General features: G+C 44.2%; 1 protein-coding gene across 1 annotated transcript; it reads right to left on the bottom strand.

Annotated features, from left to right (window-relative positions):
- Positions 1 to 7471: 7471 nt before the first annotated feature.
- On the bottom strand, positions 7472 to 120401 carry tmem178bb (transmembrane protein 178Bb). The gene is made up of 4 exons (XM_084038537.1): positions 119618 to 120401; positions 48076 to 48189; positions 10119 to 10256; positions 7472 to 8658 (listed from the first exon to the last, which is right to left on the bottom strand). Exons 1-4 carry the CDS (start codon positions 119997 to 119999, stop codon positions 8408 to 8410), a joined length of 885 nt encoding a protein of 294 aa, XP_083894663.1. The 5' UTR covers positions 120000 to 120401; the 3' UTR covers positions 7472 to 8407.
- Between the last annotated feature and the right edge of the window lie 3714 nt (positions 120402 to 124115).

The following is a 124115-nucleotide window of genomic DNA, read 5'->3' as shown; positions in this document are numbered from 1 at the left end:
CCTTTGTGATCCTGTAGATGGCAGCATTGTTTTCAGGGAGTGGGGTTGTGTGGCTTGAGGAAGGATTGCAGTAGCTTTCATCCAGCTTTGTCTGGGTCTGAGGACTCTGTCCTCTGTGTTGGCCCAACCTCTGTATCAGAGGGTTGAAGCTGGACAGGCTGAGCTCCGTCAGAGCCACTGTGTGGCGTTCAGCCTCCGCTGTCTTCAGAGACGTCGCCCATTGGCCCCGAGTTCTGTGAAACATTCAGGGCAGTCGTGTACTTCTGTGATTGGCTGATGGAGAATTCAATCAAAGAGAAGAGTTTCAAACATTTAAAGATGATTTGTTCTGAATTAACGAGGCTGCTCTTCAATTCAGCAGGTTATCTCTCAGGACCATTTCCATGTTCTTTTTCAGAGCCTTCATTGATTTTGTGCTGGGAAGGTGTCATCAGTTACCCCTTTATCATCTGAGGGTTTGAATTTATAACAGCCCTGTTTTCAAAAGGTCCTGACAGCTTCCATACTTCAACAGTATTCTTGATGATTAAGACACTGACACAATCCAAAATGTTTTCACAATGTTCAAAGCTAAACATCAAATAAATGAGCAGATGTGAAGTGTCTCGTTTCTCCTCCTGTCGTGGAATCCAACTTGCGTCACACACATTTTTTTGAGAGGCAAGTGAGAAAAAGAATCTGCAAATCCATTTCCCATGTCTGGTTCAAATATTTTTCTGTTTTGCCAGGAACATTGGGAGAACAGGTTTGTTGTTGTAATGTCCATTTCAGCCACAAGAGGCACACATGATCATCCATCCATCCATTGTCTACCGCTTATCCTGTATTCAGGGTTGCGGGGGGGCTGGAGCCAATCCCAGCTGTCATTGGGCGAAGGCAGGGTACACCCTGGACAGGACGCCAGTCTATCACAGGGCCGACATGTAGAGACAAACAACCATTCACGCTCACATTCACACCTATGGGCAATTTAGAGTCATCAATGAACCTATCCCCATCCTGCATGTCTTTGGACTGTGGGAGGAAGCCGGAGAACCCGGAGAGAACCCACGCTTACACGGGGAGAACATGCAAACTCCACACAGAAGGAACCCAGAAGGAACCCAGGCTGACCCGGGAATCGAACCCAGGACTCTCTTGCTGTGAGGCGAGAGTGCTACCCACTACACCACCGTGCAGCCCCCACACATGATCAACTGAACTGAAATAATTTTTTTTCAACCAGTTGCCAGTTACATGAATTAAAACTTAAATGGAAGAAAATATGGATGGGTTACTTTAATGATGTCTCCAAATTGCCCATAGGTGTGAATGTGAGCTGGTTACCTGTCTGTCTCTACATGTCAGCCTTGTGATAGACTGGTTACCTGTCTGTCTCTACATGTCGGCCCTGTGATAGACTGGTTACCTGTCTGTCTCTACATGTCGGCCCTGTGATAGACTGGTTACCTGTCTGTCTCTACATGTCGGCCCTGTGATAGACTGGTTACCTGTCCTGCCTGATTTTTTTTCTCCCAATTGCCTTTCAGGGCTTTTATACTTTGTACGTGGTCCAGTCTCCATGTGTTGTGTGGACTTGGAGGATACTGTGGGAGTAAAGGGGGTCAAAGTTAGAGCTGTGTCTGACACTGGCCTCAAAATCAAACAGGTTTCTAGTGGGTGTTGTCCTCCACTAGGGATGGCCCAGGTCATTTTCATGGACATGATGTCGGGTCCAGCCGGGGGGAGGAGCAGGGGCGTTGCTAGACATAAAGCTCTACTGGGGCACAGGCCCCCTATTTCATAAATCAAAAAACACATCCTTGAATTCCCGCTGCGTGTATGAAATGTGCTATACAATGTGCTATATAAACTTCCCTTGCTCAGCCCACTATTACTGCCACAGCCATACTGCTGCTGCTAAAACTGAAAGGTAAAAATGTAGAGATATTAATCTCTAATTCATATTTATTTCAACATACATTATGAACATGCTCAACATGTTTTTGATGATTTTGGAGTATCGTTCCCACATTTGTGAATGAAGAACATCAGATGTTTGGGGTTGGGGAAATCACTGTGACTGTAAATCTTACTTTAATGCTGAGCCATCACTTGGTTTACAAAGTACTATAAAGTAAATTGTATTAAAATGAAAAGATAATGCGGTAAACCGTCAGCTATCTGACTCCTATGAAACAACACAGAGTGATCTGTGATTCAGAGCAGCAGCAATGAGGACTGGTGGTGATTATTGAGTGGTAATAGAAATGTGTAACACGTCGTTGTTTGAGATACTAACTGGAACGACCGCAACACTGTCAGAAACTACGCGCACTGTGCCGCTTCACGCCGGCTACTGCGGGCATCGGGGCGAGCGGGGCAGGTGGGAGAGCGAAGTGGATCATACCATGACGTGATGGGGGGGTCTGTTGTATTTTTAAAGTAAACCATATCCTGTCTATGGTTTTTTGACCATGTTTAAGCTTGTCAAACACGGACTTGCGTTTAAAAAACAACATAACTGATATTTTTTTTGCATTTATCTATGCGTGTGCGCCGCGTTCCCCCGGCTACGACATGCACACTGCCGTGCACGGACGTAATGTGCGCGCCGGACCCGGACCACAAGGTGCGCGCCTCAGCGTGTATTTTGGGTTAAACTGCGTTGGTTTGAGATTGTGGGTGAAAAAGAAAATCCATTATTTTACCGTTATTATCAATATAAATTAATCCACTGCCAAATATAGTAGCTCGTTAAAACTCGCACGGGAGTTTTTACTGGGGCACGGCAGATCAATACTGGGGCACGTGCCCCAGTAAAAGAGGTCTAGCGACGCCGATGGGGAGGAGCCTGTCTGTTTGGGACCTCAGAATGGCGTCTGCTCGGGGCAGAGGATGTGGTTCTGCGACTGCGACATTCAGCAGCACTGCAACAGTATGCAGCCGAGTTTGAAGCAGTCGGGATAAGGGTCAGGACCTCCAAGTCTGAGGTACTAATGCCTTCCTTAGCCTGCGACCTAGCCCCCCATATGTGGAAATAGACCATTTTACAGTTTGTAACCAACATTAGTGAGTCACGTGCCCCTTCCACGCTGCCTTTTCGTTGTGGGAGTATCTGTTTGTCTGCACCATGGTCGGTGTAAAAGAGACAGAGAGGGGGGTCAGAATGTTCCTCCTCCGAGACGCCAGCAGAGGTTGTCAGACATGTAAGAACATTAGTACCAAAGATGGAGAATGAACCTAAACACAAAAACAATCTATCAGTGTGCGGAGAGAAGCATTCATATTTAGCGTCCCACAGAAACATGTATCTGGTGTGTTCCACCAGCGAGACCTCAGGAGTCACTAGATGATCAACTCGTTCTCTGAGGTCATGTAAAGGTCAGACACCAGGACCGAGACTCCCACCTTTCACTTGACTCATGTTTACCAACAGTCCAGTGGATGGAGATGCCACCGGTGTTTAGGTTTAACCAGTGACCGTGTTAACTGGTGACTCTGATGGCGACGCTGGCTGTAAAAGGGCCGATATAATGTTTAACTTCCATATTTCCATAATGCGAAGACAAACCACTCATACAAAAGCAGTTTTACAGTCTGAAACCAGGGACCGCTGGTGCAAATCTAACTAACGCTGGCGCAATTCTGTTTAATGATAATGAACTTCTAAAGAATTGGAACTAAATCCGTGGTTTTAAGTGGCCGTGTAGTGAAGGCCCATTCACTGCCTCCTGCTGGTGCTTAATGTCCAGAGCTAATGAAGCCTCACGCTGCTCACTGCGGCCGGCTGAATGCTGACGAGGGTCACTGTCACACTTTCAATAACAAGAATCACTCGGCTTCATTGCTGATTGGCTAAGCCAGCTGACAACATCATGTTTAAAGATGATGATGCTCTGGGAAGATGTTTATTCCTACCACTATATGGCATCGCTGTCCAGGGTGATGAAGGGAAAAACACTGTTTGCTTCCATGAAGGAATTTTTCCATTCTTGGTTAACAATCGTGTATTATTTATTTGATCTCTTTTCTCACTTCCATCCACCGACATCCACATGAAGACGCCCAGGAGGTTTATTGACCGCTGAGTTTACATTCCATCGTTGTTTCTTTGTGTTCACTCAACACACACAATAATGACTATAATACTATATACTATAATAATCACTAGTTTTTACCATTGGTGGTCTTCATGGCTCGGCTCTGATGCAGCCTGGGAAGTCTGTGTGGGAGTCCTGCTGTTCATGGTTCGGTCCAGGTTTTGGTCCGTCATGGTTCGGTCCAGGTTTGGTCTGGAATTTTCGTCCAATCCTACTTTTTACTGAATAGAGCACATCATAATGTAACTCAATGGAACGTCTGCATGTGTGCAGCTCCTCCTGAGGAGGTCTGAGTGTGTTTGTTGGGCTGAAAGGGACTAAGTGTTAAAACATCCTCAGTCTCACTGCAGCTCCTGAAATACCGGTAGTCACCAAATATTCTACATTCTATTCCTTTTATGTTCAGGGACATAACTCGTCCATTTTCTTCATGTCTCTCAGCACTAGAGCAATGTCTAGTTAATTCAATCCTTTTTCATGGTGGACACATAAATGAAACTCATCATGTGACTATGTAACGTCCAGAGTTAATGACGTGGTATTAAATACTGAGAAAGAGGTTTTGTTGTCTAAACCTAACATTAGTTTTGTTGTCTAAAGCTAACGTTGGTTTTGTTGTCTGAACCTAACATTGTTTTTGTTGTCTAAACCTAACATTAGTTTTGTCGTCTAAAGCTAACGTTGGTTTTGTTGTCTAAATCTAACAATGGTTTTGTTGTCTACATTTCTAACATTGGTTTTGTTGTCTAAATCTAACATTGGTTTTGTTGTATAAAGCTAACGTGGGATTTGTTGTCTCGGGCTAATGTTGGTTTTGTTGTCTAAACCTAACGTGGGATTTGTTGTCTAAAGCTAACGATGGTTTTGTCGTCTAAATCTAACGTTGGTTTTGTTGTCTAAAGCTAATGTTGGTTTTGTCGTCTAAATCTAACATTGGTTTTGTTGTCTAAAGCTAACGTGGGTTTTGTTGTCTAAAGCTAACATTGGTTTTGTCGTCTGAAGCTAACATTGGTTTTGTTGTCTAAAGCTAACGCAGGTGTTGTCGTCTGATGCTAACGTTGGTTTTGTCACCTACTTCTAAGTGAAATTAGTTAAAAGTTATGTCTATGTACACAAATCAGTATATTTTTGAGACTGTGACTGCTGTGCTCGGACCAATTACAAAGTGAATTTTCGCCTCACATCACACAAACATTTGTATTTATTCCCCCAGAGAAGAGACGGGGCTTCCCTCCACGTAGACTCCAACCAGGTTTCCTTCATGACGGCTGAAATCACCACTATTGCTGCTTTCCCAGATCCACAACAGACAGTCTCTGGTTTCTCCACATAGTCTGGTCTGGTCTCTGGACTAATATGAGCTACTATCGTAGACCTCTGGGGGACCACAGACAATCTCTGGTTTCTCCAAATAGTCTGGTCTGGTCTCTGGACTAATGTGAGCTACTATCTAGACCTCTGGGGGACCACAGACAGTCTCTGGTTTCTCCACATAGTCTGGTCTGGTCTCTGGACTAATATGAGCTACTATCGTAGACCTCTGGGGGACCATAGACACAGGAGACAACATTTGGTTCCTCCATTTAGGGTTCAGCGATGACAGGAGGACAATCTCAACATATAGGCTGCCGAGACAGCGTCACGCAAATGTCTTGCTCAAGTTGAAATATTGCGTGAATGATGCGATATTCACTTTGTGTTTGTTGTGAGCGCTAAAAAGAAAACTGACATTGTGAAACATGAAACAAAAATATAATTGGGAAAAAATGCTAAAATTAAATACAAAAATCAATATTAATCATATACTTACTTGTTTTTAACAAAAATGTAGGCTACACTGTGAGAGAAAAGAGAAAACCACAAACTCACAAACCAGACTCTCTCCTTCTGAAACTCTTTTGACAATCAAAACATATCATGGATTGCATGTTTGATCATTTATAATGATACGTTTGCTGATAATGCCAGCTAGTATTTCATTCCTTTCACATCCAACAGCAGTATCTTACAATGCAGTTTTTTTTGCACAAAGCCTGTGTCAGTGTAGCTTCAGTCCTCAGCCTATTCGGGTCTTAAAGGCAGAGTAGGTAATTTGGAAAAAAAACACAGACACTTTGACTTTGAACGCATCCCAGAACCGAAAAAGTCCCGCCCCCTTCGTTCAGACCTCCGTTCAAAGCCGCTCCCCAAGAACGCCAAATGAGTTGGTTGAGATTGACAGAGTGCAATCAGGAAGTAAACACTGACAGACAGACAGGCCATCCAATTATTTTCTCCGGACCATCTTTTGTGATTGGACGGGGTTTTACAGTCCTGCCACGGCCACAGTTGACATAAATGTTTTTATGTAAGAGCATTTAATGTATTCATTGCTATCGGTATGTCATGACAATTTCAAATAATCTAACAGAAAGTGTTTCTGAATACAATCACCTACTCATTGTCGACTGGACTGAATCTCAACAGGAAATGATTTGACTTGTCTCAATTTATTTAGAATAAAAGTAGTAGTCAGAATCAAACCTAGGCAAACCTAGGTTAACCACATCTCGTACCCCCTGCTGACTTTGTTGCCAGTCCCCAGATCCCAACAAAACGATGGATGTAAACGTGAATCTTTACAAAACAGTGTCCCAGTATTGGAGTACTCCAGATAGCATATATAGATTTCTCTAAACCGGGATCGGGGTTTATAAAATAATAACCTAAATTGTAATTACTGGCTACTATCAGTGGTTTTCAGTAAGCGAGGTGATGGAGGGCCTTTTTACACAGAAGTTTCCGGCATTAAAAATATGCTGCTATCGTACCGTCTATAAAGAACTTTGCTTTGTGGCGTAACTCTGCAACGGTGTCTCCTTTTACAGAAGCGTCCTGGCTTTGAGGAACCAGACAGGCTGTTACATGTCACAGAGGCTCCTCCTCCTCTGTGGCGACCTCCGGTGGCGTCTCAGAGGAGGAACATCCTGACCCCCCTCTCCGTCTCAGCAGCTTTTACAATAACGATGTTACGGAAAAGAGGAGTGATACCTTCTGTCACAGCCTGAAAACTAGCTGCTGTATTGGGTCCTGATGAGAGTTTGCATTGCCTATTCATTGCATTATGGTCGTCATCTGTAATGTGCATAGAAATATTCAAGCCCATGCTCGTGTGTTTTCATTTCTAACTCATGATTGGCTTCTGAGGCCTTAAGCAATCTAGCAAATTCTGAACATTGAGCTTTTCTTCTTGAGTCTAGTTTTGATAGAGTAAGATGACCCCTTTTTGACCCTGTCCTTTAATACTATATATTTATATTATACTGTCTTCCCTTGGCAGGAAGCCAAGGCTGCAAGTTAAAACGGAGACCGTTGCATTTATCAGGATACTGTGTTCATTAAAGCTCCTGACTTTAAACACTGCCAGGCTCCACTTGTCATTATATTTTTTCTATAGAGACTGTCATACAGCCCTTCCCTCACACACACACACACACATCTACCTTTATGAATAAAATGGAATAAAATTGAACACAACACTGTGAATAATAGAGGAATGCATGTATAAAATGCTAAATGGCAGATGGGATCATCAGACAGAATGAGATGCACCTACACAAAACTGAAAATGGTCCCATGTGACAGTTCCTGGTTGTCCCTTATGTGGAAGATTCTGTCTGATAATGTACAACAGTGGAGGTCCTGGATCTCCTTGCTGGATCTCCTCGCTGGATCTCCTTGCTGGATCTCCTCGCTGGATCTCCTTGCTGGATCTCCTTGCTGACCATCGCAGAAGCTGGAAAACTAAGAGTTAACAGATGACCACTAAACGTGATCCAAGCCCAGAAAGTTTCATGGATTCACATCTGGTCCATTCCCTGGTGAACTATCCAACAGGAGGCTCCAAGGAGACTCCAAGGGGCCAGGTCCATGTGAAATCTGTCTGTTTCTGTCCCATACTGCTGATTCATTGATTTCTCCACAATCACTTAATAGAAGCATTTCCCACTTGAACACATTGTCCATCAGAGTTTTCGAGGCCCAATCAATCCAGAATCTAGTCTCTGAGTGTCTACATGTATTTCCTTTGAAAACTTTCTTGGTCATGATCCTTTTCTGCATCTTCTCCACACCAAAACAAGCATAACTTGACGTTTTTTTAAAAATAATATTTCTTTAGTTCTTTAGATTTGTCTCTGTTTATTTTCAAGATAGCAGATCATCAACACCCATTTTTAAACACACACAAATCAAAAAGTAATCTGTAACCAGGAGAGGCTGGGGATGAGTGGACGGATGAAGACATGGTAATGTGGGTTCAGTTGGTCGTCAAACAGCTGCCAACTTTAGCAGACGGTCCCGTTCTCCTGTCGGGACTTGGGGCAGGTGGATCGGGGTATGGGCTGGACGGAGGGGGCCAGGGTGCAGAAGAAGCCAGCGATGAGGGTTAGGCCGAGGCCTCCCCAGGCACAGAACATGGACCAGCCATAGCCATGGCCGATGTCATCGGGCAGGCCGTACAGGTACCGAGGGAAACGAGAGAGCTCGAAGTTGATGCCAGCAACACATGTGCAGAGGGAGATGATGCAGAAGGTTCCTGGAACAACACAAAGGATGTTGGAGAAGAAACAGATCAAACATCCCTCACAGTGAAACCTAAACCTGAGAAAAACCCTGACATCTACATCTGGTGCTCTGTGTCCTACTAGATAGAGGACTCTGTAGAGGACTACAGAGGACTCTGTCAAGGACTGTATAGAGGACTAGATAGAGGACTCTACAGAGGACTATATAGGGGACTGTGTAGAGGACTGTGTAGAGGACTATGTAAAGGACTGTGTAGAGGCCTATATAGAGCAGTGGTGCCCAACCACCGGTCCTGGTCCGCAGGCCATTGCTTTATTTCCGCTTTATTGACTATTGGTACCTGAAAGCTGTTTTATTTGTAAAAAGACTGGATTCTCTTCTGTCATGTCATCTGCTCGCGCTTATTTGCTCAGCGGCTCTCGAAAAAAGGTTCGGGACCACTGATGTAGAGGACTATGTAAAGGACTGTGTAGAGGTCTATATAGAGGACTATGTAAAGGACTATGTAGAGGACTACGTAGAGGACTAGATAGAGGACTATGTAAAGGACTACATAGAGGACTACGTAAAGGATTAGATAGAGGACTATGTAAAGGACTGTGTAGTGGAATATAGAGGACTATGTAAAGGACTGTGTAAAGGACTATATAGAGGACTATGTAGAGGGCGAGATAGAGGACTATATAGAGGACTACGTAGAGGGCTAGATAGAGGACTATGTAAAGGACTATGTAGAGGACTACGTAGAGGACTAGATAGAGGACTACGTAAAGGACTACATAGAGGACTACGTAAAGGACTAGATAAAGGACTATGTAAAGGACTCTGTAGTGGAATATAGAGGACTATGTAAAGGACTGTGTAGAGGACTATGTAGAGGACTATATAGAGGACAATGTAGAGGGCGAGATAGAGGACTATGTAAAGGACTATGTAGAGGACTATATAGAGGACTATGTAGAAGATTCTGTAGAGGACTATAGAGGACTATGTAGAGGACTAACTGTGTAGAGGACTACGTAGAAGTCGATGTAGAGAACTGTGCAGAGGATAATAAGCAGGACTATATAGAGGACTTTCTAGGGAACTTAATAGAGGACTATGTAGTGGACTCTGTAAAGGACTATGGAGAGGACTATATATAGGACTATGTAGGCAACTATATAGAGTACTCTGGTGTGGACTATATAGAGGCCTACAGAGAGGACTATGTAAAGGACTATACTGTATAGAGAACTACATAAAACACTATGTAGAGCCCTGCATAGGGGACTATGCAGAGGATAATGAGGAGGACTCTGTAGAGGACCTTAATTGCTACATAATTGACTTATTAATTACCTGTTCATTAAACTGCAGGGCACAGGACTAATCCAAGGCCCGTCATAATTGAGTGTACAGTTGACTCCTGCCAAGCCAGAGCTGCACAGCACATAGCCTATCAGTGATCTGTGTGTGTGTGTGACTCACCTCCCATGAGGAAGAGGAGGCCGGCCACATACTGCATAAGGCCTCTGTCCCAGCAGCAACCGAGCATGCCAACGATCCAACCGAAAAGGATGATGGCCACCGCCATGCCCATGAAACCTGCCGTCATCCGCCGCAAGTCTGAGAGAACCAAAAGGAGATTTGAACATGCTGAAATATGTTTACACTTCCTGCCAGCAGTAAGACAACAGAGGACTACCTGCAGTCACACTCAACCATCCATCCATCATCAATCACCACTTATCCTGTTCAGGGTCGTGGGGGGCTGGAAGCGGTCCTAGCTGACATCAGGTGAAGGCAGGTTTACCTGGACAGGTAACCAGTCTATCACAGGGCAACATGTAGAGACAGACAGGTAACCAGTCTATCACAGGGCTGACATGTAGGGTCCTAGTTTCGTGGTGCAGCGCAGGGTGGCGGAGCTGGCGCAATGCAAGTTTCGATCAGCGCAGCCTTGCGCACGGTCAGTTTGGCAGTTCGGTGGATCGCCTGCGCCAAGATGGGTGTGGCGGCGCAGCAGGGGGAGGCGTCACAGATTCAGCTTGGCGCAGCGGAATTTTCGTGGCAAAAAGCCTCGTCGAGACTGCGCCGAAAGCCCGCCAGCTCCAACCTGGTCTACTCTTGGCGCAAGGCGAATTACAGCTGGCGGAGTGGCAGTTTGGCTCAATGGCGCGCAGTGCGCACACGTCACAAGACCTCACAGGCAGGTTTCCACAGTTCCAGGCACATTTAAATGCAATAAATAATCACAACAAGCACTATTTAATGCAACTAATTGAATCAACACGTGAATTTATATCTATATAGATTGCCCCCGTCACATCTGACGTCAGATCAAAGGCGGATGGCACACATAACAGAAACTCAGCCTGACTGAATTAACACAGCTGAAACTTGGACCTCTCGGACCAAAACATCTCCCTCTCTCTCTCCTGTCTTTCATATCTATCCACTGCTAATAAAATGCGTCTATGCCTGAAAAAATCTTTAAAGAAAAATACAGCAGCTCGTGCCTGGTCTCGCACCTAGGCAGCCTGTTGTCCGTGTCCGGAGAAACGCGCAACTTTGCCGCGAACTGGTCTGAGCGGCGGCGAGGTCCCGGTGTCCCACCGTTCTGGTGTTGGACGGGGAATCCGGTGCAGCTGTGGAGCGCAGATGATGAAGACGGTGATGAGGATGATGAATGGCCCGGCCGGCTCGTGCAGGCACCGGGTTCTCGCCACTATTATGTCTACTGCTGTGCGCCCTGACCCTGCTTTGTGATAGACATGCCTAAAATGTGCCTACAATTTCTATAGTGATATAATATCGGCATTATAATTATTATGACTATACGCACGCACAGCGCGTGATGCGCGTGGTAGGAGCGCCGGCGCTGCTTCTGTCATTGGGTTGTCAAGTGACGAAACTTGCACTGAACCTAGCCTGGCGCATTGAAGGTGAGGAGAGGAGCTCATTTGATTGGTGAAGATCTGAATCGGCTGTGTTAATCCCACTCCACGCCTTGTCTCCTCCTCGTCTCCCACTCACGCCTTCTTCTCCTCCCTCTTTCCCACTTGCGCGGGTGGGAGTGACAGGAGGAGTGCCTGCGCTAGCCTGCGCAGTGCACAAAACTTGCAAAGTCCAGGCGGACACACCCCGTCGGCGTGGCGCAGGTGCGCTGCGCTCCCGACTGCGCCTGGTCTATGCAGTCTATCACAGGGCCGACATGTAGAGACAGACAGGTAACCAGTCTATCACAGGGCTGACATGTAGAGACAGACAGGTAACCAGTCTATCACGGGGCAGACAGAGACAGACAGGTAACCAGTTGGATGCAGAGGCTGCACTGTCCAAGTTTATGAGATTATTTTCTGCCGTTTGTGATAAACATGCTCCTGTTAAGAAGCTATACGTTAGATCAATCGAAGCCCCTTGGCTAGATGATGAATTGAGAACATGTATGAAAGAAAGAGACTTATTGCAAAAAGCTGCTATAACATCTAGTAAATCGGCAGATTGGCAAGCCTACCGCTCACTAAGGAATAAAATTACCAAGATAAATAGACAGAAGAAAAACAATACCATCAATCCAAATTTGTTGAGTGTAAGAGTGACGGTAAAAAGCTCTGGAGAACACTGAATGAAGCTATGGGTAGAAGTAAAATAAGCAAACATCCTTCGTTCATTGAACTGAATGGCACATTTATCACTAAACCATTTGAAATTGCAAATTATTTTAACAAAGATTTTCTTAACAAGAAACAATAATAAACAAAATAAGAAATCAGATGTTCCCAGTGAGCGGTAAGCTCTCTGATGACATAATTAAAAAACAAATTATGCTTGACAAGGTATGCAGTTTTGAATTTAATTGGACCAATGGTGAGGACATAGAAAAGCTTCTTCTAGCACTCAAGAGTGATAAACCTTGCGAGGCGGGGTGGACAACCTAGATAGCAAATAACTACAGTTATCAGGTAAGACTGTGGCCAAGCCCTTGAGCCATATTTTTAATTTATGTTTTGATAACTGTGTTTTTCCTCAATTGTGGAAGATTGCAAAGGTTGTCCCCCTTCCCAAAAACAGTAAAGAGACATTTATAGGGTCAACCCGCAGGCCGATCAGTTTATTACCTGTCTTAAGCAAACTACTGGAGGAAATTGCATTTAAGCAGATTCAGCATTATTTTACTATAAACAGCATAACTCAGATGTTTAGCATGCATATAAAGCAGGACACTCTACAAGCACAGCATTAGCAGCCCTAACTGATGATTGGCTAAAACCAATCGACAGAAAGTCAGTTGTGGGAGCTATATATGATTTTAGTGCAGCCTTTGATGTGAGAGATCATGAGCTTCTACTCATGAAGTTAACTGCTTATAGATTCAAAGACTCTGCTATTGATTGGATGAAAAGTTACTTGCTTAATAGACAACAATGTGTGATGTTTAACGGCACAATCTCAAACATGGAGACTCTTCAATGCGGTATTCCACAAGGAAGTTGCCTTGGTCCTCTCCTTTATTCTATCTTTGTTAATGACATGCCATATGTATTAAAACATGCAGGTATGGCAATCTACGCTCACGACACCACAATGTACATCTCTGCAGAGAACATTGAACAAGTCAACAGAATGCTTCAACAAGAGTTAATGATGGTTGATAAATGGGACAGGTAACCGGACTATCACAGGGCCAACACAGAGACAGACAGGTAACCAGTCTAGGCTGACATGTTCAGGTTCAGGTTCAGGTTACTTTATTGATACCCAAGGGTAAACTAGTTTTGCAGTCAAGAGTTCAACAGGCAACAGAAAACGAACAATCAAATTAGAAACAGGACATTTAAAAAGAACACATACACATAAAACAAGAGACAGCTTCGTCTCGACAGAAAGTGCTGCAGTTCATGAAATAAATAGATAAAAAAAAGGGGGATACATCATGCTCCGAAAAGTGACTTGTGCATCTTTTGTGCAAACTACAGCTTGTTTACTAGTGTTACTGCGGCTGGAACAAAGCTGTTTTTATAACGTTTTGTTCTGCAGTATGGGACTGACAACCTCCGTCCAGAGGGAAGAAACTGGAATTCCCTGTGCAAAGGGTGTAGACTATCATTTAAAATGGTCGTGGCTATCCGCTGTAACTGTCTGGTATACAGGGAAGAAGGGTTCAGCTGTGGCTCACCTATCAGCTTACTTGACCATTTCACAATTTGATTCAGTGTGTTCTTGTTTTTAGTAGAAAGGCTTCCAAACCATGACACCAAAGAAAAGGATAAAACGGACTCGATAAAAGCACGATAAAAAAGAATCATCATGGTTCTGTCAACATTCCAGTAAGACAGTTTTCTCAGACAGTGCAAACGCTGTTGTCCTTTTTTACACACAGTTTCACAGTTTTCTTGAAAGTTCAATTTAAAATCAATGATAGTCCCAAGATATTTGTAGGATTCCACACATTCCACTAACTGACCTCTTATGGTTGTGGCATCATATGTGTGAATTTGTTTGCTAAAATCAATTAACATGTCCTTTGTTTTCGATATGTTAATTTGAAGATGTGACTCTTCACACCACTGCACAAAGTCATCAACTATAGGGCCATGGCCTCTTTCATTCTTTTGGAGCAGACTAACAATAACGGAATCATCTGCATACTTAATAATTGTCCTGTTTTGATATTTGCTCTGGCACATGTTTGTGTAAAGAATGAACAGAAGTGGAGAGAGTACGCATCCTTGTGGGGAGCCTGTGGAGCTATGTAGCTGACCAGACAGGACCCCGTTCACCCTTACTCTCTGTGTCCTATTAGTTAAAAAATCCAAAATCCAGCCTACAAGATTAGAATTAAATTTGAATTGCTCTAAAAGGCGCTTGGCCAAAATGTGTGGTTGGATGGTATTAAAAGCAGATGAAAAGTCAATGAAAAGGATTCGAGCATGAGATCCACTTCCCTCCAGATGCTTAAAGAGCAGGTGGAGCAAGATGGTTGTGGCATCCTCTACTCCCCTGTGAGGCCTGTAAGCGAACTGCATGGGGTCAAGAGCATTTTTAGTGATTTTTAAGATCTCTGACCTTACCAGTTTCTCAAAGTTTTTCATTAAAATTGAGGTCAAAGCAACCGGTCTAAAATCATTAAAAATTTTGGGGCCACTAGATTTAGGTACTGGGACCACTATAGCATCCTTCCAGACCTTTGGGACATATTGTGTCTGCAAGGATTTATTAAAAATGTAGTGGAATATGGGACTCAGCTCTTTTGTACAAGATTTAATCAAGCGTCCACAGATATTATCTGGGCCTTGGCTTTTGTTGACTTTTGTTTTGTAAAAAACATTTTCAACATCTCTACATGTGATGTTAAAATGCTGATTGTTCCTAAGTTTGTGTTGAAGTTCCTGAACCTCCAGACTAAAATCCATGTTATCAAAACGAGTGTAAAAACAGTTAAGAGCATTGGCAAGCTCACAATCAGACTTAAAACCCTCTAAGGAAACATGGCTGTTATGCCCTTGACTCTGGATGCCCGCAATTGTTTTCATGCAGGACCAAGCTGAGCCAAGGTTATTTGCAGCCATCTTATCTTCAAGTTTAGACTTGTATCTCTGTTTAGCTTTTAAAATTTCAGTTTTCAACTCCTTAGTGGCCATATGTAAGTCAGAGGCGACTCCTTGCTTAAAAGCATTTTTCTTCTTCTGTATACAGTCTTTTACGGACTTATTTACCCATGGTTTGTTATTTGGGTAGATTTTGACTTGTTTACAGGGAATGATCGTGTCTCTACAAAAAGTCACATATGAACAAATGACATCAGTCAATTCATCCAAGTCATCACCACAGGATTCTTTAAACACGTTCCAGTCTGTGCAATCATAACACTCCTGAAGGCACATAACAGATTCCTCGGTCCAGTCTTTTATTTCCTTGGTTTGTACCTTCTCCCTCTTCAAGACAGTTTGGTATGTGGGCAATAGATGCACGCAGTTATGGTCTGCGGAACCCAAAGGGGGAAGTGGAACTGATTTATAGGCATCTTTCACTGAGCCATAGCAAAGGTCCAGTGTCTTATCCCGCCTGGTTGGACAGGAGACATACTGGTGAAAATTTCTCAGTGTCTTTTTCAAGGAGACATGATTAAAATCTCCCAGTATAAAGTTTGACGCATCAGGAGAAATCGACTGCAGTTTTTGCACCACATCAAAGATCACACCAGAAGCAGTGGCGGCATTTGCTTTCGGGTGAATGTACACAACTGTTAAGAAGATTTGGGGGAACTCACGTGGCAGATAATAGGGACGTAGTGACACAGACAAAAGTTCAATGTCCGAGGTGCAGATACTTTCTCTCACGGTCACAGAGTTACAGTATCGTCTGTTGAGATACAAACATACCCCACCGCCGAGAGTTTTCCCCGTTGCTTCGGCCTGCCGGTCCAGCCGGACAGGAGGCCCGAAGCCGTCAATGAGCAGGTTATGGTTCTGGTCGCGGTCGGTCAGCCAGGTCTCCGTTAGGGCCAGGACACAGCATTCCCCGTAGTCCTTCTGGAACCAGACGTTCCCCTGGAGCTCGTCCACCTTGTTTCTAAGCGACTGCACATTCCCCAGGATCATGGAAGGCAAGGGGACCCGGGTCAAGCGCTGCTTCCTTAGACGAAGTCGGACCCCTCCGCGTTTTCCTCGTTTTCTCCTTTTCCTTTCCCTTGTCGAGTGACAGGTTTCGTCAAAGTCTCTTCGTATGAAGTCCGGTAGCTGTGCTACATCTGCTCCGCTCGGTAGGCTCGCTGGGTTCAGCTGAAACAACAGCTCTCTGCTGTACTGGATTCTGTCTCGGTTGGCTGCCTGCTTCGTGTCGCGGGCAAGCAGCACACATTATAAAATCCACGACAGGACAAGGGATAAAATATCCATTTCGGAATAGCAGCACTAAAAACAGTTAAAAACACTTGAGACAAGACAGAGATAGGAGACAAAGACGCCACAAACTCTCGCTGCCTGTCGCTACGTGCGTATGCGCCAGGTGTATTTATTATACTACTACTACTATGTAGAGACAGACAGTTAACCAGACGCATCTAAGACAGACAAGTAACCAGACTATCACAGGGTCGACACAAAGACAGACAGGTAATCAGACTATCACAGGGTCAACACATAGAGATAGACAGGTAACCAGTCAATCAAAGGGCCCACACAGAGACAGACAGGTAATCAGACTATCGCAGGGCCAATAGAGACAGACAGGTAACCAGACTATCACAGGGCAGACACAGACAGGTAGCCAGACTATCACAGGACTCAGAAAATAAATTAAAACTGAATGTTTCAAAAACATAAAAGTATAATATTGGGCTCAAAACATGCATTAAGGTCAGATCACAAACTGTGTCTTTCATTGCAGGGAGATAAATGGTAAATGGTAAATGGCCTCATTTATATAGCGCTTTTATCCAAAGCGCTTTACAATAATGACTGACATTCACCCATTCATACACACATTCACACACTGACGGCGGAGTCAACCACGCAGGGCGACAGCCAGCTCGTCAGGAGCAATTAGGGTGAGGTGTCTTGCTCAGGGACACCAGACACTCAGCTAGGAGGAGCCGGGGATCGAACCGGCAATCTTGCGGTTGCCAGTCGAAACGCTCTACCTCCTGAGCTAATGCCCCCCGCATGGAGATGCGATCGAACAGGTAAAGAAGCCAAATTGTTGGGTGTCACAATAGATGAAACACTATCATGGCTCATATTAACAACATAGTGTCCAAAATGATTAGAAACATTTCCATAATTAAAAGGAATGCTTGTCTGTTGACAGACTCAACAATTAAGTTAGTAACACTGTCTCTAGTCTTGTCCCATAGACCATTGTCCTATGATTTGGTCTGGTACATCAAAACAAGAACTTGTAAAATTACAGCTCACTCAAAACAGAGCAGCACGCCTTGCTCTTCACTGCTCCACAAGGAGTAATGTTGGAAAAATGCATACCAGGCTGTCGTGGATGACTATAGATGAAATACTAGCTAGCTTGCCATCTTATTGTATTTTTAAAGAAGATTTGTACATTACACAAACCCACCAGTCGGTTCTCGCAGATATTACCTACCAATGATAGACATGGTCATGATACCAGACTGGCCTTAGGTCATGGCTTTACCCTGCCTTGGCCCAGAACTAATGCACTTAAAAAATGGTAATGTATAGAGCTGTTACATATTGGAACAGCCTCCCCCAACATTTTATCCTAATGGGGAATATTTTAAGCTTCAAAAAGAAAGTAAAAGAAGCAGTTCTCACTAAGGAGATTAGGCTAAAACCGGTTTGATTCTGTTATTGTTTTCTGTTGTTGTTGTTGTTTGTTTGTTTTGTTTTGCTTTATAACATGATGATTATGTTTCTGTGCCTTTTGTGTTGTAGGGTGCTACTATGTATTAATTGTTCGGATATAACAAGGTGTATGGTGCTTCATAATATTTGTCTTAAATGTCTTGTGTATGTCTTGTGTTGGATCCTCAGTACAACTAAAAAAACTAAAAAACAGGGCCGACACATAGAGACAGTCAGGTAACCACACTAACACAGGGTCGACACATGGTGACAGACAGGTAACCAGTCTATCACAGGTCTGATAGAGACAGTCAGGTAACCATACTTATCATAGAGTTGACACATAGTGACAGACAGCTAACCAGACCGTAACAGGGCAGAGAGAGTCAGGTAACCAGTCTATCACAGGGCCAACACAGAGACAGACAGGTAACTGGATTATCACAGGGCCGACATTTAGAGACAGAGGGTTACCCTAACTACAACAGGGCCGACACAGAGACAGACAGGTAGCCAGACTATCACAGGGCTGACACATAGAGACAGACAGGTAACCAGACTATCTCAGGGCAGATGCATAGAGACAGTCATGTTACCAGACTATGACAGCGTCGACATATAGAGACAGACAGGTGACCAGTCTATCACAGGGCCTATAGAGACAGACAGGTAACCAGTCTATAACAGGGCTGACATGTACAGACAGACAGTTAACCAGACTATCTCAGGGCAGACGCATCTAAGACAGACAAGTAACCAGACTATCACAGGGTCGACACAAAGACAGACAGGTAATCAGACTATCACAGGGTCAACACATAGAGATAGACAGGTAACCAGTCAATCAAAGGGCCCACACAGAGACAGACAGGTAATCAGATTATCGCAGGGCCAATAGAGACAGACAGGTAACCAGACTATCACAGGGCTGACATGTAGAGACAGACAAGTAACCAGACTATAACAGGGCCGACACATAGAGACAGACAGGTAACCAGACTATCACAGGGCTGACACATAGAGGGCCGACGCATACAGACAGACAAACAGACTATCACAGGGCCGACGCATACAGACAGACAGGTAACAAGACTATCACGGGGCCGACGCATACAGACAGACAGATAAGCAGACTATCACGGGCCGGAAGAGACAGACAGGTAACCAAACTATATGTGGGTCGACACATAGACAGTCAGGTAACCAGACTATTACAGGGCCGACACAGAGACAGAGAGGTAACTGGATTATCACAGGGCAGACATTTAGAGACATACAGGTAACCAGACTATCATAGGGTCGACACATAGAGACAGAGAGGTAATCAGACTATCACAGGGCCGACACAGACAGACAGGTAACCAGAATATCACAGCCAACATGTAGAGACAGAAAGGTAACCAGACTATCACAGGGCCGACATGTAGAGACAGAAAGGTAACCAGACTATCACAGGGCCGACATGTAGAGACAGAAAGGTAACCAGACTATCACAGGGCAGATTCATATCTGGGCTCATTCAACTGATGCTGATGTTATTGTCATATCTGAAACTTGGCTAAACAAAGCCGTTTTAAACAAGTATATCAACATTGATGGCTACAATGTGTATAGGACTATACGACCCAAGAAGGGCGGAAGGGTTGCAGTCTATGTCAAAACTAAGTTTCATCTGAAGATCCGCCTCCCTACATCAGTGACTAAGCAATTTGAACTTCTGGCTCTTGACGTGGAAATCTCAAAAACTCTCCACATCACTGTCGTCGGTTGCTATAGGCCACCTTCAGCTATCAGCTGCACCTTACCATCTTTAATGAAGCTTTTATCCAGGTTGAATTTTAACGAAATTGTCCTTATTGGTGACCTAAACTAGAACTGGCTGCTACCAGCTTCAGATGATTTTAAAGCATTTTGTGATTCATTTAATTTATTTCAGATTGTTACTTGCTACTAGACCTAATCGGAAACATCCGGAAAAATCTTCTTTAATTGATCTTATCTTAACTAATGTTCCTCATAAATATTCTGTTGCTTCTGTTTTTGCCAATGACATCAGTGACCACTGTGTCATTGCAGACTATCACAGGGCCGATAGAGAAAAACTGGTAACCAGTCTATTACAGGGCCGATAGAGACAGACAACCAATCACACTCACATTCACACCTACAAGACATTTATCAGTGAACCTGCATTTCTCTCGACTGTGGGAGGAAGCCGGAGAACCTGGAGAGAACCCACACTAACACGGGAGAACCTGAACTTGAACCCAGGCTCCTCTTCGCATTGTAAAAACCCAACCAAAATAATCCAACTGTCACAATGCCGAGTTTCAAGTCTTGTCAAGTCATGTACATAATAAATTAGAATGATAATGAATATGATTTTGTTTTTTGTAGTCTTTGAAGTCATTTGGAATAACACCAAGCGGAACAGTGAAGAGAGAAAATGCCAAACAACACTGACAACAGAACCACAAGGACAGCAGTGCTCTGCAGGAGGGTAACGGCAGTCACAGTGACTGGCTATACAGAAGAGGAAGAGCTTGAAGCAAAACCCCCACTCCCCTTCTCCAGTCACACTAGTATGTCATGGTTTGCATGGGGCTTGTCAGTAAAGTTGCAGTTATGTTCTCTATGTTGGTGATGACTCTACAAGGGTTTTTCCTGGCTCAAATTGAGGCAGAGGTGGTACCATCCTGACCATAGATCCAGTCGGCAACCTGGGAACGCCCCCGGAAGGCCCAATTCACGTGATACCCGAGGGGGAAAACAGCAAGAAAGCACACGATTTTGCCATTCACTCCTGCTTGTGATGGTACGGCGGTCGGAGGCGGCGACTCTGGACGCGCGGCGGGCCCTTCTCGCGGATCTCCCCCAGCTACGGTGCCCGTCGGGCCCCGTTCACGCAGTGGTCCCGGCGGGTCGCCTCGGCTGGCGCCTAGCAGCTGACTTAGAACTGGTGCGGACCAGGGGAATCCGACTGTTTAATTAAAACAAAGCATCGCGAAGGCCCATGGGGGGTGTTGACGCGATGTGATTTCTGCCCAGTGCTCTGAATGTCAAAGTGAAGAAATTCAATGAAGCGCGGGTAAACGGCGGGAGTAACTATGACTCTCTTATAAATGGAAACCGGAGTCACAGGGGAACACGTGGATACAGAGTCTAGTAAAGAACAATCGGTTGGGTCACACCTCCTCGTGGGGGTCCGCGGGCAACATCCTTTAGGATGGCTAACGTGACCTGTAATCTCCCCAAAAATCGGATGATCATGCGGTCCAAACCCGCTACTTTGTTAAACCTATAATGGGGCCGTCTCGGGCTCGTCTGTCACTTCGTTCGGCGCGCTCCCCCCTCCTTCCCTCCTTCCCCGACCTTCGGGCCGGGGATGGGCCCCCGTCGGGACCGCATGTGCGGGCGCGGCAGTCGGTGGACTTTCAGTCTCCGGCTGACCGCGTTACGCGTGCGTAACCCCGACGGGACCGCTCTCGTGGGGGAAACGAGGGCAGCGTCGGCGGGTGGCGGCGGGTCTCGCTGCGGTCCATCCTCCTATACCTCGGGATACCTGATGCTAGAGTCTGTAAGTCTCCCTCGAAAATTATGCGGTCCAAACCCGCTACTTTGCCAAACCCATGATGGGGCCGTCTCGGGCTCGTCTGTCACTCGTTCGACGCGCTGTTGATACAGCGCCCCCATAGTGGCGCAATGCAGCAACTGCAGTTAAAATGACATCCATAGCTGGGGGCAGAGCGATATGGCGGCACGAAATTAGCTGGAGGCGGCCGCCTCGCAATTTTGAACGCAGGAAAAACCCTGCTCTACTATGTAAGGCCATGCATGTGTCGTATTACGACGTGATGACGTATGTACAAGAGGGAACCAGTTGGGCCTGGAGCAGTGTGAGTGCAGGCCGGTGGGGGACTGGGGAGGGGGGACAATTGTGGTCCGGATCAACTGGACCTCGTATGCCTGTTACCCTTCACACCCAGCATCCTCTGTAACGGATATCAAATATTCATGGGTCTCCTCTAACTAAAACATCATGTTGCCTTCACTAAATGATAGTCTTCTACAGTTAACTTTGACTAATGACCACTGAATTGTGTCACTCCATTAATGGGCGTTTCGAATTTGTGCTCTTCTGTAACGTCATGGTGACAGACATGGAAACAAACTCTGGGAAATAAACATCAATAAAACAGTATTTCAGAGACAGAAACAATTTTCAAGGCTGACTGACGTCCAGCAATGTCTGACACATGCTGATGTCTGTGCTGGACTTTATGATGAAGAAGCTCATGTGGAACTTCCTGTCAGGAGCCTGTCAGTCACACGCCATAACCATGGTGACCCCCTAAACTTTACACTGAAGCATGAACTTGGTGGAAGCTGATGCTGTAGAAATCATAATTCATCCACATTCACATATGCTCTGTTTGTCACTTGTCATGTAGTTTTGCTTAGTAGTCAGATTCTGATTCAGATGCTTCCTCCCCTGCTAGTTTCCTTGTTTTTCATACAGAGCATGAACAATTAGCTGTTCCAGACTTCTGTCCTATAAATAAGGTTCATTATCCATGACTGTGACATTTACACATTAGTCCAGAGACCAGACCAGACTATGTGGAGAAACAAGAGACTGTCTGTTCTCCCCTAGAGGTCTACAATACTAACTCACATTAGTCCAGAGACCAGACTTTGTAACCCTGGCCAGCTTCATGTAAATCAACAATTCTTGATTGTAGATCCTCGGAAAGCTCTTTTTGGCGAGGCATGACTCACATAAGCGTGTTCTACTTGTGCAGAGCAAACTCCAAAGGTTTGAGGGGTTTTTATCAGTCAAAGTAGCTGTAGTCCACACCTCCAAACTTATCTTAACGAGACTCCAGGTGTGCTAAAACCTGCTCCAATTAGCTTTTTTGAGGTCATTAACTCAAGGGTTCACATACCTTTTCCAGGAGCACTTTTTTGGTTGTTCTCAATACATAGACATGAAAGTTCAAAAAATGCCATGTTATTTTTTCAGACACATTATATTTGTCAATACCCTTGACTTGCCATGGAAACCATGAAATTCAAAAAGGTTCACAACAACTGTGAATAATGGTGAATAACTGAATAATGGTGAATACAAATAACTGCCTTATTTACTGTGATCAGTGAGTTGAATTTCAACATTTCCCAGACTGCCTTTCAAGACCCACCACATGGGGGTCTATGCAGTTGGGGATTTGAGAGGAGGATGCAAATGTTGAGAAAAATCACAAACAAATCTCTCTCTTGGGTATGTGGTCTGGCACACAGACTCATGGCAGTTCATAAAATAGTCACAAAATTGAAGATTGTTGGTTAAAATCTTGGCTCCTCCAGTCTTCCGAAGTGTCCTTGGGCAAGAGACTGTACCCCAGATTGCCCCTGAAGGCTGAGCCATGGGCGTGTGAGTGTGTGTGAATGGACCTGCATTTCTATAGCACTTGTCTAGTCTTTACCACTGCTCAAGGTGCGTTACACTATATTCAGTCTACTTACCCATGGGTAAATAGACTATAGAAATGTTGACTATGTTTTTGCCCCGTCCATGTTTCTCTTGTCTGTTTGTTCATCACCAAGGCGTGGCCTCCCAATGTCCTTTTCCCGCCTGCCATACAGCTGCACGTTTTCCCCAGCGGGAGTCTATCGTGACTCAGTTATTGAATTCCAAGTGCGTTTGTTCCATGCTTATCACATTCTCCTATAATCCAGGTCCAGCCGGTGGTCTACTCTTCCTGCTGCATCCTGGTGATGGTGTGATTCTGTTGGATTGTGTATCCATTGTTTCCTGTGTGTTCGTCTCCCCTTAAGGATCTTCACCCCCATTCAACTCCTTGTTAAGTCCTGCCTGCTCTCATTCTACCGATAGAGACTGTAATCATCTCATTCCCTGCAATAATACACCAGGGCCCTCATTTATCAATTTGTGCGTATTGGTATATTAACTTAGTTAGGTTTAGCTGTAGCTAACCTTAGCACAGCAGCTGTAGCTAATGTTAGCATTCAAGACTCACCCAACATCACCGTAATGTAACACCACATAACTTGACTGTCTGCTAGAGCCCACACTACTTTCACCTTTGCTCATTAGTCGTAAGTCCCTTTGTACTGGATGCACATTTTCCATGTGATTTCTGATGCTTCATATTCCAAATTTCATGTTGCCCTCATGCCCTGCAATGACAACAAGGAGCTAATTAACAGTGCAAAATAACAGTGCAAGCATTCTGATCGAGACAGCACCCCCCAACTATAATTTTATTGATGTTTGTAGATCTGGGAAAAGAGGTGGAGGGGTTGCTGCTATATTTAAAAATACATTTCAGGGGAAACAGATGTCACTTGGTGTTTTTCCATGATTTGAATATCTTTGTGCTGTGTCTTTGTCTGAAATCAGCTGACTAAATCGCCGAGCCCCGCGATTGTTCCTCGTTCCCTGCAGAAGGAAGAATAACTAATGGTTTTCTTCAACCAATTGGATCCGGCGCTGAACGAGCGCCTACGAACTACCGTCCGTTGCCGGCGTCAAGGAACGCCATCACCGCACGGGACGAAACCCTCACATCGACGCATCTCACATCGACAAAAGTAAGAGGCTATTTGTCTGGGCAGAAGCAGAGATTCGATAGTGTAGGACATGCTTGTAATTCTTGTTAATGTGTTTTAAGTTCTGATCGCGGACCGCCGAGTCCGTTTGTTCATGTGCTGCTGTATTTGAATACTGATCGTGTACCCACGCAGCTGGGTTGATTTCTGTAACAGTGTTTTCGACTAACCTCCGCCATATTCGCGAGCTCAGAAAGCCTCTACTATCAGTTAAAAGACCGGTCTCGCGGAATAAACGGCAGTTCATTCACGCGCGCCCGTGTGATAGCGGCACGCCTTCTGAGCCTCAGAATATCGCTCGCGCATTCTCCCTCTCTTTGTTTGTGTCCCGCTAACACACACACACACACATATACGCCGCACACACGCCAGCTAAGCCAGCTGTTCCCGGCGGACGCTAGGGACATAGCTACATCTGGTGGCTGCATACGGCTATCTCTCTCTCTTTCTCTCTCTCTCTCTCGCTACTCCATCGGACGTCAGTGGCTCCGCCCCTGAACGCTGCGAGGAATAGCTCCATCTGGTGGCCGCACATAGCCATCCCTCTCTCTCTCTCTCTCTCTCGACACACACACACGCACATGCACACGCACGCACACACACACATACGCACACACACACACACTCCACGTGTGTCTCTCCCTTTGTTTAGCTTAGCTTTGTGTGTTAGGTAGTTAGGTAATAAGGCTTTGTTAATTGCAGTGTTATTGATTGTGATCATTATTACTGATTTTAATAAATCTTATTATATTATAACTAGCGGTCTCTTGTGCTTGTTGTGTCACTGGATAACAGCGGGTTGTGAAGGCTAGTGCTTGAATTTCACGCCCTTCTTAATTGTTAGATTGTTTTTATGCTTCCATGCCAATGATCACGATGATTGGCATGTGAGTATAAAACCTTTATATTGAGACTGAATACAGTTTTAGGTTATCTTTTCCCTGATCCCAGGGTGGTGCCCCGTTTATTCATGATTATATCATGATAATATATTAAAAATTATTAATACCGATAATCATATTGATATTAATAATTAACTGTTGATAACCAAATCTGCTCCTGCTACAACCCCAACAATAGCTTTCTGCTAAATCTTTTAATGTCGGCACTGTTTTTAATTATTGCAAATATGTTTTTATTCTCCTCTTCTTTCTGTAATGCATTTTTAATTTTGCCTTTATTTTCTTTTAATTCTTCTTTTTTTTCACTTTGTTGTATGATGTGAAGCACTTTGAGTCTGCCTTGTGTATGAAATGTGCTATACAAATAAAGTTGCCTTGCCTTGCCTTGCCTAATTCCTCAGGTGCTCCTCTGGGAAGAGATTACTCCAAAAATAGTCACTTTAACTGAGAGTTAATGCATTTGGTATGATATGAAGGGAGAGAGGAGATGGCTCACTACAGTAGAGTAGAAGGATAGCAGTGCACTGTGAAATGCTATGTGGCAAGTGCTTCTAAGCTCAGCTTTCTCTCTCTTCTTCTTTTTCTTCTTTTTTCAGGGTAAAGGACTTTCAGAGTTGGCAGATACAGAAGCTCCCTGATGTGACTAAATAGATTAACTTTTGGCTTTACTTCATGAGAGGAACATGCAGTGTGGACTCATCATTGACATCCTCAGCAATTCAAGGATTCAAGGATCATTTACTGTCACTATGCAACACACAGTTACACAGCAGAATGTACTCTCATTTGCTTCGCAAAAAAAACAACGAAATGACAACAGTAGTTCATAGATGTAGTTCCTTTTTGTGCTGTGTAAAGAGATTCTCTGGGCACATAACATGGCCGACAACACCATATTACTAATGGGAAGCTTCGGAGCCAGGTCTCTGTAAAGATGTGGGACCAACATCAAGGACCTCCTGTTGCCGGGTTAGTCTGAAGTCTTAATTCATCCAGACATCAGACAGCCAGGAGCATGCTGGATAGTGGAACAGCCGGGCCTAGCTTAGCTTGCAGTGGACTCTGCTGGTGGTCTCCTGCCAACTAATCCTATCAAAGCAGATCTAGGATTATATACATGTAAATTAAATGTATTGTGAATATTGTCACGGTTCTGCCGGGACAGTCTGGGGTTTTGTGCCTGTTTGTGTGTTTTTTTTCTCTCCATGAGGTCATGGAGGCGCTCCGAGGTCTGACCGCTCACATCACCCAGCTGGGCACCCGCCTGGACCAGGTCTCGACCCTGCAGATGAACACCGCTGCTGGACCTAACCCGCCGCCGGCAAATCCACCGCCGCACCCTGCTGCCTCAGTGAATAGTTCCCCCTCCTCACGTGAGCTGTTTATTCCCATCCCAGCAAGATATTCCGATGAGTTAGGCCACTGTGGTAGATTCCTGCATCAATGTTCATTAGTTTTTGACCAGCAGCCCAGTACCTATTGCTCTGACCGAGCTAAAATAGCATTTATCCGTAGCCTGTTAGAGGGTAGAGCATCCCAGTTGGCGGTAGCCACCTCCAAGTCTCAGGCCCCATTCCGTAATTCCTTTTGTTTATTCACCGCAGAGCTACTTAAGATCTTTGACCAACCCGTTCAGGGCAGAGAGACCGCTAGCCGTTTGTTAGCTCTACGACAACGGGCTAGTTCCGTAGCTAACTTCGCGGCCGATTTCCGCATCTTGGCCGCGGAGACTGGGTGGGATGAGGCCGCGCTTCAGGGGGTATTTTTAAGGAGACTAGCAGATAACATCCAGGATGAGTTAGCCGCCCGTGACGAGACTTCCTCCCTAGAGGAGCTAATTTCCCTAGCTATAAGACTCTACAATAGGCTCAGGGAGAGACGTAGGGAAAGGTTCCTTCGGTTCCCCCCTACTCACCTTCAGCCCCGAGAGCCCTCCACGGCACCTCCCCGCCCCACTGCCACGCCTCCTCCCACTGTCCAGCCTGCGGAGGAGCCGATGCAGCTGGACCGAATGCGCCTCTCACCAGCGGAATGCCGGCGCAGGCTAAAGGAGGGACTTTGCTTGTACTGTGGGAAGCCCAATCACACCCTCCCCCTTTGCCCCCTTCGGCCAAAAGCCTGGGCTCATCATGAGACGGGGAGGTTTTCGCACTGGACGGACGATTATTAGCCAGGGTCACTCACCGCACCCCCCCCCTGACGCTCCTCCTGTCTGGCAACCACCGTGAAAAGATCCAACTATTTATAATCCCCTCACCCCAGTCTCCTGTGGTCCTCGGTCTCCCCTGGCTTAAACTACACAACCCCCAAATTGACTGGTCTTCGGCACAGATTGGCAGCTGGAGTGTACATTGTCACTCCAACTGTCTCCACTCTGCTGCTCCCTCCGGTGCCCCGGTAACCCCAGCCCATCCTGCACCGGTAGACCTCACCACCGTTCCCTCTGCCTACCACGACCTGGCAGAGGTCTTCAGTAAGGACCGCGCACAGTCCCTACCACCTCACCGCCCCTACAACTGTGCAATCGACCTGCTCCCCGGTGCCACGCTCCCTTCCAGTTGCCTCTACAAACTCTCGCGGCCAGAGCGCGAAGCCATGGAGGACTACATCCGGGACTCCCTCGCCGCTGGGTTCCTCCGGCCGTTGTCCTCAACGATGGGAGCAGGGTTCTTCTTTGTCTCAAAGAAGGATGGGCGCTTCGCCCCTGTATAGACTACAGAGGTTTGAACAGTATTACCATCAAAATCCATTACCCCTAATTGACTCTGCTTTTGGTCCCCTTCACCAGGCCACCATCTTCTCGAAGCTGGACCTGCGCAGCGCGTACCATCTGCTACGCATCCGGGAGAACGATGAGTGGAAGACGGCCTTCAACACTCACCTAGGTCACTTTGAGTACCAAGTGATGCCATTCACGCCACTAACGCCCCCGCTGTTTTCCTGGCGTTAGTTAACGACGTCTTCCGTGACATGCTGAATCGTTTTGTGTTTGTGTACCTTGACGACATTCTCATTTTTCCCCGTTCCCTCGAGGAGCACCTTCAGCATGTCCGGACCGTCCTACAGAGACTCCTGGAGAACAAGCTCTTTGTTAAGGCGGAGAAGTGCCAGTTCCACGCTACCTCGGTGCAGTTCCTGGGATTCGTCATCGAGCAGGGGCAGGTGAGGGCGGATCCTTCCAAGGTGCGTGCGGTGACGGATTGGCCTATTCCCGAGAACCGAAAACAGCTCCAGCGTTTCCTGGGATTTGCACATTTTTATTGCCGCTTCATCCAGGACTACAGCCGGGTGGCGGCTCCACTCACCCGCCTCACCTCCACCAAGCTCCCATACATCTGGTCGCCGGACGCTGAAGCGGCGTTCGCCAAACTGAAGGACCTGTTCTCCACGGCTCCGGTCCTGGCCCATCCGAACCCGGACCTGCAGTACGTGGTGGAGGTGGACGCCTCGGACACCGGAGTTGGAGCGGTGCTGTCCCAGAGATCCGAGACGGACCAGAAGCTCCACCCCTGCGCCTTTTTCTCCCGCCGTCTCTCCCAGGCGGAGGGAAATTACGACGTGGGGAATCGGGAGCTTCTGGCCATCGTCCTCGTCCTCCAGGAATGGAGGCACTGGCTGGAGGAGCGGCTGTCCCCTTCCTCGTCTGGACCGACCATCGTAACCTCACCTACCTTCGCTCGGCCAAACGCCTGAACTCCCGCCAGGCTCGATGGGCTCTGTTCCTGGGACGTTTCCACTTCACCCTCAGGAACACCAAGCCCGACGCTCTCTCTCGCCAGTTCTCCCCTGCGGACGAGCCAGGTACTGATGAGCCCATCATTCCCCCCGAGTGTGTGGTCGCTGCCGCCAGATGGGAGGTCGAGCGCTCGGTCAGGGAGGCGCAGCGCACCCATCCTCCACCGGACGGCTGTCCACCCAACCGGATGTTTGTCCCAGATCCCTCCAGGTCCCTGGTCCTTCAATGGGGGCATTCATCGAGGTTGGCATGTCATCCGGGGTTCCAGAGAACGTCAGCGTTTCTGGTGGCCCACGCTGTACCAAGGAGTTCGTCTCTGCCTGCTCCGTCTGTTCCCGCAGCAAGGCATCCCATCGTGCTCCAGCCGGCTTGTTACGGCCCCTGCCCATTCCCCACCGACCCTGGTCGCACATCGCCGTGGACTTCGTCACAGGACTGCCGCCCTCGGAAGGAAACACGGTCATCCTCACCATTGTGGACCGGTTTTCTAAGGCTGTCCATGTCCCCCTAACCAAGCTCCCCTCACAGACAAACACAACAAATATTTAAGGTACAATCATTTATTTTGCTACAAACCATCATTTTGCAAAAATTATGGCTGATTCAACACGTCTACCTTAAGGACAGGCCAATGACTCCATAAATGACATGACTGTTGGGGAGTTTTGGAGATCAGTTATAAAATCATACTTGGTAAGATTCTGAAATAGATCAAGGTATGTGTTCAACTAAGTAGATAGATAGATAGATAGATAAGCTTTATTTCGGTGTGACTCCACAACACACAATAAAAATCCAGAGACAATATAAAAATACAGTATTGATTACAAAATGACCCGTTCCCCCCTTGACAAAATTAAAAGTGTTGGGGACCACTCAAAAAGAGAGTTGTGAGACACCAACTAATAAAAACATGAATAGAAACGCACATTATGGTACCATACAAAAAAAAAAAAAAAAAAAAAAAGCAAAACAATTATTTTATGAACTGGAACTCATAAGAGACAGTCTTCTATTGAGGATGAGGTGGCAGGCTTTGGCACATTCACATACTTGGTAAGATTCTGAAAAAGATCAAGGTATGTGTTCAACTAAGTATGTTTGCTAGGTTAAATGAGTTGAGTAGGTTACGTATGTGACACAGGTTAAATACATACATGTAATTTAATGTAAATCAATATTGAGCTTTGGTTTCACATGGGAGAGACGTTTTATAGTACATCCTCTGACACCTTTTTATCCTCTCATAATTAAGATGGCCACTAGATGGCACCGCTTAACAATAAATGCAAACATGGGTCATAAAGAGCCTCTTGCAGAGAGACCTAACTGAGCATTTTTTATGGGTTGGGGGGCCTGTTTGGGATAATGGACCACACTGAGCTGTTGGTGTTGCTATGACGCTGTAATGATAATAATTAATAACCATTGAAGTTAGGAGTGACACTACATATCAGCATCAAAGCCGTAACATTAGTGGTCATTTTGGAGGATTGTGGGAAGCAGGAATTTGTAAAACCAGTCTCACAGATTAGCAGAGTACAATCTGTCACAGATGAAAAACTCTGAAATCAGAATGGCTCTGCAGCATTTTGGTGCCCCCTGTTGCTCAGGTACCACTGTAAGGGGGTTACTGCAGTCAAGCTAGCCTCCACACACATTGTTTTGCTGTGTGTGTAATTCCAGGCATTACGGTAATAGTATGTGAGTCGGTCAATAGGAGGTAGTCAATAATAAATCCATCCATCCATCCATTGTCTACCGCTTATCCTGTATTCAGGGTCGCGGGGGGGCTGGAGCCGATCCCAGCTGTCATTGGGCGAAGGCAGGGTACAGCCTGGACAGGACGCCTATCACAGGGCCTCAATAATAAATCAATTCATAAATAAGTAAGCAAACAAAAAAACAAATACAGAAATAAATGAAACAATATAAATGAGTAGGAAACTATATATTTATGTTTATGTTTGTATTAATGAATGGTAACTAGCATAGTGGGAGGGGGAGCGGTCAGAGGAGACCATTTGGATCCCGAAGACGGAGTGGATGAAGGACGACTGACAGGGAGATATGCCCGGATATGACATGAAACTCCAGCGAACAGGCAGCTTCAGCAGCTACAACAGCCGACTTAAGACCATGCACTCTGTCGCAGGTTGTGTTGGTTTGTGCTGAACCTAGTCTGGCGCAAGCCCCTTCTCCACAGTAGAAGGGTCTGACTTCTCCACAGTAGAAAGGTCTGGCTTCTTCACAGTAGAAGGGTCTGGCTACAGTATATTTGCATATTATATATTGCATCTCGAGGATCGGGGAAAAAACGCTCTGGCTCATTTGTATTTCTTTCAACCAATCACGATGGTCTTGGGCAGTGCTAAGCTTGGGAAGTTGCTGTGGTGCAGAAGAAAAATAGTGTCGGGAGGAAATTTGTTTGGATGGAACGTCGAGCCCCGTCATTAACATGGCTCAAAAGAACACTGCAAAAAACCTTAAAAAATGTATGTGGACTGTGTGACGAGACCAAAAAACCTCATTTGATGGTCGGAGACTCAGCGGTGCAGCCCGTCTATACTTACTCATTAAACACACCGATTTGCTGGCTGTTTGTAGCTCTAAACCGATATCAGCGAAGCTCGTATGAAGTGGAACGGATCGGTACGTCGGTCAAGTCAACGTCACTGGAGCATGCCGCTGCCAGAGTTGCTAGCTCTGAGGTTGCTGCTGCTGTTTCCCAATTGGAAGGGAGTTTGAGAACGGAGACACAAAGCGTTAGGGGAGGAGTCAAGTCTGACTACCTTCCTCTGCGTGTTGATCCCGAGCCTTCACTCCCTGTAATCTAGAATATGCAGCACCAAACATGATGGTGTCCGTTAACTTCTCCACTTCTTGGATCTGCTACAGTGTGGAGATTCTCCCTTCCAGTTCTGCAATCTAATCGGCCAGGCGTGTGCAGCTGACAGCTCTGACAGCATGCGCAGCTCACAGCGGGATGGGGAGTCAAGGAGCCCACGGTGTTGAAGTGGTTTAGCAGAGCTGAGCCACAGACAGGACAACAAGCAGTGATCAGCAGAAGGATGAAAAAGTTACCGCCACAGGTAAAACAAATGGACCCGGAGTGGAGATTAGGCTTCAGTCTGCAGGTCATGGCAAAGGCTGCCACAAAAAAAATAAATAATAATAATTATATATATATATATATAATTATTATTATTTTTTTTTTGTATGATATATATATATATATATTTATATATAGTATTACTATCACTATTCGCAGAAATCCAGGAAGGTGACCACGCATCCATCTGTGACAAGTTTTACGTGTTGCATTGGCTAATCATGACGTGCTATTATCCCTTCCAAACCCCCAGTAGTCAGAAGACTACTGTTGATAATGAACCATCATCACAAAGCCTGTCACCTTCCACCAAGTTCCAAGTCAATGAAGCACCTTCCATTGTGCTGTGAGTAAGAAAAAGAAACACGAGTATTCTTCAGAGTGGCAGCCATTTGTATGGCTCATGCCGAGTGGAAGTTTCCCAGCAGCGACTATCAGCAGAGCGGTAACAGAAAGCAGAGAGAGACAGACTACACGAGGAACATTAAAGATCCTCACACTGACCACACCAGAGGAAACTACACTGATTGGGTGGGTGGGAACATGACTCACTACTTTGTTCATAAGGGACACATTAAAGGCATAAAGCTTCTAGCGGACAGCTGGCTAGTTAGCTAGCTTGCTAATCTGTCATTCTCTAAAGTCCCAGTCGGCAAGTCCGGCACATCGAGGGCATTCTGTCAGATTTTGAATGTTTACAACTCTCACGCTCCTCCCCCACGACCACCGAGCTCCTTCCCCTCGACTTCGTGCCCTTTGAAATCCCTTAGATCACACCACCTTTGAAACACGGGTCCGATGTTGACTCTGGTTTTATCATGGGCACCGTCGCAATATTTCTTTTTTCCCTTATTTTCCACCGGTGTTTTCTTTTCCTTGGTTGTTTTGGACCTCCTCGTTTCGGTTTTTAACCGAGGAATTGGAAGCTTGTTGCTACTTCCCTCCGCCTCACACCTGTGATAGTGGAACGACCCGAGGGGGGAGGGGCTCTGTGTGTGCACGAACACAGCCCTGCGTGCTGAGTGGACAGGATGAGCCTCTCTGTTGCAAAACTGATTTTTTGCAAAACAAACAACAGGCTCTACGTGCACGTAGAGCCTTTTTTTCTAAAACCGGATGATTTATGTTGTTCTATCGGAGCATAGTGTCGGCTTCAGTGAATATGATCAAAAAAATGTTGCCGACTGGGACTTTAATGCTATGCTGGTTACAGAAGCAGAGCAGCAGCAGAGCTGGTGAACTGATTATGTGCTGATAGCTCAGTGGTAGAGTTACCGCCGCATGTACGGAGGCTCCCTGCAGCGGTCCCGGGTTCTAATCCACTCTGTGGTCCTCTTTTAAAGCATCTTGTCCCTTTCTCTCACCACTTTCACTCTCACGCTATCTTCCCGCAATAAAAGCCCCCCCAAAAAAAACTTTAACAAATGAATGTGTTGCTGAGATGTATTGTTATGGCGTGGTGTATGACAATATCAGCCTAATTCTTTCAGCTGCAATCCCGGCGGTGTAAAACGGACTTTGGAACAAGCGTCGTAGGACGGAAAACGAGGAGTTAACCCTGAAGTTACCTCGCTAAGCCAAAATATTGCTTCCTAGTACAGGCCCCTTGTGAACAGCAGCAGAGCTGAGTCTAACGCCTGGTTCACACTGGACGCGGAAGCGCCGCGAATAGGCGCGTAGCGGAGCCCGCTTCCATTCGGCGCCCCTGTTAAGCTATGGTGTCATTCACACCAGACGCGGAGAGCCGCGAATAGGCGCGGCCCTCCCGCGCCGTGAAGCGATCGTTTCGGCGTCTGCTCTATTTTTTGCGCATGCCGCGAGCGAACGCGTCAATTCTGGCAGGAAATCACACAGAGGAACACGAGACAATCCGGTCAATTTTCAAAATAAAAGCAATTTTCAAAATAAAATACCGCGATTGACAAACGCGTACAACGGTATATCTGCACTACTACTGTCTACTACCATACACACTCTCTGTCTGTGTGTGTGTGTCCCACTCTCTCTCTCTCTCGCTCTCTTTCTCTCTCTCAGAGAGAGAGAGAGAACGGATAAATACAAGAAGTGTACAAACTTCTTGGTTACAGAAACATGGCGAATTAATTTTATGGGGTTTAATGGAAAAAAATAGCTCTGAAGGAACAACAGCTGAGCAGAAGCGCTTGTCAACCGCCGCGGAGAAATACGCGTCTGGTCTGAACAGGGGGTGCGCGGATTGTTCGCGATTTTCGGCGCTTCCGCGTCCAGTGTGAACCAGGCGTAACGGTCCTGTCCAGGAATTACAAGGTACCTAGCTACCAATCTACCTAGCTACCTGATATCTGTCTCCAGAACTGCACCCTGTCTCTCCCTGGGGAGATGACATCACTTTCCAGCCCCACTAACATGTGTTGTCATTAGCGGTTGCCCGTCTGGATGGAGACGGTTCATAGCTCTTCCCTCAGGACTGAAGCTTCATATAGATGAGCACTGATGAGTAACTGGGCCTGTAGGCACTGTTGTTACAAGGCTGGGCACAACCGATTTTCTCTAATGTGCAGAGCCTGGAACACATAAGTGTAATGAGGTTCCAGGACTGAGAGCTATGTATTCCCGCTCTGTTAATTAAGCTTAATTGTACTTCCCATCAATCACCAACAACAAGAGGGAGTGAATCCAGACCAATGTCTGCTACTCTTCCATTCATATGCCTTCAGATCTACGTGCTGTGTGAGAGGCAAGGAGATGGTGTGCTTGTTAGTTATGCTTGTCATGCCAATCAGCAGTCCCTTCACCATGTCTAAATATGGAAATAAACTGATTTCTCTGCTAATTACTATCCCCATGATTGCCTGCTGCTTAGCATAATTCCTTTAGCGTGACATCAGATGAAGGAGAACATCCAGAAAACTTTTTCCTGCATGTTCAATACAAGGTGACACAGAGTGTGATGAGACTAGAATGAAATCAGGAGGCTAGAAAAAGACTGATGATATACCAGTGTTTCCCCTACCATTGTACAGGCCTGGCGGGGCCGCCAGGCCAAAGAGGACCTGCCACCAGGCCAAAAAAAAAAATCAATATACCAAAAATAAGCCACCTATCAATTTATTCATAAATCAATAATCATTTACATTAGGACGCCTCCGCGCAGCACAGTGTAGACTTGCTCCGCAAGACGCGCAGCCACAACAATCCTCGCCGCGCGCTCCCGCTACGTTCTTCTTCGTGTACTTTACGCGCTTAATGTTGTTCTGATGCTGTTCCGCCTCGTTAAACCACCACGATGTCGCTTTCTACTTTGAAAACACGGAACGTTGACACTGTATTTTGATAAGCTGTTGCACTCTTCAGACTCGTGGTGTGAGCGGAACCAGACCGGTACCGGACCAGTACTGGACCAGTACATTTATAATTTTTTTATTTTTTATTTATTTATTAGATGGATCCCCATTAGCTGCCGCCTTGGCGACCACTAATCTTCCTGCTGTCCATAGGCTACATAATATTTTTTTTTTACATAATAAAAATGCCGCGTTTGTCTCCGTCCAAAACCCGCTGCGCTCGCGCTGTCTGCTCGCACAGATCCGCTCGTGCGCACATGCGCTGATGCAGGTCGAGTGTTGTCGAGAAATATATGCAGAGACGGTGCTCCTTAAAAACAACATCAAGCCATGCGTGTGTAATATTAGGACGTGATGACGTATGTACAACTGGCTTACGGGCCAAAGCCCGTTTGGCCCCCCCCTGTGGGGGGAGGATTGTTTTTGATAAGATGTGGAACTTTGAGTTAACTGCTGTTGAGTAAACCTATAACTTATATTTTACTTGATAAAATAAGACATTATGCACTCATATTTTACAGTATCTGTAGCTATTATAATGTGATGCTCATCATTTTCCAGCCATATTTTTTTTTTCCAGCCTAATTTTGGATAATTTCCATCAACCAGCACCTTAATAAGTCACTCTCTCCTTGTGATCTTGAATACACTCTGGTTGAACAAAAATGTTGAATGCAAATATAATAATTGCAGAATTGCAGACTGCTTGCTGTGCCAGCTGAATGTAATCCAACTACACCAATACACCATCCCACGCGTCTTGTCTGTTTAGGGTTTTTTCGGTGGGTACCACCGGGCCTGAAAAACATTCTAGGGGAAACACTGTGTACTGTAGAGAAGCTGCAGAATGTGATAGACAGACATGTGATACAGGATGTTCTGAACAACAGCTCTTGTACCCCACAAACAATTGCATGTGTTGACCTTTCTTTAGTCATGTCTGAACGTACAGTACATTACTAGCAAATATACGTTTTCTGCAACGAGGACCTTCACGAAGCAGCTGACAAGGTTCATCAGCCCAACTGATAAATTGGACTGATATTATTAGATAAACCGTAGATAATGAGTCTGTTCTGAAAAGTTTGGACTCTGGTGTTGCTATTTGCAGCTTTCTGGAGAAAATGTCTTTACAATTTCTAAAATGCAACTCAATAGCAACGTTTTTAATCCTCTCTGCCCAGTAGCCATGTTTTCAAACTCCACTCACACTGGTCACACTGTTCACAGCTTTGTTCACACTGTCCACACTGCTCCATACTGCTTTACACTCTTTAGATTTTTCATACTGTTCTAGTGTTGTCACGATACCAACATTTTGGTACCGGTACCGGTACCAACATGTGTTTCGGTACTTTTCGATACTTTTCGATACTTTTTCAAATAAAAAGTGAATGCAAAAAATGTCATTACTGAGTTTATTTTAATAGAAAATCTTAGAACAATAACATATATTTATAATATAAAATATAATAATATAAATAAACCAGCTCTATTTTTTTTTCTTCAAGAGCTACTTTTGTTAAGAGTGAAGGGCGGTGGCGCTTGCTTTTAGCACTGAATGTGGCTTTTTTTCCTGAGTAAATGACCTGTCGTTCCCTGAGCTCAGTGTGCAGGTCTGGTAGCTTGTCCTTTAAGTGTTAAGTCGGAGGTGTTTCCGCCGTTAGCCATGCATGTTTTTAAACACCGTTTACACAGTGGTGCATCGGCGTTAACTGTTCGCCTTGCACAATTGTTTTAAGCTAAAGTACGGCCGTATCGCACTTCGCAGCGCTGGTTTGTCCGCAAGTTGCGGCGTGGTGACGGTTGCAGCAGCCATTCTCCTCTCCGTGCTCCTCTCCCCCCCCCTCTCCCTCTCCAACGTCTCTCTCTCTCTCCAAGCTTTCCTCCTGCTCCGTTTGTTGCTCCAGTCCACGCTGCTCGCTAACTTGCTAGCTGTTTCCTCCGGCTTGCTTGCTTTTTCTTTTTATCTGCCCAAGCTGCGGCTCGCTCCTCGTCCTCTCAGCTGTAGTTACAACGCGGTGACGTCACGCGGCGAGTTCGCCGCGCTGTTGCGGGCGCTGCCGGCGGCGCTGCAAGTACCGGTCCCGTCCAAATGCAATATAGTACCGTTTTAAATGCCTCAGTACCCCGGTACCAAATTAGTACCGGTATACCGTGCAACCCTATACTGTTCACACGGTACACACTGCTTACACTGATCACAATGCTTACACTAATGGATGGCGCTTCACTCTAAGGACTGAACTGTTCGCACTGCGGCAGCCAAGAGAGTGTGTGCATGGAATTTGTCGACTGTCTCTCATCTGCATGATGCCTTCAAATGCTCCACACTGAGGCCCCGTCCACACGGAAACGTTTTTTGTGTGTAAACGCAGAAGTCTTGTGCTTTTCGGTCGGCCGTTCACACAGATCTGGCATTTTAGGTGCCTGAAAACGCACTTTTTTTAAACCAAGTCCCAGGGTGAAAAAGAAAAAAACAGCGCCCCTCGTTTCGTTTTCGTGTAGACGGCAAAAACGCATACGATGATGTCATCACCCCTCGACCCTCCGTGGTTTTTCCCTCATTGGCGGTCACTTTGCTTCTTGTTGACTTTCCTTCTTCACTTCCATTAGTTCTTATTTTTCTTGGACTGGAAGTTGAATGGTCTTCTTTCTCTGCCTGTTGATCCTCCATTGTGACTCAGCAGTAATGAAATGTACCTGGTCAAACACTTTGGACTAGAGGGAGCCTGACTCAGCAGTTGGAAGATACCGATTTCCCATTACAAGTAGCATACTTCTGTGAGTAGCTCCACCTGGGCAGACCAACCACTGCTGACGTAGAAAGTCTCACTCATTTTGAATTTTGCGCGGGAATGTGGCCACAGACACGGAGATCCTGTTTCTGGACAAAGCAGCAAGTGCAAGCATTTCATTAGTGGGTCACATGATCAATCACCATTGTTTTAAATCACTCTTTGATAGACAGGAACTTAAAAGACAATTAAATAGATGAAAATGTTACAGAGTACAACTTTAAAATGTCACGACTATTTCACAAACTTCTTTGAGACTTCATTGAGGACACAGACTGTGGAATCATACTCTGTTTGTTTGTGCTGTTTGGGAGGGTGAAAGACGCTGTGAAGGGATGGAGTTTGAGGTTTTTACCTTATCAGGTTAACAGGATGAAAGCAGCTGCAAAGCATTCAAATAGCAGCTTCTCAATGAGGCAAATCCCTGTCATGATGTAGGAACGGCAGCAGTCACATGGAGTGGGAGCGGCTGCCTGGAGAACAATTAGCCTCAGCCCCAACCTTAAGCTGCTGTCTTGGAATGTACACAGTCACTCATTGACAGCGTTCCCCAGCTCATAATTTGTGCTTCCTTTTGAAGTAACAAAGTCTCTTAGGTGGAGAATGAAAAGCATGTCACTACTCTGCTGCTGTTTGATGTTCAGCCCTAACAGAAAAAAAGTGTTTTTTGCATTGGTGCCGGTGTCTGTATTGGCATCAGTGTTGGTGTTGGTGCTGTTGTCAGTATCGATGTTGGTGTCACTGTCAGTGTTGGTGTTGACGTTGGTGCTGGTGTCGGTGCTGTTGTCAGTGTTGGTGTCAGTGTTGGTGTTGATGTCAGTCTTGGTGTTGGTGTAAGTGTTGACGTCCGTGCTAGTGTTTGTGTCAGTGTTGGTGCTGTTGTCAGTGTTGGCGTGAGTCTTGGTGTTGGTGTCAGTCTTGGTGTTGGTGTCAGTGTTGACTAGGGCTGAACGATATATTGTTATCGAGATATGAACATTCAAGATATTAATATCGAAAAAGCAATGATATAAACGATTTAGATTTCCCCCGCGCTCACCCTGCATGTAAAGCTCTGGCGGTCACAATAAACTTCATTTTTACGATTGCCCTTGAATGCACCGCTATGACCAGCCAACCACAAACCTTATTTCATGCTTGCTGTGGATCGACAGCTGAAGCCAACCAATGACGAACATACGAGGGCGGGACTCCCGGGCGGACGGGACTCTGAGACGCAGATACAACATACGCAGCGGGGAAATCCAAAAGAAAGAAAGAAAAGTGAGACGAGTGCGGAAGATAATGCGGCCGGTGGCAGTGCCGAATCTGATTTGGTGCCTAAACATAAATCATCCTCCATTATTTGGAGGTATTTTGGATTCAATAATGATGATGTCAACCAGAGCGAGGTGTTGTGCAGGTCGTGTTCGGCGTGTATTGCAATGCGTTCAGTAGCGTTACACCGTATGAGTCGGCGTCCACCAGACATAAAGACATTACAGACTAGGGCCCGACCGATTATCGGCCGCACCGATATATCGGGCCGATATTTAACATTTTAGGGATATCGGTATCGGCCATACTTTCCATAAATTCCCACCGATAAGTTCATATAATTTTCACAACCAATTTTGCAGCCGTTTCGTTCTGAACGCGCCTTCCGCTCTTGCCTCGCCCGTCACAGCATCTGATTGGTTTGGCACACGGAATACAACCAATCAACACGCAAGGCTGCAAGCGGGGCGGGGTGCCTTCACGCTCCCTGTGACTCGTGAGCGGTTTCTAGACGGCCACCTGGGGCTGAGGACGATGCTGCGTGCGGATACAACTTAAAGCAGAGAAAACACATTTCCTTCGAGGTAAGCAGTGTTTCCCCTACCATTGTACAGGCCAAAATAAATCAATACTCCAAAAATAAGCTACCTATCAATTAATTCATAAATCAATAATCATTTACATTAGGAGCGCCTCCGCGCAGCACAGTAGACTTGCTCCGCAAGATGCGCGGCCGCAACAATCCTCGCCGCGCGCTCCCGCTACGTTTTTCGTGTACTTGATGTTGTTCTGATGCCGTTCCGCCTCGTTAAACCACCACGATGTCGCTTTCTACTTTGAAAACACGGAGTTGACACTGTATTTTGACAAGCTGTTGCACTCTTTACACTCGTGGTGTGAGCGGAACCGGACCGGTACCGGACCCGGAACCGGACCGGTGCATTTATAAGAAAAATGCCGCTGTGTTTCTCCGTCCAAAATCCGCTTTCCTCGCGCTGCCTGCTCGCACAGATCCGCTCGTGCGCACATTCGCTGATGCAGGTCGAGTGTTTAATATAAATATATGCAGAGACGGCGCTCCTTAAAAACAACATCAAGCCATGCATGTGTAGTATTAGGACGTGATGACGTTTGTACAACCGGGCATTTTTTATTTTTTACTTTAAGTAAATTACTAGTGCCGTATATTTACAGAAATATACAGGCTTATCTATATGATTTTGACTATTTTTATATAGAGACATACTATAAATTATTTACAATTTATATGTACAATTATTATTTGTTTGTTTTTTTACAATGTCTGAAAATAGATTTAGTTTGTATCAAATATTTATTTTCTAAATATGTCTATTAGATTGCAACTGCTTATGCTACCCAATTTAACTTGTGTCACATTATTTTCCCCCAATGCAGATGGATGTGCCAACAGGAAAGACACGAGCCAAAAGTGCACTGTGGGACTACTACAGCCAGTCAGGTGGTGTAGGCAAAGCAGTTTGCAATGCATGCAAAGTCTCGGTCAGCACTGGCGCTACAGTGGCTAAAACGGCCAACACATCTAATCTATGGTCCCATCTCAGAAGTCACCATAAAGAATTATATGAAGCGGCAAAGAAGGAGCAGCGCGAAATGGAATCTCAGAAAGCACCATCACACCAGCCTACAGTGGCAGACCTGTTTCAGCGACAAAAACAGTGGGCCAATTCAGATGAGAAGTCTAAGCAAATAGATAAACTTATTGCAGAAATGATAATTACTGACAACCAGCCATTTTCCGTTGTCTCTGATGTTGGTTTTCAGCGCCTTGTGGCTGCTCTTAATCCAAGATATGCACTTAAAAGCGAGAAGTTTTACCGCACTGAAAAGATACCTGCAATCCATGCAAAGGTTGTGCAAAAGATAAAAACCCTTATCCAACCAGAGAATGCTGGGTTCCCATTGGCGTTTACCACAGACTGCTGGTCTGGAACAACAGAGTCCCTAATGAGCCTGACATGCCACTTCATTACCAATGAGTGGGAGAGGAAGCAAGTTGTTTTGAACACGACGGTCATGGAAGGATCCCATACAGGGCAGTACATCAAGGATAAATTCCTTGAAATGATTGAGGAATGGCACATTGACAAAGAGCGCATAGCCCTTGTCCTTCGTGACAGTGGTGCCAATATGATGAAAGGCATGAGGCTTGCTGAAGTACCAGACCTCAGCTGCACTGCTCACCAGTTGCAGCTTGTTGTAAATGATGGCCTGTCCTGTCAGAGAGCAGTGATTGACACAATTGCTTCAGTGAAGCATTGTGTCACACATTTTCATCATTCTGTCCTGGCCAAGGACCGTTTGAAAACAATTCAGCAAGAACTTGGCCTTCCAGTCCACCAGTTCATACAAGCAGTTCCAACCAGGTGGAACTCAACACTGCACATGCTGCAGAGAGCACTGGAGCAGAAAAGAGCATTAACTCTCTACTCTGGGGAGTATGGGGGGTTTGCTGCTCCAAGTGCTCACCAGTGGGACCTGGTAGCTAATCTTGTGGAGACCCTGATTCCCATTGAGGAGGTCACGCTGGAGGTGAGCAGCAGCAGTTCCTCTGCGTCCTCAATCATTCCATGTGTCGGTGTGTTGAAGATGCTGCTGGAGGATGAAGGACCCAGAACAACCGGGATCAAAACTCTTCGGCAAGGTATGAAGGAAAGCCTCATCAAGAGGTTTGCAAAGCTTGAAGAAACCAAGCATGTTGTTCTGGCCTGTCTGCTAGATCCACGTTACAAGGATAATGCCTTTTCCTCTGACAACACAATAGAGAAGGCGAAGCAGTGGCTCAAGGATGAAGTAGAGAGTGCCTCGGCGGAGGCACATGATGAAGAAACAGCACAGGAGGTTGATGTGGCGCAAGAGGCCAAAGCAGAAGAATACACTGCAGAACAACAGGCCCGAAAAAAACAGAGGAGAAATGAGGCACCATCTGGCAGCCGGATAGATGCCATCTTCAGCTCTTTGCTAAGACCACATGCGGGAGAGGGATCGGCCTCAGATGCTTGGCTTGATGAGGAGGTGAGGTTGTATCTCATGGAGCCAATCATTGACCACCGAAAGGGGGATCCACTCCAGTGGTGGAAGCAGAATGAACAACGATTTAAGCTTCTGGCTAAACAAGCCAGGAAGTTTCTGTGCGCACCGCCCTCATCGGTTCCCAGTGAGAGAGTCTTCAGTGAGATCTCTCTGATCTACTCGAAGAACAGGAGAAGCCTCACTGGGCAACATGCCGAGCAGCTGTGCTTCCTGCACTATAATGTTCTTTTACTTAATTGGCAATATTAGGCTTGGGCATTAAACCAGCCTATTGTTCATTGCAAAGTACAGTTATGTTTTACTCATTTCTCATAGCAGGTTTTACTCAGTTCTCATAGCAGGGAGTGATTTTATTTTTTATTGATGATTATTTATTCATTGATTTATTTATTTTTTCCCAGTTTTATTCTATGTTAAGTTATTCTAAGTTAAGTTCGGCTTTATTTTTACAAATGCTGTTGGCAGCTCCCTGTACTTAAAATGTTTACTATTAAAAACACTTAATGGAAGTTCGAGTCAGTGTGTGCCATTTTTAATTTATTCGAGAATTTTTTTCTTCTATTTATCGGTTGCACATATCGGTTATCGGCCTCCCATTTTCATAAATATCGGTATCGGTATCGGCCCTGAAAAAACCATATCGGTCGGGCCCTATTACAGACGCTATAACATACCACATTGCAAAAGACATGGTACCCGTGTAGACGGTCTTAAATGTTTGATTTTTTATTTGATTGGTGACTTTATGTTAATGTTGATGACTGGCAGTGAGTTATCATCAATAAAACTGCAGTTTCCACATTCTTTTGTATTATGATGTTTTTATTTTTCTGAAAAATATTTGGTTTTCACCGAACCCGTAGTCATATCGTATCATATCGATATTGAGATATCTGGCATGAATATCGAGATATGAAATTTTGTCCATATCGTTCAGCCCTAGTGTTGACGTTGGTGCTAGTGTTTGTGTCAGTGTTGGTGCTGTTGTCAGTGTTGGCATCAGTCTTGGTGTTGGTGTCAGTGTTGACGTTGGTGCTAGTGTTTGTGTCAGTGTTGGTGCCGGTGCGTTGGTATCAGTATTGGTGTTGATGTTCTGTGGCTAGTTCAGATAAGGTTTAATCACTGTTCACTGGACGGTTCACTGAAAAGAGTTCACAGCGTTGTCATAAAATCCTCTCTGACAAGAGTGGGGCTAGCCGAGTTTTATACAGAGTTTACAGGGAACAAGGAGGAAGGTGTGATGAGTGGATTTGCACTGACTCAATACACACCTAATGGCTAGAGAAAGAGACTTCCTGAGAAGTCGAAGGTGTAGCTGCTCTCGGGGCAGATTGGTTTCCCTACACAATGTCACAACAGGGGCCATTCATCAGGCCTTGATCAATCAATGTGAGATAAGGATGTTTCAGAGTCGGTCCAGGAAGGGGGAAAGACCAAAAGACCTTTTCTCTCAAGATCAAAGAGAATCAGAATCAATCAGAAAAGAAAAGTTAACCACAATCAAATAGGAGCAGCAGGACATTTGATCAGTACAAGAGAAAGGAATATTAGGATGAGATGAAAATAAAACTGTGAGGTAACACATTTTCTTCTACATTGCCAGTGTTGGTGTGGATGTTGGTGTCAGTGTTAGGGTCGGTGATGGTGTGGATGTTGGTGTCTGCGTTGGTGTCTGTGTTGGTGTCGGTGTTGGTGTCGGTGATGGTGTCGATGTTGGTGTCTGTGTTCGTGTCAATTTTGGTGTCAGTGCTGGCGTCGGTGATGGTGTTGTCGATATTGGTGTCAGTGCTGGCGTCGGTGATGGTGTCGATGTTGGTGTCTGTGTTGGTGCTGATGTCGATGTTGGTGTCTGTGTTGTTTGGATGTTGGTGTCTGTGTCGGTGTTGTTGCCGGTGTAGATGCTGGCGTCGATGTTGGTGTCGATGTTGGTGCTGGTGTCTGTGTCGGTGTTAGTGCTTTAACCAACCAACGTTAGTTTTAGACAACAAAACCAACGTTAGGTTTAGACAACAAAACCAACGTTAGCTTTAGATGACAAAACCAACATTAAGTTTAGATGACAAAACCAACGTTAGCTTTAGATGACAAAACCAACGTTAGGTTTAAACAACAAAACCAACGTTAACTTTAGACGACAAAACCAACATTAGCTTGGAATGTAAAGACCGTCAGTATACTTCCTCTGCTGTGTTCTCCCTTTCCCTCCCCTGTCTGTCTGTCTGTGTGTCTGTCTGTGCTCTGCTGCAAGGGCATGGCTGACTTGTTTGCTCACTTGACCACTTGATTTTTTTTATTAAAAAAAATGTTATATTAAAATATGCCAGCGCTGTTTACTGATTCCATGGTAAGCCTTGTGTGTGTCTGTGTGTGTGTGTGTGTGTGTGTGGGGGGGGGGGGGGGGGGTATGTATGAGGGACTAAGATAAGACGATGCACTTCGTCATTCATTGTTTAACCTCAGTAGACAAATTCTGTGAAACTGACACCACAATGCAGTGAATAAACATAGTATATTCCTAATTCCTGCTTTGGCCTTTTCACTGGTATATTTTCTCCTTCAGATACACAGATATCGTAATGCATATCGTAGATGATTTCTTGCAATATATTGAGTATCGTGATATCATCATTATCATGGGCAAAATATTGCAATATTATTGTATCTTGAGTTACTCCGTGATTCCCACCCTTAGTGAATACAGATCCTGATTATCTTTCAGACCCACAACTCCTTGGAGAGTGTCTACATTCCCCAGTTCAAGGCCTATATATAATTTCTCACTGATTGAGTTCAGGTGCTCAATCAGACCTGACGCCGCTGTGTGCACGCCTTTAGCCTGGAGAAGTAGATGGAGTTGGTGAAAGGTAAACTTGCCGCAGGTGAATTCACCGTCGCCGTCTTCTGTTCGGGCAGATAATCCATGTTGATGTGTTGGGTTACATCGGGTCCGGGCTTTAAAAGCCACAGGCCGGGTCGGGTCGGGTCGTAATTTTCAGGCCCGTTGAGAACTCTACTTTGTCTAAGGTCATCTATAGTCTGTAATGTTTTTGCAAGAATAAAATTGGTTTGTAAAGCAGAGCGCCACCTGCTCTCTCCAAACACACGTGAGCTAGGAAAAGCTCCACCACTCTGTGGCCCTTCAGTGGATGTACAAGTTTAGATGATGGATATATATACATTCCCTGTTCTACAGCGACCCACAACCTGCTCAGGACAATACTTTGTTAACGATTAACACCAGTCGGACATGTTGGCTTTGTTGGTTTCAGCAAAACACAAATACATTGCATTTTTGCATTTGCAATTAACTGAATTAATTAATAACAGGGTATAATAACTAGGGATGCAACGGTTCTCAATATAATATTGGACCGTACGGTACGCCATGCACGGTTCAATACGTACTTGTGAATTGACCTATATTCGGTTTTGCAATAATTTCATGTTTCCATGCTTTGTATTTCTCTCTGAATTAGCTGTCGGAGCTTTAGAGGAGCACTTGAACGCAGCATGTGTTCACACGCTGCGGATGCGGAAATGCCTCCATGCTGATATCAAATTAGGGCTGGGCGATATGACCTCAGATCAATATCACGATATATTGAGGAACTCACCTCGATAACGATAAATGAACGATAAGTAACCCCCCCCCCGCGGCTAAAAAAATGCCACTTTAAAGGACTGTAAAACTACACTGTAGTTAAGATTTATATTATTTATTTGGTAGTATAAAATAACAAAGTATTAAAAATACAGTCTCTATAAACAAATTCAAAATATGGAGTTGTCAAGTAATCATGTTCTCTATAACGGGAGAAACAAGTTGCATCCCTTGTAAACAAAATACATTTCACATTTGCCACTGGAAAAGTAAACAATGACTGCAAAGGCAGTCTTTAGGCACAGTTTACATTTCACATTTTTCTGATCGACATCGTCCTCGCTGAACCCAAAATGTTGCCAAACGATCGATGACGCATTTCTTTTGGGAACGAGGTGCTCTTCCTCCTCGACCAGATTTAAGGTGCGTGTCCACAGAGGCGATTTTAAACGCGTGTGGACGCGCCGCTTCCCAGTATTGCACGCTTGGTGGGCTGCCACTAGAGGATGATTGACAGGCGCTCTCCTTTAAACAACACATTTTTGCGAGCGTTCGCGAGCGTTCCCGAGGCGGCGAGTCGAGCCCGGCGCCTCTGATTAGCATAAAGTAGATTCGACTTCAACTTTAGGCAAATGAGGAGCGGCCAACTCGCGCGCCATCTCTCGACATTCGCCGCGACGCTACCAGAATGCATTGCACAGCTTTTCACATAGACAATGAATGGGACGCGGGGAAACACCGCTGCCTGTGGACACGCACCTTGAAGGTGCGTGTCCATAGGGGCGATTTTAAACGCGTGTAGACGCGCCGCTTCCCAGTATTGCACGCTTGGTGGGCTGCCACTAGAGGATGATTGACAGGCGCTCTCCTTTAAACAACACATTTTTGCGAGCGTTCGCAAGCGTTCCCGAGGCGGCGAGTCGAGCCTGGCGCCTCTGATTAGCATAAAGTAGATTCGACTTCAACTTTAGGCAAATGAGGAGCGGCCAACTCGCGCGCCATCTCTCGACATTTGCCGCGACGCTACCAGAATGCATTGCACAGCTTTTCACATAGACAATGAATGGGACGCGGGGAAACACCGCTGCCTGTGGACACGCACCTTAACTTCGGCTGCCGCGGCAGCAGCCGCTTCATCGTTTAAACCGGCGGGCTCCATTTTCGTCTCACCCACACTTTCCCTTCTTGTTACAGACTGGATGGGGTGGAGTCACGTGACTGCACACGCTGTATACGTAGTACAGTACAGCCGAGCGTCTTAAAGGGACATGAACATACTGGTAGCCTACCTACACACACAGCCAAACAAGAAAAAAACGACTTTTTTTTTTTTTTTTTTTTTTAAACGAATATACCGACATGGGCAAAAAGACGTCGGTTGTCGTCGTAAATTTCGGTATCGGTACATTTTCGGTGTATCGCCCCCCCCTATATCAAATTGCTGTGCAGAGGGACGTTTATTGCAAAAGATTTGCAGCCCTTTTCTGTAGTTGCAGGCTTCCATCACCTCATCATTCCAATGATAGACTGGTTACTTGTCTGTCTCTACATGTTAGCCCTGTGATGGACTGGTTACCTTTCTGTCTCTACATGTCAGCCCTGAATACAGGATAAGCGGTAGACGATGGATGGACGTTTAAGAATGTTTGCAGTCGCAAAGGAAGGAAAAGAATGTGCAGCAGACTTACGGAGGGAGTGCCACTCGTCCTGCCTTATGGTTTTGGTGATGTTGTAGGACAGGTTTTTTGGTATTGTAGCCGAGGAGTAGTGATACTTGATGTAGGAGCACCTCCAAATGGAACCTGCAGAGAACACAATGATTTAAAATAATAATAATAATAATAATAATAATAATAATAATAATAATAATAATAATAATGAAATAGAGAAGGAGAATGAGTCATGGGTTATAACATACGACCCACATTGGTGACACACAGCAGGAATGGATGAATAGAACATTATTCCTCAGTTTCATGATTCAGCTGGGGAGGCTGTCAAATACTGCCAACCCACTTCTCTTCCCTAAACAACAGTAAGTGCTGTCGTAGGAGACTTGTGTCGATGCTGAAGACCACCTGGGACATACATTTCTATAACCTGACTGTGAGAAGTCACTGTATCGTGATGCATATCTCTGAGAGGCTCCAGGCCTGGTTAGGTTGGATTTCTGGCACTGGCAATGTAGACCTGAGTCAAACTGACCCTCACAATGATGTCTGAACTAATGGAGACACACTGAGCTCTAGATGGTGGGGGGGAACATACGAAATGCTTTCCAAGGGCCACAAAATGTTCCCAGAAGACATCATTGTTTATTTGGTGAAACTTCATAGCACGTTCCTCTCGTGGGGGTGTGGATGACTGTTCTGCGTCTGATTTAAAGGGATAGTTCAGAATTTTGGATATAAGACCTATTTTCCAAGTGAGCCGGTGTCTTCGAGACGTCTGGAGACGTTTTCAAGAAATTTCATTCAGTTCTTCTAGTTGCCGAGTTCGCTTATGCTATGGCTAGCGCAAGTCAATGGTTCTTAGGCAGGCATTAAAAAAAACAGTCTTGCCCGCTCCACAGTGCACCCGAGGCAAATCCATTGTAACGGCAGACTATCGATGTACATATGTGTTGATAGAATGTTTGAAATAAAACCAACCTTGCATTTTTAAGGATTTATGTCTCAGCAGCAGCAGCAGCGTGTCATACTTCCTAGTAAGCTATGGCAGCGGCGGAGTGATATCACCTAGCACTTATAAGTTACCGGTTCTATAATAGTTTGTTTACCTGCTGTCATTGCTACAGACGCAGAGTAGCCTGCAGTGCTAGTTTCTTCAATCTCACAGAAATGGACACTTTTGGAGAATATACTGAAACTTTTGAAGACTCTGATGAGGAGTTTTTTTCCCACCCAAACCCAACCGTACCTGTACGAGCCTGAATATACAGAGGAAGAATTGCGCGAGAGGGATGCTCAAAGGGCAGAACGTGAATGAGCTGAGAACCGGGACCGAACAAAGGGAGACTGGGGGTGCCAGGAGGGAATCCCCCGCAACGCGTCCGAGGGTTTACGGGTCTACGGACGTAGCAGTGGTCCGGGTTTGCGGTGCGTAATTGTGGCTTTGCGTGACCGTGGGCTGCCCGGTGTTTGAGTGAGCTCCGAGGGCTTTTCAGACAGCCTCGGGGGTATAAGTGCCGACAGTTTGGCCCAGTTCGATTGCCTATTTACGGGCAGTATTTCGGGCGGCGCGTCTTAGAGTTTTGAGTCCGACGGAGCAAAGTAAAGTTCCGCTGCTGCTGAGAAACTAGTTCCTCAAAAAATGGATGATTCATGCGATGCGAGGTTAGTTTTGTTTCAAATATTATTCTATCAACACAGATATGTACATCGACAGTCTAGTGTTTTAATTGATTTGCCTCAGGTGCACTGTGGAGTGGGCAAGACTGTTTTTAATGCCTGTCTAGCTAAGAACCATTGACTTGCGCTAGCCATAGCATAAGCGAACTCGGCAACTAGAAAAACTGAATGAAATTTCTTGAAAACGTCTCCAGACGTCTCGAACACACCGGCTCACTTGGAAAATAGGTCTTATGTCCAAAATTCCAAACTATCCCTTTAATGCTATCAGGTGGGAGCAGAGTGGCAGACCGTTCCACTGCAGGAGGACATCCGTGTTTTCAATCGTCCAGCAAATTTAGTGAACATTTGAAATGACGACAAAAAATAAAATTAGGCACATTTCCAATTAAATGGTTTGGAGCAGATGAACTGAACTGCATCGTAGTTTAGTCAGTTGGCGCTGTAGGGTACGCATGGAAGTAGTCTGGCAAATAGAGTCAAAGAAGTCAGCTTGGCAATCTAATGCTCAGAACTGAACACTTGTTGATGAGTTTGTAAATAGACTTTAATAAATAGACTTGTGCTGGTGTTACCGCACAAACACACCAGCTAGCAGTGATCTGTCTCATGCAGTAGGGTCATGGAGATGGTATGGATGTTTTTAGAAAGCCTCTGGAAACTGGAGAGGTGTCAAATAGGCCATTACGATCCTGCCAAGAGGCTCATCAAAGCATTCCTGTGCCCAACTAGCTCTCGTCTGAAAGCAGCTCACCATTGTTTAATAAGCACCTTAAGCCCTTTATAATACCGCTGAAATATAGATGTGTACCTCCAGAGTCAGGAAATAGGCAGGGAACATCACTGAAGCCCCTTAACACCCTGGACACAATGTGTTTTAACCTCTCCCTCTAGGAGATGCTACAGAGAGGGCTACACCCAAACAGACACTGTGATGGTCAACACTGTTAGTAACCTCCAACACTAAAACCTCTAGTGATGAAGAGTCAACACTGTTAGTAACCTCCAACACTAAAACCTCTACTGATGAAGAGTCAACACTGTTAGTAATCTCCAACACTAAAACCTCTACTGATGAAGAGTCAACACTGTTTTTTTTCACGCATGATTTCGAATAGAGGGCCCGGTTTTTCAAAACACTACACACAATTAGCACAACCATACACACAATTAGCAGAACACCTCACATCTTTTCCAAAATGCGTGAATGGTTGTTTGTCTCTACATGTTGGCCCTGTGATAGACTGGCGACCTGTCCAGGGTGTACCCTGCCTTCGCCCAATGATAGCTGGGATCGGCTCCAGCCCCCCCGTGACCCTGAATACAGGATAAGCGGTAGACAATGGATGGATGGATGGATGAAAAGAATTATGCAAAATTGATACAATACTATTAATACAATATATTGATGCTGCTGCACTTAACCTAAAACACTTTTAGCAATTCTACTCCCTTAGTTATTTGAGTAATGTAAGTGAAGTACCGGTACACAGAGAAAGTGCAAATATACAATACTAAAAATTCACCAAATGCAACACAAGACCAATGCTGAAGAGTGATGAAAATATTATTTATTTATCTAAATCAGTCAAAATTTCAGCAAAAGATGTCCATGCTACAACAGTACTGTGCATAACACAAAAAAAAAAAAATAGACACCCAATCAAAAAAAAAAAAAAAAAAAAAAGATACTATAAAAAAATATGGGGGGGAACTGACAAAAAAAGAAAAGAAAATCCAGCAGGGAAAATATTAGGGATTATCTCTTCGCCAAGCTGGATCAGGCCAGAGAATTTCATCGACAGCACAGGTGATATCTTCATTCGCAAGACAACAACAGGGAAGAACCGCCATGCTTTCAAGACAGCTACAGTGAAGCCACTCCTAAAAAAAAACCATCCTAGATGCTGCTGACATCCGAAACTACAGACCTGTATCTCTTCTTTCATTCCTCTCCGTCTACAACCAAGTGTCATCCTATCACTCACAGAACAACCTCCTTGACCCAAATCAATCAGGATTCAGGACTGCTCACTCCACTGAGACGGCCCTCCTCCACCAGAGCCTCATTCCACTCCTCCGTTCTCATTCTCCTCAACCTATCTGCTGCATTTGACACAGTCAACCACCAAATCCTCCTCTCCACCCTGGCTTAACTTGGCATCACTGACTCTGCTCTAACCTGGTTCACATCATACCTGACAAACCGCACCTTTCAGGTCACATGGAATGGCTCTATGTCCAAACCCTGTTCTCTGGACACGGGTGTCTCGCAAGGCTCAGTACTAGGGCCGCTTCTGTTCTCATTATACACCAGATCATGAGGCTCTATAATCACATCACATGGATTCTCCTACCATTGTTACGCAGATGACATCCAGCTGTTCCTCTCTTTTCCCCCAAACTCTGACACTCACATTGCAACTTGCATCTCGGAATGTCTGGCAGACATCTCTTCCTGGACAACTGCGTATCACCTCAAGCTTAACCTGCATAAAACCAAACTCCTCTCCATCCCGGGGAAAGACTGCCCTCGCATGGACATGTCGAAGACATCACAGTATTGCCTTTATCAACTATGAGGAACCTGGGTGTAATCTTCAACGACCAACTATCCTGCACCCCCAACATCACTGTTGTGGCCCGATCCTGCAGATTTGCCCTCTACAATATCCACAGGATCTGGTCTTTCCTCACAAAGGACGCAATGCAACTCCTGGTCAGCGACTAACCATTGCAGCGTATCCAGAATGCTGCAGCACGCCTTGTCTTCAATCTACCCAAATTCTCCCATGTGACCCCCCTCCTCTGTGACCTCCACTCCCTCACTCCCTGTTGCAGCCCGCATCCAATTCAAGATGACTGGTCTTCAAGGCCATCAATGGAATGGCATCCATCTACCTCCAAACACTGGTAAAACCACACGCCCTGACGCGAGCACTTCGCTCCTTTACTTCAGTTGGCCGGCTGGTACCACTATCGCTGAAATAAAAAAAATGTCAATCAGCAAAGTCCCGACTCTTAATAATAATAATAACTAATAATTCATTTTATTTATATAGCGCTTTTCAAGGACCCAAAGTTGCTTACAAAATGAAAAATCAAAGAAAGTACCACAGACATACCTACCTACATACATACATACATACATACATATAAACACAAGAGCAGTAATGGAGTGGGGAATAACTAATAAATAATAATGTTACCAACAACAAGGACAGGAGCAATGGTGTACAACAATAAATAATTCAAACTGCATAGCAGTATCGTGACGGGCCCTCGCTCATATGCGGTCACAGGGCAGTGTCATGGACGCTGCCCGTGCTGCGGCCGCCTCTTGTGGTGCAAGTTGAGACACAAACGATTGACACCGAAATGCATCCATCTCTCACGTGCAGTCGTGGAGTGCCTGCGGTCACACGGCAGCGTCGCAGTCGCCTACCTGTGCTGCGGCCGCCTCCTCGTGGCGCAAGTTTAAACACAAGCGATTGACATTCAAAGCCATCTGTCTGTCACGTGCAGTCGTGGAGTGGCTGCGGTGACAAGTGAAACTACATTTCAGTAACAGAGCTCACACACATGTCCATGCCTTCCTGACATCTAAGACCCGGCTGCAGAAATAAATTTAGGGGGGGGCATTACATTTTTTCAGGGGGGCAAAGTTTTTCAACCTACATTTTATTTGCTTCACGCAGAACAATGGCTTCGTGACCATTGCTACTGTGCGGAGAAGTAATTTTCCTCTTACTAAAAAAGGGCAGTTCATCCAAAAATCTAAAAAACAAACAAAATAGTGTAGTGCTGTGTCCATTTATGCAACTCGAGCATTTATTCAAGAAGACCGGCAACAAGGGTTGTGGCATGCAGATAGCACCATACAGCTTCACTTCTACTGGAAACAGAAGCACTGATGTCAACCTGAACTCATGCTAGGAGAGGTAGCTACAGCAGCTAGGGAGCTACCTCTCCTAGCATGAATGTTTACTCCAGTGTTACGGTTGACTTCGGTGCTGACGTTTCCAGTAGAAGTGAATATCGCTGCTTCCTGCTCGCTCCCGCTCGCATCCTCACTTCTTGTCCGCATATTTTTGGGGGAAAAGTACGGACATCCATGCCGAACACCACAGCTAAATAACTTGTTGTTAACTCAGTGACCCGCCCCCCCAACACCTGTAATTGGCCAGCTAATTGCCTTGGTTCGTTGGTTGGATTGGTTGAATTGTATGATCGACAAACCGAGATAGGAATAGTAGAGCGTTGGCCACTCCGAGGTAAAAAAACAAAACCCAAATAATTTAAACAGCTTCCAGCCCAGGGCGGGCACGGCTGACTCTGTGAGCGGGCACGGCCCGCCAATGCCCGCCCATGCCGCCGGGACTGCTGACATCTCTCCTCCTCCCACAAAATTGCAGACGTGTTCAGGAAGGAAGTCTAATCAAGTATGGAAAGTTTGGAGCAGATCAGAGAAGAAACACTGGAGTTATAATAGTTTTGATGTTTATGGCGAAGGCTGTCTGAGGTGCATGTGAAGTTTGGAGCAGATCAGACAATGAATAAAGTCATTAGCAGGTGTGGAAAATACTGACAGACTGTTGATCTGGTGTTAAACGGTGACAGAGGTCACATCTCCTCCATGCCTTCCTGACATCTCTCTGAGTCCCCTTAGTGTGTCTCTCTCCCCTCCCCTACTATTTACAGTCACAGAGCTGATATGCAGGTGGCTAAAAACTTTAGGACTTTAGGCGGTGGGTCAAAGAGGCTTTTTGTACATCTCCACATGGGCTAACTAGGAAAAAATATTTAATGTGTGTACGCCCAACCTAGAGGGGGGGCTGTTGCTCAGAAAAAGGGCATAAAATCAGTCACATTTCATGTTGCCATTAGGTGGCGCTCTGACTGTGAGTCAAAATTGCAGTGCAGTTGTGTTCAGGATGTGACTCAAGCATGAATATTTTGGAGCAGATCGGAGAAGAAATGCCGAAGTTATAACACCTTTAATGCCTTTGGCCAAGGTTCAAAATAGTAGCGCAGTCATGGGGCCTTGAACTTTTGGAGCATCTTTGAGTAACTTTTTGTCCTTAAGGCCTTTCCAACCACATATCCAATTTTGGTATCAATCGGATCAACGGTATAGTCGGTTATAGATCAAGTACGATCCCTGTGAATGGCCAAAAACGGCCAATAATTGCAATTTTTGGAAATTTCTGTAAGCGCCCCAGTTTGTTAGATTTTGATGAAAATTGACATGTATGTTCTTTGAAGCCATGGCAACATAGGTTTCGAGTTTTTGGGGCCAAAGGTTATAGAGTTATGCTAATTGTGTTTTGGTGGCCCAACCCTCTTATGTTCATTGGCCGATATCTTTTGATTCAAAGCATATTTTCAAAACCTTTTTGGACCGTAACCCCAGCTAGGTCTAATGAGTACGCAATTTCGTCCAAATCGGACCAACGGTGTCCGAGAAATGAGCAACGTCAGGTTTTTCATAAAATCCAAGATGGCGGAAAATTTCGGTAGGCGGACTTTGGTACTCCAAGAGGATTTTTTGTAGAGGGCACTTGTCCGCACATGTGTGCAAAATTGTATGTCAATCGGAGTTATGGTGTGGCAGGGCTGGCGAATGGACACAACTTTTTCGTGGCAGAATGCGAAACCGCCAAATTCTCACATTTTTCACCAGGCCGCATGGACACACCAAATTTTGTTAGTTTTTTTTAATGCTGAGGCCCCCAAAAGGCACGTCGAACTTGTAAAAGAATAATAAACACTACAATAACAATAGGGCTTCACAGCCCGACGTTGTCCGTGCTCGGGCCCTAATAATACAGACGACCAGGGGTCCGTTTCACAAAGCAGGTTTAGTGGAAACCTTGAGTTAGTTAACCCTGAGATGAGGGAAACTCTGGTTTTTCGGTTTCACAAAGCCAGTTCAGCATAAATCTGAGTCAGTTACCCGGGTAACATACTCCGTGAACCTAACCTGCTCGCTAGCAGGTTTGCTTCCACAAACCGTGAGTTTCTCCCTACATGTCTCCGCTTTTTTCCGGAATCTGAACCATCTTTTCCAACCTAATCGATATGGAAATAAAAGTGATTCTAGCAGCTTTGCGTTGGGAGACAATTTTGATTACCTTCCAATCACATTAGATATTATCTAAACAATAATATTCTCCGACATTTTCAACATTTCATATCGCGGACATAATCCGCAACCAGATTCTTTGCGGAGGTAGTGTTTTTGCGAACGGGAGATTTATGAAATGTTTAAGTACATTTCTGTGTTGAAATATCTGCTTATATTTACTGTTTAATATGTGAAATATGATTAAAATCATATGCCTTAGTAAACGTATTTGCGCAATATTCTTATGCTTAATTTTCAACTGACGCCACTTTCTTTCTGTGCCTGGGGGGGATTATGAGCCCCATTGAATAGCGCATTGAATGATAATTCATTCAATGCGCTACTTTGTGAACTACGGGAGTTGAACCCCTGTCGCCTGCACCATGGGCAGTGTTGCTAACCATTACACCACAGTGTCGCTGTGTAAGTCTGAAAATAAAGACTTATTACCTTTAGATCAGTAGACTGTTTCATTCACTTACACACATTAGATCGGGCAGTAATTGTCTGCCACGCTAACTATCGCTACTTTGCTGCAGTTACGTTGCTCCGCTTTCTCAGGATGAGCTTGTTTTCTACATAAACACTCAGTAATATCTAATGACGCTCTCCCCGTTGCCATGGTGAATCGTAGTATCGGAGCTCCATTGATGATGGCTTTGTAGAGTCGGCAGGCACGCGCGTAACTCAGAGTTTACATACTCAGAGTTGACTGAACTAATTCAAAACCGCTGTTCTGAAACTGAAAACTCAGAGTTGCCCATCTCAGAGTTGGTCAACTCAGAGTTCAGTGTTAGGTTCAGAGTTTGTTGAACCTGCTTTGTGAAACGGGCCCCTGGACAAGAAATAAAAGACAAGACAGGAGCAGTAAAAGTCCAATGGTGGCAGAGATGCAGTGGAGGGTGGGGGGGTTGGGGATGAAGGGGCATGAGGAGGTAAGAGGGCAAGGGAGGGGATGGTTATGGATAGGGGAGGTTGTATGCTTGCGAGAAGAGATAGTTTTTTAAACAGGATTTTGAATGATTGAAAGTTGTGAGTCAGCCATGATTTTATTGTGGAGATGCAGCTTTCGATGTGGCTGAGGGGGGGGTTTTGGGTGGGATTGGTGGTGATGTATATCTGGGTGTCGCCAGCATAGCAGTGGAAGTCCAGGTTGAGTTTGCGGATGATGTGACCAAGGGGGAAGAGGTAGCAGATGAAGAGCAGGGGGCCGAGGACTGAACCCTGGGGTACCCCCTGCGTAACTGGAGAGAGGGTGGATGAGTGGCCAGAGAGGGAGACGAACTGTTGCCTGTTTGTGAGGTAGGAGGTGAGCCAGTCTCTGTTCTGGAGCCTCAGTGGTGGAATGACCACCTGCATAGCATGACCCACTCCCCCCCCCCCAAAAAAAATACACTTCTATGTTCTTACCATAGCATTTTGATCATAGCCCTGTTGCACATAAGGTATCATTGCTGAACACCTACTACTTTACTCAGATGACGACCTAACACAATATGTTGTGGTTTCTTTCTTTCGACAAATGAACTTATTGTAAGTTACTGTGGACAAAAGTGTCTGCTAAATGCCCTAAATTTAAATGTAAATTTAACACCGGTCGGCAGCAAGCAGAACGAGTGCTTGCGATCAGCAGAGTGCGTGCAAGCAGAAAGAAAGCATTAGCAGATGGGCAAGCTGTCCAGTTATTATCTAGGGACCAACTTTTTGATTAGACGGGCTTTTTACAGTCCTGCCACGGCCACAGATGACGATTCTTTTAAAATGTTATTACATTAATTGCATATCATATTACTTTTATCCAAGGGGACTTCCAATAAGGGAAGTCAGAGCATTTCATCACATACTCCACCTTTAAGTCAAGAGATTTTAACCAGATAAATGCAGAAAACAAGCCTTTCCTCCCGTCAGTGTCACAACAAGAGGTGAAATAGGCTGTCTGGTACTTCCTCTAAAAGAAAGAAGGAAAGTGTTTCCCTTTCTGTGGGTGATGAAAGACATTCTGGCTTGTAAGACTCTAAAGTCAGGAATTCCCACTGGTATTGAGCTCTATAGACAAGGCATCCTAAAGCTGACAAAATCAACACTGCTAGTTTAATTTCTGACATCTGTCAGAGATCAGATTTTTACGTTTTATTCTCTTTTTCATGGCTTCAGATGTTTGCGAACAGCATTATTGCACTGACCAAACACATTTGAATCCTTACTGACAAATTAGACTGTTTGCGAGTGCCTTAAAAACAGCCCATATGAGCTAAATGTTATGATCTGATGTGACTCTTATGGTTAATGTCTGGGTAACTTTACTACAACTAAGTGAAGATTGCCCTCATGGTGAAAAGAAACCAACATTGACTGATTGAAGTCAGAAGGCACAATGTTGCTGCCTATGCCTTTCTAATGAGTATGATCAGTAATCACGCAACTACAGGAGGTAGATTCTCAGAAAGACATTGGCGATTTTAAGGTTTTGATGGTGCTCTCTCCAGCTCGTTGTTACGGTGTTTGTGTTGAATTTGCTCATCTTGTCCAACAAGACTGAATATCTGTAGAGGCAGCAACCTCCGGGTCTGAAAAGTCAAGCTATAAACCTGCATTCTTTCTTATAGTTCCTACCACTACAACTTTAACTCCTTTACAGTGTCTTTTCAGTTTGTGAAAGTCAATTATAACCTGTTTGGTTGTCTAAAAGTGTTTTATTCTTATATATTCCATTGTACTTAGCTCGTACCTCTTGTTTCACATCTGGTTCCAAAAAAACAAGATGGTCATGACCAAAATGCCAAACTCAAAGTCAAAACAGTGGTCCACAAACCAATGGATGATGTCAGGCTGTTGACTTATGTACAATCTACGGCAGCCCTAATAGTGGCAACTGGAAGTTGCATCTCATACAATGAAAATGTGAACAATAAAAAGATGATTTGGGTATTCCATTTTAGCCGGGGGGCCAAAACTGTACTGGTTGATAATAGAACAAAACAGGTTCTACAAACAAATGGCTTTTTTGTCCGGGGAGCAGAATTCATGCTTTTCTTGCTAATAGAATTCTTGTTGTCAGCAAACGTTTTAGATGGACAAACCAATCACCACCACCATGATAAGTTGTGTCACCAGAGGCCTGTACTACGAAGCCGGATTTGGGCTTAGCGAGTTAACTTAAAGGTTAACTCTGGGTTTTCCGTCCTACGATGCTGGTTCACTTCTTACTGTCCCTGACGATGTTTTATATGAGAGATACAGATTGTCATCAGAGGGCATGACTTATCTGTGTCAGCGTACAGCCTACTTACCACTTTGAATTATGTTTTTATATTTATTAGGGCCCGAGCGCCGACAACGTCGGGCTGCGAAGCACTATTGTCATTGTATGGTTTATTATTCTTTCACCAAATCAACATGCCTTTTGGGGGCCTCTGCATTAAAAAAACTAACCAAATTTGGTGTGTCCATGCGGCCTGGTGAAAAATTTGAGAATTTGGCGGTTTCGCATTCTGCCACGAAAAAGTTGCTCTCTAGCGCCACCTAGCGTGTCCATTCGCCAGCCCCACCACACCATAACTCAGATTGACATAACATTTTGCACACATATGCGGACAAGTGCCCTCTACAAAAAATCCTCTTGGAGTACCAAAGTCCGCCCGTCCGTCCCGACGTTGCTCATTCCTCGGACACCGTTGATCTGATTTGGACGAAATTTGGTATGCCTACTTGTTAAATCTAGCTGGGGTCATGGTTTAAAAAGGTTTAGAAAATATGGTTTTATTCAGAAGATATCGACCAATGAACATAAGAGGGTTGTGCCACCAAAACGCAATTAGCATAACTCTATAACCTTTGGCCCCAAAAACTCGAAACCTATATAGCTTTAAAGAACATACATGTCAAGTTTCATCAAAATCGAGTAATGTGGGGAGCTTCCAAAAAATTCAAAAAATTGCCATTTTTGGCCGTTTTTGTCCATTCACAGGGGTTGTACTAAATCTAACTTGGACTATACCGATTTATACCAAACTTGGATATATGGTTGGAAAGGCCTTTCAGACAAAAAGTTATCAAAAGATTTCCAGAACATATAGGGGCGTGGCCAGGGCGAAGCCATGACTGCGCTACTATTTTGAACCTTCGCCAAAGGCATTAAAGCTGTTATAACTTCAGCGTTTCTTCTCCGATCTGCTCCAAAATATTTATACTTGATAAGAGTCACGTGCTGAACACATCTGCACTGCAATTTTGACTCACAGTCAGAGCGCCGCCTAATGGCGACATGAAATGTGACTGATTTTATGCCCTTTTTCTGAGTAACAGCCCCCCCTTTAGGTTGGGCATACTTTCACAACATATTTTTTTCTACATAGACCATGTGGAGATGTACAAAAAGTCTCTTGGACCCACCGCCTAAAGTCAACAGGAAGTGGGCAAAAAATGTTTTTTTTTTTTTAAACTTCTTTTTATTGAGTTTTTACATTATAAAAACAGTTACAAAATCAACCTTGAAATATATAAATATCTCCCCACCCCACCCCCCCTCTTGATGTACAATTAAATGCATATAAATAACATCAAAAAATAAAAATAAAAATAAATAAAAGTAGTAAGTAAAGTAAATAAATTAATAGTAATAATTATAATAGCACAGGAATGAATAAGTATAACAGTAATAATACAATAAGTAAATACTAAAATAAAATACAGTAAAAAAATAAATAAATAAATAATAATAATAAAAATAAATAATAATAAATGAAATCAAATTGAAACCACTCTTTCTGACAAGGGATACACACTTATGGCACTACTCCATACATTACGAATCCGCCCAATCTGTAATTTGGGTAATGTTGTCAAAATATGAGAGAAAAGGCATCCACACTTTTTCAAATTTATTTGCAGCTCCCCTCAATGTGAATTTGATCTTTTCAAGCTTTAAATAGAACATGATCTCTTTTAGCCATCTAGTATGAGATGGTGGGACTGGTCTCTTCCAGTTGAGAAGTATAAGGCGGCGAGCTAGCAAAGTTGTAAATGCGATCACTTCATGCAACCCAGCCGGCCATATTGTATCTCTGGGCATCACCCCAAAAAGAGCAATGATGGGTTGAGGACTCATTTTAATACTGTAAATGTCGCTAAGAGAGCCAAAGATCTTTTCCCAAAACGTCTGAAGCCGCTGGCATGACCAAAACATATGTAACCAGGTGGCGGTAGAAGATTTACATCGCTCACATGTGGGATCGGTGTTTGGATATATCTTTGCTAGTTTCTCTTTAGTGAGGTGAAGACGATGAAGTACCTTAAACTGAATTAGACCGTGCCTGGCACAGGGAGATGAGGAGTGCACTCGCCCAAGGATTAAATCCCACTGATCATCTTCAAATGACAAACCTAAATCCTGTTCCCAAATCAATTTTAAATTTATCAGAGTTTGAGGATTGATAGCGTCAATTATCCCATAAATCCAGGAGATGGCGCCCTTGAGATCAGTGTCCGCTGCTAAAAGGATATCAATAGGTGTGTTTGGCGGTTGAGCAGGGAAGGGATGATAACCACTTTGAACAAAGTGTCTAATCTGCAGATACCGAAACATATGGGAACGGGGCAGTAAGTACTTCTCTGAAAGTTGCCTAAAGGAAGCAAATATCTTGTTTACATATAAATCTTGAACAAGCTTAATTCCATTGCCATGCCAGGCCCGGAACGCCAGGTCTGACATGGAGGGGGTGAAAAGATGGTTTGAAAGGATAGGAGCCTGCAGTGAAGCGCTTTGCAATCCAAAATGTTTCCGAAATTGAACCCAGATCTTTATGGTATGGGCAACTACGGGGTTCTCAAAGGAGCCAGAATTAAGAGGTAAAGGAGCCGTTATCAGCGAGTGGAGTTGCAATTTAAAAGATTCCAGTTTAACCCAAGCAGGAGCTTCCACACCGGGACCACACTTAGCCCATATCATAATCTTTTGTATATTACTAGCCCAGTAATAATAAAGGAAATTAGGCATTGCCATCCCTCCCAATTTTTTCGGTCTTTGTAAAAAAGATTTACGAATACGAGGGTTCTTACCATCCCATATGAAAGCACTTAAGACTTGATCCAATGTCAAAAAATGTTTCTTCGGAATCAAAATTGGAATACTTTGGAATAAGTAAAGAAACCTGGGGAGGATGTTCATCTTTATTAGATTAATCCGGCCAGCCAACGAAAGAGGCAATGCACGCCACCGACTTATATCCTGCTTGCACCGATCGAGTAATGGTGTAAAATTTAGTTTATATAGCTTACGGAAGGATCGTGGTACCACTACCCCAAGGTATGTAAAATGATAGGGCGCTCTCTTGAATGGAAAAACAGCAGAAGGTATATTTAGAGCTGATGAATTAATGGGATAGAATTCGCTTTTTTGTAAATTCAATTTGTAACCTGAAAACCTTCCAAATTGTTCTAATCTTGACAGAACATGTGGCAATGATGAGATTGGGTCAGCAATATACAAAAGAAGATCATCAGCGTAAAGAGAAAGTTTGTGTGTAGTATTCCCTCGGGTTATCCCCTCAATTGCCTGGCACTGACGTAGGGAAGCAGCAAGGGGTTCTATTGCCAAGGCAAATAGAAGAGGGCTCAGTGGGCAACCCTGTCTCGTGCCTCTATATAGTGAGAAATATTTTGATTGTAAATTATTTGTATTAACAGAAGCTAAGGGAGAGGCATATAACAGTTCAACCCAAGAAATGAAATCCTTGCCAAAGCCAAATTTCCTCATTGCCATGAATAAATATTCCCACTCCACCCGATCGAAAGCTTTCTCTGCATCTAAGCTTATTACACATTCGGCGACATCAGACCCGGTGGGAGAGTAAATAATATCAAAAAGCCTCCGAATATTAGAAAATGAGTGTCTGTTACGAATAAATCCGGTTTGGTCAGACAGCACCAAATCTGGGAGAACGTTTTCGAGCCGCCTAGCGAGAGTCTTGGCCAGGATTTTATAATCTAAATTTAAAAGGGAAATTGGTCTGTAAGACTGACAACACAAAGGATCTTTGCCCTTTTTGTGTAGGAGACAAATAAAGGCCTGATTCAAGGTTTCAGGGAGGTGACCAGATGAAACTGATTCATTAAACATAGACAGCATTAATGGGGATAAATCCTTGGCAAATTTTTTAAAAAACTCTACTGGGAACCCATCCGGTCCGGGGGATTTCCCAGATTGCATACTTAAAATGGAATCTGAAATTTCCTTTAACGTCAGAGGGGAATCCAGGTCACTTTTCTGAGAGTCAACAAGGGATGGCAGTGTCAAATTGTAAAAAAAAGAATCGGAAGCGCTATTGTCACAGTCTGAAGTGTATAGATTTGTATAGAATGACACAAAAGAATCATTGATCTCCTTGTGGTCTGTCGTCACCCCGCCCGAGGTGGTCTTAACTTGGATAATCTGGCGCGAGGCTGCAGCCTGGCGGGCTTGGTGAGCGAGAAGCTTGCCTGCCTTGTCGCCAAACTCATAGAATGTATGTCGAGATTTCAATAACAACTGTTCTGCTTTTGAAGTGGAAGCTAAATCAAACTCTGTCTGTAGACGAATCCGTTGTTGGTAGAGTTCAGCAGTGGGTGCTGAGGCATATTGGTTGTCTAGCTTCAAAATCTGGGCAGACAGATCTTCTAATTTAGCCATCCTAGCTTTTTTAGTGTGTGAAGCATATCCAATAATTTGGCCGCGTAGGTAAGCTTTTAGTGTTTCCCATATGGTACTATGAGATACTTCCGGAGAGGCATTTGTTTCAATAAAAGTCCTAATTTGTTTTTGAATGAATGTCACAAATGCACCCTCGGAGAGCAATAGAGGGTTCAAGCGCCATGATTTATATAGGGCAGGTTGATCAGGAAAACTCAGTTCAAAAGAAAGAGGGGCATGATCGGATATAACTATACCGTGATAAATAGGTGGGGTGGAAAGGGGTAAAAGCCTAAAATCTAAAATAAAGAAGTCGATTCTAGAAAACGTATGGTGGACTGGCGAAAAGAAAGAGAAAGCCCTACTGTTAGGGAAATGAAAGCGCCAAGGGTCAACCATACCATACTGATCCAAAAAATTATTAATAGCTGCAGCAGTTTTGGAAAGGGGGGAGGGGATGAGTGATGAGCGGTCTAGACCGGGGCAGAGCACACAATTGAAGTCCCCCCCAATAATCAACTGACGATTATTGACATCAGGGATAGTAGAGAAAAAATTGTTAATAAAGTTACAGTCATCCCAGTTGGGAGCATACACACTAGCAAGAATGACAGGCTTACTTAAAAGCTGACCGGTAACAATAATGAACCTGCCATCTGGATCTGCAATTATTTTGTCGCTTTCAAAGGTAAAGGCTTTGTGTACCAGTATGGCTGTACCCCTAGCCTTAGAATTGAACTTAGAATGGAAGACTTTACCCACCCAACTCCTCTGAATTCTCATAACATCTGCCCTACATAAATGAGTCTCTTGGAGGAAAGCTATTCCTACACCAAGTTGATCTAAATGTGCTAACACTTTATTCCTCTTTACAGGATGGTTCAGTGCTTTTACGTTCCAAGAGATGAACTTAACTTTTCTGCCACTCATCTTAACTGAGCTCATACTTTTTGATCACAGTAATAATGATAGGAGCGATAATAAGTGTATGTCAGTAGAGTAATATAAGGAAGAAAGAGTGAAAGAAAAAAAAAATAATAATAATAATAATAATAATAATAATAATAGTATAATATACATTATAATGACTCAAGAGTATGCCCACCCCCCAGTCCCAGCACTTACCCAAACTAAGTGCCCTAAAACCCCAGAAAACACACATGCACAAGAGGTGTATCTTAGCTCAACACAGCTTACACCTTAACTCTCCTCACTAGACAGAGGGTAAATAAACTTAAAACCACTCAATATTGTCATTTAGTACACACTTAGTTTCAATCATGTCCACTTTTTTCCCCTTCAACCTTACTGTCTGCCGCGACCTGCCCGGGCAGCATCACTCCCCGTCGTTTCTCGCCGTGCCCACCGTAGGAATATTGGACTTGGCAAAAGCAGCCGCCTTGGAAGGGTCAGCGAATTCCTGCTTCTTCCCGTTGAAAACGAACCGGAGCCTTGCAGGGTGTAGTAGGGAGTATTTCACTCCTGCCTCTCTCAGCTGCTTTTTGACTGGAAGGAAAGCGGCTCTCCGGCGTAGTAAATCAGCGCTGAGATCGGGGTAAAAGCTGATCTTTGCTCCTCGGTAGGTCAGCTGGCCTCTCTCGTACGACATCCGTAGAATCTGCTCCTTCGTCTGGTAGTAGTGCATCCGGACCACCATCGCCCGCGGAGGACCAGTCGGCTGCGGCGGTCTTAAAGTGCGGTGGGCACGATCAATCACAGGCGGGCGAGCGAAACTGTCCTCTCCAAAAACCTCGATCAGGAACTTTTCCATAAAAGCAGTGGGGTGGTTTCCTTCGACTTTCTCCTCCAAACCCGTAACTCTTATATTATTCCTCCTGGAGAAGTTTTCCAGGGTGTCTAATTTAGCGTGCAGCTTGGAGTTCTCATCTTGCAAAGCGGCGTAACAAGTTTCAAGCTCACCCACTCGCCCATCCACGTCCGTCAGAGAGGTTTCAATGTCGGATATTTTATCGGTGTGCACAGAAACAGTAGCCTGAAGGGATGAAATAGAAGAACGTAGCTCTGATAAAATCTCGTCTTTCATAGCGCCCACATCAGCTTTGATGGCCTCTCGCAGATCTTTCAGAGCCCCGTGCGATAGCTCCACGTTGGCATCGCTCACCGTTGTTGGTTCGCTAGCCTCATTGCTCGGCGTTGATGGTTTGCTAGCAAAGGCCTTTGTTAGCAGGGACTGTTCGGACTTTGCGTTTTTACCTCTGCCGGGTTTGTTCGACATGATAACCGGATAGAAAGTATCAGTAAAGTGACAAAGGCTCGTGAGAGGGAAAACTACGTGACTTTAGTCGAGAGATAGGGCTTTAAGCCGATAAATGATGTAATATGCGAGGAGAGCTTGCAAAGGACGTCTTCACTCCGCCATGACCCGACACGCCCCCCCAAAAAATGTTTTTAACCACCTGCGTATCAGCTATGTGCCTGTAAATGGAGGGGGAGGTGAAGGAGAAACACTAAGGGGACTCAGAGAGATGTCAGGAAGGCATGGAGAAGATGTGACCTCTGTGACTGTTTCCACACCTGCTAATGACTTTATACATTGTCTGATCTACTCCAAACTTCACATGCACCTCAGACAGCTGTCAGTTGAACCTTCGCCATAAACATCAAAACTATTATAACTAGGGCCGGGACTTTAACGCGTTAATTAAAATGAATTAATTACACAAAAATTAACGCCTTAAAAAAATTTACGCATTTTAATCGCACTTATTTTTGCACCGCGGAACGTTTCTCACTGGATGAGTTATAGGCGGACCGATTATACTGGAGCACCAACTAGCGTTCATGACTTCAGACAACAACAAACCACAGTGAACATGAAGCTGATGAGACCGCTTTGGTTAGCCCCGTGGATGGGAAATTTTGTTATAAAAAATGAACGGATGGAATCGTCGATAAGAGCATGGTTGTGTGCAAGCTCTGCAACAAGGAATTCGCATATCACCGCAGCACATCGAGCCTCAAGTATCGAGGGGTAACCCTCGCCATGTCTGAATGTACTTGAAAGTATTGTGTTTTACTTAAAAAAACAAAGTGTTATAGTTTACAGAAGGTCTACCTACCTAGGCTAGGAAAAGAAGGGGTGCGCGCACATCCCAGGAGTGCAGGTGCTGGACCAAAAAAACTAACTAAGAAGAAATAATAAAGGTCCGCACACTGATTAAAGCTCCCAAACGTGGATTTATTTAGCACGATGTTTCGGACATGTTGTCCTTCATCAAAAGTGCAATGCAGAACAGGTGTAGGGGGTGGGGTATATGTACCTGGGTATGGGGGAAGGGGTGTGTCACTCATGAGTAAAGAATATATACAAAATGTACACAAGGGGGCCATAGTGACCCAAACAGAACAACCAATCAATATTAGCTGTAGCATTAAAAAACAGTAGACATTACATTAAGGCCTGCTAGAGGCTCATATAGTAATGTTGATGTGAAATGGTCTAATACAACTCCATAAATATCATTTTATAAATATCATATTGTAAACTTAGCAAGTTAGAATATCCTACACAAATGTTCAGTATTTCATAAGTAATAAGGAAACGTGAGCTTGGAGAGAATACAACAATGAGAATACAAATATGAAACAAGTAATAAGTTAAGATAAAAATTCTTCATAAATACATCAGCCTACAGAAATGGTTTGATATCAAACTCTTCATTTAGACCAGGGGCCCGTTTCACAAAGCAGGTTCAACCAACTCTGAACCTAACCCTGAACTCTGAGTTGAACAACTCTGAGATGGGAAACTCTGAGTTTTCGGTTTCAGAACAGTGGTTTTGAATTAGTTCAGTCAACTCTGAGTATGTAAACTCTGAGTTACGCGCGTGCCTGCCGACTCTATAAAGCCATCATCAATGGAGCTCCGATACTACGATTCACCATGGCAACGGGGAGAGCGTCATTAGATATTACCGAGTGTTTATGTAGAAAACGAGCTCATCCTGAGAAAGCGGAGCAACGTAACTGCAGCAAAGTAGCGATAGTTGGCGTGGCAGACAATTACTGCCTGATCTAATGTGTATAACTGAATGAAACAGTCTATTGATCTAAAGGTAATAAGTCTTTTATTTTCAGAATTCAAGAGCGGCACTGTGGTGTAATGGTTAGCAACGCTGACTACGGTGCAGGAGACAGTGGCGTGATTCCCGTAGTTCACAAAGTAGCGCAACAAATAAATCATCATTTTTATTGGGTGTAATCCCCCCAGGCACAGAAAGAAAGTGGCTTCAGTTGAAAATTAAGCAGAAGAATATTGCGCAAATACGTTGTCTAAGGCATATGATTTTAATCATATTTCACATATTAAACAGTAAATATAAGCAGGTATTTCAACACAGGAATGTATTTAAACATTTCATAAATCTCCCGTTCGCAAAAACACGACCTCCGCAAAGAATCTGGTTGCGGATGATGTCCGCGATATGAAATGTTGAAAATGTCGGAGAAATTTGTTTAGATAATATCTAATGTGATTGGAAGGAAAGGTAATCAAAATCCTCTCCCGACGCAAAGCTGCTAGAATCACTTTTATTTCCGTATCGATTAGGTTGACGATGAAAGGACGGCACAATTTTTCAGAGTTGGTTCAGATTCCGGAAAAAGGCGGAGACATGTAGGGAGAAACTCAGGGTTTGTTGAAGCAAACCTGCTAGGGAGCAGGTTAGTTTCACGGAGCATGTTACCCGGGTAACTGACCCAGATTTATGCTGAACTGGCTTTGTGAAACCGAAAAACCAGAGTTTCCCTCATCTCAGGGTTAACTAACTCAAGGTTTTCACTAAACCTGCTTTGTGAAACGGACCCCAGCTGGAGACATGGGGCCCTATTTTCGTAGACTAGGCGTAGTCAGCGTGCAGTGCACGTGCACCACGCCGACGGGGTGTGTCCGCCTGGACTTTGCAAGTTTCGTGCACCGTGCAGGCTCGCGAAGGCACGCCTCCCGTCTAGCCCACCTGGCAAGTGGGAAAGAGGGAGGAGAAGAAGGCGTGAGTGGGAGACAAGGAGGAGACGAGGCGTGGACTGGGATAATACAGCCGATTCAGATTTTCACCAATCAAATGAGCTCCTCTCCTCACCTTTAATGCGTTAGGGGAGGTTCAGTGCAAGTTCCGTCACCTGACAACCCGATGACAGAAGCAGCGCCGCCGCTCCCACCACGCGCATCACGCGCTGTGCGTGCGTATCATAAGAATAACAATGCCGATATTATAAAAAAACAGGAGAGAGAGAGGGAGATGTTTTGGTCCGAGAGGCTGAGTTTCCGTTACGCGTGCCATCCGCCTTTGATCTGACGTCAGATGTGACGGGACAATCTATATAGATATAAATTCATGTGTTGATTCAATTAGTTGCATTAAATAGTGTTTGTTGTGTCAGCCAAACTTCCACTCCGCCAGCTGTAATTCACCTTGAATGAATGGACTTTATTATTTAGTATATTATAGACTAGGTTGGAGCTGGCGGGCTTTCAGCGCAGTCTCGGCGAGGCTTTTTGCCACGAAACTTCTGCTACGCCAAGCTGAATCTGTGACGCCTCCCCCTGCTGCGCCGCCACACCCATCTTGGCACAGGCGATCCACCAAACTGCCAAACTGTCGAAACTTGCATTACGCCGGCTCCGCCACCCTGCGCAGCCCTGCGCTGCACCACGAAACTAGGGCCCATGGTGTTCAGAGTGTGAATATAATAAGTCTCATGTTGTAATAGTAAACGTTTATGGTTACCACCTCTTGGGAGCTTGTTAACTTTTTCTATCCCTGTGTACTGGAGGTAACAAAGGTTGTGGCCGGCCTTTTTGAAGTGCGTCGCCACGGGGGTTGCGTTCGTCCCCGCATCTGATATTGCTTCTATGTTCACTGATCCTGGTGCGTAAAGGTCTGGAGGTGCAGCCTACGTAAGCAAAACCACAGGGACACCTGAGTGATGACGCCACGTATCTTGAGTGTCTCACCACTATGTGGATGTTTGTATGTTTTGCTTTTGGTAGTGTAGCCACATTGAGCACAATTGGCGCACTCGTAATTCCCTTCTGGGATGTCATCAAAGAAAGTACATTTCCTCTCTGGTGGTGTGTAGGACTTGACTAGCTGATCTCTCAGATTAGGTGGGCGTTTGTAGACTAACCTCGGGGGCTGCTTGTGAAGGGACTTGAGTTTGGGGTCCGAGTCTATCACGTGCCAGTGCTTTCTCAGAATGTTCTGAAATTCAAAACCAACAGGTGAGTATGTGGTGAAACACAGTGGAGAAGGATTTTGAGGGGTTTTAATTCTCGGTTGTAGAGTGTCATTCTGAGTAGTGGTGCTACAGCGTTCACTGGCTGCGTCAATCCAATCTTTTCTGTATCTCCGTTCCATAAATCTATTTGTTAGGTCCGTGGCCTGTTTAGTGTATCGATCATCTGAGCTACATACCCTTCTCGCCCTATGAAATTGACTAATGGGGAAGCTTTTAATGAGATGTGTGGGGTGATAACTATGACCGCGAAGTAGGGTGTTCCTATCTGTGGGCTTGCGGAATAGATCCGTTTGTATCGTATCACCCTCTACTATGACCAGGACATCTAGAAAACTAATGCTGTTGTGATTAGATTCAAGAGTAAATTTAAAATGTTCATTTGTAGCATTCAGATACATATGAAATTCATTAATGTGTCATCATTACCCTTCCAGATAAAATAATAAAATAAATCATCAATGTAGCGCTGGTAACAGAGGATGTGTTGAAAAAAAGGGTTAACTTCAGGGTCGAGAATAAAGTGATTCTCAAAGTATCCCATATAAAGATTGGCATAATTTGGTGCCATGGTGCTACCCATAGCGGTACCCTTTATTTGTAAAAATAATTCATTTTTAAACAAGAAGTAGTTTGAACGACAACTTGAACTCCATCCCAGAGGACCTCACGAACTACTTTGAATTCACCACCGAGACTACAATCAGATTATGCTCAAAGACTCTCTGTTTGACGATGCGGTCAGTGGACTAACTACTGATACAGACGCTTCGGTGAGATCACTTAAGAACCTCACTATCCGAGAGACTAAACAGTATTTACATGGTGTAACTTTGAGTGATTAATTACGCAAGAAGATTATTCCACAGGGCCTCAGAATACAAAAATCCCCGGCGATGGGTGTCAATAGTCCGAAGTTCTGTGATCGATGGTGCGAGATTTTGAACAAGTGCTCATCTGATTTGATGGTACTTGTGATTAAGGAGACCAGTGATCTACTCGCCAAGACAAAGGAGGAGATTCAAGATTCCATGAGTCAACTAGACACTGAGCTTACTGACAAAATCAGACTTGATGAACTGAAAAAAGAGCTTGAACTACTGAAGGAGAAGCATCAACATGAGATCAAAATGACCAAACGCAAGAGGTTCATGAGAGATACACGTGATTATGCGTCTGGCAACGTGTATTTCTGGCGCACCACGACCAGAGATCCAGCCAAGCAACCTCAGACGCTCCAAGGCGCAACCTCCAATGCTGCACCTTCTCCCTGGCTCTCCTCTACCTCCGTGGACTCTGACTCCAGTGGCCAGTCAGGACGCGTCCGTGATGCGTCTTTTTTAGGCAATCCCCACGGGGGCGCCTACGACTACGAGCGCAATCACCAACCAAAACTTCCTCGCGGACGCGGCAGGGGCAAGAAGAAAGCCCGCTATCCTACAAACGCACCAGACGAGGATTACGTAAGAAGCCTCCGGTACACCACCAGGAGCTCACAACGATTATGAACTTCTCCACCAAACACCTGACGGAGACGTGCACGTCTGCACTCAACAAGGGGTTATCATTTGCACCTACCACTACCACCAATGACTTTGACACCATTATCGATCTCCAGAAAATTCTTTCAGTCCAATGACCACGTCCCTCCGGGAGAGAGTCAGGACAATGTGAATACCAACGAACAGCCCAGCCCACCTATGAACTGCTCATCAGGTAAACCCATCACGCCGTTCAGAAAAAAGTCTACCTTTAATCCTCCTAGAGACAGAAATGCATCCCTTGATACATATTTTCGTTTAGTGGACCATGATGTACGATCTGTCCTTAAGACCAAGAGAGAATATAAGACATTTAATAATATGTCCAAAGATGAGAGACAGGCCATATCAGAGCTTAGCAATGATAAAACTGTCATTGTCCACCCAGCGGACAAGGGTGGAGCCATTGTTATACAGAACACCTCCGATTATGAATCTGAAATCAAGAGACAGCTAAATGATGACACTTTTTACCGAAAACTGTCAGCTGATCCTACAGATCAGTTTAAACGTACTGTAGACTACAAACTGGAATATTGGTTTGAACAAGGGGATCTGACTAAGAATGAATATGAGTTTATGTTTATTGACTTTCCTGTGATACCTGTGATTTACACTCTGCCAAAGATCCATAATCTCAGACCACAGACCATAAGTCTCACCCCTTACAGGCAGACCTATTGTTAGTAGTATAGGGTCCCTCACGACCAACATCTCCACTTGCGTTGACCACTGTCTAAAACCTTGGGTTACCTCTCTTTCCTCGTACACCAGGGACTCCATTGATTTTATTAATAAGTTGAAGGCTGTACAGTTACCAACAGAATGCATCCTGGTAACACTCGATGTGTCAAGCCTCTATACCAACATTCCACATACTGGTGGTATAGAGGCAGTAAACTTTTTTCTTAATCGCAGGCCGAAGTCTGATAAACCCAGTACTGCATGCATCTGTGATCTGACAGAGATGGTACTCACTGCAAACTACTTCTTGTTTAAAAATGAATTATTTTTACAAATAAAGGGAACCGCTATGGGTAGCACCATGGCACCAAATTATGCCAATCTTTATATGGGATACTTTGAGAATCACTTTATTCTCGACCCTGAAGTTAACCCTTTTTTTCAACACATCCTCCGTTACCAGCGCTACATTGATGATTTATTTTTTATCTGGAGGGGTAATGATGACACACTTGCTGAATTTCAGATGTATCTGAATGCTACAAATGAACATTTGAAATTTACTCTTGAATCTAATCACAACAGCATTAGTTTTCTAGATGTCCTGGTCATAGTAGAGGGTGATACGATACAAACGGATCTATTCCGCAAGCCCACAGATAGGAACACCCTACTTCGCGGTGATAGTTATCACCCCACACATCTCATTAAAAGCCTCCCCATTAGTCAATTTCATAGGGCGAGAAGGGTATGTAGCTCAGATGATCGATACACTAAACAGGCCACTGACCTAACAAATAGATTTATGGAACGGAAAAGATTGGATTGACGCAGCCAGTGAACGCTTTAGCACCACTACTCAGAATGACACTCTACAACCGAGAATTAAAACCCCTCAAAATCCTTCTCCACTGTGTTTCACCACATACTCACCTGTTGGTTTTGAATTTCAGAACATTCTGAGAAAGCACTGGCACGTGATAGACTCGGACCCAAAACTCAAGTCCCTTCACAAGGAGCCCCCGAGGTTAGTCTACAAACGCCCACCTAATCTGAGAGATCAGCTAGTGCTACACACCACCAGAGAGGAAATGTACTTTCTTTGATGACATCCCAGAAGGGAATTACGAGTGCGCCAATTGTGCTCAATGTGGCTACACGACCAAAAGCAAAACATACAAACATCCACATAGTGGTAAGACATTCAAGATACGTGGCGTCATCACTTGCAACACTCCCTATGTTATTTACTTAATCAGGTGTCCCTGTGGTCTTGCTTACGTAGGCTGCACCTCCAGACCTTTACGCACCAGGATCAGTGAACATAGAAGCAATATCAGATGCGGGGACGAACGCAACCCCGTGGCGACGCACTTCAAAAAGGCCGGCCACAACCTTTGTTACCTCCAGTACACAGGGATAGAAAAAGTTAACAAGCCCCCAAGAGGTGGTGACCATAAACGTTTACTATTACAACGTGAGACTTATTATATTCATACTCTGAACACCAGGGGCCCTAGTTTCGTAGACCAGGCGCAGTCAGCTTTCAGCGCACCTGCGCCGCGCCGACGGGGTGTTTCCGCCTGGACTTTGCAAGTTTCGTGCATCGCGCAGGCTCGCGCAGGCACACCTCCCGTCTCGCCCACCGGCGCAAGTGGGAAAGAGGGAGGAGAAGAAGGCGTGAGTGGGAGACGAGGAGGAGACGAGGCGTGGACTGGGATTAATACAGCCGATTCAGATCTTCACCAATCAAATGAGCTCCTCTCCTCTCCTTTAATGCGTTAGGGGAGGTTCAGTGCAAGTTCCGTCACTTGACAACCCAATGACAGAAGCAGCGCCGCTGCTCCCACCACGCGCATCACGCGCTGTGCGCGCGTATCATAATAATAACAATGCCCATATTATAAAAAACAGGAGAGAGAGAGGGAGATGTTTCGGTCCGAGAGGCTGAGTTTCTGTTACGCATGCCATCCGCCTTTGATCTGATGTCAGATGTGACGGGACAATCTATATAGATATAAATTCACGTGTTGATTCAATTAGTTGCATTAAATAGTGTTTGTTGTGATTATTTATTGCATTTAAATGTGCCTGGAACTGTGGAAACCTGCCTGTGAGGTCTCGGTGACGTGTGCGCACTGCGCGCCGTCAGCCAAACTTCCACTCCGCCAGCTGTGATTCGCATTGAATGAATGGACTTTATTTACGCCTTGCGCCGAAAGTAGACCAGGTTGGAGCTGGCGAGCTTTCAGCGCAGTCTCGGTGAGGCTTTTTGCCACGAAACTTCCACTACGCCAAGCTGAATCTGTGACGCCTCCCCCTGCTGCGCCGGCACACCCATCTTGGCGCAGGCGATCCACCAAACTGCCAAACTGACGGTGCGCAAGGCTGCGCGGGTCGAAACTTGCATTGCGCCGGCTCCGCCACCCTGCGCCGCCCTGCGCTGCGCCACGAAACTAGGGCCCCATGTCTCCAGCTGGTCTAAATGAAGAGTTTCATATCAAACCATTTCTGTAGGCTGATGTATTTATGAAGAATTTTTATCTTAACTTATTACTTGTTTCATTTGTATTCTCATTGTTGTATTCTCTCCAAGCTTACATGTTTCCTTATTACTTATGAAATACTGAACATTTGTGTAGGATATTCTAACTTGCTAAGTTTACAATATGATATTTATAAAATGATATTTATGGAGTTGTATTAGACCATTTCACATCAACATTACTATATGAGCCTCTAGCAGGCCTTAATGTAATGTCTCCTGTTTTTTAATGCTACAGCTAATATTGATTGGTTGTTCTGTTTGGGTCACTATGGCCCCCTTGTCTACCTACCTGGGCTACATGAATTTCTGAAATGTACTATATTTCTAAATATGCTATTGCTAGACTTAATGGCAAAAAATGCACTGGCCTGTTGGACTTGGTTGAACAAAAATAAACAATATTTTGTTGCTTAAGCTTATGTATTCAGTCATTATTCAATGGTATACTAAAATCCATGTGAAAAAAATTACTTCTCACTGTTCTCAGGTCAAATATTTATATGCGATTAAAATGCAATTAATTTAGATTAATTAATTACAACGCCTCTATTTAATTAGATTAATTTTTTTAATCAAGTCCCGGCCCTAATTATAACTTCAGTGTTTCTTCTCTGATCTGCTCCAAACTTTCCATACTTGATTAGAGTCCCACCCTGAACATGTCTGCATTTTAATATTGACTCACAATCAGAGCGCCACCTACTGGCAACAGGAAATGTCACTGATTTTGTGACTTTTTCCAAGTAAAACACACCTGATTTTTTTTTTTTAACTAATTCCTCTCATTTCATTTCACAGGAGGAGAGATGTAAGGAAGGCACTGAGATGTGTGTGAGCTCTGTGACTGAAATGTAGTTTCACTTTGGATCACACCAGATCAAAAGCCATGTAACTTTCCACACCTGCTTATGATTTTATTCATTGTCTCATCTGCTCCACACTTCGCATGCACCTCAGACAGCAGTCAGGGAGATAGATGGCTTTGAATGTCAATCGCTTGTGTCTAAACTTGCACCATGAGGAGGCGGCCGCAGCACAGGTAGGCGGCTGTGACGCTGCCGTGTGACTGCAGGCACTCCACACCCGACGTGAGAGATAGATGGCTTTGAATGCCCATCGCTTGTGTCTAAACTTGCGCCACAAGAGGCGGCCGCAGCACAGGTAGCGTCCACGACACTGCCGTGTGACCGCAGGCACTCCACGACCCCATATGAGCGAGGGCCCGTCACGATACTGTTTGCAGTTTCAATTTTATTTGCCCCCAAGTCCGTTTTACACCGCCGGGATTGGAGCTGAAAGAATGAGGCTGATGTTGTCATACACCACGCCATAAAAATACATCTAAGCAACACATTCATTTGTTAAAGTTATATTTTTGGCCTTTTATTGCGGGAGGACAGCGTGAGAGTTAAAGGGGCGAGAGAGGGATGACATGATTTAAAAGAGGTCAGCAGGGCGGATTCGAACCAGGGATCGCTGCAGGGAGCCTTGGTACATGGGGCAGTAACTCTACCACTGAGCTATCAGTGCACTTTTTGGAGCTATCAGTGCACTTAAAACATTCATTTAATCAGTCAGATCTACTAGTGCTCTTATGATGGGGCAGTCATATTATACGACTGGTAACAAGTTTTTGCCAGCTGTCCTTCCTGCATGTTGCAGATGAAACTGTTGCTTTTGGCTGTATTATACGTTTAACTTCTTCGTATTTCTGTAAGATTAAGGTTTGCTCCTCTTATGTGAAATATGCCGCTCTGCTGCCCGTAGACTGATCCATATTTGTGATTGGTCAAATGCTGCAAACCCCGCCTCTCGCAGTGATTGCAGCATGAACTAGAGCTATTTACAGCACTGTAGCTTTAATTACATCTGCTCTAGTCTGGCCTCTTGGTCATGATGTCATCCAATTGGATACTTCGCCCGCAAACCAGGTCCAGGAAAAGGGTTATCCTCCGACCAACGAGGCTACGACACTGAGGCCCTGTTTATACGTACCCGGTTATTTCTAAAAACGGAGACATTAACCATCGTTTGCACCCTCCGTTTACACGCAAACGGAGAATCCGCCCCTGAAAACGATGCTTTTTAAAAACTCCGGCCAGGGTGGAGATTTTGGAAAACTCCGTTTTCACGTTTGCATGTAAACAGAGAAAAACGGAGATTTGGGGAACTGAGATTGTGCGCCGGAAAGTGCCCCTGGGTTAAATGCGACATTGTTTACAATCAACAGTAAGTGTTTACAATCTGTGATCATGGATGCATGCAGAATAGCAATCATATTTATGCTGGTGCAATCTCTTTGTGTTTGTTTGCATTTACAAATACAAGTGCTGTACTATGTGGAGGAGCGGAGACGACTTAGTGCTCAAAGGTCAGCATTGTTGCAGCAACTTCTCCCTCCGACACGGAGAGTGCGTCCGCGTCGCCGCCGGCCTCGCCGGTTTTGGGTCCGAACTGGGCGCACTGCTGTCTGGTGGGATAACTTCGAAAATGAAGTGGTTCTCCCGGAGGAGTGGCGTGAAAATTTCCGCATGTCGCGGGCATCGCTGCTGTCACTCTCCGAGTTGCTGCGCCCTTACATCCAGGCTGAGAACACCATCATGCTGTCCTGTGTCAGTGTCACAAAAAGAGTTGCCTGCACCCTCTATTATCTGTCCGACGAGGGCAGACTGCGCAAAACAGCCAACGCATTCTGTCTCTCTCGATCGACAGTTTCAATAATAGTAAGACAAGTGTGTAAGGCAATAGCTGTCCACCTCGGTCCCATGTACATAAAACTCCCCACATCAGAAGATTCTGTCACGCAATTCGTGCAGAAATTTGAAGCAGTGCACGGTCTTCCGCAATGCTTAGGTGCTGTGGATGGCACACATGTGGAGATAAAGCAGCCATCTGTTAATTCCACAGATTATGTTAACAGGAAAGGGAGGTTCAGTTTGAATGTCCAGGCTACCTGTGATTATAAATATGATTTTATTGATGTGGTGGTTAAATGGCCTGGGAGCGTTCATGACGCACGCATTTTTGCCAATTCCACACTCAACAGCCACCTGAGAGATGGAAAAATCCCACCATGTCCCAAGCAGATAGTTGAGAATGAAGATGCCACACCCGTGTACTTGCTTGGAGATCCTGCATACCCCCTGCTGCCATACGTAATGAAAGAATATGTGAATAGGGGGGAAAATGCTCAGGAGCAGTACTTCGGGCTGTCTTTGTGCCGTGCACGGATGGTTATTGAATGCGCATTTGGGCTGAAAGGCCGTTTTGGAGCCCTGAGGAGAGCCATGGACATCAACCTCAATGACCTTCCCTTTGTTGTATATGCATGCTTCGTCCTGCATAATTACTGTGAGGCTGCTATGGATACTGTGGATGACATCAGGGTTAACGAAGCCATCCAGTATGACCGGGACAACCAACCTGACCATCCACCATCTGTCAGAGAGGGAATGTCAGCTGAAGGGAAGAGAGTCAGGAGAGTCCTGACACAGTTTCTTGACCCATAAGCTGACCCTGTGTGTGTGTGTGTGTGTGTGTGTGTTTCTTGACCCATAAAGTGCGTATGCAGGTAATAAGCACCTTGTTTCTCCATACACTTCCTCCTCTGTTCTAAAAAAAAAAAAAAGTGGAAATGTTGTGAGGTAAATTAGCTGTTTTTGATTTAAGGATCTGTTCTCTCAATAGACCCCACAAAATTTGAGTTGATAAGATTGCTAAAAGATCATTACTGGTCTCAACCATCCTGCAGGATAAACATGCAGAAGCTCAATAGATTTACAGAGCCAGATTTTTCTGTTTTGAATTAAAATATATTATTGTCCACCTACAGTTGAAAATGCTGAGGAGGGATTGCTTCTGTGTAGCCTACTACTGTAAATTTATACATTTTTGTACAGGCTAATGTTTGTATTTCAGCATTCTTGTTTACATTTTTGTTTTTTAGTATTTTACCCTTTATGTGATACTCAACACTTCAGTTGGCCAGGTTTACAGTAACAAATGGTCAGTGGTTTTGTAGTTGCCACAGCATACTTTACCATACGAGTGTTACACAATTACACACACAAGTGTGAATGCTTTTCAACCAGTTTACTTCAGATCAGACAAAATCATTTTTTGTTATCATGGCATTAAAGTATACACTACAAATAAAATGCCTCTGTACTGCATATATCTGTATTACAAAACAAATGAAACAGCATTCAAGTACCATTTCCAGGAGGCTTCATTATAATAAACAAATTGTAAGGAAGTTCTAAGGCATACAAACATTGTTCAAATTAACTCATTTCAAAGTGCTTGCCATTCAACTGACCTCAATGGTACAGTATGAAAAAGAAAATGCCACTGTAAACTTAACAACAAAAAAGTGCAATTTCTGTTAACTCTTATTGCAGCTGCCAAGACATCAGACAAACCTTTATAATTTCACAGTGAATTTTGTGTAAACTGTTATTGTAATTGCTGAAACATTAGAGAAGCTGTTATACTTGCCTTTTTACATTCAAAAAGTGGCTGTAGCCTGCAGAAACAACCACAAGGACAAAGTCAAATTTTGACTAATCTTCCTTGAAAAGTGCTTGGGTGCAAGAGAACTGCCTTGCGCCCTCAACAGGTGTGAAGGACAAATCCGCAGTGTTAATGGTAAGAGGCATTACATTGTGTGTGTGTGTTCTATTGCCTGATAAGTTTTGTGGGAATACCTGATGTATTGGATTTGGCAGATATGAGTGTTGTGATGGCATAGGGCGTTGCTGGGCTGGTGTTGTGAGGTAGTGTGGCGGTGGCGCCTGTGCTGGTTGTGGTGGATGGAGCGTTTCCTGCAGGAGGGAAAATCCATCAACAATTGAGGTTGTAAGCCTATCCAGTGTATTGGTAACTTTAGAGAAGTTGTCGGCGGCTCTGCTCTCTGAAGCCTCAATGACGTTAAGGAGTTGTCTTTTGATACGCTGGTCTTCTTCAATAGCATTTTGCAGCTGAGCCTCTGATGGAAGCCGTTTCTTCAGACGATCCTGGCGGTGTCCTCTGAGTTTGGCCTTTACAAGGTAGATCAGAACAAAATGAATTACAACAGCATAATTTGCAGAAAAAACAGTCTTCTATTCTATTCTATTCTATTCTATTTTATTCCAGTGTTCACTTTGATTACATGTACTGATTGGAGAATGGCTTTTTAAATGGAACTAGGGAACTTGTTTTTCATTTAGTGGATGAGATTAGTGTACTTGTACAAATGTAGTTGGCTCTGGTAAAAAACAGTGTCAGGCATTGCCACAAGAGTAGTACAACCTCAGTAATGGGAGTATGGACTGTAGAATTTCTAGCAAGCTCTCTCTCTCTCGCTCGCTCACACACACACACACACACACACACAATGTCGAGCAGGCCACATTTACACGAACGTATCACACCACATCACATACGCTACTAACGAATTAACAATTATATACATACGTTCAGAAGATCTCTCCTCTCCTGTGGTGCCACACCTTCATCAGGATCTCCTTCGGACAAGACACTGGCATCACTGACAGACGACGGGGCTTGACTCAAGTTCCCGGGCGAGGCTTGGGACGGGGGCTCCAGGTCGTTGGTCTCGACACCACTGGACAACGTGGTGGTGGCCGGCGAACCACCCCACACTTGCTCGCAGATTTCATAATACAGCAGGACTACCCTGCCATGCCCCGACTTGCGGCCTGTGTCGACAGCCCCTCTATACTTGCCCCGTACTGCCTTCAGCTTTGTCGTCACTATTGCGCGGGTAATGTCCTCCTTTTGGTGGGGGAACTCAGGATACACGACCGGATACTGATCCAAAAGGAGGGCCAGTATGTCGGCATATTTGCTCTGGCACGTCTCCCAGTCCACGTTGTCCTGTAATTTTGATGTTTTCCAGTGTAACATGTAAGAGGAGTTCAACCTCCTGGTCCGTCCACACAAACGATGCTCCTGGCGCCATCTTTTCCAAAAGAATGAAGTAACGTTGTTGCTGTTGCTATGCAGGATTCTGATTGGCTAACGTGGGTTTGAGCTTCCCGCTACACTGCCACCTACAGGTTTGGCATGCTCTTGACGGCATATATACATGGGTCCGTGTAAACAAAACGTTTTCTGAAAACGGACTGGTGTGCACGCAGTTTTTTTTGTAAACGGAGAGGGTGAAATGTCCGTTTATGAAAATAGCCGGGCACGTGTAAAGGTAGCATGAAGCTCAGTTCAGTTATCTGCATTACCACCACACTTACCTTACATATCGCTGTGCATTACTGCTTTATGCTACCTTCATTTGTTCTTGAAACTTGTGTGTGACAGATCTTGGATACACTACTACATCGCTACACTAGGCTACGGTCAATCTTGATCAATGCGGAAAGCAGGTCATAGCATAGCTGCTAAGCTAAGCTCTAGGTGCGTTCGTAGGGCTACAGACGAATGCTACTTGGACAAATGTGTAAACAATGATCTGAAAGGTTAAGGTACATGCATGTCAGAGTATACAGTTTGAGAGAATGAAATGTCACTGTTAATTGATTCAATAAAAACACTTGTATCACTGGGTGCTTATATGTTATTAACAGTAGCCTATAGGCTATCTTATCTTATCTAGCTAGGTTATCAGGTGTGAGGTTCCTTCCAAATACAGTCAATTTTGTTGGACTTTTTTTTATTATTATCTTATATCGTTATATCCCTCATGAAAATGTGTGTGAATGCTAGTTGGCCTCTGGAATTTTCAAAATTGTCTCGGGGAACCCAGCCTGAAACCAGCTTTTTTTTTCTTTTTGCACCCCCACTTTCAAACTCACGTTCCCACGCCGCTGAGTACATGACTACCCGGTATCGGTGCATCCCCAATATTTGTTTTTTTGGGCATTTGAAAAATTAGATTTTGGCCTTTCCTGGCCTGCACCCTTCCAAAGGAATGGTACACTGCCACGCCTGTAACATTGTTGGGAAACACTGGAATGGGGATGAGGAGTGATCTGATGCCAGGCCTGTGTGACCTTCGATATCCTGCCGAGGCAGCACTACAATAACTTCTCTGCACTACAATAACCTCTCTGCTGCTCAGTTTCTGCAGAAGACGACGGCCAATGAAGCTTCATCCCAGACCTCAGCAACAACATTATACTCCTTCCAGTGCTCAGACTGAGGCATATTATTTCTAACTTGGTCATTTAAGCCAAATTGCCCTTCAGCCTTCTGCAAATATATCTCAGTCAGAAACCATTTCCTCTCTGTTACTGATTGCACTGAAGGAGTGGGGCTCACTGCCCATGTGAGTCTGGTGTCTATCCGGATGGATGCACATAGTAATAATGTAATTCAGAGTGATGAAGAAGGATTAAGTGGATCATTTCATCTCTATGCATTCAGTGTAGATAAATATTCCGGATGTGTTTAGTATTGTATTGGACAATTCTGCAGCACACAATTTACATCCAGTGTTCAGAACTCGGGATGTTCCATCAAGTTTCTTTTGCTTTGATCCAAGTGCTTCATTGCTGTGTATTTGGTGATACTGAATCAGATCCAATACAATGGCTTTTATAGCCATACATATGGAAAGTAATGCATGATGATTTGTATATAACCCACTTTATATAACCCACTTTGTACCAGGTTACGAGCTATTCAGACGAGATAGGTCCTATGGGAAAGGAGGTGGGGTAATGATTTACATTAAAGACATCTATCAGAGTAGTCAAATTATATGGTCATCTGAAAATGATCTGGAATGCATTGGTGTAACTATAACTCTTTCACCTCAAATGTCCTTTGCCCTTGTTGTTTTGTATCACCCACCCTCCTCCAACACTGGATTCTATGAACATCTGAAAAGCTTGTTAAAGGAATGTGTTTCAAGAAAAGAGGTCATAATAATGGGGGATTTCAATATCAACTGGGAAGATAAGACAAATAGGAAGGCTCTCAAACAAACCACAGACCAGTTTGATCTGACACAATTAATTAACGGGCCTACCAGAATAACAACCTCTTCCCAAACCCTGATCGACCTGATCTTTAGTAACCGACCTGAAAGAGTAATTAAGTCATTTAACTTCATTACTGGCCTTTTGGACCATAGTCTTAAACTGATGAAAACTCACTAAGAAACGGTTCCAAAGTGGTAGTACAAGGTTTGAACAATTCAGGATCCCAAAAAATTAGCTTGATAATTTTAAAAGTGCTGTGCATCAAACTAATTGGTCCAACTTAATGCCAGGAATAAATGTGGAAGAAGATAGCAGAATTTTTACAAATTAAATTGAAAATATAGTAAATCATTTCACAAATAAAGTCAAAGGCAAAAAAATTCAAAAGAGGTTGCTTCCATGGTTAAACTCTGACCTATTGAAATTGATGAAGGATAGAGATTTTGCGCTAAAAAGGGTGTTAATGTCTAATCGGGGGAACGACAAATGCACATTTGTTATGCTGCGGAATAAATCTACCAAGGAGATGAGAAAGGCCAAAGCAAATTTCTTCATAAGTATCATTAATGACGCAAAAGGCAATACAAAATTAATTTGGACCCAGCTTCAGAAGCTTATAGGGTCTGAAAATCTAAAGCGCAACAGCCAACTAGAACTAAAAAACAATGGTAACCTATTGCAAGATCCAGCAGATTTGGCTAAAGCTTTTAATGAATATTTTATTGATTCTGTTAATGAGATCACAGAATGTTTCCCTCAACCATGTGTGAATCTCATACATACCACTTTGCCCGTTTTTAACATTAATTGCATTACAGACAGCAAAGTTCAAATACTTGTAAATTCCCTTAAACCTTCCACCACAAAAGACATGTATGGTATGAACTCAGTTATGCTCAAACAACTTAAAGATGTATTGGCAACCCCCATCACACAGATCATCAATATGTCAATTTCACAATGGGTATTCCCAAATGTTTGGAAGACAGCCATTGTAACACCTATTTTTAAGTCAGGCAACTCTCATGATATTTGTAACTACAGACCAATTAGCATCTTGCCCGAAGTATCCAAGGTCGCAGAGAAGTGGGTAGCAGAACAACTAATCTCCCATTTAAACAACAGCCCCTTCTCATTACATCCCATGCAATTTGGTTTCAGAACCAATCATTCCACAGATACTGCCAACTGCCTGTTACTTGAAAAAGTTAAGTCTATGATGGACAAGGGCGGCACTGTTGGGGCTGTATTCTTGGATCTGAGAAAAGCCTTTGACACTGTGAATCATAATGTACTCATTGCTAAACTCTCTTCATTTAATTTAATTTAAACAACGCCCTCAAGTGGTCAGAATCATATTTAAAGGAAAAAAAGAAAAAATCAAAAATCTACCGCCCTGGATACTCTGACTGGTGTCCCACAAGGATCTATACTAGGTCCACTTCTGTTCAGCCTCTACATAAACGATCTGCCATCTGTGTGCTCTGATGTAGAGATTCAGCTTTATGCTGATGACGCTGTGATTTATACACATGGCAGTAACAAACATCAGGCTGCAGCAAAGCTTACTAATGCACTGAACCGCATCACAACTTGGCTAATCCACTCATGTCTTCAACTAAATACATGAAAAACAGTCTGCATGTTCTCCAAAAAGCAATACTGCACTCCTGACCCAGACATAATGCTTTCTGGTGAAAAATTACAAGTTGTCTCTGACTTTAAGTACCTGGGCCTTCTGATTGACTCTAAACTGTCTTTTAAATCCCATGTTAAAAAAGTTAGTCACTGGGTTAAGTTCAACTTAACTTAGCTTTGTTAGAAACTCAATGACTACCGATGCAGCTATGTTATATATGCATGCAATGATAATGTCACATCTCACATACTGTCTGACCAGTTTTGCACAAGCCAATAAAACAACACTATAACCACTTGAAACTCTAAACAAACCCTCAAAGTCTTAGATTGGAAGCCCCCCCACCTCTTCAACAGTGTATCACATACAAGCCAGTGTCAGATACAAGCCGGACAACCAGAGGCTCGTCCAGAGGAGACTGTGTTGTACCGCTTAGAACAAGTGCCTTTAGCCACTCAGCATTCTCAGTTACAGCATCTCAGGAATGGAACTCAGTACCAGGTCATATCAGAAACATTAGTTCTTACCGTTCCTTTTCAGGACAGCTGAAAATGTGGCTTATTGGTAATCAGTTATGTGTACATTAGGACTGCAAATGCTTCCACTGCTGTCTTCTTTGGTTACAGTCGTGTCCTGCCTGCATGTTACTCATGCTCATGTCCTGTCTTGTGCTGTGCATGTTAGTGTCTAAAACAATGTGTTGTTGGTGTGTGTTTGTGTTTTATGCTGCTGTATATGTTTATCTTGCATGTTTATGCTTTATGCTGCTGTATATGTTTGCCCTGCTTGTTTGTGCTCTATGCCGCTGTATATGTGCTTTTATGTAGGTGTGTTTGTCCTGTTTTGGCCTGCTGCATAATGACATAATGTCTACAGGGTATAATGTCATATGTATGCTGGGTGTTTTTTGTATTATCTATTGCCTCTGTTTGTCAATTTGTTCTTACTATGTTGTTTTTTAATGCTGCTTTTTATCTCTAATTTTAGGTTGCCTTTTGAAAATCTGGCCAGGGACTACAGATGAAAACTAGCCTCTTTGGCTAACTCTGGCTCACTTACAGTTTGGCTGTTGATCAGTGTGCAATGTCCCTGAAATAAACCAATACAATAAAATAAAAATAAAAAAACTGAATCATGAGCCAGGACAGGTGACACAGTATAAATAGCAAAAACTTCTGTACACAAAAGGAAGTGATGTTGAATTAGTGGATCTAAAAATACTGGATTTTCACCCAGGAGACCACTGTTCGTGCCTCATGTGCCCATGTGAAACAATAAGTTAGACATGGGCCGGTTTAAAAATGTTGAAACCAGTTTGATATTAAAGAGTCAGCATGTAGGAATTACTCCCATCTAGTGGTGAAATTGTATTTTGCATTGAGACGAATAGTGCTCTCTTTGTTGCAACTATGGTAGCTGTTACGTACCAAGAAGCTATGACTTGTCATCCAATACCACTTCACCACTTTCTTTCAGGTGATGAGGTTGATATTTCAAACAAACATGTGTGAGCATGCTGCACAGTGTGGGTGTACAACCCCTGGCAAGAATTATAGAATCACCAGTCTTGGAGGATGTTCATTCAGTTGTTTAATTTTGTAGAAAAAAGCAGATCACAGACATGACACAAAACTAAAGTTATTTCAAATGGCAACGTTCTGGCTTTAAGAAACACTAAAAGAAATCAAGAAAAAAATTGTGGTAGTCAGTAACAGTTACTTTTTTAGACCAAGGAGAGGGAAAAAATTATGGAATGACTCAATTCTGAGGAAAAAATGAGAATGCTGTTCAGCATTAAACACTATCACCCATAAAATGAATGGGTAAACAGATCACTCTTGGGTTGAATACACCACTCTGAAACTGCTCATTAGACTTCCTTACAAACAGACCTCTGCACTTCCACTCTTCTGTTGAACACCAGATTAAAGTTTGTGAAAAGGGGACAGGTATCCCAACACATCAAGTGCAAAGAACAACAGAGATGCAAATCTGAAACCTTACAGTCATGATTCACCACTTCCCATAGACCAGATGAATGTACTTCGAGAAATAAGGACAACACAGCAAAATTAGACATCCCAGAGAACACTGAAACCTCACCCAAGGAAAAGGCCATCCTAGAAAAAGGAGTCAATTTTGCAGTAACACCAGAACAAATATTAGTTGTAGGCTTCATTACAGTAACTGAATCAGCCATCGGAAATAACCACTTGGCCAATACAGAGCAACTCAGGCAGAAGGTATCAGCTGCCCTCACCAGGGCAAAAGTACCACCACAATCTCACAATTCCAGAAAGGAAGGCTTTGACAACAAAAAAAGAAAACAGTTCACATAAAAGTTCCTACGACACTTCCACAGTATGTACGAATCTTCCACAGGACGTACGCCTCTTCCACAGTATGTACAACTCTTCCACAGGACGTACACCTCTTCCACAGGATGTACACCTCTTCCACAGGATACACCTGAGTGCTTCTCCCAGATTTTCATGAGTCCAAAACCTGCAAAGATCCACTTCCAAGCAAAGCCGCCAAGAGGAATTTCCTGGAGCCTTGTCATCCCCGGGCAGTGACTATTATGACATCCTCACATCCATAGACACAAATCTGTCAAGCTTTAACGCTTGACTCTCTCTAGTGGACATCCTCCACAGAAAGTTTCCAGCCTTGCAGGAATCTCTGGAGTTCAGCCAGCAACAGGTCTCCTCTATGGCTGCGGAGAATGCAGTCCTCCAAGTCTGTGAAATCCCTCACTGATGATCTTCCACTTCTCTCAAAGGAAAATAAAATTATATAATAACAGACTATCCTCAATATCCAGGCTACAGGCATGTAGAACAATGTGGTCTTCTTGGGAATAGCAGATCAGATGGAAGAAGGCTCAGTGGAGACCGTGAAAGGCTTCCCACAACAGCAGCCCAGGCTGGACACCCTGAAGACCATCATCTTCCACCGGATTCACCGCCTCAGTGGTAAGAAGCTGGACAGCTGACCATTATGCAGAAAGAGCTGGTGAAGAGCCACCACACAGAGCCTAGAGTTTCCAAAGGAGATCCTGGACCGGCGCAGTTCGTCTGTTCCCGCTGAGGAAGAAGTTAATTGACGAAGCATCCCGGGCTGTCATTGCAGTGGACAAACTTGACGTCAACGGGCAACTTAACTGCTGTATTAACCACACATCTACGGTAATGCATCAACATCTCTGTTTCCTTTTCGCCACATAAAATGGGTTTTCATCACTGCTCCGTTCTCCATTTAATTATGAATATTCTTGACTATTACACACATGATACAGTGCACGTTTCTCACCCAAACCCCACTAGCAGACTGATGTGTCTTTTTCAGGATCACTTTTGTTTCTATCTCACTTTCTCTTTCCATTGTGTTATTTGTACATGATCACATCAACCCTTTCTTTGTTTTATGTCCAGCACTTTTTACAATGTGTACACATGCTGACAAAGTAAAACACACACTAACACACACACACACACACACACACACACACACACACACACACACACACACACACACACAATGTACACACACAAAGGCTTCCCAATATGATTATTGTTTCTCACCAGTCCACCACTCTCACTCCCATATTAACTTCATTTTAACCAGTAGCTCAATTATAGCTGATATTTCCGACACCCAGATTCCCCCATAACCATCAGCGACCATGCAGCAGTCTCTCTTTCCCTCACTAATAAAACAGTTGCACCACATACTAGAAATTGGAGATAATCATAATCTGGAAACCACAATCATTTCATTGAATGCTGAAAAAGCCTTTGACAGAGTAAATTGGAAATTTCTCTTCGCAACGCTACAAAAATGTGGATTTGGAAACTCCTTCCTAACGTGTGAAATTCTTATACAGCTCACCAGAGCTTCTGTTAGGACCAATGGTCAAACTTCTCCAACCTTCTCCAAATTCATTGAACCACTAGCACCTTCAATCCGTCCACATACATGTACATATAAAAGTTATTCATATAACAAACATCCATGATAAGATACTTCATGCAAATTATGTATAACAAATGATGTATAACTTTTCCTTAAAAATCCACAATCTTCTCTTTCTGACACAATCACACTGATAGACTAATTACATTCTATTTAAGATAACTCCATTAATTAGTCCAAATCCATTGTTCTACCCATCAACTTCAAGTTACAGAATACACCTTCAATTTCACTTCATTCAGGGAACATAAGATATCTGAGCATCAATATTTCCTCCAGGTTGTCAGAGCTGACTTGAATTATTCCACACTATCAGCGTTTCTCATCCCGGCTCCTCCAGTCTGCTTGCCTAAGTGTCCTTGGGCAAGATACTGAACCCCAGATTTCCCCCAAAGGCTGTGCCATCAGTGTGTGAATGTGTGTGTGAATCGGTAAAAAGACTGAATGTAGTGTAAAGCGCCTTGAGTAGCTAGGAGCTAGAAAGTGCTATAGAAATGCAGGTCCATATACCATTACCTTACATGATGGAGGACAGTCGCAACGCTGAAAATGATGATCCTGCCAAAAATGTATTATCTTTTTTCAATGATTCCTGTTAAACCTTCTCCCATCTGGTTTACACCGCTAGACTCAAGATAATACATAGAAATAAGTTTCTTGGGAAAAACAAACCACCACATATAACTTTAAAAACGTATCAAAAAGCAAAAGAAAATTGTGGTTTAGAACTACCAAACTTCTACCATTATTTCCTTGCAAATAGACTGCAGTATTCTCAAGTGGATCAATTCTAGTCCACTGGATCACACATGGATAAACATTAAACAATCATTCAAGAAAGAAATACAAATTTCCAACCTACCTTTCATAAGTCAGAATCTCAAAAACACAACTGCTTTTAAAGCATTAATATAAGCTCTTCCCTGACAGTCTGGTGGGAATTTCTAAAAATAACCAGGTGTGCACTGTCCCTTGCATACTCACAGCCATCTGGAACAATCCTGAAATCCTGCTTAATAAGTGTTTGGGGTTTTTCTACATGGTAGGATAAGGGAGAAAGATGCCTTCTGCATATAAAGACAATAATTTCACCCCATTTGAGGATCTGGTAACACAATTTCTTGAATATCTTCAACTCAAATCCATAATTAGGTTTTTGGCCTTGCTCTGCTGTCTTGGGGGTGGTCTTGGGGGACTATGACCTCAGCATTGTGCAGGTGGGCCCTGGCCCTTGCTTGGGCGAGTTTGGCCTCATGGCCCTCTGCAGGTCTCCCTCACAGGATGGGTTGTGTGAGGGCCCGACGTCCTCTAGTGGGAACTGGTCTCACACCAGCACCGTGCAGCTCAATTGGCGTTCACCAGAGAACACCAGGATTGGCAGGTCCATCATTGGTGCCCCATTCTCTTCACAGATGAGAGCAGATTCACACTGAACACATGTGACAGGCTGAAAGAGTCTGGAGATGCTGTGGTGAACGTTCTGCTGCTGGAACATCATCCAGCAGGACCGGTTTGGTGGTGGGTCAGTGATGGTCTGGGGAGGCATATCTTTGGAGGGCCGCACAGACCTACTGTCATAGCCAACAGTACCCTGACTGCTGATAGGAACTGGGACAAAATCCTGAGAGTGATTGTGAGACCTTACACTGGTGCAGTGGGCCCTGGGTTCCTCCTGGTGCAGTGGGCCCTCGGTTCCTCCTGGTCCAGGACTAGCCTGGCCTCACGTGACCAGAGAGTATAGGCAGTTCCTGGATGACGTTGATGCCAATTGAGCACCTATGGGACATTATGTATCGGTGTATCAAACCTCGCCAATCTGAGGGGTTTGCTTGAAATGAATTGATGGTAGCTGTAAACATCTTCTCTTGATACAGAGGCTTTAAACATTGAACTTTTGACATACCAATAGTTTGTTTGAGGACTTTTAGTCAGGATTTAGAGTCCATTATAACACATCAGACAAAGGAATTGTCGCTGTACTTACAGCATGTTGTTAAATCTTAGTACTGCATTCAACAGACTGGAACATTTAATTGGCATTAAAGGATTCACATTTAGCTCATGGAGCTGCAAATGGTTCTGTGCTTGGACCAATTATATTCACCTTATGTATGCTTCCTTTAGGCAATATTATGAGAAAACATTTCATACACTTTCATTGTTATGTTGATAATACCCAATTGTCACTATCGATAAAGCAAGACGAACGCAGCAGGTCAGCTAAAATCCATGCATGCCATAAGGACAAAAATCCTGTATGAACTGCAGTTTCTTAATGTTAAATTAAAAACTGCAGTTATTGTCCTTGAAACAGATTATCTAATGATATAGTTACTCTAGATGGCATTGCCCTGGCCTCCAGTACCACCGTGAAGAATCTCAGAGTTACCTTTGAGAAGGACATCTTTAACTCCCCACATGAAACCCATTGACTGCCTTTTTTCACCAACGTTAACGTTGCTAAAATCAGGCACATCCTGTCTCAAAACGACACAGAAATGTTCCATACAATCAAATTTTAAATCCTCATGAAACATCTATAAGGGTGTGAATCTTTGGCTTCACAGCGATTCGATTAATGATTCAGTAGTTGGCGATTCGATTCAAGGACAATTTTTTTTTCGAACGATTCGATTCGATTCTGTAACTATTAACCAAAATTCTATATCCATGAAATAAAATGCAATAATGCAAGTGAGACTATCTGTATCTTCTGAAAGGTGAAAAAATAAACAGACAACAGAATTACTTATGAAACATATTTATTCTATAAAAAAGTAGTCCTGTATAATATTTTATGCTGAATACAAAAATGTAATTAAACATTGCTCAGTTATTTCGAAAATGTTGGGGGTGGGTGGGTGTGTGACAGTGAGAGGGTGGGTGAGTGAGTGAGTGAGTGAGTGAGTGAGTGAGTGAGTGAGTGAGTGAGTGAGTGAGTGAGTGGATGGTTGAGTGGGTGGGTAGATTCTACACATGCTGAATACAAAAATGTAATTAAACAAATTAGTGATGTTCCGATACCATTTTTCCCTCCCGATACCGATTCCAATACTCGTGCTGCGGAATCAGCCGATACCGAGTACCGATACCAGTGTGTTTAAAAAAAAAGAAAAAGATCATACTACGCCTGCATGACTGTGATATTATTATCATTGTGGTAAGGCCTGGCTCAGGTTAAACCCTTTGTAAAACATGAATGAATACAGCAAATGGAAGCCATTTATTTTTAAATGTATTTTTAAATAGAACAGTATAAAACAGTAGTGCAAATTTGCAACACTCGTGCCACCCCTCGAAATTGAGTCTTTGCATATGTTGCACAGGGCTCTCAAGTTTTTAACTTAGTTCAGCGTGAGATTTTGGCTGAAGGTACGTGTCCACAGGCAGCGTTATTTCCACGCTTCCCATTCATTGTCTATGTAAGAAGCCGTGCAATGCCTTCGCATCGCGGCGAGTTTCGAGAGACGGGGCGTCGCAACGCTACCGCAAGCTCTTGAAAATTGTTGCGTGTCTCACGCCCAATGCACAGAGCCCTGTGTTGCATGTCACCGTCTTACTGGCGCTAACAGTAGCTCCTTTTAACAGGTGTCAGGTGACCAATTCTTCTTCGAAAAAACAGCAGCACAGCGCAACTGTTTTAAGAGCGGCGAAGAAGAACTGTGTCAAAGCTTACGGAAAAATAAATTGCGTGGTATCAGATCGGTGCCTGGACTCCAGTACTCTCCGATGCCAGCATATTCAGCAGTATTGGAGGCATTTCCGATACTGGTATCGGAATCGGAACAACTCTAAAACAAATTAATTGCTCAGCCCTGTAACACAGCTATTTTGAACATTTGTACTATAGGCTACATGCTGACGAGATAGTAGGTTGGTGTGTGAGTGAGTTAAGAGTCAGTGGATGATGGATGGGTGAGTGAGTGAGTGAGTGAGTGAGCATTTTGTACTACGCTATAAGGACGTAAATCCGTGCAAATACACCGTGCAAATACACTGCAGACGTTTTGTCAATTTCACCATTTTTCTTTGCAAAGCCAAAATGCTTCCACACTTTTGATTTCAAGTTTGCTGGTGCATTAACAATCTCGTTGCCACTCTCTGCCATGTTTGTTGATGAAATGCACCAGTAGAGTGCGAGGGGGAAAATAAACTCTTGGTGGTACTTCCTTGCAGGCTGACTAGCTGATGACAGTTACGGATTACCGAGCTGCATTTCACAAAAAATGTGTAAACTAAGTCTTAAAACAATCATAATTAAGAATCGCGATTCATAAGATTTAATGCATTTATATTGATTATTGGTGAAGCCAAAGCGACTCATTCTATTTATTTATTTTAGCAGATTGATTTAGTTGAATCAGTAGGACTGAAAATCGATTCATCGCATGAATCGTTACACTACTAAACAGCTATTAGGGATGCAAATTTATCGAGTAATTCATTAATCGATAGTTGTTTCATCTTATCGATCGATGATCGATTAATTGATAAGCGGCAATTCTTCTGAGAAGCTGAATTTCCCTCTGAATAAGTTCTATCTACTGTATACGTAACATCAAATATATCTTCCTTATGATATAAAGAAAAATGCAAATCATATTTTGAATAATTTCATTTTAATGCATCAATTTGGTGAATTTTGAGAACCAAAATATGACATATCAATTACTGATCAATTTCTTACAAACTGCTGGTTCTGATCCAAATGTTGACATACTAAATGGGGTTGAGGAGTTTAAGCATTCAAGAAAAGATGAAAACAAAAATGACTAAAACACAGTGCTGAGCCTATACTATTAGTTTATTATGACTATTATTAAGTGGGTGAATATTCCTCAGCCTTCCTTCCTCGCTTGTGTTCGCGCATGTGTGTCAAGTACGTCTGGCGTCAAGCGCGCCCTCACGTGGACTGGCGGGGAATTACGGGTTCAAAACGCATTTAATTGCAATTAATTTATTTTAATCGAGTAATTTCTTATCGACAATTAATCGATAATCGATTAATTGTTTGCATCCCTAACAGCTATAATTTAACCTCTTCTTAAAAAGCCTACTCTTGATCCAGGGGTTTTAGCAAACTACAGACCAATATCAAATCTTCCTTTTCTCTCTAAGATCCTTGAGAAAGTAGTCGCCAATCAGCTGTGTGATTTGTAAGACCACACATAAGAGAAGAATTAGCCAGCTAGTGCACCATGTTGTGCCTCCACATCATTCCTCACTGCTAGGAGAGGACTGTTAGGTAGTGGCTGTAGCAACGGTGCTTTCCTATGGTGACGTAGGTTCCTGGTATGGGGAATGAGGCAAAAGGGGTCATCGTTATTTTTGTCTCAATTGTGTTTATATGTGAGGAAAACATAACAAGATGCACCTTATTTCTTATTTTTTATGTTGACCTCAATGAAAATAGAGATTAAAAAAAATATAAAAACAGAAATGTTGACTGTTGATTTTCCCCGTTGTCTAACCCCAACATTGGTTTTGTTGCCTCATCGGAACGTTGGTTTTGTTGTCTAATGCTAATGTTGGTTTTGTTGTCCAAACATAATGTTGGTTTTGTTGTAATGTTGGTTTAGACAAGAAAACCAACGTTAGCTTTAGTCATCAAAACCAACGTTGGTTTTGTTGTAATGTTGGTTTAGACAAGAAAACCAACGTTAGCTTTAGTCATCAAAACCAACGTTGGTTTTGTTGTCTAAATCTAACGTTGGTTTTCTTGTCTAAACCTAACGTTGGTTTTGATGTCTAAACATAACGTTGGTTTTGTTGCCTAAACGTAACATTGGTTTTGTTGTCTAAGCCTAATGTTGGTTTTGTTGTCTAAACCCAATGTTGATTTTGTTGTCTAAGTCTAACTTTGGTTTTGTTGTCTAAGCCTAATGTTGGTTTTGTTGTCTAAGCCTAACGTTGGTTTTGTTGTCTAAACCTAACGTTGGTTTTGTTGTCTAAGTCTAACGTTGGTTTTGTTGTCTAAGCCTAACGTTGGTTTTGATGTCTAAAGCTAACGTTGGTGTTGTCTAAACCCAACGTTGGTTTTGTTGTCTAAAACCAACGTTGGTTTTGTTGTCTAAGCCTAACGTTGGTTTTGTTGTCCAAGTCTAACGTTGGTTTTGTTGTCTAAACCCAACGTTGGTTTTGTTGTCTAAACCTAACGTTGGTTTTGTTGTCTAAACCTAACGTTGGTTTTGTTGTCTAAACCTAACGTTGGTTTTGTTGTCTAAACATGACGTTGGTTTTGTTGTCTAAGCCTAACGTTGGTTTTGTTGTCTAAGCCTAGCGTTGGTTTTCTTGTCTAAACCTAACGTTGGTTTTGATGTCTAAACGTAACGTTGGTTTTGTTGCCTAAACGTAACATTGGTTTTGTTGTCTAAGCCTAACGTTGGTTTTGTTGTCTAAGCCTAGCGTTGGTTTTGTTGTCTAAACCCAACATCCGTTTTGTTGTCTAAGTCTAACGTTGGTTTTGTTGTCTAAAGTTAACGTTAGTTTTGTTGTCTAAAGCTAACGTTGGTGTTGTCTAAATATAACGTTGGTTTTGTTGTCCAAGTCTAACGTTGGTTTTGTTGTCTAAACCTAACGTTGTTGTTGTCTAAACCTAATGTTGTTGTTGTCTAAACCTAATATTGGTGTTGTTGTCTGAAACGAACGTGTTGGTTTCGTAATGTAATGTGGTCCCGACTGACAGAAAAAAACAAGGTGCAGACACGCACGATAATTCCAATTTAAAGTTGTGCAGAGCAACACGAAAACATTTTAAAATGTATGTCCTTATAGATACATCCCTTGTGGGATGCATCGCTGGAAATGTACATGGCTAACGCTGCAACCAAACTCATTTCTATTTCAACAGTCATGACAAGGAACCTCTGCAAGGTAAAGTCTAACGCTGCGTACCCACCAAACGCGATGAACGCGATTGAAACGCGCGACAAATGAAATCGCGTCGCGCTAGACGCTCCAGTTTTGACGCCGATCCAATATGCCAAAAAACGCCTCATCGCGGCATCGCGTCATCGCGTCGCGCGACGAGCCCGCCCAAACAACAACATTTCTTCCGCCATTTCATTCTCTCGTCGATCATGGCTGAGATAACCACCATCGCTGCACTGTATCTACTCTGGAGAAGTTCCCAGCTTCGTCTGCGGGCTAGGCGCCGACGTCGGTTCTGGGTGCATGCTACCCTACGGAGGCGGCGTGAGCTCGGCGAGTTCCACCGTCTCCTGCAGGAGCTGCGCCTGGACGACGGCCGGTTCCAGCGGTACTTCAGGCTGACTGTTGCCCAGTTTGGAGCGGCAAGCCGGCAAAAAGTCCGTACGACAGCACGTCGGTGACGATCTCAACGCTGATAGGCTGTCGCGGCGCGTCTTCACGCGAATTCGCCGCAAAAGTTCAATTATTTCAACTCGAGCGATGGCGCGATGGCGCGATGAAGCGATGGCGCGATGAAGTGATGAAGCGATTTTTCGCGTCCATCGCGTCCATCGCGCCGCGCTATCGCGTCCATCGCGTCGCCCGGCGCGATGAAGCGTCTAATCGCGTCTTTGCATTGACTTTACATGTAATCTTGTCGCGCGATGAAGTTTCATCGCGTTTGGTGGGTACGCCCCGTAAGACTACCTGAAAGCATTACTCACTGTTCTTGCTGACGGTGTGAAAACACAGAGAAGGCGGCCAACAGGAAAGTCTCTTCTCGTCTTGCTTATGTTCAGGAAAACCGTCAGGAACATGCTATTTCACAACAACACATGAAACGGAGGCCCATGCACCTGGCTGGCTTCAACATGACATAGACCAACTGCAGCTGTTCTTATGTGCCCGTTTCTTCCATCCTGTTTAATATTCCCGTCCATGCCTGTTCCAGGGAGCCACTGACAAAGAGTTCTGCATACTGAGGCATACAGAGCACTGCTGTGGCCCGCACTATAATTTTCCCGGAGGGCTGTGTGTATGGAAGGAGTCAGAAGGAATCAGACGCAACACAACAACCATTAACAGGGTGATTGAAAGATTCACATCCTATTTCCAGCCAGATCCTAAAGAGGCTGCTGCAGGCCTGGCTCACTGAATTAGAGAGGGAATGTTCTCTCTGACTCAGCTATGTCAAAGCAGACCACTTACTTCATTTTACACCACATCAAGTTCTGAAACTTACACCAGGCTGTAGAGGTGGAAAATGTGAGTCAGTGTGCTGACTCACAGATCTCTGGGTCAATCACCAAACTGATCCGGTTGACTTGAGTCACTTGAGTCAGTGTCCCCCAGAGTATAGAAATCCTATCTGTAAAAGGCGATATATAAATATATAATAAACAGAACAAGCCATTGTCGTTTTGGGGAAAATAAGGATAACACTATAATTATTATTAATTATTTTAACTTTTTTAATTATATTCATTTTATTTGTCATATATGTGTACGAAGTAAAAAGTATTTTCATTCAAATTAAATTATATTTTATTATTGTTTTTTTATTTTAAAAGGATGATTTCATGGTGTTGAAGTCTAATCCGCTCCTTAAATATCAGTGGTTTAAGTTTTGAGGAAGCAGATTCACTCAATATGTCAGCTACGAGAGTATGGTCTGTTGTTGTGGGGGAACTTTCACTGAGTGATCCATGCAGCGAGTCCTCCTCTCTTCTGGTCGGTGAATCAGTGAGTGATCCATGCAGTGAGTTCTCCTCTCTTCTGGTCTGGTTGGTGAATCAGTGAGGCCTAAAAATTTTTTTGTTCCGTTCCGGTTTCCGACCGACCCTGTCAATTTATGTGCGACCCAAATTATTTTATGAGCTTGGGGAAGGGAAAAAAAACACAAATACATTTTTTGATGCAAACTATAATTACGTTTTTGTACAGACACCTCTTCATCCTGTACAAGGATGAGCGCATTCTCTCGTTTTTAAATGAAAACAACGGCTTCACATGGGATCTGCATGCAGACGACTGGATATCGGTAGCGCTTGTTATATGGTTGCGGGAGAAAGATGGACTTATGCGTTGTCTCCATTGTTTGCCCATGCAACAGCGTGACAAACAAAATTGTAAGATTGGGTATGAAATCTTTCGAAAATGTCCTTGAAGAAGTCAAGCAGTGCGCTTGTTCATTTGTGTCAGCAGCCGGCAAAGTGGACCGAGCTGACAGATGGACTGACATCGCCAGCGATGTGGTGTCGACCTCGCATGTCAGTAGCATCGTAGCTTTATTTCAATTCAGATATTTAGCACTGAAGTGCGCCCCAGAGCAAATATCTGTGTCCTCCACGAGTACCACGAACCCGTCCGCCTTCGAGATGCTGTTTCGAGCACAGCAACATACTCATTTGCCCCCGCCGAAAGTTGTACAGTCCAAAAATGACGAGCTGAAAAATGACATTCTGAAGAATCTGCGGACCAGGGAAGTGGGCTTTTCTCTTCCAGAGAGCACAACCCAAGGCTCACTTTTGCTGACGGTAAGTGAACTATAATATTTGAATTATTGTAGGCTGTTATTACATTTGAAGAAATGATCACTGTACAGTGTTTCCCCTACCATTGTACAGGCCTGGCGGGGCCAGTTCTTCTTCGTTCTTTACGCGCTTGATGTTGTTTTGATGCCGCTCTGCCTCGTTAAACCACCACGATGTCGCTTTCTACTTTGAAAACACGGAAGGTTGACACTGTATTTTGATAAGCTGTTGCACTCTTCAGACTCGTGGTGTGAGCGGAACCGGACCGGTACCGGACCGGTGCATTTATAAGAAAAAGGCCGCTGTGTGTCTCCGTCCAAAATCCGCTTTCCTCGCGCTGCCTGCTCGCACAGATCCGCTCGTGCGCACATTCGCTGATGCAGGTCGAGTGTTGTCGAGAAATATATGCAGAGACGGCGCTCCTTAAAAACAACATCAAGCCATGCATGTGTAGTATTAGGACGTGATGGCGTATGTACAACAGGCTAACGGGCCAAAGCCCGTTTGGGCTGGAGCAGTGTGAATGCAAAGCGGTGGGACCCCCCGGGGGCAATCGTGTCGAGGCACGCTACTGATCGCGCCCTTAGGCAGCCTATGTTAATAAAATAAGGATTGTTTTTTGATAAGCTGTGGAACTCTGAGTTAACCTATTTCTACCTGAATTTCTATCAACTATCAGGCTGTTGAGTAAACCTATAACTTATATGATATGATTTACTTGATAAAATAAGACAATATATGCACTCATATGTCGTTATAGTGTTTTACAATATCTGTAGCTACTAATGTGATGCTCCTCACTTTCCAGCCATATTTTTCCAGCCCCTAATTTTGGATAATTTCCATCAACCGGCACCTTAATAAGTCACTCTCTCCTTGAATCTTTGAAAACCTTGAATACACTCTGGTTGAACAAAAATGTTGAATGCAAATATAATAATTGCAGAATTGCAGACTGTTTGCTGTGCCACCTGACTTATTCCAACTGCACCAATACACCATCCCACGTGTCTCGTCTGTTTAGGGTTTTTTCGGTGGCCTGAAAAAAATTCTAGGGGAAACACTGCTGTAGATCTACCCTGGCTCTGAGCGCTTCGGAATTGCTACAACGCTAACCTATGGGGACAATCGTTTTAACCACTTTTTGAGAATCATCCCAAGACCTATCTGACGCGAGTTGGTTCCTAAACAATACACCACAGTGCGTGTTTAACTCAAATAGTGTGGAAAAGCCGTATAAAGTTTATATTTCCGCAGGCGGCCACTCACCTCTGTTTAGCAGCTATTTCTGGAAAATCCTTTAGGCTAAGGTGGAGCGGAGCGGCGGAGATCCCACAGAAGCGAAAACTTTTTTCTTGTTGCTTTGTTTTGTTTACAAAAAGCAACGATCGTGCAGTGCAGACGTAATGTCGATAATATCTCCATGTTTAGATGTAATGTCCATATTTATGAATATGTAACAACATAGCAATGGTTGCTTGCGTAGCAGCTAGCTAGCAACTTTCAACATCTAGGCTACATCAACAGTGAAAGCCAGTTTTGCGTATCCCTGTAGGCTACTTCTGACGTTTTGACAGTGGAGAACTACGGTTTGATCAGATAGATTTTAATCAGGTTAAAGGGTCACCCCAACACTGGGTGACCCTCAGGAAAACGATATAGGTTAGTGGTTAAACATGGCTGGAGTTATCCTATTATAGATAGATCTTTGATATGATCTAAAAGTGATAATAATCATGATATGTTATGAAAAATATCTGTGGCTCTCATAATATCTTTTTCATATCATATACCATACTATCATCATTTTTATGCATATATATAGGCTACATATATAAACAAAAATATTTAAATTGTTTTGTGTTACGTAGAATAGTAGAAGCTACATGTTAGTCATAATGTTAACTTAAATAAACTCCACGCATGCACTGTCTAATCCTTCTAGGCCTATAGGCTTAATTCACTCTTGAGACATGTATTAAACATATCAGTGCAATATATACTTTGTTGTATTTGTAGACGCTAACAAATTGCCTTTGGTACATCACAAACCAGCACACTGTGAAACGTGATGCGTCTCTCCCAGAGAGAGATGTGATTCCTGTTCCATCATGCTGGAGCTTTGAAGGATACAATGAAGTGAAGAGAAAGAAAATAAAGGAGCAACCCATGTGTGCTGCCTTTCTGGACAGTCACTCCCAAGCCCTGTTGTCTTTGTGTGACCGACCATACATGTCCTCAACTGCTGCTTGGAGAACACTGAAGGAGGACATTTTAAATCTTGCCACCTGCCTTCGCAACTATGTGGAGTACCTGAAGAGGAAGAGGGATACTACATTTGCAAACCATAACTCAAGTCAACCTGTCAGAGTTTTATCTGAGAACATTGCCGTGACACACCACAAAAACACCCCTGAGATGGCTGCAAGGTACCGGTTGCTGGACAATGTTATGTGTCAAACAGATACTCTAACTCCTGTGCTCCTGGATGATACTGTACACCTGGAGGAACCATTTGCAAGTTCATGGCACAGATTTGACTTCATCAACAGAATCCAGCTGTCTGTACCTGTCGATGTGGTGAAATACCAACCTGGGGGCAGCAAGACTGGCATCACCTTTCTGTGGAAAGTGGAAAGGAACAGAACACAGGATGAGCAGCTGACCCAGACCACTCGAGTTGTCAGTTCTCTGCAGCCATCTCTCCCACAGTACTACACCAGGTACATGAAGAAAGATTTCAAGAGGAAGGTAGCGAACATGGCTAGGGTGACACCAAGCATCGTAGAGGCGATCTATCAGGAAATCTCCCATGATTCTTCAGCCCCATCAAATCCTCTCATGAACCAGCGCATCCAAGTGGCTCTCCAGGGAGAGCCTGGCATTATTGTCGACTTGCGCACCCTTAACAGTGGTCGTCCTGGTGACAACTTTGAGGAATTCTTCTCGAAGATGGAAGAAGCAGTCAATGAAGTCACTGCAGCAGATGAAAGGAGACATGGCACTGCCCACCTGTCACAGTGGTTGTCGCTAGAGAATCTCATTGAACAGGTTAAGTCCAAATGCCCTGAAGGAACCAGGGTGCCCAGCAAAGCCCTTGTGAGATTGCAATTTGCACCAAAGAATCCCTACACCCAGAGTGCCTTGAACTTCACTTCACGCTTTGAGCTCAAGTACAAGATCCAGCGAAGACAGCTCCGAGCATCTCACCCTGATGCACACTTCTGTGCTGCACTCTTTAAATTATTGCGTCTACGCATGTATCAGCTGCGTTCGGAAATATTTGTCTTATTCATGGACGATAAGGCCAAGATCCCTGTTGGAGAACCAGGGGAGCCTGTGTCCACTGGTGTTCGAGGTCGACACTCAATTGTGCCTTCAACCAGCCAACTGGCAGCACTGGACCATGATATGACGAGCAAGGGATCAATCACATCCACAGTATACATGCAACCCAATGTCCCTTGTCAGCCAGAGGGTTCATGGTACAGTGGCAAGGTAAAGATCATTGTGTAGGACTCTGTCTTCCAAAAGTCTACAGCATACAGAAATGCAGCAGCAACAGTTAGGCTCGCACAGGAAGACCCTTCTGAATGGAAACCAATCCATGTCAAGTACAGAACATCGCACCCTACTGGTCAAAGTTCAGCTCAGTCTGATCGCAATATTTAAGATGCTAGGACTGGACATGCTCATTGCCTGCAGAGCAACTCCAGGCCAGAGCTGGCAGAATCCAGTTGAGAGAGTGATAGCTATACTCAACATCGGCCTGCAGAACTGTGCATTGGAGAGAGACAAGACAGCAGAGGACATGGAACACCTGCTGAAGAGGTGCAGTTCAATGGCAGAGATCCGCAAGCGAGAAAAACCCACAGCTTGCTGAGGCTTGGAGCACTTCAGTTGCGCCAGTGCTGGACACAGTGGCAGGACGTTACAGTCGGCTGAAGTTGAAGGGAGAGCCAATGACGATCATAGATGCAGTCACAGATGCACCCCGGGCGGGCGGGACTCTGAGACGCAGATACGACATACGCAGTGGGGAAATCCAAAAGAAAGAAAGAAAAGTGAGACGAGTGTGGAAGATAATGCGGCCGGTGGCGGTGCCGAATCTGATTTGGTGCCTAAACATAAATCATCCTCCATTATTTGGAGGTATTTTGGATTCAATAACGATGATGTCAACCAGAGCGAGGTGTTGTGCAGGTCGTGTTCGGCATGTATTGCAATGCGTTAAGTAGCGTTACACCGTATGAGTCGGCGTCCACCAGACATAAAGACATTACAGACGCTATAACATACCACATTGCAAAAGACATGGTACCCGTGTAGACGGTCTTAAATGTTTGATTTTTTATTTGATTGGTGACTTTATGTTAATGTTGATGACTGGCAGTGAGTTATCATCAATAAAACTGCAGTTTCCACATTCTTTTGTATTATGATGTTTTTATTTTTCTGAAAAATATTTGGTTTTCACCGAACCCGTAGTCATATTGTATCATATCAATATCGAGATATCTGGCATCGAGATATGAAATTTTGTCCATATCGTTCAGCCCTACCTCAGGGCAACACCTGCCCAGCCCTGTGAATGAAATTTAAAACGGTCTTGCCCTGCTGCCACATTTGTATTGGGGCTGGAAAAAAGCACATTGTGGCCAGACCCTACGGCAAGCAGAAATGAGCAGTGGTCTGGTTTAAAGAGGCCCTGCAGTTGTATTTTCCTTAATTTAACTAATAGCAGGCAGTAATGTTGGACAACAGGGCTATGAGTCGCAGAACACCAGAGTTACACTTTAATTAAACAGCTTCGGAGTCATTCATGGTTCTATAACATTTGTCAGGGTGATTGGATGATGTCTCGCTACCTTGTTTAACGTTTGTTCAACGTTTTGTAGGTTTGTACATAAACATTGTACACAGTATTGTAAGAGTTGATACTGTTAAAAGAATTTTCCCATAACGAATAAATTCACCCAAGGAGGAGATCGGAGACATAAGTAAAGTCGACGTCTGACTTTAATCTTGTACAAGAGGAGCAGTTACAATGCAACAACGTGTGAGGATGCTACAGAGGAAGTGCTCAAATCACTGTTGTGACTTGAGTCTTTTAAAGGCACAGGAGATAACGCGTCACTGACAGTTAACCTTCATGTAGAACAAGACATCATGACTACCAGGCCTCTGATAAAATTTAGGTCAGCCATGGGGAGACTAAAGTAATAAAGAGTTCAACACATAAAGCTGTAACCTGAACAAAGAAAACTTTAAGACATGAGGTTATACAAAATTCTTATAACAGATACTATTAAAGTTATTTATGAAATATTGCTTGAGATGTCTTCAATGCCAATGGTCCAGAACTAGTAGGTTTTTAGGAGTAGAAAATAGTACACACATTAAAAATCAGCACATTTTAATTGAAGCATTCGTATTGACTACATATTTTGTTCATATAAAAATGTGTGTGTGTGTTTGTAACATGCTGGGAGTATCCATTGCTGCTGTAAAGAAAAAAAGTCCTACCTATCATTCGCTGCCACTGGAAAAAATAAAATAAAAAAATAAAATAAAATAAATTCCATACCTACCCATGACCTCAACTGACAACCAACAGGAACCAAACTTTTTTTTTTTTTAGGCCTGAGTGATCCATGCAGTGAGTCCTCCTCTCTTCTGGTCTGGTTGGTGAATCAGTGAGTGATCCATGCAGCGAGTCCTCCTGTCTTCTGGTCTGGTGAATCAGTGAGTGAGCCATGCAGCGAGTCCTCCTCTCTTCTGGTCTGGTTGGTGAATCAGTGAGTGATCCATGCAGCGAGTCCTCCTCTCTTCCGAGTGACGGTGGAATGATACACAGTAACAAAACCTCTGCTCAGATCTCGTTGCGCGAAGAACCAAAGGCTGGCCACGCGAGACTAAAGATGAGACTTCATGTATCGACGGGAAAAGGGATATATTTAAAGATTGATCCTGTGATTTTATTAATCGATATTGGAACATTCAAATGAAGATCGATATTGATCAGAAAATCTACTAGGTACTAGTAGATGGTTTACACTGGAGTTAGTTGAAAGCCTGGGGCATCTCACACAAACACTGAAAGGAGCCTCGTGGGTCAGATGCCACGTGTCATTGATTAGGGCTGTAAGTGTACAAACTTCACAGTTCGGTACCTACCTCGGTTTTTGGGTCACGGTTCAGTTTTTCGTTCTGTACAATAAAAACAAAGTAAATGCAGAAAAAAATTAATTCTGACATATTGTCAAAAAATAAACAAACAAAAAAAAAAATCATAGAAATGTCTGAAATGTAAATGTACTTAATATTCCCTGGGGATTATAAATACTTCTTATTGTGTAATCCTCCATTATAAAACTCTGTTATAAGACCAGTTGATAATTCCTGAACTGGGCTGTGACTTGAACTCTTCACTTGGACAGACTAAAACAGACTAAAACGATCATGTGAACGCTCATTGTAACGGCTCAAATATGGACGTTTTTATTGGACACAGAATACAATTGACAAATGTCTACAGCTGGCTGGTGGCATTACACACTCTGTAATTCCATCCCATGATACTTTACAACAATTCTGTTGATCATTTTTTTCTTTAAGTTCCCGACTGGGAAAATTAATTTGAAAGCCTCCTCAAGTCAGAACAACAAGTTGCACCATATCTTGTTAGTAGCGTCCATGTTGTTTTCAAATTATGACTCAAACTAGGTCCAGTTGATCTGTGCCGTGCCGGGGCAGGATCGTCCCCCCTCCCCAGTCCCCCACCGGCAGTAGAGAACACACAGAACGTGACTGCAACGTTACTAACAAGTCGCATCTGCACATCATTCTGTGGGAGGATTCTGGACAGAGCGCAGAGCGGCATTGTAAAAAAGACGGAGTGTCGCCTTATCATCCTCTCCAATGCACTCCCAGCACGAGTCTGAAGCATGCCCAAGCCTGACCCAGAATCCACCTGTGTCTTGTACAGTCAGCAACAGTATTTTCGGTCAAAAATCAGTAGCGGGGGACGATCTGAGTTCAAGGAATGACCTATTGGGCCCTAGTTTCATGGCGCAGCGCAGGGCGGCGGAGCCGGCGTAATGCAAGTTTCGACCCGCGCAGCCTAGCGCACGGTCAGTTTGGCAGTTTGGTGGATCGCCTGCGCCAAGATGGGTGTGGCGGCGCAGCAGTGTGAGGCGTCACAGATTCAGCTTGCCGTAGCGGAAGTTTCGTGGCAAAAAGCCTCGCCGAGACTGCGCTGAAAGCCCGCCAGCGTAACGGAAACTCAGCCTCTCGGACCAAAACATCTCCCTCTCTCTCTCCTGTTTTTTATAATATCGGCATTGTTATTATTATGATACGCGCGCACAGCGAGTGATGCGCATTGGAGGGAGCGGCGGCGCTGCTTCTGTCATTGGGTTGCCAAGTGACGGAACTTGCACTGAACCTCCCCTAACGCATTAAAGGTGAGGAGAGGAGATAATTTGATTGGTGAAGATCTGAATCAGCTGTATTAATCCAAGTCCACGCCTCGTCTCCTCCTCGTCTCCCACTCACGCCTTCTTCTCCTCCCTCTTTCCCACTTGCGCGGGTGGGAGAGACGGGAGGAGTGCCTGCGCGGTGCACGAAACTTGTAAAGTCGGCATGGAGCAGGTGCGCTGAGAGCTGACTGCGCCTGGTCTACGAAACTAGGGCCCATTGATTATACGCCATGACCACATTGCGTACCCGGGCCTGTGCATGAGCAACTGTACCGTGCTGAAGAACTCCTGGCAGGACCGTACCAGGGCCGAGGACGTAAACCGTACTCGAGCTTGGTACAGAGCATCACATTAGTCAAAGAAACTAGGCTTTGAAGGTCAGTCGTCATCTGGATCAGGAGGCATTATTGTCTCACGTATTTTGATTATATTCAGGCTCAATCTGTCTGAATATGATCACTTGAACAGTCATCACACGTTGCTGTGACAACACAAAGCAGGGGATGGGCAAGGCCTTCTTTGTGAGCAGCAGATGATGACGTCCTTATCCAGCCCCTCCAGTGTTAATTGGAGATTGAAAATGAGCGATCCGTGGTTTGAAGTGAGTGTGAGGCACACAGCGAAGACAACTACTGCCTTTCATTTAACATCCAGCCTGGATGCTATACCATTGACAATAATGGTCCCTTTCTGGGACATAATTCTAGTTTTGTCCAGCAGTCCTGAGCAGTAGAAAGGCCTTTCTTGTGAGGGAGGCAGCTGTGGCCACAGAGATCCCTTCATCTGCTCGCCCTCCTCACAGGCAGCCAGAAAAAAGATCTGATTGATGCTGGCTCTTCCCATAATCCCACAGCGCCGTCTTGACTTGGTTAAACAGGCCAGAGGAAGACGAGGCTGGAGAGGTGCTGCAGGAGACAGAGCTGCTTTCTAAAGAATCCCAAATGCTTCTGGAAATCTCAGCAGAAGCTGCTTCACAGAGGGGTTGCAAGAGCTCCCAATGTAAGGGCTCAGGAGAAAATGAAACTTGGGGACTACTGGAACATGTTATTTCTAAAAATCATACAAATAAAGCTAGTAGTAAGAGGTAGACGTACAAAAAGGAGCATTTCTATTAGGGATGTCCCGATCCAGCTTTTTGCACTTCCGATTCGATACCGATATTGTAGCTTTTAGTATCGGCCGATCCAAGCATGTATTAAAGATTAAAGATATTTAGTTATTTTGTTGTCAGACTTATGTTGAAAAGGGTTTTACTCTTAAGAACAACTAGCCAACTTAATTAGGTTAGTTTGAATAATCCACAATGGTTGGTAATGAGAAGCTGACCTGTTTATTCTTAACAGGGTTAAATAAATCTGACATTTTTATCGATAACTTTAAATTCTTAGTGGGACATCAGTGTTTCCCCTACAATTTTTTTCAGGCCCGGTGGTACCCACCGAAAAAACCCTAAACAGACGAGACGCGTGGGATGGTGTATTGGTGCAGTTGGATTAAGTCAGGTGGCACAGCAAGCAGTCTGCAATTCTGCAATTATTATATTTGCATTCAACATTTTTGTTCAACCAGAGTGTACTCAAGATCACAAGGAGAGAGTGACTTATTAAGGTGCCGGTTGATGGAAATTATCCAAAATTAGGGGCCGGAAAAACATGTCTGGAAAATGATGAGCATCACATTAATAGCTACAGATACTGTAAAACACTATAACGACATATGAGTGCATATTATTATCCTATTTTATCAAGTTAAATCTAAGTTATGGGTTTACTCAACAGCTTAATAGTTTTCAGATTCAGGTAGAAATAGGTAACTCAGAGTTCCACAGTTTATCGAAAACAATCCTCCCCCCACAGGGGGTCCCTTGCTTTGCATTCACACTGCTCCAGCCCAAAAGGGCTTTAGCCCGTACACACGTCATCACGTCCTAATACTACACACACAATATGGCTTGATGTTGTTTTGAAGGAGTGCATATATTTATCGACAACACTCAACCTGCATCAGCGCATGTGCGCACGAGCGGATCTGTGCGAGCAGGCAGCGCATAGCCGGTCCGGTTCCGCTCACACCACGAGTCTGAAGAGTGCACCACATTATCAAAATACAGTGTCAACTCCGTGTTTTCAAAGTATACATCGTGGTGGTTTAACGAGGCGGAACGGCATCAGAACAACATCAAGCGTGTAAAGTACACAAAGAAGAACGTAGCGGGAGTGTGCAGCGAGGATTGTTGTCTACACTGTTTATTGATTTATGAATGAATTGATGGTGGCTTATTTTTGGCATATTGATTTTATGGCCTGTACAATGGTAGGGGAAACACTGGACATGCACAGACAAGTCCGTCTTGTTGTTGTTTAGTAAATGCTGGACAGGTCGCGAGGTGTGCGCTAGGTGTGCTGGAAAACGCTAACCGGATTTTGGGGAAAAACGGAAAAAACTGGAATGGATTACTACATTGGTGCGCTGGAAAACACGGACCGGAGTTTTGAAAAAAAAAAACTGGATCGGGAGTCCGGATCGGGATTTTCCCGTGCAGGCCGATCCGATATCGATATGCATTTTTTGCTAATATCGGCGGCCGATCCGATCTAAATATCGGATCGGGACATCCCTAATTTCTATTGCCTCACAACAGGTGTCACAGGGTTTCCCACAGAATCAGATTATATTTGTGGTGGTAGCATTTTTGAATATATAAATAGCAATTTTTTTTTCTCTTTGTGTACCGAAACAGAACCGAAACCGTAAACCAAGAACCGAGGTACGTATTGAACTGTGGGCTAACTGTATTGTTGCATCCCTATAAGATACATTTATATTTCTGTAAATTGACTTACAACAACATGTATCTCATCAAAGTTCTTGCCCATTTAGTTTAGAATGGAATGTCCCATGACAATAACACCTCCAGTCTTAATCCTGCCTGCAAGGCTGATATTGGCAGAAACCTTCACTTAATTTCAAGCCTAGTAGCGTGGCCGTGGCTGCTGATTGGCTGAATCTGAAAACGAGCGATAAAACAGTGGCAGGAGATAAAACACAACCAACCAACAGCTGGATGTGGATCAACGTCACTCACATGGAGCTGGTTCAGCTTTGTAAAGACGGACGGCGATCTACAGACAGTCGAAAAGCGGTACCCATTAAAGACCGCTGACAACTCACTTTTTTCATCATCCGCGAGTTAACCAGCGCACAGAATATGAAGCTTATGAAAATCGTCGAGCCAACCAGCTACGGTACCGGCAACAAAAACACACTCGGCAAAAGAGTTCCCTACGACAAGACAGGCAACTAAAGAAGATTTCACGGATTTGTGGTCGAGCAGAACATCCGAGCCATACCTCTCATTGAACATTTCATCAGTTTTAAAGGCTCTGATAGTAGTTTGTGTTGGTCTTTGTGCAATATTTGACAAAGTTAATCCTGTAGGCCACTTTGAAATTGTTTCTCATACTTGCACTGTTTGAAATACCTGCTCTGGTGATTTCAGTGTTTCTGTATTGTATTATATTTATACCGTTTTAAGTTAATTTAGTTTAAGTTCATATGTATAGCTATTACTAGTGAGCTAGTACAAAACAAGGCTTTTACAAGCACATTCATTAGGGATGAATATCTTAAATTATCGTTATCGGCAAAATCCCCCCAAAATACTTTTTTTTTGTCAATATAGCACACCCCTACATTGGTGATTAAAAAGCAATAATCAAGAGGCACTGAGTGTGCTACAGCGAGACAGAACTGATTAAAACAAACTTCAAACAAATAAAATTAAAAAAATAGAATTATAAAATAGAAAATAGCCACAAGGGACCATTCCGGGTTCCAGAGGGAATCCAAGCCACGCGCACAGAGTGGGCTTCCAGCTTCACAAAGCTGCTTTCATTCTTGCTAACGAAGGGTAAAAAGGAGTGAGACCAATCTCACACCTGTTTGACAATGAACGCACACTCCAAGGCCCGTCAGTCACATTTCTGATTGTATTTTGAGGACATATTTCAACAGCTTCATTAAAAATACAACTTCAAACGGTTGGACAGTCACGAATGAGGGCGGAGGTAGAGCATAGGGGACGGGAATGACCCACAGCCATAAAACAGGAACTCCCCTGAATACAATGACTCCTCCCCCAAGAGGCTGTTACAAATGGACCGGAATATGTCTCTTTTCTAGTCTTTCCCACTACTCAAGGCTCTTTACACTACATTCAGTCTACATTCGGTCTACACACTCATTCACACACATCCATACACCGATGGCACTTAGGACTCAGGGCCAGATTTACTAACGCATTTGCGGCCACTTGAGGTGCAATCCGTTCGCAACTAGCACGTAAAAACATAAAACAGTATTTACAAACAGGGACACTTGGATGAAAGCGCCACATGAACGGAAAGAGGCAAGTAGTGCTTTCAGTTTGCGCTCGTGTAAGAGTGCGCCTAAATATATTCCCCGTATTTACAAAAACTGTGTTTTGAAAAAAAAAGTGAGAGCGCACTTCTATTCTGCGCTGCGGGAAGTTCTCCACCTCTTAAAAGCAGGTCTAAACCAGGAAGCACCACACAAATCATACTTTATCAATAATGCGAACCAGAAATCCTCCTTACATATTAAGCAGCCATGCAATAATACAGTTACTGGACTTGATCTATGTTATGCTGAAATTGATTGTAAATAAAAGTGAGAAAATAAATAATCAACGCAGCCTGGAACAATTCCATTTTTGTGTTCTTTATTATTTTTAGTGAATGGTTTATCTGAGACGGTTTGCTCAGGTATTTTTATTTTCCCTATAACACAAGGGGTCGCGGACGTGGATGTCTCAGGTCTGGATGTCCCAGGTCTGCATATCTCAGGTCTGGATGTCTCAGGTCTGCATGTCTCAGGTCTGGATGTCTCAGGTCTGGATGTCTCGAGTCTGGATGTCTCGGGTCTGGATGTCTCAGGTCTGCATGCCTCAGGTCTGGATGTCTCAGGTCTGGGTGGAACGTCAACATTGACAACAATCTTTAATACAATAATCCTCTGGTAAGTCATGCATGCATATAACTGGTGGTGGTGTTTGATTTCACGTTTTCTTCCTCCTGTGTCACTGGCATCACATTCATTCTGTCTCACTGCATGGTGCTGTGCTACTCACTTCTGCTCATAGTTCTAATGACTCCTCTCGTGCACAGTGCACATCACCTAAATCACTGCAGTATTTAAGATGACATCTTTGTCCAAGGATTGGACAAAGAGGAATAATTAAAGCCTGTGTGATTGTGGCTGTCTTCAATTCGCTATAGAAGTTGTATGCAAGATTAAGGTAAGGTGTGTTGTTTGTGTGTGATGTTTTTTTTTTAATTTTTTTATTGAATTTCCGCTCACGGAGCTGTTGATGTATTTCCAATTAGACATAAAGTCAAAATTTAAATTCAACCAATCAATGGGCCTGATGAACTACAAAATACACCAGCTACATCCAAGTTTACAAGATGAATCTTTACTGACTCCCAGGGGTGACAAACTAGGACACAAGGCAAAGGGTGCTATTTAAGGCATCGTTTACACGAAGGGATAGCAGATATTTCCACGCGGTTTGGCCTCTCATTTACACGACAACCCCGTTTTTATCACAGGAAACGATTATTCATAAGAACTCCGGCCAAAGTGGAGATTTCTGATAACGCCGGTTATGTGTTGTCTTGTCAACTGGGAGAAACAGTTTTAGGTTCTCAAGCGTCACAGGAAGTCGCTTGTGTTATTGGTTGTTGTTGATTCTGAGGATTCTGATTGGCACAAACTAACGTAATGCTTTCAAAGCTAAGAGAGGCCACAAAATAACACACAGGTAGTGTTAAGATTACATACTTGTAACAGAACGTTAACAAACTTACATGGTGTCCTACAGTCTAGCGAAGATTGCGTTGGTGAATACATACATAAGCGATCTCATGGATACACATATCATGAAATGTAACCCCTTTAACGCAAAACAAAGCCGATAATTACCTGTCTAGAAAATCTATAAATAAGCTATGCAGTTGCTGAATCTGTCTTTATTTTAGATCGACAACAGTCAGTTTAAAAGATTTTCGAGAGCTTGCGGGAGGCGGCGCCCCGTCTTTAGAAACTCGCTGCAATGTGAAGGCATTGCACGGCTTCTTGCATAGACAATGAATGGGAAGCGTGGAAATAACGCTGCCTGTGGACACATACCTTCAGCCAAAATCTCACGCTCAACTAAGTTAAAAACTTGACCGATGTTCACCGATGTTTACTCTGGTGTTGCTCCTGACTGTGTCCCTCCTCTTCTTTTGCTAACAGCTGTTGGTAATTTCTCAGTCATTCTGCAGTTCCTCTTGAATTTTCTTCTTTTACTTTGGTTGTGTAACTCGCTGGCTGGCTGTAGCTACTGCCTCTGCCGCTTGTGCACAGCCAACGAGTGCTCGAGACTGGCAGAGTGTGCGTAATCGGGAAGAACGAATTCACAGACAGCCAACTATTTTCTGCGGCCTGGAGAAAAAAGTTGGACGTGCTTTTGACAGTCCTGCCCCCCCACAGAGGACTTTTTTTAATTTTGTTATGTCAGTGATTTTAATGTACATATATCGGCATGTTACAATGATTTCAAGCAATATAACAGAAAGTGTTCTGAATAAAATAGTCTATGATGCCTTTAAGCTCCTTTTCTATCTCTACTTTTCATGGCCTAATAAAGAAATATATGTCAAGACTATTCCACTGCCTTGTGCTGCAGGGACATTTTAAAAACAATAGGATCAAATGGATGCAGCAGAGCAAGAGATATTTATTTTATTCCACATTCTTATTTCTTGTCAATTTGCACCTACAAAATGCAACTCGACCAAATGGTTGAACATTTGATTTGAACAAGATTAGGTCTGCAATTCTAGCAGCGCCTCTGGTAAGGTCAATTCTTTCTAACTCCAAGGTCTTCACATGTAGTTTTCCATTGTCTTACTTGTAGTTTTCCCTTTCAGCCCAACCAATGCTGTCTGCGACACAAATTTTTGTTTGGCATACAGGCTACATCAAAATACAGACACGTGGTGGACGTTTGGCTCTTTTATTGTCAAAGATGAAGGACCAATGTGTTCCCCTAGTCATCATCAAGCAGTAACAGTGGAAGTGAATTCCCATGGGTGTGTAAGGTGAGCAGCACCTGGGGCACAGGTGTGACACCTTTAGACTCCTGTAGTGTCTCATTTAGCCCTCCCCATGATAAAGGGCCCCTGAGGATTGGAGTAATCCAATCTGGAGCCTCTCCCTGCTCTTTCTGCTTGGATGGGACTGTGAATGTCACGATGAGGACCTGAAGAGCCCTTTTTCTCACAAAGTGACAACAGATGGCAACAGATGAGGAGTCCAAAGCCCCCACAACTCCTCTCTTTGTAATCCTCTTCTCTCCTTTCTCCTCATCCTCTCCAGACCCAATAGCCTAGGCACTGCTGCCGTTTCATCTTCCCTTTCTTTCCCCAGCGTGTCAAACACAATGAGAGTCAGCAGGAGGTCACATGGCTACTCATGGCATCAGAAACCAAGCTAACATATGCCATGTGTCGGATGATTAACTATTCAATGTTTAAATTTGTTGACTATTAACCATTTAACTATTTTTTTTATTGATTAGTTGTTGCAGCCAGAACTCAAGGTCAAGGTATCGTTATCGGACAAGAAAAGTGTATCGCTCCATTCCAACCCCGAACCCTGTCTGCTGCTAACCCCGAACCTGTCTGCTGCTAACCCCGAACCTGTCTGCTGCTATCCCCGAAACCTGTCTGCTGCTAACCCCGAAACCTGTCTGTTGCTAACCCCAAACCTGTCTGCTGCTAACCCCAAACCTGTCTGCTGCTCACCCCAACCCTGTCTGCTGCTAACACCAACCCTGTCTGCTGCTAACCCCGAAACCTGTCTGCTGCTAACCCCGAAACCTGTCTGCTGCTAACCCCGAACCCGTCTGCTGCTAACCCCGAAACCTGTCTGCTGCTAACCCCAAACCTGTCTGCTGCTAACCCTAACCCCGAACCCTGTCTTCTAATAACCCTAACCCCTAACCCCTTTTTTCCAATTTATTAATCCGATTATAATATTTTTTGTGATGTCATTTATATTGTTTATTTATAAAAACCCAGCATTAAAGGGTTGACTGACTTTAGAAAGACTTCTACTATAGAAAATGGACTTGATCAAGATTTTTTATTGCTGAGTTATCAAGGACTTTTACATCGTAGATAAAGACAATGATTCAAACAGGCTACTTGGGTTAGCAGCGCCCATAGCAACCACCACAGCAATGAAATTGTGGCAAGCCAACGATTTTCTGGGAAGACATGAAATAATCCTTATATCTAACAAACTAGAGATGATGTACAATCACTGAACAAAGACGCTTAAAGATGCACATTTCTTGCTAGAAATGTTGATAAATTTAAATATGCTAAAATATTGAATCTGTTTTCATAGAAGAACACACGACAGTCATCTGACACAGAAGCTGGCCAAGATTAAAAGAACAGGCCAAATGATGTTGGCATCTCACAATTTAAGAGCTCCAGTCTGTGAGCTACATCCATGTTTTAGCTATTGCGAAAATAATACATTTTGCACTGTGCCTAATGTAGCTATGGTGTTGTGAAGTGAGACGGGTTGTATGTGATAAATGTGATAAACCTTCAGTTTTAGATAAAAGATATAAACTCGTATCTTATCTAATAAATGCCACATAAGCAACATATCAAACATATGTTTTATGTTATGTAATGTAGTATGTAATTTGGAGGTAGATATGAGATTGTACTCTCTGATTTCTAAAAAAGATTCTCCCATAGATGTTACTAATCTTTAAAATGCCTTCACTTGCTTTGAAATGTTTAAACTGTTAAAAACTTCCCACAATGTAACAATTACATTGAACAATGGCACCGCCTTGTGGATAAAATCCAATCCCTTGTGTTAAATTGTATGTTTTTATATTGACTGTTTCCAGATGGAAATAGAAACCTTTATTGATGGTTAAAAAACGTTTAATTTACTGTCTTGCATTTCAATACCAATATAACAGTGTTAAAAATATAATACATGTACCAAATACATTGAATTCACTCACTAGATTTGGAAAAAAAAGCTCACACTGGCAACGGAGTACAGGGAGTGACATGAGACTGCTCCTTCTTCTGGTAATCCTACAGTTACTTTCCAGCCACAAACAAAGCCCAGTAGAAGTAGTAGTAGTGACAGTAGAAGTAGAAGCAGTGGGAGTAATACTAGCATCAGTAGTACAAACAACTCTAGTAGAAGCAGCAGGTGTAGTGGTAGTACAGATAGGTAACAGTCGTAGAGGTAGGAGTCAGAGTCGTGGCAGCAGCAGCACGGAAGTAGCAGTAGTATGTTAATTATAGTAGCAGAAAGTAGTGGTAGGAGTAGTGACAGGAGCAGTAACGATAAGTAGCAGTAGTATGTTAGTTATAGTAGCAGAAAGTAGTGGTAGGAGTAGTGGCAGGAGCAGTATAGATACCGTAAATCCTCTAATACTGGCCTGTATTCTATTACCGGCCGGTCTCCAACATTTGCTGGGGCAAGTGTCGACAGGTAGCGTTATTTCCACGCTTCCCATTCATTGTCAGGTTCACGTCGCGAAGATTTTGGCTGAGGCTATATTAGAGCATTTACGGTATGCCCCGCAATGCATTCGACTTGGCATGTTCAGGATGGTCTTGGCTTGACTTGACTTGACTTATCACGCCGACGAGAGCTGCAGGTGTCCGAGGGGGCGGACCGTAGCCAAGCACCGTCAAGTCGGACAACAAAGTCAACCTACACCAGCTATATATATATATATATATATATAACATATCCTCTTTGGTTTGCTGATGTGTTCTATCGCTTGAGCACCATAGTCACATTGACTTTGTTGTCCGACTTTGACGGTGTTTGGCTACGGTCTCTTTTAGAGGCTGCCCCCTCAGACACCTGCAGCTCTCGTTGGCGTGATAAGTCAAGTCAAGTCAAGCCAAGACCATCCTGAACAAGCCTACTGGCAAGCGTAATATGGCAGCTGCAGAGCACCTAGTATTTTATAGGTTTGAATAGACACAAAGGGCCCTAGTTTCGTAGACTAGGCGTAGTCAGCGCGCAGCGCATGTGCGCCACACCGACTTTGCAAGTTTCATGCACCGCGCAGGCTAGCACAGGCACGCCTCCCGTCACTCCCACCCGCACAAGTGGGAAAGAGGGAGGAGATGAAGGCGTGAGTGGGAGACGAGGAGGAGACGAGGCGTGGACTGGGATTAACACAGCCGATTCAGATCTTCACCAATCAAATGAGCTCCTCTCCTCACCTTTAATGCGTTAGGGGAGGTTCAGTGCAAGTTTCGTCACTTGACAACCCGATGACAGAAGCAGCGCCGCCACTCCAACCACGCGCATCAAGCGCTGTGCGTGCGTATCATAATAATAACAATGCCGATATTATAAAAAACAGGAAAGAGAGAGGGAGATGTTTTGGATCTGACGTCAATAGTGACGGGACAATCTATATAGATATAAATTCACGTGTTGATTCAATTAGTTGCATTAAATAGTGTTTGTTGTGATTATTTATTGCATTTAAATGTGCCTGGAACTGTGGAAACCTGCCTGTGAGGTCTCAGTGACGTGTACGCACTGCACGCCGGTCAGCCAAACTTCCACTCCGCCAGCTGTAATTCGCCTTGAATTAATGGACTTTATTTGCGCCTTGCGCCTTACGCCAAGAGTAGACTAGGTTGGAGCTGGCTGGCTTTCGGCGAAGTCTCGGCGAGGCTTTTTGCCACGAAACTTCCGCTACGCCAAGCTGAATCTGTGACGCCTCCCCCTGCTGCGCCGCCACACCCATCTTGGCGCAGGCGTTCCACCAAACTGCCAAACTGACCATGCGCAAGGCTGCGCGGGTCGAAACTTGCATTACGCCGGCTCTGCCATCCTGCGCCGCCCTGCGCTGCGCCACGAAACTAGGGCCCATTATCTGTTTTTTATTAATTCTACTGCTAGTCCGTTTTGCTCACATAGAAATAGGGGCCTGTCTCTTATTCTGGCCTCCTTCCAATAAAGGCCCAGGCTGCGATACGCTTGAGTAAATAAAAGCCCGGGCCTATATTAGAGGATTTACGGTAAGTAGCAGTAAGTACTGGTAGTAGTAGTGGCAGTACAGATAAGTAGCAGTAGTATGTTACTTATAGTAGCAGTAAGTACTGGTAGGAGTAGTGGCATTAGCATTACAGATAAGTAGCAGTAGTATGTTACTTATAGTAGCAGTAAGTACTGGTAGGAGTAGTGGCATTAGCATTACAGATAAGTAGCAGTAGTACATTAGTTATAGTAACAGTAAGTAGTGCTAGAAGTAGTGGCAGTAGCAGTAAAGAGAAGTAGCAGTAGTAGTTTAGTTGTAGTAGCAGTAGTAGTGGTATGAGTATAGTAGGAGTAGTGGCAGTAGCAGTACACAGAAGTAGCAGTAGTAGGTTAGTTGTAGTAGCAGTAGTAGTGGTAGGAGTATAGTAGGAGTAGTGGCAGTAGCAGTACACAGAAGTGGCAGTAGTAGTGTAGTTGTAGTAGCAGTAGTAGTGGTATGAGTATAGTAGGAGTAGTGGCAGTAGCAGTACACAGAAGTAGCAGTAGTGGTGTAGTTGTAGTAGCAGTAGTAGTGGTATGAGTAGCAGTAGTACATTAGTTATAGTAGCAGTAAGTAGTGGTAGGAGTAGTGGCAGTAGCAGTACACAGAAGTAGCAGTACTAGGTTAGTTGTAGTAGCAGTAGTAGTGGTAGGAGTATAGTAGCAGTAGTGGCAGTAGCAGTACACAGAAGTAGCAGTAGTAGTGTAGTTGTAGTAGCAGTAGTAGTGGTAAAAGTATAGTAGGCATAGTGGCAGTAGCAGTACACAGAAGTAGCAGTAGTAGGTTAGTTGTAGTAGCAGTAGTAGTAGTTGGAGTAGCAGTAGTGACACTAGAGTAGCAGTAGTTGTTGGTGGGAGTCATCGTTGGCTAGCTGATGGATTTCACTGTGTCACTAAAGATCAGCCAGCTGATTGTGAGCACTGAAGTGTTTACAACGGTGTGATTAGTGTTGTGAGTGGATCACAGTATTGCATATGTAAATCATATGGAGATCAATATTCTCCACAGTCAATGTGAAGTTCCTGTCAGATGCATGGTGATGATGTACTCTTCATCGCTGATGGAGCTGTGAGCTGGAATAAATAGAGCCCTCAATGGAGGCATTCATACAATCACTGAGCACAGGGACTGGGCTGCCCAGGACTGCAGATGGTAGGGCATCAAGGCCACTGAGGCATCCTCAAATGAAGGCACAGCTGCAGCACACACACACACAAACACACACACACACACACACACACACACACACACACACACACACACACACACTCTCTCTCTCTCTCACACACACACACACAAACACACTCTCACACACACACAGTATAGAACATGCCTGTTTGAGTTGAGTCTGAAGGAGATATTATGATTGATGATTCACTTTGGTCTCAGCCATTTTTCTCCCTTTGGAAACGGAAATGCTAGTTTTTGGAATGGCTTTTAACTGGAGAGATTTGTGTTTAATGTTGTGATTGGTGTGTGTGATCTGTCATCTTTCATCATGTTTCACAAAATGAATTGTTCTAGAAAATTAAACCAATAATGACAAGTTGTTTTGTCTTCAAACGGCTTATTTTGTTCGACCAAAACCTCAGATGTGATCAACAAAGCAGGCAGCGATATCGTCTCTGTTACGAAGTTGTCCACCAGAGAGCACTCGTTTGACTGGATTTTTACATGTCCCACTCAGCCTGGATCTTGGTCACAATAAACAATTAAATAACAATAATAATAATCATGTTGTGGGTGTTCTGTGACTATGTTTTTAAATCATACTATCCACCAATATATTTTTTAAGCAGATAATTTTAATTACCAGAATCTCCCTCAAAAATACAGCATAAATTGACCATTAAAGCATGTACACATGTTCTAGTAGAACCCCATAATACATGAATAAACCTGGAAATGAGCTGGGTCTGTCTCCTTTAAATGCAGAATGTTGCGGTGTATTGTATCTGATGACCCCAAGGCTCTGTCATTGTGACAATGGGCCTTTATTCCTGGGAAATACTGCTATCTTAGTCCACAGTACTACTAGTTCTAGTACTACTAAATGTGTAAATATTTTTCTGTGTGTACTTCAGACCACTGAAGGCTGCATTTACTTTCATACTTTTGGGGGGCCTTGTTTTCCAATTAGAACAGCCAGATTATTATGGTGAAGTGTAGAAGGGTAGTTTTAGGATGAGAGCCCTGATGGAATGTGAAATAGGAATATCTTTTTAGGTGCTCATCGCCAACCTTTACTGTGTTCTGGTTTCATCACTCCAGCATATAATTCAATTCAATTCAATTCAACTTTATTTATAAAGCGCATTTCATGCACAAGGCAGACTCAATGTGCTTCACAACAGGTATACATAGTTATATAGAAATCAGTTAGAAATCAAATAGGAAACAAGAAGAGTGCAAGTAAACAATCATATATGTCATCTTCAGCACATACACACTTAGACTCACACATGCGCACCCACTGACACAATCACATATGGGCACATGCACACACACACATACACACAGTTCAGCAGAATGCTGTTGAGAAAAGATATGTTTTTAGTCTGTTTTTAAAGATGGCTACTGACGTGGCATGTCTAACTGTATCAGGCAAGGTGTTCCATTTTCGTGGCACATATACACTAAAAGCTGCCTCGCCTTCGTTGGATCTGGTGCGAGGAATGAGTAAGTTGCCACTGCCTGTTGACCGAAGTGTTCTTGCTGGGGTGTAAGTGGTGAGCATATCTGTGATGTATTGAGGTGCAAGGGTATGTAGTGCTTTGTAAACCAGGAGTAGTATTTTGAAATCGATTCTTGTACTAACAGGTAACCAGTGCAAAGATTTAAGAACGGGTGTGATGTGTTGATATTTCTTGGTACCAGTGAGAATGCGTGCAGCTGCATTTTGAATTAGTTGTAACCTCTGAGTACTTGATTTTGAGAGTCCAGTGAATAAACCATTACAGTAATCTAATCTACTTGTTATAAAAGCGTGGATTAATTTTTCTGAGTCTGATTTTGACAGAAAGCCCCTCAATTTGGAGATATTTTTGAGATGATAAAACACATGTCCAGAGTGTGAGAGGATTGGGCCGTTCAGATGTGGACCGGGCAGGTGAATCCAGCCACCATTGGGCCGGTTCAGATGTGGACCGGGCAGGTGAATCCAGCCACCACTGGGCTGGTCCAGATGTGGACAGCACCATTGGGCCGGTCCAGATGTGGACAAAGGTGAGTGACTAAAGCATCTAGCAGAACTCTGATTGAGAGATGGAGGACCTTTCTTGTCTAAGTGATTCTGACCCTGGAGTGATGACGTCATCATGTGAGGGTCGGGCGGACAGGTAGGGGTGCTGATATAAAGAACATGTAGAGCAGTGAAGCGGACGTCAGAGCAGCCTGATTGGTTTCTTGCGCTCCTACCTTTCTGGATGAGGTGTTCGATGTCTTGGTCGAAGCCCAGCCGATGGCATCTTCTCCACAGCCCCATGTTGGTTGAGTTGTACTGCCTGCCGCACTCCACCGCGGCGCTCATGGCAAACAGCTGCCGCCGGTTCCGGGCCAGCAGCAGCTTGTCCTCCCAGCGAGCCGGGCTGTGGAGGCTGGCCCGCAGCGGCAGGCTGTTGTTGGGGATGTAGATGAAACCCGGGTCTTTACGGCGGCTGGAAAAGCTTCGGCACCGATCCCTGTACCTCCTGGCGTCAGTCTCGTACCAGTGGTCGGAGCACATCGCCACGGCCAGCATGCCCAGGGCGCAGAGAGAAAGAGAGAGCCCAGCATAGAGCAGCAACTTCCCGGCAGCCATGCTCGCTTCTGTCACAGCCGCATCAGCGTCTAAGCACACGGACAGCTCTGCGGCTTCAGCTCACATCACCTCTGGAGAGCAGCGTCGGTACCATGATGTCGAGGTTATCCGCAAGGAGAAGGCGAAGCTTTCCGGAAACACCGACGGAATTAGATGGACAGTCCCCGTATCCCGGCGATTCTGCGGGCTCGGCGCTGCAGCAGCCTGGCGGAGACCGAGACGCTTATATCATGTCAGCCCCGAATCTTCAGCATCCACTCGCCTGAGCACAAAACGCATCAGCATTCAGGTCTTTAGTCAAGCACACAGAGACACACTTGACACAAAATGGACCTCAATGCATAACCCACGATAAAGCGCTGCAGGGCAGATAGAGAATGGTGTGGCGCCATTTAGCGACAAAACATGTCATACGACGGGACCGCTTTATTTCAATGTACCTGCTCTATCCAAACAGAGCCATGCAGACCGCAGTCCGTCAGCAGGAGGGGGGGGGGCTACGCCACAGTCAGCATCCCGGTTTGCTTCGTTTGATAGGTTGACTGCAGTGCTATATGCCTGCCCACGGACCAATCAGCAGTTAGCTTACAGGCTACATGCCATCTGACTTAACTACCAGTCTTCCTGTGTGTTAGCTTACAGGCTACAAGATATCTGACTTTTTACATGACATCTGACTTTTCATTATTTTCTTTCCATTAAAGAAAGTTCAGTCAACATGTTTGAACGGGTCTGAGGCTGCTGTAGTGGTCAGAGGCTGCTATACGGGCCTGTTTATCTTTTACATGTGTTTTATCCTTAAAATGGTTTCATATCTTGTACAGTTTGTACCAAGCCTTAAACCTAATTTGTATATAAAGCGTTTATGGTAGTAGGTTTTCAGGCTTGTCGGTTGACCCCGACTATTTGTTTTAAACAGAGGAGAGGGATAAAACCAATGTCAGACACTCAAAGCACTTCCTTATTTCTGTTGTTGCAGGATGAACTAATATGTCTACATTTTTTCTTCTGTCTGAAGACATTTTCTGAGAATGTTGTTGCCATGGAGACGAGGGACAGCTGTGCTATGGTGGCATAGTTTGTGCTAAAAGTGCTGCAGACTCAACCTCAATGCACTGAACAGGGTCCTGGTGGACTGCTCCACATGCTCCGGGAAGGTGCAGGTTCTGTGGAAGGGGATCAGCTGAGATTTGATCAGACCTCTGCATGTGTGTTTGAGGTGGTAACAGGACTTGGTTTCTTTGAAATGGACCCTAAGTTGACAGTGTTTTGTTCTGGTCACTGGAGTCCCAGAAGAAGACCTGCGTGTCCAGGAATTCGTCTTGGTGTTTAATAAATATTTGCTGTATGGCTGCTAAGCCAAGTGGAGTTTCTATATTTGTATAGATATATTTGTGTGTCCGGGTACCTTTTTGATTTTGTTTAAAATATTCATAGGTGTCTTTAATGTAGCAAAGTGAAGTTTAGAGAGTGGATTGATAAAACAAGACCAGTACCAGAACTGAGCAGTCACCAGCATCAGCTGCAACAATACATACAATCCCATCTTAATGTCAATTACCTGTTGGAGCCCCTCCGATCTGGTTTTCGCCCCGTCCATAGCACTGAAACTGCTCTCCTCAAAGTCCTCAACGACCTCCTCACCTCTGCCGACACGGGTTTCCTCAACATCCTCATCCATCTCGACCTGATTGCAGATGCACCCCCCCACCCGACAACATAGTTTGGAGTCACCATCTCTCCTGGGAGGTAGGCCTGTACTCCGGTTAGTGTCGAAACCCAAATCTCAACCTGGACAGGCACGTCCTGTCTGTATTTAGTGTGGTGGCGTGCCAGCAGGGCCGTGTGACAGCCAGATGTGTCCACATGCTCCGAGATGCATCGCAGCCCAATCCACCGCCAGTTACTGCTCATACTGTACACACACAGGGACTACACAGCTTCACGGATGTGATATGCTCTTCATTACCACACAAAATGAAAAATAAAACAGAATAAAGAAACAATAAGAATCAGAAAGGAGTTTATTGACAAATACGTTTTCACATATGTACCTGTTTAACCGGGTTGTCCTGGTCTATGGGAACAACAGAATAAACATTCCCCAAGCCCCCTGGACACCTGACCACCTGATAAAGGCCTGAGCCCAAAGTATCCTGAATCTTATTTCACCCTCTCATGGTGCATGGTGCTTGAGATTTCTACGCTCAAGTCGTTCCTGTAGGCGTTCTCTAACTCTGCCTTATGCATTGTGCAGGTTATCCTGATGTTCTTGGATCCACTCCTCCACAGAGCCTCCACTCAGTACTTCACTGCTGTTGCCTAGTAGAAGATCGACAGGTAACTGTGGCTGACGACCAAACATAAGAAAATAAGGACTCACCCCTGTAGACTGATGGACAGTGGTGTCCAGATCATGTAATGTCCTATTGAACCTTTCACATTGACCATTGCCCTCAGGATGGTATGCAGTGGTACGACTCTTCTTAATGCCATATAACTTACATAACTGCTGGATGATGTGACTTTCGAAGTTCCTCCCTTGATCTGAGCGAAGGCGAGCTGGCACGCCCAACAGATGGAACCAATTTCGCACCAACACGTCAGCCACAGTGCTAGCACGCTGGTCCCTCATCGGGATGGCCAAGGTGTACTCTGTGAAGACATCAGTTAAAACCAGGACATTCTCCCTCCCATCACTCAACTAGGTTAAGTCCATGGCCAGTATCTCGTTGGGGCTGGAGGCCTGGAGCGTGCCCATGTAAGATGTCACTTTTGGTCTCACTGCCTTAGCCACAATACAACGCTGGCATTCCTTGCAACAATGCTCCACATCCTTCAGCATCCCTGGCCAGAAACAACGGCTCCGCGCTAGGTCAGTAGTTCGATCAAACCCCTGGTGACCATGGGCATCATGTGGTTGGGTAAAAACTTCTTTCTATAGGCTCTGCGGCAGCAACAACCGGTGGACTTCCTTATTTCCATCCGAGGAATAGGTAAGGCGGTACAGACATCCCTCCTTCTCCAACAGACGATGACACTTCTGGGCCAGCTCCCTGCTCCCTTTACCAAGTCTTTCCTCCTCTCCAGCCTCAGGAGGGCGGCCCTTCTCCCAGAGCTTCAAGACAGGTTCAATAACTGCATCTATGGCTTGTAACAAGGAGAGGTCAGAACGAGTGCAACCAGGGAGGGTTGTCACCTCACTGCACATGGCCTGCACTTGTGCTTGCGATGTCCCAATACCTGTCACCAACTGCCTGGGAATCGCTGTGCCAGGTGAGGCTTTCTCCAATGGCAGCCGGGACAGGGCATCAGCATTGGAGTTTGAACGCCCAGGCCAGTATTTGAGTGTAAAGTCACCAGCTCCGATGCCCAAGCTGCTCCACGGCACCCAGCTTTGCGGTCTGCAGATGACAAAGGGGATTATTATCGGTGTACACAATGAAGGAATTTCCCAGGAGGTACTCCCTGAACTTTTTGCAGACTGCCCACTTAAGGGCTAAAAACTCTAGCTTCATTGAACTATAATTTTCCATGTTCCGTTCAGTTTTCTTCAAGCTGCGACTCGCATAGGCAACAGGTCTGATCTTACCATTATGCTCCTGTGATAGGACCGCCCCCAATCCTTGGTGGCTGGCGTCTACCCCAAGGATGAAAGGTTTGGCAAAGTCTGCAAAAGCCAATACTGGGGCTGTACAGAGCCTCTCCCATAGGGCCTGAAATGCTTTCTCGCACTTCTCATCCCATCATGACAACAGTGGGATTAAGTTGACGATAGTCTACACAGAGTCTGATGTTTCCATCCTTCTTCTGCACCATCACAATTGGCGATGAGTAGGGGCTGCTACTCTCCCTAACAATTTGACTATCCACCAACTGCTGAATATTGGAATTTCATGTGTAATTAGCTAAGTACACCCCACATCCCACGGCTCCTGAGCAAATATGGACTGATAAGTACCCAACAGTCGTCTAGCTTGGATTGCATCACCTTCAGACAGATTTGTAAAACTTGAAACCAAGAAATCTGCCATTCGGTCAGCCATGTCATAGGCCTCCTGTGAGGAAACCTGAGCAACATACTCCTGTGATGACTCATCAAAAGATAGTTCTACT

Source organism: Eutrigla gurnardus, assembly GCF_963514095.1.
Source record: "Eutrigla gurnardus genome assembly, chromosome: 21".
Lineage (NCBI taxonomy): Eukaryota > Metazoa > Chordata > Actinopteri > Perciformes > Triglidae > Eutrigla > Eutrigla gurnardus.
This window is presented reverse-complemented; position numbering and strand designations above follow the sequence as displayed.

Bases quoted from the DNA above. Each gene is read 5' to 3' on its own strand.
- tmem178bb (XM_084038537.1), bottom strand. From the start codon at position 119,999: ATGGCTGCCGGGAAGTTGCTGCTCTATGCTGGGCTCTCTCTTTCTCTC. The intron at 48,190-119,617 runs GTAGGAGCGCAA...TGTTCTCTGCAG, and splicing joins CGAACACCTCATCCAGAAAG to GTTCCATTTGGAGGTGCTCC. The intron at 8,659-10,118 runs GTGAGTCACACA...GTGTTGTTCCAG, and splicing joins CCTCCTCTTCCTCATGGGAG to GAACCTTCTGCATCATCTCC.